Here is a 144,179-nt window from a genome sequence, read left to right on the forward strand (position 1 = left end):
GCAAAAAAACGACGTATACATTTTTTTTATCTTCATGTTCTGTCAAATCATTTGAGTATACGGATGAAACTCTGAAATCAGTTACTTATAAGAATATATTAAACTGACCATGCGCAGATTTATTTTGATATCTACATAAAACATTTTGAATTGTAGATCGATTTATCTAAGCGTTTAAACTTAAACAAAAATCAGGGTTGCGTTCAATATCGTAGCGGCTACATAGGGCTACGTAGATTTATGACTATTTAACATGTAGCTAGCCTATAGCTGCTACATAGATATTGATTGCAGCTAGCCTAGCTACTCGTTCATAAGATCAAAATCTATAATACGTAGCCGCTATGATTATCATTATTATTATCACCAAAATAAAAAGGAACAACATTCTTAACCGCGAAATTAGAATTCATGATATCAAAAGCAAAGGTCTGTCTTGTCTTTCAGATATACTTTGACTGAACTATGAAATGATATAACAAATGTATTCACTATTTTAAGAAGAATTTCTGTTCAACACATAAGCACTTTAAATAAGTTGAATAGAAGCATAATCCATTCGCGTGTACATTTGTTCAACGCATTGTTTTCCAACCACCGGATTTATATTACGTGTCTGTGAAACTGATTGAAAACTAAGTACTATCACGTGTAAATTAATATGCATTAATAGTAGTTTAAAACAAACAAACAACATAACAGCAAATAACGAGAACTGTGTTGTCCGTAATTTGTATAGGAATAACGCCCAAAACCGGCGGAACGGCTTTCGACGTTATATTAGAATTGGCGCAATGTATTCCCGCCATTTCAAATTGTTAACCCTTTTGTAGAAATATCTCTTTTTCCATGCCGGTGACCCCATCTTTTTATTTCATGATTTTATCTAGAAATATACAACGCATATTCTGTTGAATACTCATCGAGAAATTATTGGTCAATAATAATAAACATCATTCTTTCATAGTTATTTCACAATAAATAAAGGCGGGAAAATTATTATAGCAACTTATCGCTATTATTTTGCCCTCAGAAATTGGTAATATTATTAAAATAGTTTGTATTAACAACTTGGTTAACAGAACAAACAAGTTTTATGGGAAACCAACTTTTAAAAAAAATATTACACTGCTATTGACTAGAGGTACCGATTTCCAAATTCCATGAAAAAGACGGCGTTCTAAATCGAAAACGAGGTCGGTGACCCCATTTTTTTATTTGCTGATTTTGAAGCTTTTACCTAACCTAAAGTAAATATAAAATATAAAGAAGATACTATTGGTAGATCTGAATAGAAGGATTTGTCTTTAAATAAACTGATGACAATAGGATACAGGAAATGTTTGGAATATGCCAGTTAAACTATTTGCCACTGGCCAAAATACCACAACTATGCGACATATAAAATTAGCTGTAGTTTCACCATTCGGGGTCACAATCCTTAAAGTAAGACATCATTTTAATCGGTATTGTGTACAGATTCATTAAAGTTGAGAAGTTTTTATATATCGCATACAAGGTTTTGCTTAAGGGTGCTATAAACAGTTTCGTATAAAAAACTAGGGGTTATACCCCGACTAAAGATAGACTTGGAGGGAAGTCCCTTTTTATCAACATAATTGGTAAAAAAGTATCATGTTTTTTATATTTGATTGTAAAAATAAGTTAAATAGCTTCAATTAAAACAGGTTGAATGATTAAAATAATTTTTAAAAATTAGATTAAATACACATGTTTTAAGGGGAGACAAACTGTAAACATCCTGCTTTTTTGGCAGTGAAAAGTGCAACACTTATTTGCACCCACTGTAGCTCTTTTCGGAGCAGGCGAACGTAGCCTGAATCATAAATTTTTAGAAAGACCAGGTAAAAACCTATGAAATTCATACAGTTTTAAATATGAAAAATGTGCATGTATCATGTCTGCATGGGTGTGCACATGGCCTGATTTCATGTTTTTAATGCATAGATTATGCAATGTTTTCCCATTTTCTCTGGATAAAACTTTTTGGTACTATTAAAAGTACAATTTATTTTTATTTCATTATAAACTAGAGAAAATTCTGATTCTAATGATATCTAGTTTTATACAAGTATCTTCATTAACATTAACACCACTAAGGGTCAATTATAGATGGTCCCTCAAAATATGACGTCATAGAAAAAAACTGTTGATTGCACCCTTAAAGGGACAAACATATAATATAGTGAGGTTTTTGCATAGAAATGTGTTAGTGAATGGACTAAAACAATTCTGAAAAATATTGTATGGCATGTGTACATTAATTTTAAAGCATCAGTTTGGTATATTTAATGCAAACATTACAGATTTGTACATAGCAACCAGATATAAGAAAACCAGACTCTGTTCAAATTTTGAAGTTTTTCAGCTTATTGCGACGTCATGATACTTTTATTAATTCTCTCCTATATATGGAACCAAAAGTTGCACATGCAAAGTGTTGATTTTTTCTTCTTTGGCCTGTACTACTGATTAGTGTAACATGGATTTTTTTTCATTAATTTATATTTTTTGTACTTTTTATAGTTAAAAGGCTCCAAGTATCATATATAAGAAATACACTATTTCAATATTTTTCTCAACTCAGCTACAACTTAGTTCATATAATAATAGGGACAAAATATGTTTAAAGTAACTTTATTTATGCTTATTTTACAGTTTTTATTCTATTTATTCCAAAGAAACCCAATTTTATGTTTTTTCTTTTTAAATAAACTGATGACAATAGGATACAGGAAATGTTTGGAATATGCCAGTTAAACTATTTGCCACTGGCCAAAATACCACAACTATGCGACATATAAAATTAGCTGTAGTTTCACCATTCGGGGTCACAATCCTTAAAGTAAGACATCATTTTAATCGGTATTGTGTACAGATTCATTAAAGCTGAGAAGTTTTTATATATCGCATACAAGGTTTTGCTTAAGGGTGCTATAAACAGTTTCGTATAAAAAACTAGGGGTTATTCCCCGACTAAAAATAGACTTGGAGGGAAGTCCCTTTTTATCAACATAATTGGTAAAAAAGTATCATATTTTTTATATTTGATTGTAAAAATAAGTTAAATAGCTTCAATTAAAACAGGTTGAATGATTAAAATAATTTTTAAAAATTAGATTAAATACACATGTTTTAAGGGGAGACAAACTGTAAACATCCTGTTTTTTTGGCAGTGAAAAGTGCAACACTTATTTGCACCCACTGTAGCTCTTTTCGGAGCAGGCGAACGTAGCCTGAATCATAAATTTTTAGAAAGACCAGGTAAAAACCTATGAAATTCATACAGTTTTAAATATGAAAAATGTGCATGTATCATGTCTGCATGGGTGTGCACATGGCCTGATTTCATGTTTTTAATGCATAGATTATGCAATGTTTTTCCCATTTTCTCTGGATAAAACTTTTTGGTACTATTAAAAGTACAATTTATTTTTATTTCATTATAAACTAGAGAAAATTCTGATTCTAATGATATCTAGTTTTATACAAGTATCTTCATTAACATTAACACCACTAAGGGTCAATTATAGATGGTCCCTCAAAATATGACGTCATAGAAAAAAACTGTTGATTGCACCCTTAAAGGGACAAACATATAATATAGTGAGGTTTTTGCATAGAAATGTGTTAGTGAATGGACTAAAACAATTCTGAAAAATATTGTATGGCATGTGTACATTAATTTTAAAGCATCAGTTTGGTATATTTAATGCAAATATTACAGATTTGTACATAGCAACCAGATATAAGAAAACCAGACTCTGTTCAAATTTTGAAGTTTTTCAGCTTATTGCGACGTCATGATACTTTTATTAATTCTCTCCTATATATGGAACCAAAAGTTGCACATGCAAAGTGTTGATTTTTTCTTCTTTGGCCTGTACTACTGATTAGTGTAACATGGATTTTTTTTCATTAATTTATATTTTTTGTACTTTTTATAGTTAAAAGGCTCCAAGTATCATATATAAGAAATACACTATTTCAATATTTTTCTCAACTCAGCTACAACTTAGTTCATATAATAATAGGGACAAAATATGTTTAAAGTAACTTTATTTATGCTTATTTTACAGTTTTTATTCTATTTATTCAAAAGAAACCCAATTTTATGTTTTTTCTTTTTAAATAAACTGATGACAATAGGATACAGGAAATGTTTGGAATATGCCAGTTAAACTATTTGCCACTGGCCAAAATACCACAACTATGCGACATAGAAAATTAGCTGTAGTTTCACCATTCGGGGTCACAATCCTTAAAGTAAGACATCATTTTAATCGGTATTGTGTACAGATTCATTAAAGCTGAGAAGTTTTTATATATCGCATACAAGGTTTTGCTTAAGGGTGCTATAAACAGTTTCGTATAAAAAACTAGGGGTTATTCCCCGACTAAAAATAGACTTGGAGGGAAGTCCCTTTTTATCAACATAATTGGTAAAAAAGTATCATGTTTTTTATATTTGATTGTAAAAATAAGTTAAATAGCTTCAATCAAAACAGGTTGAATGATTAAAATAATTTTTAAAAATTAGATTAAATACACATGTTTTAAGGGGAGACAAACTGTAAACATCCTGTTTTTTTGGCAGTGAAAAGTGCAACACTTATTTGCACCCACTGTAGCTCTTTTCGGAGCAGGCGAACGTAGCCTGAATCATAAATTTTTAGAAAGACCAGTTAAAAACCTATGAAATTCATACAGTTTTAAATATGAAAAATGTGCATGTATCATGTCTGCATGGGTGTGCACATGGCCTGATTTCATGTTTTTAATGCATAGATTATGCAATGTTTTTCCCATTTTCTCTGGATAAAACTTTTTGGTACTATTAAAAGTACAATTTATTTTTATTTCATTATAAACTAGAGAAAATTCTGATTCTAATGATATCTAGTTTTATACAAGTATCTTCATTAACATTAACACCACTAAGGGTCAATTATAGATGGTCCCTCAAAATATGACGTCATAGAAAAAAACTGTTGATTGCACCCTTAAAGGGACAAACATATAATATAGTGAGGTTTTTGCATAGAAATGTGTTAGTGAATGGACTAAAACAATTCTGAAAAATATTGTATGGCATGTGTACATTAATTTTAAAGCATCAGTTTGGTATATTTAATGCAAATATTACAGATTTGTACATAGCAACCAGATATAAGAAAACCAGACTCTGTTCAAATTTTGAAGTTTTTCAGCTTATTGCGACGTCATGATACTTTTATTAATTCTCTCCTATATATGGAACCAAAAGTTGCACATGCAAAGTGTTGATTTTTTCTTCTTTGGCCTGTACTACTGATTAGTGTAACATGGATTTTTTTTCATTAATTTATATTTTTTGTACTTTTTATAGTTAAAAGGCTCCAAGTATCATATATAAGAAATACACTATTTCAATATTTTTCTCAACTCAGCTACAACTTAGTTCATATAATAATAGGGACAAAATATGTTTAAAGTAACTTTATTTATGCTTATTTTACAGTTTTTATTCTATTTATTCAAAAGAAACCCAATTTTTTTTATGTTTTTTCTTTTTAAATAAACTGATGACAATAGGATACAGGAAATGTTTGGAATATGCCAGTTAAACTATTTGCCACTGGCCAAAATACCACAACTATGCGACATATAAAATTAGCTGTAGTTTCACCATTCGGGGTCACAATCCTTAAAGTAAGACATCATTTTAATCGGTATTGTGTACAGATTCATTAAAGCTGAGAAGTTTTTATATATCGCATACAAGGTTTTGCTTAAGGGTGCTATAAACAGTTTCGTATAAAAAACTAGGGGTTATTCCCAGACTAAAAATAGACTTGGAGGGAAGTCCCTTTTTATCAACATAATTGGTAAAAAAGTATCATGTTTTTTATATTTGATTGTAAAAATAAGTTAAATAGCTTCAATTAAAACAGGTTGAATATGATTAAAATAATTTTTAAAAATTAGATTAAATACACATGTTTTAAGGGGAGACAAACTGTAAACATCCTGTTTTTTTGGCAGTGAAAAGTGCAACACTTATTTGCACCCACTGTAGCTCTTTTCGGAGCAGGCGAACGTAGCCTGAATCATAAATTTTTAGAAAGACCAGTTAAAAACCTATGAAATTCATACAGTTTTAAATATGAAAAATGTGCATGTATCATGTCTGCATGGGTGTGCACATGGCCTGATTTCATGTTTTTAATGCATAGATTATGCAATGTTTTTCCCATTTTCTCTGGATAAAACTTTTTGGTACTATTAAAAGTACAATTTATTTTTATTTCATTATAAACTAGAGAAAATTCTGATTCTAATGATATCTAGTTTTATACAAGTATCTTCATTAACATTAACACCACTAAGGGTCAATTATAGATGGTCCCTCAAAATATGACGTCATAGAAAAAAACTGTTGATTGCACCCTTAAAGGGACAAACATATAATATAGTGAGGTTTTTGCATAGAAATGTGTTAGTGAATGGACTAAAACAATTCTGAAAAATATTGTATGGCATGTGTACATTAATTTTAAAGCATCAGTTTGGTATATTTAATGCAAATATTACAGATTTGTACATAGCAACCAGATATAAGAAAACCAGACTCTGTTCAAATTTTGAAGTTTTTCAGCTTATTGCGACGTCATGATACTTTTATTAATTCTCTCCTATATATGGAACCAAAAGTTGCACATGCAAAGTGTTGATTTTTTCTTCTTTGGCCTGTACTACTGATTAGTGTAACATGGATTTTTTTTCATTAATTTATATTTTTTGTACTTTTTATAGTTAAAAGGCTCCAAGTATCATATATAAGAAATACACTATTTCAATATTTTTCTCAACTCAGCTACAACTTAGTTCATATAATAATAGGGACAAAATATGTTTAAAGTAACTTTATTTATGCTTATTTTACAGTTTTTATTCTATTTATTCAAAAGAAACCCAATTTTATGTTTTTTCTTTTTAAATAAACTGATGACAATAGGATACAGGAAATGTTTGGAATATGCCAGTTAAACTATTTGCCACTGGCCAAAATACCACAACTATGCGACATATAAAATTAGCTGTAGTTTCACCATTCGGGGTCACAATCCTTAAAGTAAGACATCATTTTAATCGGTATTGTGTACAGATTCATTAAAGCTGAGAAGTTTTTATATATCGCATACAAGGTTTTGCTTAAGGGTGCTATAAACAGTTTCGTATAAAAAACTAGGGGTTATTCCCCGACTAAAAATAGACTTGGAGGGAAGTCCCTTTTTATCAACATAATTGGTAAAAAAGTATCATGTTTTTTATATTTGATTGTAAAAATAAGTTAAATAGCTTCAATTAAAACAGGTTGAATGATTAAAATAATTTTTAAAAATTAGATTAAATACACATGTTTTAAGGGGAGACAAACTGTAAACATCCTGTTTTTTTGGCAGTGAAAAGTGCAACACTTATTTGCACCCACTGTAGCTCTTTTCGGAGCAGGCGAACGTAGCCTGAATCATAAATTTTTAGAAAGACCAGGTAAAAACCTATGAAATTCATACAGTTTTAAATATGAAAAATGTGCATGTATCATGTCTGCATGGGTGTGCACATGGCCTGATTTCATGTTTTTAATGCATAGATTATGCAATGTTTTTCCCATTTTCTCTGGATAAAACTTTTTGGTACTATTAAAAGTACAATTTATTTTTATTTCATTATAAACTAGAGAAAATTCTGATTCTAATGATATCTAGTTTTATACAAGTATCTTCATTAACATTAACACCACTAAGGGTCAATTATAGATGGTCCCTCAAAATATGACGTCATAGAAAAAAACTGTTGATTGCACCCTTAAAGGGACAAACATATAATATAGTGAGGTTTTTGCATAGAAATGTGTTAGTGAATGGACTAAAACAATTCTGAAAAATATTGTATGGCATGTGTACATTAATTTTAAAGCATCAGTTTGGTATATTTAATGCAAATATTACAGATTTGTACATAGCAACCAGATATAAGAAAACCAGACTCTGTTCAAATTTTGAAGTTTTTCAGCTTATTGCGACGTCATGATACTTTTATTAATTCTCTCCTATATATGGAACCAAAAGTTGCACATGCAAAGTGTTGATTTTTTCTTCTTTGGCCTGTACTACTGAGTAGTGTAACATGGATTTTTTTTCATTAATTTATATTTTTTGTACTTTTTATAGTTAAAAGGCTCCAAGTATCATATATAAGAAATACACTATTTCAATATTTTTCTCAACTCAGCTACAACTTAGTTCATATAATAATAGGGACAAAATATGTTTAAAGTAACTTTATTTATGCTTATTTTACAGTTTTTATTCTATTTATTCAAAAGAAACCCAATTTTATGTTTTTTCTTTTTAAATAAACTGATGACAATAGGATACAGGAAATGTTTGGAATATGCCAGTTAAACTATTTGCCACTGGCCAAAATACCACAACTATGCGACATATAAAATTAGCTGTAGTTTCACCATTCGGGGTCACAATCCTTAAAGTAAGACATCATTTTAATCGGTATTGTGTACAGATTCATTAAAGCTGAGAAGTTTTTATATATCGCATACAAGGTTTTGCTTAAGGGTGCTATAAACAGTTTCGTATAAAAAACTAGGGGTTATTCCCAGACTAAAAATAGACTTGGAGGGAAGTCCCTTTTTATCAACATAATTGGTAAAAAAGTATCATGTTTTTTATATTTGATTGTAAAAATAAGTTAAATAGCTTCAATTAAAACAGGTTGAATGATTAAAATAATTTTTAAAAATTAGATTAAATACACATGTTTTAAGGGAAGACAAACTGTAAACATCCTGTTTTTTTGGCAGTGAAAAGTGCAACACTTATTTGCACCCACTGTAGCTCTTTTCGGAGCAGGCGAACGTAGCCTGAATCATAAATTTTTAGAAAGACCAGGTAAAAACCTATGAAATTCATACAGTTTTAAATATGAAAAATGTGCATGCATCATGTCTGCATGGGTGTGCACATGGCCTGATTTCATGTTTTTAATGCATAGATTATGCAATGTTTTTCCCATTTTCTCTGGATAAAACTTTTTGGTACTATTAAAAGTACAATTTATTTTTATTTCATTATAAACTAGAGAAAATTCTGATTCTAATGATATCTAGTTTTATACAAGTATCTTCATTAACATTAACACCACTAAAGGTCAATTATAGATGGTCCCTCAAAATATGACGTCATAGAAAAAAACTGTTGATTGCACCCTAGACAAGAAGTGTGTGTGTTGGGGGGGGGGGGGGACTGTGCCCCCGGTCGGGTAATCTGCCACTTGTGCATATGGGTTAGACTAATAATTGTTTAATGATATGTTGTACAGTACAAAGCTATGATAATAGAAGCGATTCCGAGTTTAACAGAGTAATAAGGACGAAAATAATAATAAAAAAACCAGCTCCGACGGTAATAGTAAAGTAGGACATATCAACAGAATACGAATTAAAACAAAAATGCGTATGTGTTAATTTTTATTGATTGTCTCGTTGGCAATTATACAACATCGCCTTTTTTTAGGTTATGTTTAAGATTTTTACGTTTCTGATTTTCAAATACAAATATGTTCTCAAAGGGTTCACAACATTTTAAGGTTATATGTATGGCAAACATGTTTATGTGTACCTATATAATTACCATGCGTCCTTGCAATTTATAGTTAATATAAATAAATAAACTAATATTTATTAAAAAATAAGCAACATATATAGACGAATAATTTATTAGTTCCTCCACAAACTACAACAGTAATAAAGAATCAACAAAGAATTTAATCTTTAATTACTTTTTTTTTCTATTATTATTCATACTTCAAATACATATATAATTAATCTAAAATGCACTAATCAAGCAGAAGGGGCGTAACCCGTGGTATCATACCGGGATACTGAACGGATCTAAACATGGTCTGACACTTTTGAACGTTAATTTTGAGATTTGATCTGTTTTGGTCTGACACGGTCTTAACGGATCTGAACAGCTCGTTAGAAGATTCAGTCTGATTTATCTTGACATGCCTTAACGGACTGACTTACCTAATGAGACTATCGATCGGAACGGGTAACTTAACGATCTGACAAGTCGTGACGTTTTCCTCTAGCGGTAAATCCAGTCAATTAAGATGTGATCAGACCAATATGACCGTTTCAGACTGAAATCGTGCTACTAGTGGACGTATCGGACACACTTTTCTTCATCATTTGCATTGTTAGGATATCGTCTAGTTGACGTATCGGACACACTTTTGTCTATCATTTGCATTGTTAGGATATCGTCAAGTTGACGTATCGGACACACTTTTCTTTATCATTTGCATTGTTAGAATATCGTCTAGTTGACGTATCGGACACATTTTTCTTTATCATTTGCGTTGTTAGGATATCGTCTAGTTGACGTATCGGACATACTTTTCTTTATTATTTGCATTGTTAGGATAACGTCTAGTTGATGTATTGGCACAATTTTCTTTATCATTTGCATTGTTAGGATATCGTCTAGTTGATGTATCGAACACATTTTTCTTTATCATTTGCGTTTTTAGGATATCGTCTAGTTGACGTATCGGACACATTTTTCTTTATAATTTGCGTTGTTTGGATATCGTCTAGTGAACGTATCGGACACACTTTTCTTTATCATTTAAATTGTTAGGATATCGTCTAGTTGACGTATCGGACATACTTTTCCCTATCATTTGCATTGTCAGGATATCGTCTAGTTGACGTATCGGACACATTTTTCTTGATCATTTGCGTTGTTAGGATATCGTCTAGTTGACGTATGGACACACTTTGCTTTATTATTTGCATTGTTAGGATAACGACTAGTTGATGTATTGGACACAATTTTCTTTATCATTTGCATTGTTAGGATATCGTCTAGTTGATGTATCGGACACATTTTTCTTTATCATTTGCGTTGTTAGGATATCGTCTAGTTGACGTATCGGACACATTTTTCTTTATCATTTGCGTTGTTTGGATATCGTCTAGTTGACGTATCGGACACATTTTTCTCTATCATTTGCGTTGTTTGGATATCGTCTAGTTGACGTATTGAACACATTTTTCTTTATCATTTGCGTCGTTACGGTATCGTCTAGTTGACGTATCGGATACATTTTTCTTTTTCATTTGCGTTGTTAGGATATCGTCTTGTTGACGTATTGGACACACTTTACTCTATCATTTGCGTTGTTAGGTTATCGTCTAGTTGACGTATCGGACACACTTTTCTCTACCATTTGCGTTGTTAGGATATCGTCTAGTTGACGTATCGGACACACTTTTCTCAACCATTTGCGTTGTTAGGATATCGTCTAGTTGACGTATCGGACACACTTTTCTTTATCATTTGCAATGTTAGGATATCGTCTTGTTGACATATCGGACACATTTTTCTTTGTCATTTGCGTTGTTAGGATATCGTCTAGTTGACGTATCGGACACACTTTTCTTTATCATTTCCATTGTTAGGATGACGTCTAGTTGATGTATCGGACACATTTTTTTTAACATTTGCTTTGTTTGGATATCGTCTAGTTGACGTATCGAACACATTTTTCTTTATCGTTTGCGTCGTTAGGGTATCGTCTAGTTGACGTATCGGACACATGTTTCTCTATCATTTGCCTTGTTAGGATATCGTCTAGTTGACGTATCGGACAGTTTTTCTTTATCATTTGCAATGTATGGATATCGTCTAGTTGACGTATCGGACACATTTTTCTTTATCATTTGCGTCGTTAGGGTATCGTTTAGTTGACGTATCGGACACAATTTTCTCTATCATTTGCGTTGTTTGGATAACGTGTAGTTGACGTATCGGACACACTTTTGTTTATCAATTGCATTGATAGGGTATCGTCTAGTTGACGTATCGGACACACTTTTCTCTATCATTTGCGTTGTGAGAATATCGTCTAGTTGACGTATCGGACACACTTTTCTTTATCATTTACATTGTTAGGATATCGTCTAGTTGATGTATCGGACACATTTTTCTTTATCATTTGCGTCGTTAGGGTATCGTCTAGTTGACGTATCGGACACATTTTTCTTGATCATTTGCGTTGTTAGGATATCGTCTTGTTGACGTATTGGACACACTTTTCTCTATCATTTGCGTTATTAGGATATCGTCTAGTTGACGTATCGGGCACACTTTTCTTTATCATATGCATTGTTAGGATAACGTCGAGTTGATGTATCGGACACATTTTTCTTTATCATTTGCATTGTAAGGATATCGTCTAGTTGACGTATCGGACACACTTTTCTTTATCATTTGCATTGTTAAGATATCGTCTAGTTGACGTATCGGACACACTTTTCTTTATCATTTGCATTGTTAGGATATCGTCTAGTTGACGTATCGGACACACTTTTCTCTACCATTTGCGTTGTTAGGATATCGTCTAGTTGACGTATCGGACACACTTTTCTTTATCATTTGCATTGTTAGGATATCGTCTTGTTGACATATCGGACACATTTTTCTTTGTCATTTGCGTTGTTAGGATATCGTCTAGTTGACGTATCGGACACACTTTTCTTTATCATTTCCAATGTTAGGATGACGTCTAGTTGATGTATCGGACACATTTTTCTTTATCATTTGCGTTGTTAGGATATCGTCTAGTTGACGTATCGGACACATTTTTCATTATCATTTGCGTTGTTTGGATATCGTCTAGTTGACGTATCGGACAAATTTTTCTCTATCATTTGCGTTCTTTGGATATCGTCTAGTTGACGTATTGGACACATTTTTCTTTATCACTTGCGTCGTTACGGTATCGTCTAGTTGACGTATTGGACACATTTTTCTTTATCATTTGCGTTGTTAGGATATCGTCTTGTTGACGTATTGGACACACTTTTCTCTATCATTTGCGTTGTTAAGATATCGTCTAGTTGACGTATCGGACACACTTTTCTTTATCATTTGCATTGTAAAGATATCGTCTAGTTGATGTATCGGACACATTTTTCTCTATCATTTGCATTGTAAAGATATCGTCTAGTTGATGTATCGGACACATTTTTCTTTATCATTTGCATTGTTAGGATAACGTCTAGTTGATGTATCGGACACATTTGTCTTTATCATTTGCATTGTTTGGATATCGTCTAGTTGATGTATCGGACACACTTTTCTTTATCATTTTCGTTGTTAGGATAACGTCTAGCTGATGTATCGGACACACTTTTCTTTATCATTTGCATTGTTAGGATATTGTCTAGTTGACATATCGGACACATTTTTCATTATCATTTGCATTGTTAGGATAACGTCTAGTTGATGTATCGGACACATTTTTGGTTATCATTTGCATTGTTAGGATAACGTCTAGTTGACGTATCGGACAAATTTTTCTTTATCATTTGCGTCGTTAGGGTATCGTCTAGTTGACGTATTGAACACATTTTTCTTTATCATTTGCGTTGTTTGGATATCGTCTAGTTGACGTATCGGACACATTTTTCTCTATCATTTGCGTGGTTTGGATATTGTGTAGTTGACGTATCGGCCACGTTTTTCTTTATCATCTGCGTTGTTTGGATATCGTCTAGTTGACGTATCGGACACATTTTTCTTTATCATTTGCGTCGTTAGGGTATTTGTGTAGTTGACGTATCGGACACATTTTTCTTTATCATTTGCGTTGTTTGGATATCGTCTAGTTGACGTATCGGACATATTGTTCTTTATCATTTGCGTCGTTAGGGTATCGTCTAGTTGACGTATCGGACACATTTTTTTCTATCATTTGCGTTTTGAGAATAACGTCTAGTTGACGTATTTGACACATTTTTCTTTAACATTTGCTTTGTTTGGATATCGTCTAGTTGACGTATCGAACACATTTTTCTTTATCGTTTGCGTCGTTAGGGTATCGTCTAGTTGACGTATCGGACACATGTTTTTCTATCATTTGCCTTGTTAGGATATCGTCTAGTTGACGTATCGGACAGTTTTTTCTTTATCATTTGCAATGTTAGGATATCGTCTAGTTGACGTATCGGACACATTTTTCTTTATCATTTGCGTCGTTAGGGTATCGTTTAGTTGACGTATCGGACACAATTTTCTCTATCATTTGCGTTGTGAGGATATCGTCTAGTTGACGTATCGGACACACTTTTCATTATCATTTGCATTGTTAGGATATCGTCTAGTTGATGTATCGGACACATTTTTCTTTATCATTTGCGTTGTTAGGATATTGTCTAGTTGATGTATCGGACATATTTTTATTTTTCATTTGCATTGTTAGGATATCGTCTGGTTGATGTATCGGACGCACTTTTCTTTATCATTTGCATTGTTAAGATATCGTCTTGTTGACGTATCGGACACATTTTTCTTTATCATTTGCGTTGTTTGGATATCGTCTAGATGACGTATCGGACATATTTTTGTTTATCATTTGCGTCGTTATGATATCGTCTTGTTGACGTATCGGACACATTTTTGTTTATCAATTGCATTGTTAGGACATCGTCTTGTTGACGTATCGGACACATTTTTCTTTATCATTTGCGTCGTAAGGATATCGTCTAGTTGACGTATCGGACACATTTTTCTTTATCATTTGCATCGTTAGGATATCGTCTAGTTGACGTATCGGACACATTTTTATTTATTTTCTCGTCTCGTTAGTGTTCTGTCTCATTATAAAACATGCGACACATAAATATGTGTAGTTTGAGTACGGTCTGATTGACCTCCCTTCTACTCTGTTTAGCGTCGTTAAGGTAATGTCACATTGACGAGTAAGATTTTTGTTTGATTTGTGTTGAACATGTATGAGTACAGTGTCATTGGTGTATACGATACATCCTACTTAAGTATATGTTTCAATAACCTATTACATGTTTGTTTAATTTGTGTTGAACATGTTTGAATACTGTGTCATTGGTGTGTACAATAATCCTACTTAATTATATGTTTCAATAACCTATTACATATTTTTTTCAATTTGTGATGAACATGTATGAGTACTGTGTCCGTGCTGTATACGATACATCCTACTTAAGTATATGTTACAATAACCTATTACATGACTGTTTGTTTTATCATGTGTTTCGTTTGAGTGACATTGAAGTATACGAACACCATATTACTGGCAATGGGAGTTCAGTCTGATTGTCGTTAATGACCAATTGTTGAAATATTTTCGTCGTTAGTTTACTGTGTCATTGGTGCATACTATACATGTTTTAATAACCTATTATATATATGTTTGTTTTATCATGTGTGTCGTTTGTGTGGCATTAAAGTATACGCACACCATTTTATTGTCAGTGAGATTTCAGTCTGATTGTCGTCAATGTCCCATTCTTGAAATATTTTCGTCGTTAGTGTTCTTTGTTGTTGGTGAAAATGCAACAGCTTTTTTGTATTGGTATCTTTGGTTTACTATCTCATTTATGTAAAGTCACAATTTTCATAATTTGTTTGTGCCATTAATGCTTACTTCATATTGCTTACGTACAACGTTTTCTTATTTATTTTTTATCGTAGAGGTACCCTCTCCTTCTATACCCTCTCTTTTCATAGCGTATATGCCATATTTGCCTCTCGTCTCATTCACCATTTCGGTTGTGATGTTACCGTCTGGTTGATGTCAAGACATGTGTATGTCACTTTGTTTACACTGTTGTTAATATACAGATACTTTCTGATTGGCGAAAATGGCAATTTCTTTTAATTTTGAGTTGTTGGAGTATCGTGTCATATATCATACGGGTTCAGGAAACATCTTTTTGTAATTTGTTGCGCTGGATACAATCGTTTACGTCTATTCAACATATATATTTTTTCTATGATTGCATTTATTAATTCTGTTCTAATCAGCTGTTAGTTTTATTTGTCTCTATTCCATAACCTTTCTATTTTTTTGTTTGTTAAATTGTTTTCGTCTGATATTAAAATATTGTGCCACTGGTCGTTAAGCAACAAACAATCATTTGTTGACGTAAATGCCACATTGTTTTATTTTTTGTGTGTCAAAAAATTACATGAATCATCTGTTATTTTATTTCTTTTATTAAAGTACCATGAAGGATGCCTCTGGTTGCGGCTGTTTCTCGATGCATTGATGACCCATTGGTTGCCTTCGGCTATTGTCTGCTCTGTGGTCAGTTCGTTGTCTCTTTGACACATTCCCCATTTTATCACTGATTTATATTTAAATGCTATTCTAAGACATGTCTCGTTAACCCTTTTCCCATTTTTTTTTATCTTGATGGAGTTGTTTCATTGAATTAAATAACATTTAGGACTTGTGTCGTATATATATTTTATTTGTCTTTTTATTGTCTGCGTCGCAAGGGTATAGGCTCATTAACGTATATTCCGCAGCTTTTTATTATCTGCGTCGGAAGAATATTTAATCTCATTGACATATATTCCACATATTTTAGTATCTGGGCGTTTTTCAATAAAAACGTATTTTCTTGTCCACGCCACTTTAAAAAACATGTTTTTCATCTTTGCAAGTAATTGTTTGTGCAATAAGTACATTGAATTAGATTTAACATTGTTAAGCAAAGTTAAGTTTATTTTTAGAGGGATTGATAAGATATTGACTCCTGAATGGTCCAAAACAACCAAAATGGCATGTCCCTAGACCGCCTGTTCAACATTCATACTCTAAAATATCGTAAAAAATGAAGAAATAAATGTTATTTTTACTTTACATAAGTTCTTTAATAATTCAAAAGTATGTTCAGAGCCAACCTATTTTAATAAACAGCTTTCGATATAGGATTTTTAATTTCAGAAGGTGTGTCCCTCACAAAATGTCCACTACGAAACGAAGTCATTAAAATGTGCAAATAAACTGTTTTATAAAATCAATGTAATATTTGTTTGCAAGAGATATAAACATTAGGGTCTTACAAAAGAAGTGATGCTTTTATAATGGCATTTAAATCGTTGGTAAGAAAAATTGAGCACATCAAATGAACCAGAGTGATACCGTATTTGTGTTAATGTCCACTACGAAACGGGTCAAATCTCCTTCAGTATCTGGTTTTAAAATTATGAAAAATGATCAGTGTACAGCTTAATAAATGCTTTGATGAATACAATCAGTCTTGTTACTATTGACATATGGGGATTGTGATGAAAAAAATAAAACATGCGAATATGTCCCCTACGAAACGGTCCCCTACGAAACAAGTATGGGAGAAAAACGTTTCGTAGTGGACACTACCACTACCATGCAGTCTTTTTTTAATCTTTTTTCAATTATATTCGTGCAAAACAAATAACAATGGTTAGTATCATATAAGTTTTATTATGTTTTTATTAACATATAATAGGGTTGATGTCAACTACGAAACTTTTTGTCCACTACGAAACGGTTTTGTCCCCTACGAAACGCATCAAAATGTCCCCTACGTAACATGAGCTGTACCCTTATATGTGAAGTACCGTCTAATCTTTATCGATAAAAATGGTTTTCCAATTCAGATAAAAATGAGATTTTTCTAGTATTTAAAGTAAACAAACTGGAATGTCTATAGGAAACATTTGAAATTGCAAAAAATATGTGTGTTTAGAAGAAGTTTCGTAGGCGACAAAAGTCCACTACGAAACAATACACAAATTATGAAAATAATATCATTTTAGGATTTAGAATATTCAGGATTGCACTTTTTGTTTACAAACAGGTCTATAATAGAGGTATTCAAAATAACTCTTGAAATTAAATTTAAGACAAGTTGATTTTCCTTTTTTTTAGGTCTGAAAGTTACGCTTTTATTGAAAAACGCCCATCTGCGTCGTCAGGACATTTAGTCTCATTGACGTATATTTAACATTTGTTTATTATCTGCGTCATAAGGGTATAGTCCCATTGACGTATATTCCACATCTTTGTATTATCTGCGTCATAATTGTTTAATCTCAGCGACGTATATTCCACATCTGTACGATACATCCTACTAAAGTATATGTTTCAATAACCTTTTACATGTTTGTTTTATCATGTGTGTCGTTTGAGTGACATTGAAATATACGCACACCATTTTACTGGCAGTGAGAGTTCAGTCTGATTGTCGTCAATGTCCCATTCTTGAGATATTTTCGTCGTTAGTGTACTTTGCTGTTGGTGAAAATGCAACAGCTTTTTCTTATTGGTATCTTTGACATGTTTGATTTACTATCTCATTTAGGTATATGACACATTTTTCATAAATTATTTGTGCCATTAATGTACTGTGTTATTGCTTATATAAAACTTTTTCTTATTCATTTTTGTCGAAGAAGTACCCTACCTCTCTCTATAGCGTATATGCCCTATTTGCTTCTCGTCTCATTCACCATTTCTGTTGTGATGTTACCGTCTCGTTGATGTCAAGACATGTGTACATGTATGTCACTTTGTTTATACTGTTGTTAATATACAAATACTTTCTGATTGTCGAAAATTGCATTTTTTTTTAATTTTGAGTTTTTGGAGTATCATGCCATACGGCATACGGGTTCAGAACATCTTTTTTATAATTTATTGCACTCGATACTATCCGTTTACGTCTATTCAACGTGTATTTTTTTCTATAATTGCATTAATTAATTCTGTTCTAATCAGCTGTTACTTTTATTTGTCTCTATTTCAAAACCATTCTATTCTCTTGTTTGTTAAATGGTTTTCGTCTGAAAAAAATGTCTGATATTGGAATATTGTACCACTGGTCGTTAAGCAACAAACAATCATTTATTGACGTAAATGCCAATTTGTTTGATTTTTGTGTGTCTAAAAATTACATGAAACATCTGTTATATTATTTCTTTCATTAAAGAACCATGACGGATGCCTCTGTTTGCGGCTGTTTCTCGATGCATTGATGACCCATTGGTTTCCTTCGGCTATTGTCTGCTCTGTGGTCGGGTTGTTGGTTGACACATTCCCCATTTTATCACTGATTTATATTATACATCCTATTCTAGGATATGTCTCGTTAACCATTTTCCCATTATTTTTTTTAATTTGTTTAGTTTAAAAATATTTATTTATAGTGGATTGGGAAACAAGTTTTGCAACTTTTATTAATCCCTCTCCACTTTGCGCTTTTGTTGGAGTTGTTTCATTGAAATAAATAACATTTAGTACTTGTGTCGTCAATGTATTTTATTTGCCTTTTTATTATCTGCGTCTTAAATGTATAGTCTCCTTGACGTATATTCCATACCTATTTATTGTCTTCGTCGTAAGAATATAGTCTCATTGACGTATATTGCACATCTTCTTTTTTATCTGCATCATAAGGCTATTGTTTTATTGACATATATACCACATCTTATTATCATATGCGTCGAGAGGGTATAGTGTCATTGACGTATATTCCACATTTTTTCTATAAACTGCGTTCTAAGGATAAAGTCTTATTGACGTACAATTTCACCTATTTTATTAACTGCGTCGTAAGAGTATAGTCTCATTGACGTATATTCATAATCTTTTTATTATCTGCGTCGTAAGGATATTTAGTCTCATTGACGTATATTCTACATCTTTTTAATATCTACGGCGAAAGGGTATAGTCTCATTGACGTAAATTCAACATCTTCTTATTAACTGTGTCATAACGGTATAGTCTTATTGCCGTATAGCACACATCTTTTTATTATCTGTGTCGTAAGGGTATAGTCTTATTGACGTATCTTCCTAATCTTTTTATTATCTGTGACGAAAGCGTATAGTTGTATTGACGTATTATCCACATATTTTTTTTTACCTGCGTCGTAAGAGGTAATTCATTGCCGTCTATTCCACATCTTTTCATTATCAGCGTTATAAGAATATAGAATCATAAACGTATGTTCCACATATTGTTTTTTATCTGCGACGTAAGGGTACAGTCTCATTGACGTATATTCCAAATATTTCTATTATCTGTGTCATAAGGGTATAGTCGCATTGATGTATATTCCACATATTTTTGTTATCTCCATCGTAAGGGTATAGTCTCCACGAAGTGTATTCCACTTCTTTTTTATTATCTGCCTTGCTTGTAAGGGTACATAATGTTTAGTCTCATTGACGTATATTCTTCATATTTTTATCCTCTGCGTCGTAAGGGTATAGTCTTCTTGACGAATATATAACACATCTTTTTATTATCTGCGTCGTAAAGGTATTCTTATTGACGTATATCCCATATCTTTTTATTATCTGCGTCGTAAGGTTTCATTGCCGTATATTCCACATCTTTTGATTATGTGCGTCATAAGGGTAAGGTCTTATTGACATATATTCCACATTTTTTTTTATTATCGGCGTCGTAAGATTAGTCCTATTAACGTATATTCACATCTTTTTAGTTTGTGCTTCGTAAAGGTATAAACTCATTGACGTATATTTCACAACTTCTTTTTTTTAGCTGCGTCGTAATGGTATAGTCTTATTGATGATATTCCTCATTTTTTTATTATCTGCGTCGCAAGTGTAGTCTCATTGACGTATATTCCACAGATTTTTATTATCTGCGTCGTAAGGATATGGTCTAATTGACGTATATTTCATCTGCATTGAAAGGGTACATGCATAGTATCATTGACATATATTTCACATCTTTTTTATCTGCGTCGTAAAGGTATAGTCTCATTGACGTATATTCCACATCTGAGTATTGTATACGGGCAACAATCAAATTCGAATTTTAATTGAAACGTCCCAAGAATTCGTTCTAAAGCATGTACATGGAAAACCATTTATGACAATAGATACATGAAGATATGGTACGAGTGCAAATGAGACAACACGGAACATTTACTATCATTGAACAGCAAGGTTTAAGAGGCCCCATACATTACTAGTATAACACCATTCAAATGGGAAAACCAACCGTCTAATCTATATGAAAACGAGAAATGTGTATGAACTACGTCAACAATCATAAAATTTTGAACATCAGATTCCTGACTTAGGACAGGCACAAACACAATAACATATCAATTGAAATGGCTAATCAATCACAAGACATATTTACACAAGTGGACATACACTGAACGAATACATTTGATCTATGACAAACCTTATGTTTGTCGTTTCGCAAATGTTGCGACTTCTAACAAGATGCTCTGCAAGTGGAAGTTGATCAAGAACAATAACGTCCTTTGCTAAACGAATAGAAAAAAGGGGTGGGGTTAAACATATTTATGAGATCTCAACCCTCCCCCTATACCTCTAGTCTACTGGGATGAAAGAAGCACATGGATTGAAATACGAAGAGAAAAAAGGGGCGGGGTTAAACATGTTTATGAGATCTCAACCCTCCCCCTATACCTCTAGTCTACTTGGATGAAAGAACACATGGACTGGAATACGAATAGAAAAAAGGGACGGGGTTAAACATGTTTATGGGATCTCAATCCTCCACCTATACCTCTAGTCTACTGGGATGTAAGAAGCACATGGATTGGAATACGAATAGAAAAAAGGATGGGGTTAAATATGTTTATGAGATTTCAACCCTCCCCCTATACCTATAGTCTACTGGGATGTAAGGAACACATGGATTAGAATACGAATAAAAAAAAAGGGCGGGGTTAAACATGTTTTTCAGATCTCAACCCTTCCCCTATACCTGTAGTCTACTTGGATGAAAGAACACATGGATTGGAATACGAATAGAAACAAGAACGTGTCCAAAGTACACGGATGTCCCACTCGCATTATCATTTTCCATGTTCAATGGACCGTGAAATTGGATAAAAAATCTAATTTGGCCTTAAAAGTAAATAGATTAACCAAAAGGGAACATGTGTACTAAGTTTCAAGTTGATTGGGCTCTAACTTCATCGAAAACTACCTTGACCAAAAACTTGAACTTGAAATCACACTCTTAATTTCTATGTTCAGTGGACCATGAAAATGGGGTCAAAAGTCTAATTTGGTTTTAAAATAAGAAAGATCATATCATAAGGAACATGTGTACTAAGTTTCAAGTTGATTGGACTTCAGCTTCATCAAAAACTACCTTGCCCATAAACTTTAACCTGAAACTCGCACTTTTAATTTCTATATTCAGTGGACCATGAAAATGGGGTCAAAAGTTTAATTTCGTTTTAAAATAAGAAAGATCATATCATAAGGAACATGTGTACTAAGTTTCAAGTTGATTGGACTTCAGCTTCATCAAAAACTACCTTGACCAAAAACTTTAACCTGAAGTGTGACGAACGGACGGAAGGACGAACAGACGGAAGTACGCACAGACCGGAAAACATAATGCCCCTCTACTATCGTAGGTGGGGCATAAAAAAGGGCGGGGTTAAACATGTTTATAAGATTTCAACCCTCCCCCTATACCTCTAGTCTACTTGGTTGAAAGAACACATGGATTGGAATACGAATAGAAAAAGGGGCGGGGTTAAACATGTTTATGAGATATCAACCCTCCCCCTATAACCTCTAGTCTACTGGGATGTAAGGAACACATGGATTGGAATACGAATAGAAAAAAAGGGCGGGGTTAAACATGTTTATGAGATCTCAACCCTTCCCCTATACCTCTAGTCTACTTGGATGAAAGAACACATGGATTGGAATACGAATAGAAACAAGAACGTGTCCAAAGTACACGGATGCCCCACTCGCATTATCATTTTCCATGTTCAATGGACCGTGAAATTGGATATAAAATCTAATTTGGACTTAAGAGTAAATAGATTAACCAAAAGGGAACATGTGTACTAAGTTTCAAGTTGATTGGGCTCTAACTTCATCGAAAACTACCTTGACCAAAAACTTGAACTTGAAATCACACTCTTAATTTCTATGTTCAGTGGACCATGAAAATGGGGTCAAAAGTCTAATTTGGTTTTAAAATAAGAAAGATCATATCATAAGGAACATGTGTACTAAGTTTCAAGTTGATTGGACTTCAGCTTCATCAAAAACTACCTTGCCCATAAACTTTAACCTGAAACTCGCACTTTTAATTTCTATATTCAGTGGACCATGAAAATGGGGTCAAAAGTTTAATTTCGTTTTAAAATAAGAAAGATCATATCATAAGGAACATGTGTACTAAGTTTCATCACTCTAGTTTACTTGGATGAAAGAACACATGGATTGGAATACGAATATAAAAAGGGGCGGAGTTAAACATGTTTATGAGATCTCAACCCTCCTCCTATACCTTTAGTCTACTGGGATGTAAGGAAAGATGGATTGGAATACGAATAGAAAAAAGGGAGTATCAGTCAATGAGACAGCAATCCAACAACACAATCATGTGTTTAATGTGTTCCGATGGTATAAATTTCCTTCATATGCATATACAATGCCCTTTTTTTGGAAACAATAAATTACAAGGACATACATATGGCTTAAACTAAAATATCCCCCTAAAGCAATTTTTATGTAGTTTTAAAAGACATGAAGAAATATAACTTGATTTTTCTTTCTCCAGGTAACAAACATCAAATAGACGTTAACTGAACACATAAAAGGCACCAGTCAATGACACAGAAACCCAACGATACAATTCAAATTGTCATGTGTTCCAATTTTATTTACCATCTACACATATGCATCCATAATAAGGATTTTATTTATTTTCAGACAAAGAATGACTGAGGACATACATATGGCTACAAATAAATTGTCCTCTTAAACAATTTTTATGTAGTTTTGAAAAAAATATTATGAACTATAAATTGCCGCATTTAGATGTTTCAGTCAAAGAACAAGTGGAATTTAATAAAATAACATTACGTCTTTGTGACATTTTCTGAATTTCCATCTAAAGTTGATCACACAAAAAGTACATAACAAAACTTGTTACTATTGTCTTCAATCTAAATACGGAATACAACTGTGCAGATCATGACAAGCAATTAAGTTAAACTAATAGTAAAGAAAAATAAGAATTTAGATTGATAGTAAAGACAACAAAAATTGATATATTTTTTTGAAATGACAAAATACACAAATAGATCCGAGTACGAATACACTCAATGTCTGAAAGAATTATTCGGGGTTATCTATTTTATTTCTTGTTTACGTCAAAAAGAAATGTTTTTGCGTCAACGTCATTATTAACAATCAGAATATTTTCTTTTTTGTCAAAATAAATTCCACACGGCCTATCCAATCCATCTGATTCAGTAAGAAGTTCTCTATGATGTTTACCATCATCAGATACAACTATAACAGTGGATATCCATTCATTAGTCACATAAACATTCCCCTCCTTATCTGTTGTCACACGACGTAAATCTTGATATTCATCCTTTTCAAACTTCCACATTACTTCTCCATTTAACGAGCAGCAGTATATTGATGTAGTGTCTATACAAATCAACCTGTTTCTGTCTACTGTAATGTCGCCGATACCGTATGTAGGTACCGGTATAGTACGTATTACTTTACCTGTCAGGTCCATCACATGTATTTTTCTCATAGCAATCACAACGTACAGGTTATTATCATTATATGATATTCCGTCACAGCGGTCACCTCTGGTGTTGATTGTACTGGTGACAGAACGTGTAGACATATTTATTATCTGTATGGTTTTGAAATATGTACCGGATACTGCTACAGTGTTACTTTCTACTTCTGATATATAAAATGGTGCATAGGACAGAGGAATGTGATGGATATCAGTACCATCTGAATTACAAATAATAAGTCGGTTATTATGATAGTCGGTAAACACTAATGTATTACCTATTTTGATACAGCTAGAAATGTACTGACTTTCATTCGTTGACTTTTTAATATTTATCTGTTGACGCAAAGTGACAGAAACAGGCAGGTTGGTTTCGACAGATATTTGATCTCGGGCGAAATCTTTCTCTTTGTCTGATTCATTTTCTAAAATAATAACGTATTATTTTTGTTATTTCAACAATCGATAACCTTATTTATTATGCAGTTAACAAAACTTTACCACTGAAAGGGATTACATGATAACAAAAATGAATATGCATACTATATTGTGTTTAAATAACTATTTTTCCTAAAATTTTGAAGATTTATTTGAACAATTGTCACTTTGAACTCGTACACGGTGTCTAAACCACACCGGTAAAATTTGTTCGGACTCCATGGTATCTAACATCCGGCACAATGACGGAACATTAATAGACAGAAGATAGGTTTCTCCTTATTTTCTTTTTTTTTATGATATCGAAGAATATGTATACATTTACAACTATTTTCTATTGTGATATGCAATATTTTCTACAATCGTTCTATATTAACGGAGAAATAAGTAAAAATGCACGTCAAAATGACGAATTGAGTGACCTTGTCTCGAAATTGTTTAATTTCTCGTTAAATTGTTCAAATTGTTCGGAAAGAAAGGTACGGGAAGATAGATACTGATACGGAGATTGCAAAACTTGTCATTATGAACATCTCAATACTTGTATTTCTGAGTATGGAACGAAAGTAATAGGTCATGTCAAAATGGAACTGGCTGGTTTGGTCAATGTTCATCACCCGGTTTTGTCATATATTTCACAATTCATAACCCGGTTTGGTCAAATAAAAAAAAATCATAAAAACATTACATTATTATTGGTAATTTATCGTCAGTGTTAAAAAGGATGTTTGTGGGTCGTTGGAAAACAATTTCTTTCACAGGACAACGGCTTATTATTGATATGATCAGTCTCAGGTTCAAATAAGTAATAAGCAAACACTAGAATTCGTATTCGTATAGAACACAAGTAATTTTAATTCTACTTTGCATACACAAATTTTTAACAGCAGAATAAATAGAAATGAAAGTTATAACGCAAATTGAGCTTAAAGCTCTCAAATATGCGTTTTCTATATGAATTACAGAAAATATGTTTTAACTTGAAATAAGACGTCTCCTAGATTTATCATTTATCATTTATCTTCAGTGGCGGATCTAGAAATTTTCATAAGAGGGGGCCCACTGACTGCCTAAAAGGGGGGGGGGGGATTCCATCACGTTTCAGTGATTCCCTATATAACTAACAAAAATTTTTCAGAATAAGGGGAGGGGGCTGGCACCCTGCCCCCCCCCCTAGATCCGCCTCTGATCTTATAAAGTGTGTACCGAATTAAAATATTGTAAGAAATAAGAAAACAGGGACATCCGCGAAATCGGATTATGTGAGTTTGATTATGTTTATTATAAACATTCTCATTGACATTTTTAAACAAGCGAGACAAGTGATTCGAATTCATAGCGTTTTGGACTATTTGTATAAAGCTGCATATGTCAAAAGTTAGAAGATTTGACTGAAACATATACAGTATAGAACACAGATCTATCGATTTTTTTCCCCTATTTGCCATATGTCCATTGCCCTTGCCCTTGACTTCATTTCTATATTAATTTTCCTTTGGCCATGCACATGACGATTCATGTGACCGTGAACTTATTCCCTCCATTGATTGGTAAATGTTTTAAGGGTTTTGTGTTGTTGGTTTTAATAATTAAAATGTGTTCATGTCTGTCTGGCAGGATTCATTAGACCGCGACTTAATTAGTTCCATAAACAATCGGTTAAGTTTCTGTAACCATTTTTTTATTATCTTACAGATCTTGTAATAAATTGAATTGCGATCATTTAAGCATTTGTGACATGTCACTGCGTACACTTAAATATAAATAATATGTCTCATTTTTTTTATTGAAAAAAAAAACGCCAGTGAAGTTGTTTGCTATGTCCGATCAAGTTATCTCGTTCTTGAAATTTGAAATGTTCAGTTGTTACACTTTTTTTTAATTCAAGAACGGTGTAATTGTGTTTGGAATTCTTGGTTGTTTTTAGCTTACTTGACCCAACAGGAAACGTATTTTTTTTCATCACTTGGCAGCGGTCGACCGTCGTTTATTATCTTTCAATACAATTTTTTACATAAATTTTCACATCTAAAATTACTAGGCTGCTTTTTAACAAACCTTATCTAAAATCATATGTCTTTTTTTAATTATAATAAGGGTATCTAGTTTTAAAAAGTTTACTGTGACCCCGCTTGTCAACCAAGATGACCGGGGCATGCAATAATAAACAAAGGGGGGCATGCAAGTGCATGATGTCAATTATTTAAAAACAGCCCTAGACATAGCAAATTCAATGATTATCTTCAAAATGTTGAGCTCTACCATTTGTCCATTTACTATAAAATTATCACATTAGTTTTTCTATCTATTATTTTCAAACATATAAAAGTCATATAGCAAACATGAATAAGGTAGTCAAGATATACAAATAAATCGCCTTCGCCGATATCCTTATAAAACTGATTGACCTTTAATTAGCAGTTTTTTTTTCATTTCATTGCGTTTTTACACGCCCGTCACAATTTTGACAGGCTGTAATATTGTTCACATCCTTCCAACCGTCTGTCCTTCCTTCCATCCGTCCGTTCCTCCATCTATCAGTCATTATGTCCGTCCGTCCATCTATCCGTCTATCCTTCTGTCCAGCGTAAACATATCGCATCGTAACTTGGGCTTATCCAGTTTTCGTGAAACTTAACAAAGTGATTTCTTGTAATGGTCAAACGATCTGTAAACCTTTTAGTGAAAATAAAATTAAATCTTTTTTAGTTACAGGACTTTGTAAGTAAAACAGGAGTGTGTTTTTATTATTGTATCAAACTTTATACACTTCCTAGTAATATACATCTTAACTTCTGAATACTTGTTGGTGATGTTTTAAATTTTGTTTATTCAGCGTTATTTAGTTGGGGTTTTTTTTGGTTAAAAAGGTGGGCACATATTGCGATGTATCTCAAAACCTATAAAACAAAAATATCATAATGTTATAAAATAATTAGATATCAGTTTTTGTTATTCAGTATTTATATTCCATTTAAAATTAGTTTGAAGATCAGTGAAATAACGGATACACCTTTCATTAGGAAAATGTGTATTACTATAATTACCTATGTCCGAAAGTGCCCGTTTAAAATAGATTTAAACACGCCAAGTTTACTTTACAATAAATATATATTTAAATTCTGTCAAAAGAAAATGTTCAGATCCGTGTTAACGTTGCTTTTCAAAAATTGTTGGTTTTAAAAGAATATAAAAAACCGGGTGATATATATAGACGAAACCGGGTGATTGTGTAGTAAACAACAATGACAAAACCGGTGTATTTTAATTTGACATGACCCATTTCTTTTGTTCCATACATAGAAATACAAGTATTGAGATGCTCATAATGACTAGTTTTTCAATCTCCGTGTCAATATCTATCTTCCCGTACCTTTCTTTCCGTACAATGTGAACAATTTAACGAGAAATTAAACAGTTTCGAGGCAAGTGTGAACGTGGAAAAAGTCGGACTAATTTATGTATTTCTCATTTCGGACATTTAGACTTGTTTCTTGTATTATTTATAGTATTTGTTAAATCTTTCAGACAATTTTATTCTAATTCAACAGACAATGTTCTCTGATTTGCATTCCTGAAGATCTTTCATCTGCGTCACTTTTTAATCTAAAACTGTGTAAAAACCTATTCATGAAATTGCGTTAATTTATGTTACACAACTATTTCATTTCATAATTATTTTAATCCATTAATGTCGTACATAGACAATTCTTTTCAATATCTGTTTTATCAGTTCTTGTCCAGGTAATATATGATCACAATGACATTAATCCGTTTTTCAATTACGGTCCATTGTTACTTAAAGTGTTAAACTTATGTTTGTAAAATTTGTCAACTTTATTATTATGTAATCTTAATTCTTTGGCAACCTGTTAACATTGTCTATCTTTATAATGTTTCGACTGAAGTTACTTCTTCAGTCGGAGTCAGCCTTTTGAACTGACATCATCCGTTCAATAAAGTGAAAATAAAATCCATACTGAAAGTCTTCGTTTGTATTCGCTCTACCAGTCTGTGAGTTAGTTCCGCCAGTGGATTTATGTTCAATAGGCAGGGGATCAGTCTTCGGTCACTGTCATTCGTTTCGGCATCTTCGCCAGTTTCAGAAACAGAACCTGTTGCACGGTAACAAACATTCCAGTAACACCATCGTTGTCACACAAGGTTCAATTCGTCATTTTGACTTATTTCGCCGTTAATAAAGAACGGTTGTAGAAAATATTGCATATTAAAATAGAAAATAGTTGTATATGTATATATATTCTTCGATGTCATCTTTCTTCTGTCTATTGATAAAATTGAGAATGGAAATGGGGAATGTGTCAAAGAGACAACAACCCGACCAAATACAAAAACAACAGCACAAGGTCACCAACGGGTCTTCAATGTAGCGAGAAATTCCCGCACCCGGAGGCGTCCTTCAGCTGGCCCCTAAACAAATATATACTAGTTCAGTGATAATGAACGCCATACTAATTTCCAAATTGTACACAAGAAACTAAAATTAAAATAATACAAAATAAATAAAATAATATCTCACTTTACCCCCAGTTTTTGGTTGGGTTTGTGTATCTTTGTCTTTAGTTTAGTTTTCTATGTTTTGTCTTATTTGTCTGTTTGTCCTTTTATTTTTAGCCATGGCGTTGTCAATTTGTTTTCTGTCTATGTATTTGATTCTCCCTTAGGTGTCTTTCGTCCCTCTTTAACAGTAAATGCATTGTAAAAGTATTCTTAATTTGTTTCCGTCGTGCAAATAAAAGAAAGCTTTTCTGCTTAATGTAAAGCAAACAACAACTATTCAGTCGATCTACAGAAAATATGCCTGCGGATTTAGGTGGCCGATACTTGTTTCATTTCAAAATATTTTTATTGAATAAAACTATGTTTTTGAATAAGAGGGAATGTAAAGACGCATCTTAGCACATGGTGTGTTAGTTACAAACTTTTACAGTTTCAAAAGTTATGGAATGGAACCTCCTAGGGAAATCCTTACAGACCTCTACATTTAAGAACCAAGGGTTCCGCCTTCATGGCTTTGGCGTAGGAAGGTGCGATGTACAAATACACATCCACGTAGGGACGTTAAATATAATGTAGGGTAGAGACATGTTTTTTGCACCTTTGCATTGCAATGTGTTATGGTTTCCGATATAAAACAAAAGTTGTTGACCCTATTTATCGTTTTTTTTTTATTTAAGGGCTATGAAAATACAATATCCTTCATACCAGTCGAATATTAATTTGATTCACAATTATAATCTTTGATCTTTTTTTTTCAATAAACCAATCGTTGTCGTCGACTCTAATGTTATTTGAAACTTTTAACAAGACTTTCAGATAAACATTCTCTGATCGTTGAGATTCCTTCAATCTACTCTTTGTGTGGTCAGTATGTGGCCTGTTGCAGGGCCTAATTTCTGTCCATATCCATTAAATGCACACCGCACGTTTGATAATAGTCAATGCGTCCCACAACCAATCATTATTACTTAATCTAAAGTGTGCAAGATTAAATCTATTTAATTCAGAATTCGGAATGGTGTAATATCGTTTCGTGTAGCTTGTAAAAATATTATTTTAAGGAACAAAGGAAATCTACAGTTTTCTGCTATGCATATAGATATATTGATTTTATAGTAATTGATAATTACTACTTATTAAATTGTATAAGAATTATATTGTTATTATTTCAGGGTCATATTGTTAGAATATTAACCTCAATTCTGATGAAATAAAGAACCTAAGACCTATCAACGTGTTTGTGTTTATTTCTAAAAGTAACATTGAATCTGAACACATGCCTTCATGTCTATTTGAGGTTTCAAGTATTGACATGTTATTCGCTTTTTTTGGCAAATTTTTCTTCATTCAGGGATTCTGGTATAGGTTGCTGATCTTTTATGGTCTTTTTTCAATTGATGCAATTCAGAGATTCTAGTTAGTAAAATGTTGGACTTCTTGAAATGTAATATGACATAGAGTTGGAGAACAAGTATTCCCTATATTTAACAAATATTTGAAGTTTGCTGCCTCCATCTTAGTTATAACCCCAATGGGTTACTGGTGAATAGAAATATGGGCACTAAGGTATTCTACCTACTGGCTGTACAACTCAAGCAAAGTGGAGAGTTATGTTTGCTATGCGGAATGTACAAGTGCGCATCCACATCCACTCAGAACATTCAATTCGATGCCTCATGTCGAGTGACTTCCATGTTCTCTGAACGTTGAGAACGCTTTCAAAATTGCAAAATTTCAAGGGGTTCGAAGTTGGCCTGTTTTTATCTGCTTCAGATGCACTCATTACCAATTGGCAGGAGAAATTCATTTGACCCTCATGACAAAAGGCCTCTATCACAAGACCTGCCTCTTGTATGTATTATTATATTGTCCTGAACATGCACGAAGTTTTTGTCACTTGACATTAAGCAATCAGCAATCAATGAACTTTGTCCGCTTTGAAATTTAGGGAAAAAAGTGTCTTATAAATTCTCTCCGCACATAATTAGCCCATCTTCAGTGGCACACTAACACAGTACTTTCTGCAATACTGACATCAACCCAGTGCAAGTAAATAAAAGCATCTATTTATCCTCAATACAAATTACTTGACAGTGTGTCAAAAGTGCTTATCGTTATTTTTATTCTGCAATGTCTTAGTTATGTACTAATAACTAAGAAGTATATGTGGGATATATCCACGTCAGATCAGAATTGTAGATCCTCTGTAATATGTCTCAATTGTTTGTCAAAATCCACAATATTCGTTCTTAATACCAGGCGAACACTTAAATTTGGCAATTGTGTTCTACATGTTTTGTGTGGGTCTTTATTTAAATCAATCTATCGTTGTCGCCGACTGTAATGTTATTTGTTAACTCAGATGAAATGCAATATAACTAGACTTTTAGATGAAGGCGTCTTAAATTGTGGAATTTGGAGTATTAAAAGTGCATTCAAATTTTCAACAAAAAACACGTTTTCTATTCTCATTTAAGCAGATTTAGGTAATACCTCGAAATCGAATATTCTCAATGCACGTAAATTGTTACTAACGAAAATGAATAATTCACAGATTTCTTGGAAATGATACTTGACGATAAATGTTCCTTGTATTAAAACGTTCAAAAGAAACGAACTCGGTTTAAAATCCTGAAGTTTAATATATATGAAATATGAACTACTAAGAAAGGGAAATACAAAAAAAGACCCACAATTATTATCAGTTTAATTTGTGACCATTTCTGCCAACTCTCCGCTTTCCGGGAGACAATAATAGTAGGGAGGTTGGACTATGTTGGAAAGTCTATTTTTTTATTGAAGACATTGACGTGAGTTTACTTTTAATTATAAGAATAGAGATATGGCCATTAAGTTCTGCCTGATGGTAGTACAACCCTTTCGTGATATAAGGTGTTTAGGATGAACAAGTACGCAGCAACGTCCGGTCACAATGGGCACGTTAAAATCGATGCCTCATATGGAGAGACTGCCATGCTCTCTGAACATTGAGAAACCTTAATAAAACCATTTAAGGGATTATACGGTGGACTGTAGTAAGACATAATGTCTGTCTTTTAGCATCAGTTGCAGTAGAATTTTCACCAATCTTCATTCCAAACAATTTTTTTTTAAACAGTTATTGGCATGACACGGGTTATGTTCTTCTCATATATTTTATGATAGTATGATACTAAACCCATAAAGGGAGGGATTGTGCCTGATATTCATATGATGAAGACAATCTTTCAATCAGTTTAATTGAGGTCTGGAGCTGTCATGTCAGTTAACTGCTAGTAGTCTGTTGTTATTTATGTATTATTGTCATTTTATTTACTTTCTTTTGTTACATCTTTTGACATCGGACTCGGACTTCTCTTGAACTGAATTTTAATGTGCGTATTGTTATGCGTTTACTTTTCTACATTGGCTAGAGGTATAGGGGGAGGGTTGAGATCTCATAAACATGTTTAACCCCGCCGCAATTTTGCGCCTGTCCCAAATCAGGAGCTTCTGGCCTTTGTTAGTCTTGTATGATTTTTAATTTTAGTTTCTTGTGTATAATTCGGAGTTTAGTATGACGTCAATTATCACTGTACTAGTATACATATTTTTAGGGGCCAGCTGAAGGACACCTACGGGTGTAGGAATTCTCGCTACATTGAAAAGACCACTTGTATTCTATAACAAAACAGAGGATGAATCTTAAATTTAAAAATCTAATAACTAGAATTATATAGTTTTAACCATATGATATTAAACGGTTTAATATCAGTAATTTATTTTACTTCCTTTAATGGCATTTTTTCCCTAAACTTTTACGCAAAGTGCAAAACCACTAATTAAATGTAATGGCATGTGTTAGTCTTTTATTGAAAAAAAAACAGGTTCCTTTATAAAAGAGGGACGAAAGCTCCAAAGGGACAGTAAAAACTCATAAATCTAAAACAAACTGACAACGCCATGGCTAAAATGAAAAAGACAAACAAACAGCAGCACACATGACACAACATAAAACGCAGTCTTTAGAGCTGAGGACAGGAGACTCTTAGGTATTTTTGCTTGTATACATTTTTGATTTTTCAACCCTGTATACCACCATTCCCCATGTGAAATTGAAAAATCCAATGAAGGCAAATAATCCACGATGCCTTTCAACATTCAAATGGTAGCATACGGTATACATTTATTACTTTGGGATATCATAAGGCATATTTCGTTAATAGTGACAAACAAAAAGTTAAAAACATGCTTCACAGAAGAACAAGTGGTCAGTATGCTGAAATTTTTTTTGACAACATATTTGTTGAGTTCGGAAACTTTTCCAACAAATTGTAGGCATTCCTATGGGAACAAACTGTGCCCAGAAATAGAAGGTACATTGGATATGGACAGACAGTTTGTTATGTAACCAGTCACTTACAATGAACGGACCCCTCTCAAAGTCCTTGTAAGGGTGAATAACGCGCAAAAGGGGTAATACGCTCCCTGAACGAGGCATTATATTTAACGTGCCAAGTCCGACATGTCGTTGCTTCGTACTTTTACGTCCCGCACAACCAAACGTACGCCCTAATTTGGAAAGTTCAGTCATCTCTAGGAACTACAACAAAAGGATGAAATGATGCTACTATAAAGGATTGTTAAACGCTATTCTTGGTTACATGTAAGCTGATGCATATGCAAACAATGGATATGTTTTAATTACATGTGGAATTAAAAGTTACCTTTCAGTGTAAATGAAAATAATATGAGGGTGATTAGTTCATCTTTTGGCTATTGCAGGGGAACTAATGGTTCTTATCAAATCACCTTAACGCCTCAATAAACATATGTTAATTGACCCCTTACCTAAAAAATTGATCAACCATCAACCCGACAAGAAAAGTTAGACGAATAAAACAACATACATTGTAAAAGTTAAAAACCGATCTTATAAATTATGGCTTGTATTTCTATAAAAACGAAATGTTTCTTTCTCGGGTATTTTCTCGATATTTATACGAATATTCTTAAGACAACACTTAGAAGTTATACATTTAACAGCCATTGATATATGTAATCGGTTAAAAGATAAAGATACGACTGAGAAATAAATAAGGTTTGTTATTACTTGGAAGGAGGTCTTCCGGACTCGTGCGTATGTTTGCTCTGTCATCAGGACTCTTTTTAACCTGAAAAAAAAATAAACCTTTAATTTCGTAAAAGTAAACGTAACAAAAAATGCTGACCTCCGAGGAAACTTCAAAACTGTAAGTCCCTAATCAAATGATAAAACACACCAAACTAATGGAAAACAACTGTTATGTTCGCGACTTGGTACAGGTACATTCTTAAATGTAGAAAATGGTGGATTGAACCTGGTTTAACAGGGCTAAACCTCTCTTTTGTGTGACAGTAGCATCAAATTCCATTTCATCTATAAAAATGCGTGAACAAAACAGACATAATAGGTAAAATGTTAATGTACAAAACTACGTAGTATGTACCAATAAAATACAAAAAGTAGCGCGTACATAGCACACCAGCAAAAATGAAAGATATTACAAACAACGCATTGATATAAGATAATTGTGGAGTTCAAAGTATTTTAAAATCGCAAAAAGCACACTAAGAAAATTGCATTTTAATAGAACGAAATCCAAATGACAGGATGTTTAAAAATACACAGCCACGTCATATGTACAAAAGATACACAAAACGTCACACGTACAAAGTACACAAGCAAATAAAGAAAGATTATACAAACACAATGACGGGATGTAGAAGTACCGAGCCATATGAATTGGTATTATCGTAAACGGAACAATCAGTAAACGTATTTATTTTTTTACAATAGAACAAAGACAAATAAAAGAACAATATAACACATTATGAAGATGATAAACATGATAAACAGCATCAATACACATAGTTTATACATCAAGACCATCATGTATTATTTGTGAAGTTGGTACGGAATATTTATCAACAACGTCCGATGAACTTTTGTTTAGGAAAATGACGATACGTTCTTTGGCGTACCCCGGGTTGATCAACTTTCTGCTCAGACACTGGTGACGTTTTACAAGTCTGAATAGTAGCTGCAAGCTCTGGAATATCGTTGGGAAATGTATATCCTACATGCAGGATATATTTACAAACATGATCACTGACAATTAGAATGGCAATTTTCTATAAGATTTAAAATATTGTTAAAATCTTGGTTCCGACACAGTTCTTACAACACACCCATCAAAATATATTTGACTGATCCGAAAAATAAGATAACTATATATGTTTTGTTGGATTACATGATAAACCTACAACTTGACCGATTACTCTGCTAATGGATTTATTGTCTAAAAGTATATCGTGAGTCAATACAACAACACTGCATGAAATGATGCGTTTACATAATTTGAAATAATCGTAAATTTCAGGTTTAAAATTTTCAAAACATTTATGAACAGATTAAACTACAAATTAAGTGAAATTTAGAACATCAGCTAAATTTCTGAGTTAATCTTATCTACATTTAATTTATAGGATTTAATTTTTCTAATTTACGCCAACATATATTTGATTTAAATATCTTTTTTACACTAAATTTATTAGGTCTTTCCACTTTTCTGTGGAAAGACCTATTGTTTTTCTTCTGATTATTTTTTTTTTCTGCCGCCTATTTTTGTTCTTGCGATAAATATTTGTTTCCCAACATGTCGCTTAGATATTTGGTATATAATATCGAACAGTTTATGCGCTTTTGAAATTTACCCTGCGTAACTGAATACTTTTCTTTGTAGGAGTTATCTCCCCAAACACTGTTTTCTTTGTGAGCACAACTCCTTCGCAACTGTAAAAGATTACGACAAACTTATTTTACAAAATTGATCGTTATATCCTTCGCAACCTTTGTCCTATTTTGACCAAAGCGATATGAACGCTCCAGAGTTATTTCCCCTTATGCATCTGATATAAGTGATATGCATTTCTATCTTATAAACCATAAGTGATAGAGACCTAGGATCTTTTGATTTGAGGTCCTTGGTCCAAAAAAATGAAAATAAGGTGAAGGTCAAAGGTCAAAGGTCATACTCTTATATTTGAATTTGGCTTATGTTCACCTATATCCAAAGACCGTATAAGATATCAACAAATTATTTTTACTAAATTGTTAGTTGCGACATGTCGTAAGACGTAAATTTTGATTGCAAGCGTACGTTGAATGTAAAAGGGAGTTTTCTCCCCTCTTGTATTTAAAAATATGCGTTTGGTGATATAACTCATTAACCAAATGTAATTAAGACCTATGGTCTTTTGATTTGAGGTCCTTGGTTCATGACCTTGAAATTGATCTCAAGGTAATAGCTTAATTTGACGTTCTAGTTTTTGACCTTTGCTTTTATTCTATATTTATACATGATAAAGCAATGAAACTTTTGGAAAAAGGTATCAAACCATTTAACCCCGAAAAAAACAACCGGAAGTGACATTTTGTAAACCGGAAGTGACCTTTTGTAAACCGGAAGTAGCCATTTTTTGTACTTTATTAATATAAAAGTATATAGAACCAGATATTTTTGGAATCAGTGTCAAGTCAATATTCAAATATAATCGAAAGTAACATTTTTCAAACCGGAAGTAACAAATTATCTCCCTTATTTAAAAAAATGTAGATATTTTTGGCATCAGCGAACTAGAAGCTATCATTTGACGATTGAAATGACATTTTAAACTTAGTTTCAAAATTTTCATATCAAAATATATTGTTTTGATGAAAGACCTTCAATTGTTCTCTGAACAATTGGTTTTTGTCGAGCCTTCGACTTTAGTCGAAAAAGCGAGACTAAGCGATCCTACATTCCGTCGGCGTCGGCGTCGTCGGCGGCGTCAACAAATATTCACTCTGTGGTTAAAGTTTTTGAAATTTTAATAACTTTCTTAAACTATACTGGATTTCTACCAAACTTTGACAGAAGCTTGTTTATGATCATAAGATAGTATCCAGAAGTAAATTTTGGAAAAATAAAATTATATTTTTTCCGTATTTTACTATAAATGGACTTAGTTTTTTTTGCGGGGAAACAAAACATTCACTCTGTGGTTAAAGTTTTTAGAATTTTAATAACTTTCTCCAACTATCCTGGGTTTGTACCAAACTTGGACAGAAGCTTATTTATGATCATAAGATAGTATCCAGAAGTAAATTTTTTAAAAATAAAATTCCATTTTTTCCGTATTTTACTATAAATGGACTTAGTTTTTTTTCTGCGGGGAAACAAAACATTCACTCTGTGGTAAAAGTTTTTAGAATTTTAATAACCTACTCAAACTATCCTGGGTTTGTACCAAAATTGGACAGAAGCTTGTTTATGATCATAAGATAATATCCAGAAGTAAATTTTGTAAAAATAAAATTCCATTTTTCCGTATTTTACTTATAAATGGACTTAGTTTTTTCTGCGGGGAAACATTACATTCACTCTGTGGTTAAAGTTTTTAGAATTTTAATTACTTTCTTAAACTATCCTGGGTTTGTATCAAACTTGGACAGAAGCATGTTTATGATCATAAGATAGTATCCAGAAGTAAATTTTGTAAATAAATAAATCCATTTTTTCCATATTTTACTTTTAAATGGACTTAGTTTTTCCGCGGGGAACCATTACATTCACTCTGTGGTTAAAGTTTTTAAAATTTTAATAACTTTCTTAAACTATCGGGTTTGTACCAAACTTCGACAGAAGCTTATTTATGATCATAAGATTGTATCCAGAAGTAAAGTTTGTAAAAAGATTACTCCGTTTTTTCTGTAATTTACTTTTAAATGGACTTAGATTTTCTTACAATCATTGAATAGTAACAAGAGGAATATTTTTATTGATTATTTTCCTCATTGTTGTTGAGCCTGCGATTTACAGCAAAAATAGGCGAGACACTGGGTTCCGCGGAACCCTTACAAATTTTTAATTAAGGTCTTTCCTTTTTCAAAAGGGAAAGACCTTACTGTATTTCTTCTGTTTATTAGGTCTTTCCACCTTTCCGTGGAAAGACCTATTGAATTTGTTCTGATTATTATTAGGTCTTTCCACCTTTCCGTGGAAAGACCTATTGAATTTGTTCTGATTATTATTATTATTATTATTAGGTCTTTCCACCTTTCCGTGGAAAGACCTATTGAATTTGTTCTGATTATTAGGTCTTTCCACCCTTCCGTGGAAAGACCTATTGAATTTGTTCTGATTATTATTATTAGGTCTTTCCACCTTTCCGTGGAAAGACCTATTGAATTTGTTCTGATTATTAGGTCTTTCCACCTTTCCGTGGAAAGACCTATTGAATTTGTTCTGATTATTAGGTCTTTCCACCTTTCCGTGGAAAGACCTATTGAATTTGTTCTGATTATTATTAGGTCTTTCCACCTTTCCGTGGAAAGACCTATTGTATTTGTTCTGATTATTATTATTATTATTATTATTATTTTTTTTTTTTTTTTTCTTCCGCCTAAATTTTATTCTTGCGCAGTATTGATGTTTCAAAAGATGTCGCTTAGATATTTGGAATATGATGTCGTATAGTTTATACGCTTTAAAAATTAACAACTACATAACAAAATACTTTACGTTGTAAGAGTTATCTCCCCAAACACTGTTTTTCTTGTGGCCACTACTACTTCGCAACCGTAAAGGATTACGACAAATTTGTTTTACCAAATTGCTCATTACGTCTTAAAGATTAGGGTATTCATTTGGACTGAAGCTTTACGGAGACTCCATATGAGAGTTATTCCCCCTTTTTCATTTGATTCAAGTGATATGCATTTCTAACTATTAAACCATAAGTGATAAAGACCTAGGGTCCTCAGATTTGAGGTCCTTGGTCCAAAAAAATGAAAATAAGGTCAAGGTCAAAGGTCAAGGTCATATTCTAAATTTTGATTTTGGCTTATTTTCACTTATTTTCAAATAACTTCTGACATATCGACAAATAATTTTTCATAAATTGTTAGTTGCGACATGTCCTTACTTGTATATTTTGGTTGAAAGGGTTCACAGACAATAAATGGGAATTTTTGCCCATCTTACATTTATAATAATGCGTCAAGTGATATTACTCATTAACCAAACATATTAAAGACCTAGGGTCTTTTGATTTAAGGTCCTGGGTTTGTGACCTTGAAATTGAGGTCAAGGTCATAGGTTAATAGGATGTTCTAGATTTTGACCTTTGCTTTAAATTCATATTAGTTCATCATTAAGCCATAGGAACTAACATTTTAAACTGATTTTTCATATTTCAATATCAAAATAGAACTTTACTAGTGGAAAGACCTTCAATTGTTCTCTGAACAATTGGTTTTTAATTATTATTATTATTATTTTTTTTTTTTTTCTTCCGCCTAATTTTTTTTCTTGCGTAGTATTGATGTTTCAAAAGATGTCGCTTAGATATTTGGAATATGGTATCGTATAGTTTATATGCTTTAAAATTTACAACTGCGTAACAAAATACTTTACGTTGTAAGAGTTATCTTCCCAAACACTGTTTTTCTTGTGGCCACTACTCCTTCGCAACCGTAAAAGATTACAACAAATTTATTTTACCAAATTGCTCGTTACATCTTAAAGATAAGGATATTCATTTGGACCGAAGCTTTACGGAGACTCCATATGAGAGTTATTCCCCTTTTTCATCTGATTCAAGGGAAATGCATTTCTAACTAGTAAACCATAAGTGATAGAGACCTAGGGTCTTCAGATTTGAGGTCCTTGGTCCAAAAAAATGAAAATGAGGTCAAGGTCAAAGGTCAAGGTCATATTTTAAATTTGTGATTTTGGCTTATTTTCACTTATTTTCAAATACCTTATAACATATCGACAAATAATTTTTCATAAATTGTTAGTTGCGACATGTCCTTACTTATGTATTTTGGTTGAAAGGGTGCGCAGACAATGAATGGGAGTTTTTGCCCATCTTACATTTAGATTAACGCGTAAAGTGATATTACTCATTAACCAAACATATTAAAGACCTAGGGTCTTTTGGTTTAAGGTCCTTGGTTTGTGACCTTAAAATTGAGGTCAAGGTCATAGGTTAATAGGACGTTCTAGATTTTGACCTTTGCTTTAAATTCATATTTATATATCATAAAGCCATAGGAATTAACATTTTAAACTGATTTTTCATATTTCAATATCAAAATAGATCTTTACTAGTGGAAAGACCTGCAATTGTTCTCTGAACAATTGGTTTTTAATTATTATTATTTTTTTTTTCTTCCGCCTAAATTTTGTTATTGCGTAGTATTTATGTTTCAAAAGATGTCCCTTAGATATTTGGAATATGATGTCGTATAGTTTATACGCTTTAAAAATTCACAACTGCGTAACAAAATACTTTACGTTGTAAGAGTTATCTCCCCAAACACTGTTATTCTTGTGGCCACTACTTCTTCGCAACCGTAAAAGATTACGACAAATTTATTTTACCAAATTGCTCGTTACGTCTTCAGGATTAGAATATTCAATTGGACCGAATCTATCCGGAGACTCCATATGAGAGTTATTTCCCCTTATGCATTTGATATAAGTGATATGCGTTTCTTACTGGTAAACCATCAGTGATATAGGCCTAGGGTCTTTAGATTTGAGGTCCTTGGTCCCAAAAAATGAAAATAAGGTCAAGGTCAAAGGTCAAGGTCATATTCTAAATTTTGATTTTGGTTTATTTTCATCTGATTTTCAACAACCGTGAAAGATATTGACAAATTCTTTTTACTAAATTGTGAGTTGCGACGTGTTGTAACTTATAAATTTTGGTTAGAAGGGTGCGTAAACAATAAATGAGAGTTTTCGCCCATCTTACATTTAAAATTACGCGTAAAGTGGTATTACTCATTAACCATACATATTACAGACCTAGGGTCTTTTTGTTTGAGGTCCTTGGATGGTGACCTTGAAATTGAGATCAAGGTCATAGGTTAATACGACGTTTCAGATTTTGACCTTTGCTTTAAATTCATATAAATACATCATAAAGACATAGGAACTAACATTTTAAACTGATTTTTCATATTTCAATATCAAAATAGATCTTTACTAGTGGAAAGACCTGCAATTGTTCTCTGAACAATTGGTTTTTAATTATTATTAGGTCTTTCCACCTTTCCGTGGAAAGACCTATTGAATTTGTTCTGATTATTAGGTCCTTCCACCTTTCCGTGGAAAGACCTATTGAATTTGTTCTGATTATTATTATTAGGTCTTTCCACTTTTCCGTGGAAAGACCTATTGAATTTGTTCTGATTATTAGGTCTTTCCACCTTTCCGTGGAAAGACCTATTGAATTTGTTGTGATTATTATTTTTTTTTTTTTTTTTTTTCTTCCGCCTAAATTTTTTTCTTGCGTAGTATTGATGTTTCAAAAGATGTCGCTTAGATATTTGGAATATGATGTCGTATAGTTTATATGCTATAAAAATTTACAACTGCATAACAAAATACTTTACGTTGTAAGAGTTATCTCCCCAAACACTGTTATTCTTGTGGCCACTACTCCTTCGCAACCGTAAAAGATTACGACAAATTTATTTTACCAAATTGCTTGTTGCGTCTTCAGGATGAGAATATTCCTTTGAACCGAAGCTATCCGGAGACTCCATATGAGAGTTATTTCCCCTTATGTATTTGAAATAAGTGATATGCGTTTCTTACTGGTAAACCATCAGTGATATAGGCCTAGGGTCTTAAGATTTGAGGTCTTTGGTCCAAAAATATGAAAATAAGGTCAAGGTCAAAGGTCAAGGTCATATTCTAAATTTTGATTTTGGCTTATTTTCTCTTATTTTCAACAACCATGAAAGATATTGACAAATTCTTTTTACTAAATTGTGAGGTGCGACATGTTGTAACTTATAAATTTGGGTTGGAAGGGTGCGAAAACAATAAATGAGAGTTTTCGCCCATCTTATATTTAAAATCATGCCTATAGTGATATAACTCATTAACCATACATATTTAAGACCTAAGGTCTTTTTGTTTGAGGTCCTTGGTTGGTGACCTTGAAATTGACGTCAAGGTCAAAGGTTAATAGGACGTTCCAGATTTTGACCTTTGCTATAAATTCATATTTATACATTATAAAGTCATAGGAACTGACATTTTAGATTGATTTTTAATATTTTGATAATAAAATAGATCTTTACTTGTGGAAAGACCTTCAATTGTTCTTTGAACAATTGGTTTTTAATTAGGTCTTTCCACCTTTCCGTGGAAAGACCTATTGAATTTGTTCTGATTATTATTATTAGGTCTTTCCACTTTTCCGTGGAAAGACCTATTGAATTTGTTCTGATTATTAGGTCTTTCCACTTTTCCGTGGAAAGACCTATTGAATTTGTTCTGATTATTATTTTTTTTTTTTTTCTTCCGCCTAAATTTTATTCTTGCGTAGTATTGATGTTTCAAAAGGTGTCGCTCAGATATTTGGAATATGATGTCGTATAGTTTATACGCTTTAAAAATTTACAACTGCGTAACAAAATACTTTACGTTGTAAGAGTTATCTCCCCAAACACTGTTTTTCTTGTGGCCACTACTCCTTTGCAACCGTAAAAGATTACGACAAATTTATTTTACCAAATTGCTCGTTACATCTTCAGGATTAGGATATTACTTTGAACCGAAGCTATCCGGAGACTCCATATGAGAGTTATTTCCCCTTATGCATTTGATATAAGTGATATGCGTTTCTTACTGGTAAACCATCAGTGATATAGGCCTAGGGTCTTTATATTTGAGGTCGTTGGTCCAAAAAAATGAAAATAAGGTCAAGGTCAAAGGTCAAGGTCATATTCTAAATTTTGATTTTGGCTTATTTTCTCTTATTTTCAACAACCATGAAAGATATTGACAAATTCTTTTTACTAAATTGTGAGTTGCGACATGTTGTAAGTTATAAATTTTGGTTGGAAGGGTGCGTAAACAATAAATGAGAGTTTTTGCTCATCTTATGGTTTAAATCATGCCTATAGTGATATAACTCATTAACCATACATATTACAGACCTAGGGTCTTTTTGTTTGAGGTCCTTGGTTGGTGACCTTGAAATTGAGGTCAAGGTCAAAGGTTAATAGGACGTTCTAGATTTTGACCTTTGCTTTAAATTCATATTTATACATTATAAAGTCATAGGAACTGACATCTTAGATTGATTTTTAATATTTTGATAATTAAATAGATCTTTACTTGTGGAAAGACCTTCAATTGTTCTTTGAACAATTGGTTTTTAATTATTATTTTTTTTTTTTTTTTTCTTCCGCCTAAATTTTTTTCTTGCGTAGTATTGATATTTCAAAAGATGTCGCTTAGATATTTGGAATATGATGTCGTATAGTTTATACGCTTTCAAAATTTACAACTGCGTAACAAAATACTTTACGTTGTAAGAGTTATTTCCCCTAACACTGTTTTTCTTGTGGCCACTACTTCTTCGCAACCGTAAAAGATTACGACAAATTTATTTTACCAAATTGCTCGTTACATCTTCAGGATTAGGATATTCATTTGGACCGAAGCTTTACGGAGACTCCATATGAGAGTTATTCCCCCTTTTTCATTTGATTCAAGTGATATGCATTTCTAACTAGTAAACCATAAGTGATAGAGACCTTGGGTCTTCAGATTTGAGGTCCTTGGTCCAGAAAAATGAAAATGAGGTCAAGGTCAAAGGTCAAGGTCATATTCTAAATTTTGATTTTGGCTAATTTTCACAATTTTCAAATACCTTATGACATATCGACAAATAATTTTTCATAAATTGCTAGTTGCAACATGTCCTTACTTGTATATTTTGGTTAAACGGGTACGCAGACAATAAATGGGAGTTTTTGCCCATCATACATTAAGAATTACGCGTAAAGTGATATTACTCATTAACCAAACATATTAAAGACCTAGGGTCTTTTGATTTAAGGTCCTTGGTTTGTGACCTTGAAATTGAGGTCAAGGTCATAGGTTAATAGGACGTTCGAAAATTTGACCTTCGCTTTAAATTCGTATTAATTCATCATAAAGCCATTGGAACTAACATTTAAAACTGATTTTTCATATTTCAATATCAAAATAAATCTATACTAGTGGAAAGACCTTCAATTGTTCTCTGAACAATTGGTTTTTAATTATTATTTTTTTTTTTTTTTTTCTTCCGCCTAAATTTTTTACTTGCGTAGTATTGATGTTTCAAAAGATATCGCTTAGATATTTGGAATATGATGTCGTATAGTTTATACGCTTTAAAAATTTACAACTGCGTAACAAAATACTTTACGTTGTGAGAGTTATCTCCCCAAACACTGTTTTTCTTGTAGCCACTACTCCTTCGCAACCGTAAAAGATCACGACAAATTTATTTTACTTAATTGCTCGTTACTTCTTCAGGATTAGGATATTCATTTGGACCGAAGTTATCCGGAGACTCCATATGAGAGTTATTTCCCCTTATGCATTTGATATAAGTGATATGCCTTTCTAACTGGTAAACCATCAGTGATATAGGCCTAGGGTCTTTGGATTAAAGTTCCTTGGTTCAAAAAAATGAAAATGAGGTCAAGGTCAAAGGTCAAGGTCATATTCTAAATTTTGATTTTGGCATATTTTCTCTTATTTTCAACAACCGTGAAAGATATTGACAAATTATTTTTACTAAATTGTGAGTTGCGACATGTTGTAACTTATAAATTTTGGTTGGAAGGGTGCGTAAACAATAAATGAGAGTTTTCGCCCATCTTATATTTAAAATCATGCCTACAGTGATATAACTCATTAACCATACATATTACAGACCTAGGGTCTTTTTGTTTGAGGTCCTTGGTTGGTGACCTTGAAATTGAGGTCAAGGTCAAAGGTTAATAGGACGTTCTAGATTTTGACCTTTGCTTTAAATTCATATTTATACATTATAAAGCTATAGGAACTGACATTTTAGATTGATTTTTAATATTTTGATAATTAAATAGATCTTTACTTGTGGAAAGACCTTCAATTGGTTTTTAATAATTATTTTTTTTTTTTTTCTTCCGCCTAATTTTTTTACTTGCGTATTATTGATGTTTCAAAAGATGTCGCTTAGATATTTGGAATATGGTATCGTATAGTTTATACGCTTTAAAAATTTACAACTGCATAACACAATACTTTACGTTATAAGAGTTATCTCCCCAAACACTGTTTTTCTTGTGGCCACTACTCCTTCGCAACCTTTAAAGATAACAACAAATTTATTTTACCAAATTGCTCGTTACATCTTCAGGATTAGGATATTCATTGGACCGAAGCTTTACGGAGACTCCATATGAGAGTTATTCCCCCTTTTCCATTTAATTAAGTGATATGCATTTCTAAATGGTAAACCATAAGTGATAAAGACATAGGGTCTATAGATTCGAGGTCCTTGGTCCAAAAAAATAAAAATGAGGTCAAGGTCAAAGGTCAAGGTCATATTCTAAATTTTGATTTTGGCTTATTTTCATTTATTTTCAAATACCTTATGACATATCGACAAATAATTTTTCATAAATTGTTAGTTGCGACATGTCCTTACTTGTATATTTTGGTTGAAAGGGTGCGCATACAATAAAAGGGAGTTTTTGCCCATCTTACATTTAGAATTACGCGTTAAGTGATATTACTAATAAACCAAACATATTGAAGACCTAGGGTCTTTTGATTTAAGGTCCTTGGATTGTGAACTTGAAATTGAGGTCAAGGTCATAGGTTAAGATGACGTTCTAGATTTTGACCTTTGCTTTAAATTCATATAAATACATCATAAAGCCATAGGAACTAACATTTTAAACTGATTTTTCATATTTCAATATTAAAATAGAACTTACTAGTGGAAAGACCTACAATTGTTCTCTGAACAATTGGTTTTTAATTAGGTCTTTCCACTTTTCCGTGGAAAGACCTATTGAATTTGTTCTGATTATTATTATTTTATTTTTTTTTTTTCTTCCGCCTAAATTTTTTTCTTGCGTAGTATTGATGTTTCAAAAGATGTCGCTTAGATATTTGGAATATGATGTCGTATAGTTTATACGCTTTCAAAATTTACAACTGCGTAACAAAATACTTTACGTTGTAAGAGTTATCTCCCCAAACACTGTTATTCTTGTGGCCACTACTCCTTCGCAACCGTAAAAGATTACGACAAATTTATTTTACCAAATTGCTTGTTACGTCTTCAGGATTAGAATATTCATTTGGACCGAAGCTATGCGGAGACTCCATATGAGAGTTATTTCCCCTTATGCATTTGATATAAGTGATATGCGTTTCTTACTGGTAAACCATCAGTGATATAGGCCTAGGGTCTTTAGATTTGAGGTCCTTGGTCCAAAAAAATGAAAATAAGGTCAAGGTCAAAGGTCAAGGTCATATTCTAAATTTTGATTTTGGCTTATTTTCTCTTATTTTCATTAACTTTATTAGATTTCGACAATTTTTTTTACTAAATTGTTGGTTGCGACATGTCGTAACTTATGAATTTTGATTGGAAGGGTGCGTAGACAATAAATGGGAGTTTTTGCCCATCATATATTTAGAATTATGCGTTAAGTGATATTACTCATGAACCATACATAATACAGACCTAGGGTCTTTTGATTTGGGATCCTTGGTTTATGACCTTGAAATTGAGGTCAAGGTCATAGGTTAATTGGACGTTCTAGATTTTGACCTTTGCTCGAAATTCATATTTTTATATCATAAAGCCATAGCAACTGACATTTTCAACTGAATCTTAATATTTTCATATCAAAATAGATCCTTATTGGTTGAAAGACCTTCAATTGTTCTTTGAACAATTGGTTTTTAATTATTAGGTCTTTCCACCTTTCCGTGGAAAGACCTATTGAATTTGTTCTGATTATTATTATTATTATTTTTTTTTTTTTTTTTCTTCCGCCTAAATTTTTTACTTGCGTATTATTGATGTTTCAAAAGATGTCGCTTAGATATTTGGAATATGGTATCGTATAGTTTATACGCTTTAAAAATTTACAACTGCGTAACAATATACTTTACGTTATAAGAGTTATCTCCCCAAACACTGTTTTTCTTGTGGCCACTACTCCGTCGCAACCGTTAAAGATTACGACAAATTTATTTTACCAAATTGCTAGTTACATCTTCAGGATTAGGATATTCATTTGGACCGAAGCTTTATGGAGACTCCATATGAGAGTTATTCCCCCTTTTCCATTTAATTAAGTGATATGCATTTGTAAATGGTAAACCATAAGTGATAAAGACATAGGGTCTTTAGATTTGAGGTCCTTGGTCCAAAATAATAAAAATGAGGTCAATGTCAAAGGTCAAGGTCATATTCTAAATTTAGATTTTGGCTAATTTTCATTTATTTTCAAATACCTTATGACATATCAACAAATAATTTTTCATAAATTGTTATTTGCGACATGTCCTTTCTTGTATATTTTGGTTGAAAGGGTGCGCAGACAATAAATGGGAGTTTTTGCCAATTTTACATTTAGAATTACGCATAAAGTGATATTACTAATAAACCAAACATATTAAAGACCTAGGGTCTTTTGATTTAAGGTCCTTGGTTTGTGAACTTGAAATTGAGGTCAAGGTCAGAGGTTAATATGACGTTCTAGATTTTGACCTTTGCTTTTAATTCATATAAATACATCATAAAGCCATAGGAACTAACATTTTAAACTGATTTTTCATATTTAAATATCAAAATAGATCTTTACTAGTGGAAAGACCTGCAATTGTTCTCTGAACAATTGGTTTTTAATTTTTTTTTTTTTTCTTCCGCCTAATTTTTTTACTTGCGTATTATTGATGTTTCAAAAGATGTCGCTTAGATATTTGGAATATGGTATCGTATAGTTTATACGCTTTAAAAATTTACAACTGTTTAACAAAATACTTTACGTTGTAAGAGTTATCTCCCCAAACACTGTTTTTCTTGTGGCCACTACTCCTTTGCAACTGTTAAAGATTACGACAAATTTATTTTACCAAATTGATCGTTACATCTTCAGGATTAGGATATTTATTTGGACCGAAGCTTTAGGGAGACTCCATATGAGAGTTATTCCCCCTTTTCCATTTAACTAAGTGATATGCATTTCTGAATGGTAAACCATAAATGATAAAGACATAGGGTCTTTAGATTTGGGGTCCTTGGTCGAAAATAATAAAAATGAGGTCAAGGTCAAAGGTCAAGGTCATATTCTAAATTTTGATTTTGGCTTATTTTCATTTATTTTCAAATACCTTATGACATATCGACAAATAATTTTTCATAAATTGTTAGTTGCGACATGTCCTTACTTGTATATTTTGGTTGAAAGGGTGCGCGGACAATAAATGGGAGTTTTTGCCCATCTTACATTTAGAATTACGTGTAAAGTGATATTACTAATAAACCAAACATATTAAAGACCTAGGGTCTTTTGATTTAAGGTCTTTGGTTTGTGAACTTGAAATTGAGGTCAAGGTCATAGGTTAATATGCCGTTCTAGATTTTGACCTTTGCTTTAAATTCATAAAAATACATCATAAAGCCATAGGAACTAACATTTTAAACTGATTTTTCATATTTCAATATCAAAATAGATCTTTACTAGTGGAAAGACCTGCAATTGTTCTCTGAACAATTGGTTTTTAATTATTATTATTATTATTATTTTTTTTTTTTTTCTTCCGCCTAATTTTTTTTCTTGCGTAGTATTGATGTTTCAAAAGATGTCGCTTAGATATTTGGAATATGGTATCGTATAGTTTATACGCTTTAAAATTTACAACTGCGTAACAAAATACTTTACGTTGTAAGAGTTATCTCCCCAAACACTGTTTTTCTTGTGGCCACTACTCCTTTGCAACCGTTAAAGATAACGACAAATTTAGTTTACCAAATTGCCCATTACAACTTCAGGATTAGGATATTCATTTGGACCGAAGCTTTACGGAGACTCCATATGAGAGTTATTCCCCCTTTTCCATTTAATTAAGTGATATGCATTTCTAAATGGTAAACCATAAGTGATAAAGACAAAGGGTCTTTAGATTCGAGGTCCTTGGTCCAAAAAAATAAAAATGAGGTCAAGGTCAAAGGTCAAGGTCATATTCTAAATTTTGATTTTTTTTGATTTTTGCTTATTTTCATTTATTTTCAAATACCTTATGACATATCGACAAATAATTTTTCGTAAATTGTTAGTTGCGACATGTCCTTACTTATATATTTTGGTTGAAAGGGTGCACAGACAATAAATGGGAGTTTTTGACCATCTTACATTTAGAATTACGCATAAAGTGGTATTACTCATAAACCACACATATTAAAGAACTAGGGTCTTTTGATTTTAGGTCCTTTGTTTGTGAACTTGAAATTTAGGTCAAGGTCATAGGTTAATATGACGTTCTAAATATAGACCTTTGCTTTAAATTCATATAAATACATCATAAAGCCATAGGAACTAACATTTTAAACTGATTTTTCATATTTCAATATCAAAATAGTTCTTTACTAGTGGAAAGACCTACAATTGTTCTCTGAACAATTGGTTTTTAATTATTATTATTATTATTATTTTTTTTTTTTTTCTTCCGCCTAATTTTTTTTCTTGCGTTTTCTTGATGTTTCAAAAGATGTCGCTTAGATATTTGGAATATGGTATTGTATAGTTTATACGCTTTAAAAATTAACAACTGCGTAACAAAATACTTAACGTTGTAAAAGTTATCTCCCCAAACACTGTTTTTCTTGTGGCCACTACTCCTTCGCACCAGTAAAAGATTATGACAAATTTATTTTACCAAATTGCTCGTTACATCTTCAGGATTAGGATATTCATTTGGACCGAAGCTTTACGGAGACTCCATATGAGAGTTATTTCCCCTTAAGCATTTGATATAAGTGATATGCGTTTCTTACTGGTAAACCATCAGTGATATAGGCCTAGGGTCTTTAGATTTGAGGTCCTTGGTCCAAAAAAATGAAAATAAAGTCAAGGTCAAAGGTCAAGGTCATATTCTAAATTTTAATTTTGGCCTATTTTCTCTTTTTTCAACAACCGTGAAAGATATCGACAAATTCTTTTTACTAAATTGTGAGTTGCGACATGTTGTAACTTATAAATTTTGGTTGGAAGGGTGCGTAAACAATAAATGAGAGTTTTCGCCCATCTTATATTTAAAATCATGCCTATAGTGATATAACTCATTAACCATACATATTACAGACCTAGGGTCTTTTTGTTTGAGGTCCGTGGTTGGTGACCTTGAAATTGAGGTCAAGGTCAAAGGTTAATAGGACGTTCTAGATTTTGACCTTTGCTTTAAATTCATATTTATACATTATAAAGTTATAGGAACTGACATTTTAGATTGATTTTTAATATTTTGATAATAAAATAGATCTTTACTTGTGGAAAGACCTTCAATTGTTCTTTGAACAATTGGTTTTTAATTATTTTTTTTTTTCTTCCGCCTAAATTTATTTCTTGCGTAGTATTGATGTTTCAAAAGATGTCGCTTAGATATTTGGAATATGATATCGTATAGTTTATACGCTTTTAAAAATCACAACTGCGTAACAAAATACTTTACGTTGTAAGAGTTATCTCCCCAAACACTGTTATTCTTGTGGCCAATACTCCTTCGCAACCGTAAAAGATTACGACAAATTTATTTTGCCAAATTGCTCGTTACGTCTTCAGAATTAGAATAATCATTTGGACCGAAGCTATCCGGAGACTCCATATGAGAGTTATTTCCCCTTATGCATTTGATATAAGTGAAATGCGTTTCTTACTGGTAAACCATCAGTATTATAAGCCTAGGGTCTTTAGATTTGAGGTCCTTGGTCCAAAAAAATGAAAATAAGGTCAAGGTCAAAGGTCAAGGTCATATTATAAATTTTGATTTTGGCTTATTTTCTCTTATTTTCAACAACCTTGAAAGATATTGACAAATCCTTTTTACTAAATTGTGAGTTGCGACATGTTGTAACTTATAAATTTGGGTTGGAAGGGTGCGTAAACAATAAAAGAGAGTTTTCGCCCATCTTATATTTAAAATCATGCCTATAGTGATATAACTCATTAACCATACATATTTAAGACCAAGGGTCTTTTTGTTTGAGGTCCTTGGTTGGTGACCTTGAAATTGACGTCAAGGTCAAAGGTTAATAGGACGTTCTAGATTTTGACCTTTGCTTTAAATTCATATTTATACATTATAAAGTCATAGGAACTGACATTTTAGATTGATTTTGAATATTTTGATAATAGAATAGATCTTTACTTGTGGAAAGACCTTCAATTGTTCTTTGAACAATTGGTTTTTAATTATTATTATTTTTTTTTTTTTTTTTCTTCCGCCTAAATTTTTTTCTTGCGTAGTATTGATATTTCAAAAGATGTCGCTTAGATATTTGGAATATGATGTTGTATAGTTTATACGCTTTAAAAATTTACAACTGCGTAACAAAATACTTTACGTTGTAAGAGTTATCTCCCCAAACACTGTTATACTTGTGGCCACTACTCCTTCACAACCGTACAAGATTACGACAAATTTATTTTACCAAATTGCTCGTTACGTATTGAGGATTAGAATATTCATTTGGACCGAAGCTATCCAGTGACTCCATATGAGAGTTATTTCCCTTTATGCATTTGATATAAGTGATATGCGTTTCTTACTGGTAAACCATCAGTGATATAGGCCAAGGGTCTTTAGATTTGAGGTCCTTGGTCCAAAAAATGAAAATAAGGTCAAGGTCAAAGGTCAAGGTCATATTCTAAATTTTGATTTTGGCTTATTTTCTCTTATTTTCAACAACCGTGAAAGATATCGACAAATTCTTTTTACTAAATTGTTAGTTGCGACATGTTGTAACTTATAAATTTTGGTTGGAAGGGTGCGTAAACAATAAATGAGAGTTTTCGCCCATCTTATATTTAAAATCATGCCTATAGTGATATAACTCATTAAGGTAGTTCGGGGGTTTAAATTTTCGCGCCGTCTGCGCATAAAGTTGCGCATTGATATCGTAAGTGATGTACATAGTCGTAATTTTCCGTAACAGTAAAATATGATCATTTAAATAATCTTTTTTATTCAAATGCATTGAGAAAGAGTTGAATAATTTTTAAATGCAATTTTAAAACTTAATAAAATTTATTGTTACAATTGTCATTGTTGAAATAGGACTTCCGTTCTGAAAATAAATGCCATGTTTTTGACGAAGGAGAAGAATGAAAAGAGAATAACTGACATTTATCGAACACGTGAACTGCTTTTCATGAATACTGTAATGCAGATCGAAATTATAGATAACGATCTTCATTTTGGTAGCTTATGAAGCAGTTTCACTCTTGTCTTACACTAGAAAAGGTCCGACAAACATGCGAAAGATGATGTAAACAAATCATGAAAAAGGGGAAATTTAAACTGACAAGTAAGTACTATTGAATTGAATATAAATTTTCAAGAGCGATTCACGACGACTGAAAAATGACATGCAAGCGTAAATAATTTTAGAACAATATCCGTGTCGAACAACAAAACAATGACCCCCCCCCCTTTTTCAAGCTGAAAATTAATTATTAATGCAACCAAAGGCATAGCTCATGGTACTTTTATCATGTAATAGATTTGAAATTTGTGGACCTGAGAAATATTTCATCTGCATAGGGTTCAGACCATTTAGGTTTCTGGGAGTAAAGGTTATGATTCATGGAAGTAAAGGTTTATATACATGTAAGACATGTAATACACCTTATCGCTATTTGTCCACCATTACTGGATATCAAACAGGTCCCCGTACATTTTGACATCATAAAACAAAATATCTGATGTCACAATGGAAAAGTGATTGTTGAATGGTCAAAAGGTCAAGCGACCAGGTCGGCCGGCCAAGTAGGCTAATAGCGATGAGGTGTATTAAGTATCAGGTCCGTTCGCGCCCAATATACTTTCGCACCTAACACGTTCGCACCTCGCACGTTCGCACCCAAGGTCCGTTCGCACTCTACACGTTCGTGCCCAATTTTAATTCAAATTCCAGCTGAATATTTGGAAAATCAGGATTGTTGTTTTTAATTGCTTTGACGTAAATACTGAATGTATTTGTAGCTTGGTATGAGTAAAAGATTGAATATTGTATATGATAAATTAAACCCAAAAGATAATTGTTTTTAATAACAGCTTGGTCCCTTTGATCTGAAACAATGAAATAATGAAATATAGCAATACACTATTATATAAACCAAAACATGATTAAATTTATTCAACTCACAAAAAAAACGTAGTCAGAATCTCACTTCATTTTGAAACAAGTCAATGCAACAAAGTTATAGGCAATACAATAAACAAAACATGATTAAGTGTTATTCAACGCAAAATAAAACGTTGACAGAATCCCACTTCAATGAAACATAGGGTCATGTGGCATGAAAGGAATATTATTATTTTTAACAATACGCTCTAAAAAAACATCATTAAGATTTATTCAACACTTAAAAAATGCTGTCTCGCTTTATTTTGAGACAATGAAATCAATTATACTTTTAATAATTCTACTTGCCAAAACTTGATTGCAAAGTTATCAAACACAAAACCAGAGACATATACTATATGTCTCTGACAAAACCAATTAAAATTGGGCGCGAACATGTAGGGTGCGAACAGACTTTGGGTGCGAATATGTGGGGCGCGAAAGTGAAAGGGGGCGAACATGAGTGGGTGCGAACGTGAATGGGCGCGAACGGACCCGGATTCGGTGTATTACATGCATATGCAAAAATAATTTTCTATTTGTAAACCTGGAGTATTCAAATGTGAATGGAGTTGATTTTGTCGGGATTCCAGTTATAACATTTTTGGTTAAGCATGCACACTTAAAATTTAGACATGTTAGAACAAAACCCATATATATAAAAAAAGATTTGGTATGATTGCTTGGATGAGACAACTTCAATGTATTCAAAAAGAGACCAAAATTGCACCTACATAAACAGCTATAGGTCACCGTACGGCCTTAAACAATAAGCAAAGCCCATACCACATACATGTATATATATATACTAGTCAGCAATGAAAGGCCCAAATTTGACAATGTAAATTGTACATGAGGTACATGTACAACAATTCAAACAAGAAAACAACGGCCTTATTTGTATATAAAAAATGAATGAAAAACAAATATGTAACACATAAACAAATGACAACCACTGAATTACAGGCTCCTGACTTGGGACAGACACATACATGAATAATGTGGCGAGTTTAAACAAGTTAGCAGGATCTAGACCGTATAAATTATTTTTTTAAATGAATCATTTCACAAAACTACCTTTCTTACCAATGTTCTGGATTGAGGGTCCTTCATTTCATTCCTAACTAATTCTTTAAACCATTTATCTCTATTTATTTTTTCCCATTTTTCTGTACTTCTTATAATTTAACAACCCAATTTTTCTTCATTGTTACATGAATGTCTATTTTCTTTTATTTACAAATGTATTGTGACTCATAAAGTGGCGAAAAGTATATTGTTTTGGCGAAAGAGGTGGCGAAAAAAATAATTGACCCAGGGGAAACCCTGATTGTGAACATTACATGCATTATTCTCTATTCTTTCAAACTTTTCCTTACCCCCCCCTATAATATATTTGATCCCACAGAATCTTCATGAGAGAAAAACAAAACTTTTACTACCTAAACAGGAAAAGTGGTCTTGTCATAAAGTGATATTTTTCTAAATTCAAACGCTTGTTAGGGGTCTACACAGTTATTTCAAAGTGTATTTCTTTAATATGTTAAAGACATTAAATGCAAAATTTAAAAAATTACACCTGCACTAAGTGGGTGTCATTTTCTTTTCAATGATGGCTTCAGACATTTTTTATGTTTTTTAGGTGGTCCATTCATGACCAAAAGTTACAGTATAATTTTAACTCTTTTAAAATACTTCCTCTTTAATGCATATTTATTAAAGGTGTATGAAAATATATTTCAAGATATGTAATCAAATTTACAAAAATGATTATATAATTGATTTTCATGTGGAACGCATGGTAATGTCATGCACACAAGAGTCTTTATTTTGTAAATAAAGATAAAATCAAAGGATGTTTCTAAAGTGTAATAGGATAGAAGGAACTAACTGATCATCTTAAACAACTTTGTATGACCAGAGATTACTAAATTAAAAGCCTACGGACCAAGTTTCATGGCAATTATAAGATATATATTATAGACAAAATGTTTTTACAGACTAAATTGATGTACATATCAAAATTATACAAATGTATAAGTACAAATGTATGTGACTTTTAGCATGTTTAGTAGGTTTTTGAATGAAAAAAGGGGGGGGGGGGGCTTGTATGAAGAGGTGATATTTTCCTGCAATTTAAAACCTCATGAATGTTTTTGTTGTACATGTATAAAAAATCCCAGTGGCGGATCCAGAATTTTTCATAAGAGGGGCTCACTGACTGCCCTAAAGGGGACCCACTCAGGTCATGCTCCAGTGATTCCCAATATAATTAACCAAATTTTTCCTAGGGCTGCCTCTGAATCCTCCCATATGTTTAAAATGTACTTTAAATAAAAAGGAAATTACCAATTGCATAGTATATTACAATATACATGTAATAATTTAATAGTACTTTAAGTATTAAAAATCCTTAGGCCAAAACACTTGAAATAATTCAGGGTCAATTTAGGCCCCTAGCACATACATTACATTTAAAATTGCATATTACAGCTGAAGTTATTAAAATTTGCTTTTTTTTTTGGGGGGGGGGGGCTGATTTCTATTGCATGTAATTTAAGTCTCAAGAGGCATACATGTATATTTGAACCACTTACTATCCTACAGTAGAAAAGAAAAATAACATGTGTAAAATGTGAATAAACCTTTTAGACAGAAAGTCAGATTGAGACTTATGGATAAAAACTAAGCAGACTGCCAGCTCACAGTTTTCATATGTTGTCACAAATATGGTTTAAGCACAATAATTACCAGATGCTCCGCAGAACACAGCTTTATACAACCGCAGAGGTCAACCCCTCTTTGAACAATGAACAACTTCTGTCATTTATTTTGCTAAAAAAAATCTCGGATGGCAATTTATAAAATAGAGACATCAAGCTATACAGTATGAAAAAATGAGCCACTTCTGTCATTTATTTTGCTCTAAAAATTCCATCAAAGAAATTTTATGTCCGTTTTTCCCATATTTAGCCTATTTGCACTCATTTTCAGAGGTAAAAAAATCTCTTGGATGGCCGGTGACCCCCAAATTTTATTTTAATTTTATAAAATAGAGATATCAAGCTATACAGTATGAAAAAATGAGCCACTTCTGTCGTTTATTTTGCTCTGAAAATTCAATCAAAGAGATTTTATGTCTGTTTTTCCTATATTTAGCCTATTTGCACTCATTTTCAGAGGTCAAAAAATCTCTTGGATGGCCGGTGACCCCCAAATTTTATTTCAATTTTATAAAATAGAGACATCAATCTATACAGTATGAAAAAATGAGCCACTTCTGTCGTTTATTTTGCTCTGAAAATTCAATCAAAGAGATTTTATGTCTGTTTTTCCTATATTTAGCCTATTTGCACTCATTTTCAGAGGTCAAAAAACTCTTGGATGGCCGGTGACCCCCAAATTTTATTTCAATTTTATAAAAAAGAGACATTAAGCTATACAGTATGAAAAAATGAGCCACTTCTGTCATTTATTTTGCTCTGAAAATTCAATCAAAGAGATTTTATGTCTGTTTTTCCTATATTTAGCCTATTTGCACTCATTTTCAGAGGTCAAAAAATCTCTTGGATGGCCAGTGACCCCCAAATTTTATTTCAATTTCATAAAATACAGACATCAAGCTATACAGTATGAAAAAATGAGCCACTTCTGTCGTTTATTTTGCTCTGAAAATTCAATCAAAGAGATTTTATGTCTGTTTTTCCTATAATTAGCCTTTTTGCACTCATTTTCAGAGGTCAAAAAATCTCTTGGATGGCCGGTGACCCCCAAATTTTATTTCAATTTTATAAAATAGAGACATCAAGCTATACAGTATGAAAAAATTAGCCACTTCTGTCATTTATTTTGCTCTGAAATTTCAATCAAAGTGTATTTGTGTCCATTTTCCCTATAATTTCCTATAACCTATTTGCACTCATTTTCAGAGGTCAAAATATCTCTTAGATGGCCGGTGACCCCCATTTTTTTTGCATTTTTTTATTTATAATACTTCAAAGTTAAATTTCACAAAGTATAAGAAAATTCTGTCGTTTTTTTTCTATACCCCTGAACTACCTTAACCATACATATTACAGACCTAGGGTCTTTTTGTTTGAGGTCCTTGGTTGGTGACCTTGAAATTAAGGTCAAGGTCAAAGGTTAATAGGACGTTCTAGATTTTGACCTTTGCTTTAAATTCATATTTATACATTATAAAGTTATAGGAACTGACATTTTAGATTGATTTTTAATATTTTGATACTAAAATAGATCTTTACTTGTGGAAAGACCTTCAATTGTTCTTTGAACAATTGGTTTTTAATTATTATTATTATTTTTTCCGTGGAAAGACCTATTGAATTTGTTCTGATTATTATTAGGTCTTTCCACCTTTCCGTGGAAAGACCTATTGAATTTGTTCTGATTATTAGGTCTTTCCACCTTTCCGTGGAAAGACCTATTGAATTTGTTCTGATTATTAGGTCTTTCCACCTTTCCGTGGAAAGACCTATTGAATTTGTTCTGATTATTAGGTCTTTCCACTTTTCCGTGGAAAGACCTATTGAATTTGTTCTGATTATTATTTTTTTTTTTTTTTTCTTCCGCCTAAATTTTGTTCTTGCATAGTATTGATGTTTCAAAAGATGTCGCTTAGATATTTGGAATATGATGTCGTATAGTTTATACGCTTTAAAAATTAACAACTGCGTGACAAAATACTTTACGTTGTAAGAGTTATCTCCCCAAACACTGTTTTTCTTGTGGCCACTACTCCTTCGCAACCGTAAAAGATTACCACAAACGTATTTTACCAAATTGCTCGTTACATCTTCAGGATTAGGATATTCCTTTGGACCGAAGCTTTACGGAGACTCCATATGAGAGTTATTCCCCCTTTTCCATTTAATTAAGTGATATTCATTTCTAAATGGTAAACCATAAGTGATCAAGACATAGGGTCTTTAGATTTGAGGTCCTTGGTCCAAAAAAATAAAAATGAGGTCAAGGTCAAAGGTCAAGGTCATATTCTAAATTTTGATTTCGGCTTATTTTCATTTATTTTCAAATACCTTATGACATATCGACAAATAATTTTTCATAAATTGTTAGTCGCGACATGTCCTTACTTGTATATTTTGGTTGAAAGGGTGCGCAGACAATAAATGGGAGTTTTTGCCCATCTTACATTTAGAATTACGTGTAAAGTGATATTACTAATAAATCAAACATATTAAAGACCTAGTGTCTTTTGATTTAAGGTCCTTGGTTTGTGAACTTGAAATTGAGGTCAAGGTCATAGGTTAATATGACGTTCTAGATTTTGACCTTTGCTTTAAATTCATATAAATACATCATAAAACCATAGGAACTAACATTTTAAACTAATTTTTCATATTTCAATATCAAAATAGATCTTTGCTAGTGGAAAGACCTACAATTGTTCTCTGAACAATTGGTTTTTAATTATTTTTTTTTTTTTTTTTTTTCTTCCGCCTAAATTTTTTTCTTGCGTAGTATTGATGTTTCAAAAGATGTCGCTTAGATATTTGGAATATGATGTTGTATAGTTTATACGCTTTAAAAATTTACAACTGCGTAACAAAATACTTTACGTTGTAAGAGTTATCTCCCCAAACACTGTTATTCTTGTGGCCACTACTCCTTCGCAACCGTAAAAGATTACGACAAATTTATTTTACAAAATTGATCGTTACGTCTTCAGGATTAGAATATTCATTTGGACCGAAGCTATCCGGAGACTCCATATGAGAGTTATTTCCCCTTATGTATTTGATATAAGTGATATGCGTTTCTTACTGGTAAATCATCAGTGATATAGGCCTAGGGTCTTTAGATTTGAGGTCCTTGGTAAAAAAAAATGAAAATTAGGTCAAGGTCAAAGGTCAAGGTCATATTCTGAATTTTGATTTTGGCTTATTTTCACTTATTTTCAAATACCGTATGACATATCGACAAATAATTTTTCATAAATTGTTAGTTGCGACATGAACTTACTTGTATATTTTGGTTGAAAGGGTGCGCAGACAATAAATGGGAGATTTTCCCCATCTTACATTTAGAATTACGCCTAAAGTTATATAACTCATTAACCAAACTTATTAAAGACATAGGATCCTTTGATTTAAGGTCCTTGGTTTGTGACCTTGAAATTGAGGTCACGGTCATAGGTTAATAGGTCGTTCTAGATTTTAACCTTTGCTTTAAATTCATATAAATACATCATAAAGCCATAGGAACTAACATTTTAAACTGATTTTTCATATTTCAATATCAAAATAGATCTTTACTAGTGGAAAGACCTTCAATTGTTCTCTGAACAATTGGTTTTTAATTATTATTAGGTCTTTCCACCTTTCCGTGGAAAAACCTATTGAATTTGTTCTGATTATTATTAGGTCTTTCCACCTTTCCGTGGAAAGACCTATTGAATTTGTTCTGATTATTATTATTTTTTTTTTTTTTTTTTTTCTTCCGCCTAATTTTTTTCTTGCATAGTATTGATGTTTCAAAAGATGTCGCTTCGATATTTGGAATATGATATCGTAAAGTGTATGCGCTTTTAAAACTGACAACTGCGTAACCAAATACTTTGCGTTGTAAGAGTTATCTCACCAAACACTGTTTTTCTTGTGGCCACTACTCCTTCGCAACCGTAAAAGATTACGACAAATTTATTTTACCAAATTGCTCGTTACATCTTCAGGATTAGGCAATTCATTTGGACCGAAGCTTTCCATAGACTCAATATGAGAGTTATTTCCCCTTATGTAAATGATATAAGTTATATGCATTTCTAACTGGTAAACCATTAGTGAAAGAGACCTAGGGTCTTCAGATTTGAGGTCCTTGGTCCAAAAAAATGAAAATGAGGTCAAGGTCAAAGGTCAAGGATATGTTCTAAATTTTGTTTGATTTTGGCTTATTTTCACTGATTTTCAAATACCGTATGACATATCGACAAATAATTTTTCATAAATTGTTAGTTGCGACATGTCCTAACTTGTATATTTTGGTTGAAAGGCTGCGCAGATAATAAATGGGAGTTTTTGCCCATCTTATATTTAGGTTTACCTGTAAAGTGATATTACTCTTTAACCAAACATATTAAAGACCTAGGGTCTTTTGATTTAAGATCCTTGGTTTGTGACCTTGAAATTGAGGTCAAGGTCATAGGTTAATAGGACGTTCTAGATTTTGACCTTTGCTTTAAATTGATATTAATACATCATAAAGCCATAGGAACTAACATTTTAAACTGATTTTTCATATTTCCATATCAAAATAGATCTTTACTAGTGGAAAGACCTTCAATTGTTCTCTGAACAATTGGTTTTTAATTTTTTTTTTTTTTCTTCCGCCTAAATTTTTTTCTTGCGTAGTATTGATGTTTTAAAAGATGTCGCTTAGATATTTGAAATATGATGTCGTATAGTTTATACGCTTTAAAAATTTACAACTGCGTAACAAAATACTTTACGTTGTAAGAGTTATCTCCCCAAACACTGTTTTTCTTGTGGCCACTACTCCTTCCCAACCGTAAAAGATTATGACAAATTTATTTTACCAAATTGCTCGTTACTTCTTCAAGATTAGGATATTCATTTGGACCGAAGCTATCCGGAGACTCCATATGAGAGTTATTTCCCCTTATGCATTTGATATAAGTGATATGCGTTTCTAACTGGTAAACCATAAGTGATATAGGTCTAGGGTCTTTGGATTTAAGTTCCTTGGTCCAAAAAAATGAAATAAGGTCAAGGTCAAAGGTCAAGGTCATATTATAAATTTTGATTTTGGCTTATTTTCTCTTATTTTCAACAACCGTGAAAGATATTGACAAATTCTTTTTACTAAATTGTGAGTTGCGACATGTTGTAACATATAAATTTTGGTTGGAAGGGTGCGTAAACAATAAATGAGAGTTTCGGCCCATCTTATTTTTAAAATCATGCCTATAGTGATATAACTCATTAACCATACATATTACAGACCTAGGGTCTTTTTGTTTGAGGTCCTTAGTTGGTGACCTTGAAATTGAGGTCAAGGTCAAAGGTTAATAGGACGTTCTAGATTTTGACCTTTGCTTTAAATTCATATTTATACATTATAAAGTCATAGGAACTGACATTTTTGATCGATTTTTGATATTTTGATAATAAAATAGATCTTTACTTGTGGAAAGACCTTCAATTGTTCTTTGAACAATTGGTTTTTAATTATTTTTTTTTTTCTTCCGCCTAAATTTTTTTCTTGCGTAGTATTGATGTTTCAAAAGATGTCGCTTAGATATATGAAATATGATGTCGTATAGTTTATACGCTTTAAAAATTTACAACTGCGTAACAAAATACTTTACGTTGTAAGAGTTATCTCCCCAAACACTGTTATACTTGTGGCCACTACTCCTTCGCAACCGTAAAAGATTACTACAAATTTATTTTACCAAATTGCTCGTTACGTCTTGAGGATTAGAATATTCATTTGGACCGAAGCTATCCAGTGACTCCATATGAGAGTTATTTCCCTTTATGCATTTGATATAAGTGATATGCGTTTCTTACTGGTAAACCATCAGTGATATAGGCCAAGGGTCTTTAGATTTGAGGTCCTTGGTCCAAAAAATGAAAATAAGGTCAAGGTCAAAGGTCAAGGTCATATTCTAAATTTTGATTTTGGCTTATTTTCTCTTATTTTCAACAACCGTGAAAGATATTGACAAATTCTTTTTACTAAATTGTGAGTTGCGACATGTTGTAACTTATAAATTTTGGTTGGAAGGGTGCGTAAACAATAAATGAGAGTTTTCGCCCATCTTATATTTAAAATCATGCCTATAGTGATATAACTCATTAACCATACATATTACAGACCTAGGGTCTTTTTGTTTGAGGTCCTTGGTTGGTGACCTTGAAATTGAGGTCAAGGTCAAAGATTAATAGGACGTTCTAGATTTTGACCTTTGCTTTAAATTCATATTTATACATTATAAAGTCATAAGAACTGACATTTTAGATTGATTTTTAATATTTTGATAATAAAATAGATCTTTACTTGTGGAAAGACCTTCAATTGTTCTTTGAACAATTGGTTTTTAATTATTATTATTATTTTTATTTTTTTTTCTTCCGCCTAATTTTTTTACCTGCGTATTATTGATGTTTCAAAAGATGTCGCTTAGATATTTGGAATATGGTATTGTATAGTTTATACGCTTTCAAAATTTACAACTGCGTAACAAAATACTTTACGTTATAAGAGTTATCTCCCCAAACACTGTTTTTCTTGTGGCCACTACTCCTTCGCAACCGTTAAAGATTTATTTTACCAAATTGCTAGTTACATCTTTAGGATTAGGATATTCATTTGGACTGAAGCTTTATGGAGACTCCATATGAGAGTTATTCCCCCTTTTCCATTTAATTAAGTGATATGCATTTCTAAATGGTAAACCATAAGTGATAAAGACATAGGGTCTTTAGATTTGAGGTCCTTGGTCCAAAATAATAAAAATGAGGTCAAGGTCAAAGATCAAGGTCATATTTTAATTCAGATTTTGGCTAATTTTCATTTATTTCCAAATACCTTATGACATATCGACAAATAATTTTTCATAAATTGTTAGTTGCGACATGTTCTTACTTGTATATTTTGGTTGAAAGGGTGCGCAGACAATAAATGGGAGTTTTTGCCAATCTTACATTTAGAATTACGCGTAAAGTGATATTACTAATAAACCAAACATATTAAAGACCTAGGGTCTTTTGATTTAAGGTCCTTGGTTTGTGAACTTGAAATTGAGGTCAAGGTCATAGGTTAATATGACGTTCTAGATTTTGACCTTTGCTTTAAATTCATATAAATACATCATAAAGCCATAGGAACTAACATTTTAAACTGATTTTTCATATTTCAATATCAAAATAGATCTTTACTAGTGGAAAGACCTACAATTGTTCTCTGAACAATTGGTTTTTAATTATTATTATTATTAGGTCTTTCCACCTTTCCGTGGAAAGACCTATTGTATTTGTTCTGATTATTATTATTTTTTTTTTCTTCCGCCTAATTTTTTTTCTTGCGTAGTATTGAGGTTTCAAAAGATGTCGCTTAGATATTTGAAATATGATATCATATAGTTTATACGCTTTAAAAATTAACAACGACAAAATAAAATACTTAACATTGTAAGAGTTATCTCCCCTATCACTGTTTTTCTTGTGGCCACTACTCTTTCGGAACCGTAAAAGATTACGACAAATTTATTTAGAATAACGTGTAAAGTGATATTATTCATAAACCAAACATATTATAGACCTAGGGTCCTTTGATTTAAGGTCCTTGGTTTGTGACATTGAAATTGAGGTCAAGGTCATAGGTTAATAGGACGCTCTAGATTTTGACCTTTGCTTTAAATTCATAGAAATACATCATAAAGCCATAGAAACTAACATTTTTAACTGATTTTTCATATTTCAATATCAAAATAGATCTTTAATAGTGGAAAGACCTTCAATTGTTCTCTGAACAATTGGTTTTTAATTAGGTCTTTCCACCTTTCCGTGGAAAGACCTATTGTATTTGTTCTGATTATTATTATTAGGTCTTTCCACCTTTCCGTGGAAAGACCTATTGTATTTGTTCTGATTATTATTTTTTTTTTTTTTCTTCCGCCTAATTTTTTTTCTTGTGTAGTATTGAGGTTTCAAAAGATGTCGCTTAGATATTTGAAATATGATATCATATAGTTTATACGCTTTAAAAATTTACAACGACAGAATAAAATACTTTACGTTGTAAGAGTTATCTACCCTAACACTGTTTTTCTTGTGGCCACTACTCCTTCGCAACCGTAAAAGATTACGACAAATTTATTTTACCAAATTGCTCGTTACATCTTCAGGATTAGGATATTCATTTGGATCGAAGCTTTACGGAGACTCCATATGAGAGTTATTCCCCTTTTTTCATTTGATTCAAGTGATATGCATTTCTAACTAGTAAACCATACGTGATAGAGACCTAGGGTCTTCAGATTTTAGGTCCTTGGTCCAAAAAATGAAAATGAGGTCAAGGTCAAAGGTCAAGGTCATATTCTTAATTTTTTTGATTTTGGCTTATTTTCACTTATTTTCAAATACCGTTTGACATATAGACAAATATTTTTTCATAAATTGTTAGTTGTGACATGTCCTTACTTGTATATTTTGATTAAAAGGGTGCGCAGACTATAAATGGGAGTTTTTGCCCATCTTACATTTAGAATTACACATAAAGTGATATTACTCCTTAACCAAATATATTAAAGACCTAGGAGTTTTGATTGAAGGACCTTGGTTTGTGACCTTGAAATTGAGGTCAAGGTCATAGGTTTATAGGACGTTCTAGATTTTGACCTTTGCTTTAAATTCATATTAATACATCATAAAGCCATAGGAACTAACATTTTAAACTGATTTTTCATATTTCAATATCAAAATAAATCTTTACTTGTGGAAAGACCTTCAATTGTTCTTTGAACAATTGGTTTTTAATTATTATTATTATTTTTTTTTTTTTTTTTTTCTTCCGCCCAATTTTTTTCTTGCGTAGTATTGTTGTTTCATAAGATGTCGCTTAAATATTTAGATTATGATATCATGTAGTTTATACGCTTTAAAAACTGACAACGGCGTAACAAAAAACTTTACGTTGTAAGAGTTATCTCCCCAAACACTGTTTTTCTTGTGGCCACTACTCCTGCGCAACAGTATAAGAAACCGACAAATTTATTTTTCCAAATTGCTCATTATATCCTTAGGATGTTCTGTTTCATTTAAACCGAAGCTATCCAGAGACTCCATATGAGAGTTATCCCCCCTTTTATATATGATATCAGTGATATGCATTTCTAACTGGTAAACTATAAGTGATAGAGACCTAGGGTCTTTTGATTTAAGATCCTTGGTCCAAAAAAATGAAAATTAGGTCAAGGTCAAAGGTCAAGGTAAAATTCTAAATTTTGATTTTGGCTTATTTTCACCTTTTTTCATTAACCTTATAAGATATCGACAATTTTTTTTTACTAAATTGTTAGTTGCGACATGTTGTAACTTATAGATTTGGTTCCGCACCGTAAACAATAAAAGGGAGTTTTCGCCCCTCTTATATTAAGAATTATGCGTAAAGTGATTTTACTCATGAACCATACATATTAAGGAACTAGTGTCTTTTTATTTGAGATGTTTAGTCTATGACCTTGAAATTGAGGTCAAGGTCATAGGTCAATTAGACGTTCTAGATTTTGACCTTTGCTTAAAATTCATATTTATACATCATTAAACCATAGGAACTGACATTTTCATCTGAATTTTAATATTTTCATATCTAAATAGATCCTTATTGGTTGAAAGAGCTTCAATTGTTCTTTGAACAATTGGTTTTTAATTATTAGGTCTTTCCACCTTTCCGTGGAAAGACCTATTGAATTTGTTCTGATTATTAGGTCTTTCCACCTTTCCGTGGAAAGACCTATTGAATTTGTTCTGATTATTATTATTAGGTCTTTCCACTTTTCCGTGGAAAGACCTATTGAATTTGTTCTGATTATTAGGTCTTTCCACTTTTCCGTGGAAAGACCTATTGTATTTGTTCTGATTATTATTATTATTTTTTTTTTTTTTTTTCTTCCGCCTAAATTTTTTCTTGCGTAGTATTGATGTTTCAAAAGATTTCGCTTAGATATTTGGAATATGATATCGTAATGCGTATGCGCTTTTAAAACTGACAACTGCGTAACCAAATACTTTACATTGTAAGAGTTATCTCCCCAAACACTGTTTTTCTTGTGGCCACTACTCCTTCGCAACCGTAAAAGATTACGACAAATTTATTTTACCAAATTGCTCGTTACATCTTAGGGATTAGGATATTCATTTGGACCGAAGCTTTACGGAGACTCCATATGAGAGTTATTCCCCCTTTTTCATTTGATTCAAGTGAGATGCATTTCTAACTGGTAAACCATAAGTGATAGAGATCTAGGGTCTTCAGATTTAAGGTCCTTGGTCCCAAAAAATGAAAATGAGGTCAAGGTCAAAGGTCAAGGTCATATTCTAAATTTTGATTTTGGCTTATTTTCACTTCTTTTCAAATACCGTATGACATATTGACAAATAATTTTTCATAAATTGTTAGTTGCGACATGTCCTTACTTGTATATTTTGGTTGAAAGGGTGCGCATACAAGAAATGGGAGTTTTTGTCCATCTTACATCTAGAACTACACGTAAAGTGGTATTACTCTTTAACCAAACATATTAAAGACCTAGCGACTTTTGATTTAAGGTCCTTGGTTTATGACCTTGAAGTTGAGGTCAAGGTTATAGGTTATAACGAAGTTCTAGATTTTGACCTTTGCTTTAAATTCATATAAATACATCATAAAGTCATAGGAACCAACATTTTAAACTGATTTTTCATATTTCAATATCAAAATAGATCTTTACTAGTGGAAAGACCTACAATTGTTCTCTGAACAATTGGTTTTTAATTATTATTTTTTTTTTTTTTTTTCTTCCGCCTAAATTTTTTACTTGCGTAGTATTGATGTTTCAAAAGATATCGCTTAGATATTTGGAATATGATGTCGTATAGTTTATACGCTTTAAAAATTTACAACTGCGTAACAAAATACTTTACGTTGTGAGAGTTATCTCCCCAAACACTGTTTTTCTTGTGGCCACTACTCCTTCGCAACCGTAAAAGATCACGACAAATTTATTTTACTTAATTGCTCGTTACTTCTTCAGGATTAGGATATTCATTTGGACCGAAGTTATCCGGAGACTCCATATGAGAGTTATTTCCCCTTATGCATTTGATATAAGTGATATGCCTTTCTAACTGGTAAACCATCAGTGATATAGGCCTAGGGTCTTTGGATTAAAGTTCCTTGGTTCAAAAAAATGAAAATGAGGTCAAGGTCAAAGGTCAAGGTCATATTCTAAATTTTGATTTTGGCATATTTTCTCTTATTTTCAACAACCGTGAAAGATATTGACAAATTATTTTTACTAAATTGTGAGTTGCGACATGTTGTAACTTATAAATTTTGGTTGGAAGGGTGCGTAAACAATAAATGAGAGTTTTCGCCCATCTTATATTTAAAATCATGCCTATAGTGATATAACTCATTAACCATACATATTACAGACCTAGGGTCTTTTTGTTTGAGGTCCTTGGTTGGTGACCTTGAAATTGAGGTCAAGGTCAAAGGTTAATAGGACGTTCTAGATTTTGACCTTTGCTTTAAATTCATATTTATACATTATAAAGCTATAGGAACTGACATTTTAGATTGATTTTTAATATTTTGATAATTAAATAGATCTTTACTTGTGGAAAGACCTTCAATTGTTCTTTGAACAATTGGTTTTTAATTATTATTATTATTTTTTTTTTTTTTCTTCAGCCTAATTTTTTTTCTTGCGTAGTATTGATGTTTCAAAAGATGTCGCTTAATTATTTGAAATATGGTATCGTATAGTTTATACGCCTTAAAATTTACAACTGCGTAACAAAATACTTTACGTTGTAAGAGTTATCTCCCCAAACACTGTTTTTCTTGTGGCCACTACTCCTTCGCAACCTTTAAAGATAACGACAAATTTATTTTACCAAATTGCTCGTTACATCTTCAGGATTAGGATATTCATTTGGACCGAAGCTTTACGGAGACTCCATATGAGAGTTATTCCCCCTTTTCCATTTAATTAAGTGATAAGCATTTCTAAATGGTAAACCATAAGTGATAAAGACATAGGGTCTATAGATTCGAGGTCCTTGGTCCAAAAAAATAAAAATGAGGTCAAGGTCAAAGGTCAAGGTCATATTCTAAATTTTGATTTTGGCTTATTTTCATTTATTTTCAAATACCTTATGACATATCGACAAATAATTTTTCATAAATTGTTAGTTGTGACATGTCCTAACTTGTATATTTTGGTTGAAAGGGTGTGCAGACAATAAAAGGGAGTTTTTGCCCATCTTACATTTAGAATTATGCGTTAAGTGATATTACTAATAAACCAAACATATTGAAGACCTAGGGTCTTTTGATTTAAGGTCCTTGGTTTGTGAACTTGAAATTGAGGTCAAGGTCATAGGTTAAGATGACGTTCTAGATTTTGAACTTTGCTTTAAATTCATATAAATACATCATAAAGCCATAGGAACTAACATTTTAAACTGATTTTTCATATTTCAATATTAAAATAGATCTTACTAGTGGAAAGACCTACAATTGTTCTCTGAACAATTGGTTTTTAATTATTATTATTATTTTTTTTTTTTTTCTTCCGCCTAAATTTTTTTCTTGCGTAATATTGATGTTTCAAAAGATGTCGCTTAGATATTTGGAATATGATGTCGTATAATTTATACGCTTTAAAAATTTACAACTGCGTAACAAAATACTTTACGTTGTAAGAGTTATCTTCCCAAACACTGTTATTCTTGTGGCCACTACTCCTTCGCAACCATAAAAGATTAAGACAAATTTATTTTACCAAATTGCTCGTTACGTCTTCAGGATTAGAATATTCATTTGGACCGAAGCTATCCGGAGACTCCATATGAGAGTTATTTCCCCTTATGCATTTGATATAAGTGATATGCGTTTCTTACTGGAAAACCATCAGTGATATAGGCCTAGGGACTTTAGATTTGAGGTCCTTGGTCCAAAAAAATGAAAATAAGGTCAAGGTCAAAGGTCAAGGTCATATTCTAAATTTTGATTTTGGCTTATTTTCTATCATTTTTAACAACCATGAAAGATATTGACAAATTCTTTTTACTAAATTGTGAGTTGCGACATGTTGTAACTTATAAATTTTGGTTGGAAGGGTGCGTAAACAATAAATGAGAGTTTTCGCCCATCTTATATTTAAAATCATGCCTATAGTGATATAACTTATTAACCATACATATTACAGACCTAGGGTCTTTCTGTTTGATGTCCTTGTTTGGTGACCTTGAAATTGAGGTCAAGGTCAAAGGTTAATAGGACGTTCTAGATTTTGACCTTTGCTTTAAATTCATATTTATACATTATAAAGTCATAGGAACTTAAATTTTAGATTGATTTTTCATATTTCACTATCAAAATAGACCTTTACTAGTGGAAAAACCTACAATTGTTCTCTGAAAAATTGGTTTTTAATTATAATTTTTTTTTTTTTTTTCTTCCGCCTAAATTTTTTTCTTGCGTAGTATTGATGTTTCAAAAGATGTCGCTTAGATATTTGGAATATGATGTCGTATAGTTTATACGCTTTAAAAATTTACAACTGCGTAACAAAATACTTTACGTTGTAAGAGTTATCTCCCCAAACACTGTTATTCTTGTGGCCACTACTCCTTCGCAACCGTAAAAGATTACGACAAATTTATTTTACCAAATTGCTCGTTACGTCTTCAGGATTAGAATATTCATTTGGACCGAAGCTATGTGGAGACTCCATATGAGAGTTATTTCCCCTTATGCATTTGATATAAGTGATATGCGTTTCTTACTGGAAAACCATCAGTGATATAGGCCTAGGGACTTTAGATTTGAGGTCCTTGGTCCAAAAAAATGAAAATAAGGTCAAGGTCAAAGGTCAAGGTCATATTCTAAATTTTTGATTTTGGCTTATTTTCTATTATTTTTAACAACCATGAAAGATATTGACAAATTCTTTTTACTAAATTGTGAGTTGCGACATGTTGTAACTTATAAATTTTGGTTGGAAGGGTGCGTAAACAATAAATGAGAGTTTTCGCCCATCTTATATTTAAAATCATGCCTATAGTGATATAACTTATTAACCATACATATTACAGACCTAGGGTCTTTCTGTTTGATGTCCTTGTTTGGTGACCTTGAAATTGAGGTCAAGGTCAAAGGTTAATAGGACGTTCTAGATTTTGACCTTTGCTTTAAATTCATATTTATACATTATAAAGTCATAGGAACTTAAATTTTAGATTGATTTTTCATATTTCACTATCAAAATAGACCTTTACTAGTGGAAAGACCTACAATTGTTCTCTGAACAATTGGTTTTTAATTATAATTTATTTTTTTTTTTTCTTCCGCCTAAATTTTTTTCTTGCGTAGTATTGATGTTTCAAAAGATGTCACTTAGATATTTGGAATATGATGTCGTATAGTTTATACGCTTTAAAAATTTACAACTGCGTAACAAAATACTTTACGTTGTAAGAGTTATCTCCCCAAACACTGTTATTCTTGTGGCCACTACTCCTTCGCAACCGTAAAAGATTACAACAAATTTATTTTACCAAATTGCTCGTTACGTCTTCAGGATTAGAATATTCATTTGGACCGAAGCTATGTGGAGACTCCATATGAGAGTTATTTCCCCTTATGCATTTGATATAAGTGATATGTGTTTCTTACTGGTAAACCATCAGTGATATATGCCTAGGGTCTTTAGATTTGAGGTCCTTGGTCCAAAAAAATGAAAATAATGTCAAGGTCAAAGGTCAAGGTCATATTCTAAATTTTGATTTTGGCTTATTTTCTCTTATTTTCAACAACCGTGAAAGATATCGACAAATTCGTTTTACTAAATTGTGAGTTGCGACATGTTGTAACTTATAAATTTTGGTTGGAAGGGTGCGTAAACAATAAATGAGAGTTTTCGCCCATCTTATATTTAAAATCATGCCTATAGTGATATAACTCATTAACCATACATATTACAGACCTAGGGTCTTTTTGTTTGAGGTCCTTGGTTGGTGACCTTGAAATTGAGGTCAAGGTCAAAGGTTAATAGGACGTTCTAGATTTTGACCTTTGCTTTAAATTCATATTTATACATTATAAAGTTATAGGAACTGACATTTTAGATTAATTTTTAATATTTTGATAATAAAATAGATCTTTACTTGTGGAAAGACCTTCAATTGTTCTTTGAACAATTGGTTTTTAATTATTATTATTTTTATTTTTTTCTTCCGCCTAAATTTTTTTCTTGCGTATTATTGATGTTTCAAAAGATGTCGCTTAGATATTTGGAATATGATGTCGTATAGTTTATACGCTTTAAAAATTTACAACTGCGTAACAAAATACTTTACGTTATAAGAGTTATCTCCCCAAACACTGTTATTCTTGTGGCCACTATTCCTTCGCAACCTTAAAAGTTTACGACAAATTTATTTTACTAAATTGCTTGTTAGGTCTTCAGGATAAGAATATTCATTTGGACTGAAGCTATCCGGAGACTCCATATGAGAGTTATTTCCCCTTATGCATTTGATATAAGTGATATGCGTTTCTTACTGGTAAACCATCAGTGATATAGGCCTAGGGTCTTTAGATTTGAGGTCCTTGGTCCAAAAAAATGAAAATAATGTCAAGGTCAAAGGTCAAGGTCATATTCTAAATTTAGATTTTGGCTTATTTTCTCTTATTTTCAACAACCGTGAAAGATATCGACAAATTCGTTTTACTAAATTGTGAGTTGCGACATGTTGTAACTTATAAATTTTGGTTGGAAGGGTGCGTAAACAATAAATGAGAGTTTTCGCCCATCTTATATTTAAAATCATGCCTATAGTGATATAACTCATTAACCATACATATTACAGACCTAGGGTCTTTTTGTTTGAGGTCCTTGGTTGGTGACCTTGAAATTGAGGTCAAGGTCAAAGGTTAATAGGACGTTCTAGATTTTGACCTTTGCTTTAAATTCATATTTATACATTATAAAGTTATAGGAACTGACATTTTAGATTAATTTTTAATATTTTGATAATAAAATAGATCTTTACTTGTGGAAAGACCTTCAATTGTTCTTTGAACAATTGGTTTTTAATTATTATTATTTTTATTTTTTTCTTCCGCCTAAATTTTTTTCTTGCGTATTATTGATGTTTCAAAAGATGTCGCTTAGATATTTGGAATATGATGTCGTATAGTTTATACGCTTTAAAAATTTACAACTGCGTAACAAAATACTTTACGTTATAAGAGTTATCTCCCCAAACACTGTTATTCTTGTGGCCACTATTCCTTCGCAACCTTAAAAGTTTACGACAAATTTATTTTACTAAATTGCTTGTTAGGTCTTCAGGATAAGAATATTCATTTGGACTGAAGCTATCCGGAGACTCCATATGAGAGTTATTTCCCCTTATGCATTTGATATAAGTGATATGCGTTTCTTACTGGTAAACCATCAGTGATATAGGCCTAGGGTCTTTAGATTTGAGGTCCTTGGTCCAAAAAAATGAAAATAAGGTCAAGGTCAAAGGTCAAGGTCATATTCTAAATTTTGATTTTGGCTTATTTTCTCTTATTTTCAACAACCATGAAAGATATCGACAAATTCTTTTTACTAAATTGTGAGTTGCGACATGTTGTAACTTATAAATTTTGGTTGGAATGGTGCGTAAACAATAAATGAGAGTTTTCGCCCATCTTATATTTAAAATCATGCCTATAGTGATATAACTCATTAACCATACATATTACAGACCTAGGGTCTTTTTGTTTGAGGTCCTTGGTTGGTGACCTTGAAATTAAGGTCAAGGTCAAAGGTTAATAGGACGTTCTAGATTTTGACCTTTGCTTTAAATTCATATTTATACATTATAAAGTTATAGGAACTGACATTTTAGATTGATTTTTAATATTTTGATACTAAAATAGATCTTTACTTGTGGAAAGACCTTCAATTGTTCTTTGAACAATTGGTTTTTAATTATTATTTTTTTTTTTTTTTCTTCCGCCTAAATTTTTTTCTTGCGTATTATTGATGTTTCAAAAGATGTCGCTTAGATATTTGGAATATGATGTTGTATAGTTTATACGCTTTAAAATTTACAACTACGTAACAAAATACTTTACGTTGTAAGAGTTATCTCCCCAAACACTGTTATTCTTGTGGCCACTACTCCTTCGCAACCGTAAAAGAATACGACAAATTTATTTTACTATATTGCTCGTTATGTCTAAAGGATTAGAATATTCATTTGGACCGAAGCTATCTGGAGACTCCATATGAGAGTTATTTCCCCTTATGTATTTGATATAAGTGTTTTGCGTTTCTTACTGGTAAACCATCAGTGATATAGGCCTAGGGTCTTTAGATTTGAGGTCCTTGGTCCAAAAAAATGAAAATAAGGTCAAGGTCAAATGTCAAGGTCATATTCTAAATTTTGATTTTGGCTTATTTTCTCTTTTTTTCAACAACCGTGAAAGATATTGACATATTCTTTTTACTAAATTGTGAGTTGTGACATGTTGTAACTTACAAACTTTGGTTGGAAGGGTGCGTAAACAATAAATGAGAGTTTTCGGCCATCTTATATTTAAAATCATGCCTATAGTGATATAACTCATTAACCATACATACTACAGACCTAGGGTCTTTTTGTTTGAGGTCCTTGGTTGGTGACCTTGAAATTGAGGTCAAGGTCAAAGGTAAAAGGGACGTTCTAGATTTTGACCTTTGCTTTAAATTCATATTTATACATTATAAAGGCATACGAACTGACATTTTAGATTGATTTTAATATTTTGATAATAAAATAGATCTTCACTTGTGGAAAGACCTTCAATTGTTCTTTGAACAATTGGTTTTTAATTATTTTTAATTTTTTTTTTTTTCTTTAAATTCATAATTGACGCCCGACAAGCAAAAACGACCCTTATGGCAAAAATTATGAATTATCAGATTTTTAATTAATTTAATAGAAAATACTTATGCCAACACAATATACAAAATTTGAAAACGATCGGTGAAAAATTAGTTTAGAAATTTCAATTTTGGTAACACATGAAATGTGTTTTAACGTAAAATTCAACGTAACGTTGAAATCATACACTTTGACGTCGATTTAAGTTTGCTGCAATTTACTACTTTACTCTTCTCCTGGTGCTTGACAAAATGTAACCTGATATCCTTTCCTAGCATATGGACGATTTTTTTAATGCATGTATAGATGTTCCTACCTAACACGTGCAGTTCTGGCTGCATGGATATCTGCAGGACGAGCCAACTTATCGAACTATTATCAAGGACGATGCAGAGTATCTATTTCTTTTTATTTTGTGCATTTTATTTATCATGAGCAACGATGAAATAATGGTATTTTCTGATACCATAGAATAGGTTAAATCTAAACAGATAAAATTGGTTTCTAATCTATCCATTTTCTAAGTAGTTTCATCGTTCTCTTGCTTACAATGTTGACCGACTTAACTTATTGATGATGATTTTTGGAAGAATTCTGTCACATGCGATACAGTATCACAGTTTGATCGTCAATATGTTTTAGCTTGACAAAATCTACCAAACTGTTAGTATGACCAAAGGCTTGTTTTTCTAATATTGTCCAGTTACATGTAGAACACACAAAGCAAGATAATCAGTCATATACCGATTGTTTCTCCTACAATAACAGAACAATAAAGACTTTCATTTGTTGGATTTCAAATATAAAAGAATTCTTTTTATTTTGGTAGAAATGTCAGTGTTATCTAAAATGTAATAAATAAAACAACACTGAAGTGTGAACTCCTGATTCTTACTGGGCACTATCTATTTTTCATGGGGTTCGTGTTGCTCAAACTTTAAATTTCTGTTTTATTTTTTTTATCACTTGTCACGTTGATTTTAAGACAAGGTCATCTGAGTTTTCTGTTTATGATTTATGATTTCACGTGTGGTGTCTGTTTGTATTTATTTGATATTAAGGATCAACTTGACTATAATTTTTACTCTTATTCGACCTTTCTCAGGTTCAGATTGAATCAATTCATATTGCCAGTTAAAACAGTTTGGCCATTCAAAATCAAATTGACAATAAAATAAGAAATGAAATATAGATTAAAGGAGCTCAATGTGGGAATTGTCGTAGAAGGTCAGTGTTTTTTAATACATGTATTAATTTACAGCCGATTTTATTGAGTGTGAAGGCAAAGGTAATATCTTCGGTTAGCTTGATTTGCGACTAGCTTAACCGTGAAGTCATTTTTAGTTCAGGTAAGCTACACTCCTTTAAATGTAAACTCATCTGACAGATAACCAATCTATCTGTATATTATAAGACCAGGCTACTCCGAAAGGATCTGTCTATTACAAGACCAGGCTACTCCGAAAGGATCTGTCTATTATAAGACCAGGCTATTCCAAAAGGATGGTCGTATACCTTAGCTAACCAAAGTTATTAATTTACCCTTGCCTACACACTCAATGGAATCGGCTGTAATTAATATAATTGTTTCATATTTTTCATATCGGGGTCTTTTATAGCCGACGATACGGTATGTTTTATCTCAAGGTTGAAGGCATATACGTACGACATGGGACTTGTATACTAGTATAAGAGTCCCATTTACGACATAGGAATATATTGATGCAAATATTATGTGCGGACAGCAAGGCGACCAGACATTTGTGCATTCTGTTCAGTGGACATATCTAGTCTATAAATGCTCCGTGTTGAAGACCGTACTTTGACCTATAAGGGTTTCCCTTTTTAAATTATGACATGTATGGTGAGGTGTTTCATTGACACTCATACTTCTTATATCTACTTCCAGTTCCATTTGTCTAAAATGCTGGTACATATGTGTCAACACCCGCCATATGATTTACAAGAAGATAACACAATCTGAGGTTCAGAGTCATGTCTGTTATGAGGAACTGTTTGTTGTAAACCATGAAGACTAGCCTAATTTTTCAAATATTGTACCATATTTGAAAATTCCCTCAAACGTCTATTAAAATTTTGATATTTTCTTTGCATTTCTATTACTGTTGATGTGTTTAATCAAAGATTTTAAACGGAACTCTCGAATACTATAGGTAACAGAAATACATCTCGACAAACTTACCTGTCGTCAAAAGTTTATGTAAAATTCTGTTTGCTTTCGCTCTCCGTATCTAAGATGGGATTTATCTACGCCTTTTTATTTTAATTTTCCCAATAAATTTGTATCTTTGCCTTCTATGGATAATTCATTTCTACATGTATTATCATCAATGTTATAATCCTGGTACCTTTGATAACTATTTATCGTTAAATGAGAACTGCAGCTGCGTGTGTAATTTCGTCCGTTTCAGATAAATTTCTTGCAATAAATATATACGCATGTAAATGTTTACAAAACAAACTAAAACGCACGTTAAACTAAAAGTTATTTAAACAAAAAATAACAATTAAAAACTTTATTAAATAACATTAAAAATATATCTCGAGTGCGAAATTTCAATCTGTCCGTCTTCGTAATAAATATTAACTATTTTTATGTATTACTATAATTATAATAAGTTTCGCTGGATATCCCTTATTCGAGAAATTCGATTCAAAGTGAACTTGAAAATTTCAATATTATGCAAAAGTAAAATAGATTAGCCGTTGCTTCATATTTACAGATCATTGTGATATATCCAGCAACAGTGCAAAACTGCATTTGTTTCTGTTTCTGATTTTTACATGGCGTTTAAAAATTCCATTGAAAGTTTATTATCGGATTGCTAACCTTATCTAATCGTGAATTTAGAGATTTACACGACGGGTGATACAGTCAGTGACTTCTGATCATTAAGTAAAAAACATCAATTAGAAAATTATCTTCTCGTCGTTGTATAACCGTTTGTACTGTAGTACAATTATTATATCCCGCATCTCGTTTTATTCACAATCAAAGAAAATAAAGACAAATGAAATTGAACTGCGACCATTAAATAGTATACATATATTTGACAACATTGTAACAATGATTAACCAGCTTAAGCAATCTCGTGTATGCATCCAAAATTGTTATAATCATTTTTTGAATAAGCTCAAGCCTCAAGCCTCTAGCTTCTTTTATTTTCTAATGATTACTGTTGTTTTTTCTTCCTGTCTTTGTTGTTTAGTTTCTTCATGGCCTTTTTTTTTCGAATGGAAGCAGAACACCTATATTTTGTTCACTTTTAGAAAATGTAAAACAATTATTACGATAAAACTAGTCCTGAATAAAATTGAGAAAGGAAATTAATGCAGAATCTGTCAAAAAGACAACATCCTGGCCAAAGAACCGAATTGTAGGTTTATTATAGTGTGTGCCGTATAAGCCTTTCCACTTAAAAGATGAGTGGCCCGGACCTCTAAAGCCGATTTTGGCGATTCTAGTAGGATATCTAAGTAAACTTTAAAGCATTTAAAACAAGTGAAACTTTTCAGTTACTGCTTACTGATGATACCCCTGCCGAAATATTTCGGTAAACAGGAAGTTGTTGGGCGATGAATCTGAAAACCCATCGCACGATATAACTGAATCAAATAAACCCTGAAACCAAATTTCAGAAATTCTTGTAATGAGACGAAAATATTCATGGGACAAACGGACGGACTGCAGGATGAATTGACTAAAGGACAGACAGAGGTAAAACAGTATACCCCCACTTTTTTTTTAAAGAGAGTGATATAATTATGAACTGATATTTGTTTCATACTTACAGTTTTAAACGCATTGCAAATTTTTATGCCCCACCTACGATAGTAGAGGGTCATTATTTTTTTTGGTCTGTGAGTCCGCCGTTCGTTCGTTCGTTCGTACGTTCGTTCGTCCCAGTTCAGGTTAAAGTTTTTGGTCAAGGTAGTTTTTGATGAAGTTGAAGTCCGATCAACTTGAAACTTAGTACACAGTTATTTTCCCTATGATATAATCTTTCTAATTTCAATGCCAATTAGTTTTTATTCCATTTTCATGGTCCACTGAACATGGAAAATTATAGTGCGAGTGGGGCATCCGTGTACTTGGGGCACATTCTTGTTTATTATTCTCTGATAAAATCCTCATAGAATGTTTTCATTTGAACAAATTGGTTTATTGTTTTATGTACAGTAGTTAATATTGCGGATTAAAGCGTGGCAAAATAAAAGACGAAAAATTCCAGACAGTCTTTCTTCTCTGTCGTACTTAATTTCTTGTTAGCAAACTCACTCGTGTGATTAACCATGCAAGATTTTCCACATTTGGCATGCATAATGATGTTGTGCCAAATATTAAATTATTTTCTTGGGTTCTTCATACAATAACTTGCCGTATTTAAAGTATAAAAGAAATCTAGCTAAGGAAAAAAAACTTTTAGTGTTTTTTAAAAATAATATTTAAGTGTTTTGCTTCACACAACAGTGGTATTATTTATATATTGTAGAAGGTTAATACGTAAATCATCACATATCGTGGTACCATGTCATAATGAGACTTGCTGGTGTGAGGGATTTTATTATATTGTTTATAAATCATTCCTCTCAAGACAGTAAGATTATACAGCATGCCAAAACAAGCATTTGAAAAGTTTTAATAGAAATTTATCACAAAATTAAATTTAAAATCGTAAATACGGCATTATTTTACAGAGGTATTTAAATGTATTAATATAAGAATATACGATTCAGTTCACATGGATAACGCTATGTTTAGAAAAAATATCTCAATTTCAACGTGCAATTTATCGGTTTGTTCTACGTTACATTCTAGCGTTGACTACCGATAACGACGTCAAATGCGATAAGGGTGGTTTTTGCTTGACGGGCGTCATATTAATACACCATAAAGCCATAGGAACTAACATTTTAAACTGATTTTTCATATTTCAATATCAAAATAGATCTTTACTAGTGGAAAGACCTTCAATTGTTCTCTTAACAATTGGTTTTTAATATGTTTTTATTTTTCTTGTTTATGTAAATTTATTCTCCAATTAAATTTATAATTTACAAACATTTAAAACCGATTAAATAACAGTACATTTTTGGTTAACATACACACTCGAATAAAAGCTGAAGATTACATCCTTTTATAATCTAGATTTAGATTTTAATTTTCTTATAACAAATATTTAAAATAATGCAGTTACAAGCGTCCGTGTACATTTACGCCACACATTTATCATTTTAAAATGACAAATAAATTTTCAAATTGCTCTGCAAATTTTAAATATAGTTGGTTTGAAAATGTAACAAAAATCTATTGAAATCACTTTCGAAAAAACATTTTCTCTATGAGATTTGACATTTGTGATTTTCATGGAATTGTATTTTTGATTTTACGAACATATTGAAACAAATAGCAATAAGTTTGTGTTAAAAATTATTTCATTTCGTCAAAAGTTTAAATATTTTTAAACTTTTGGATTTCCTTGCTTTAGAAAACAAAACATATTTCAATCTCATTCTTAAAAGCAAATATTGAAAATACTGACCTTTAGCATTTTTCAATTTAGTTTACAATATTGAAAAATGAAAAATGCTCTAACGTGGAGCATTTTTCAATTTGACTTCAAATATTGAAAAATGAAACATGCTCCAACGTGGAGCATTTTTCAATTTGACGTTTAATATTGAAAAATGAAAAATGCTCCAATTTTTCATTTTTCATTTTACTGTGCAATATTCAAATTTGAAAAATGTTCATTTTTAAATGTGTAATAATGAGAACGAAAATGTAATTTTTTTTAAATTAGGCGTTTTAAATATTTGAATTGTTGATACTTTTTATTAAATGTTTTACTATTTCCGTTTTCTTTTTCCCAGTTTTAATCGCAATATATCTTGAAGATCTTTGTAAGGTGTGTGTGTATGTGTGTGAACTATGTGTGATATCAACAAATACCGAACAAGGATGGTACAATGACAAGTACCATAGTGACCACATAAAAAGTCATTCTTTCTTTTTATCTATATAATCTACCTGTCTTTGTAGCTATATGTTTATATCTATCTTTCGATCTATCAATCTGTCATTCATTGTATATATTATTTTGGCTTTTCAATTTATTTAAATGTTCTTTGAATCGTCCTATTTTCTTCAAAAGCAAAACAAAAAAACATTTTCTCCTATGTTCTATTTTAGCCATAGGAGCTATGTTTCTTGACATACAAGGAAATAAAATATAAAATTTATACTATTTATACTCTGAAACTCATTTAGCCTAAGTTTGGCTGAAATTGATACAGCAGTTTCAAAAAAGAAGATTTTTTAAAGTAAGTCAACATGATGAACAAATTGTGAAAAAAAGTCTTTAAAGGGCAATAACTCCTTAAGGGGTCAATTGACAATTTTGGTCAATTGACTTATTTGTAGATCTTACTTTGCTTAACAGTTTTGCTATTAACAGTTTATCTGTATCTATAATAATATTCAAGATAATAACGAAAAACTGCAAAATTTCTTTAAAATCATCAATTCAGGGGCATTATACCTGAAAAACCAGTTACCCAATTCGGCTGAAAATTTCAGGACAGGTAGACCTTGACCTAATAAATACTTTAACTTCTGTCTTATTTGCTCTTAATGCTGGATTTTTTTAGATATAAGCCAAAAACTGTATTTTACCCTGTGTTCTATTTTTAGCCATGACGGCCATGTTTTTTGACGAAATAGAAACAAAAAACAAACTTTATTTTATACACCCTACTGATCAATCAGTTGAAGTTTAGTTGAAAAAGATGTTTTAAAGTTAGCAAATATGATGAACAAATTGTGAAAAATTGTCATTAAAGGACAATAACCCCTTAAGGGGTCAATTGACAATTTTGATCATATTAACTTATTTGTAGATCTTACTTTGCTGATAATTTTTGCTCTTTACAGTTTATCTTTATCTATAATAATATTCAAGATAATGACCAAAAACTGCAAAATTTCCTTAAAACTACCAATTAAGTGGCAGCAACCCAACAATGGGTTGTTTAATTCTTCTGAAAATTTCAGGGCTGATAGATCTTGACCTAATGAACATTTTTACCCCATGTATTTACCCTGCATTTGACCCCTATGTTCTATTTTTAGCAATGACGACCATGTTTGTTGACAGATCAAAACTTCGGATACAATTTATAAACAAGATACCCTGAGGAACATTCAGTTAAAGTTTGGAAGTATTTAGCCCAGTAGTTTCAGAGGAGAAGAATCTTGAAATAGTTTACGACGACAGACGACGGACGATGATGGACGCCAAGTGATGGCATAAGCTCACATGGCCCTTTGGGCCAGGTAAGCTAAAAACGCTTCCACCAACTTTTATGAAACTTTGTTGAATGGTTTATAACTATTGAGGTAAGCTCCCTTTCGATTTTTATAAATTTCAATTTTTTAGATTCCATGTTATGAAATTTTATCCGTAAAAAGGGGTGATTTTCCAGTTTTTGGACAATAATTCAAAATGGCTTTCATCAACTTTAATCAAACTTGTTTCAAAATTGTTTATATCAATTAACGTATGCTCCCTTTCGATTTTTATAAATTTCAGATGTTACGTTTCCGTGTCATGAATTTTTATGCTTAATAAAGTTTTTTTTCTGCAGTTTTCGGACAATCACTCATAAACACTTTTACAAAATTTTATGAATCTTTAGTGAATTGTTTATATCTATTGATTTTCATGTCAGAGGGCGCACTACGTTTGCGCGCATTTGGGGATTAAAATGTTTTACATTTGCGCGCATTCATTATACAGGTAAACTCAGGTGAAATGTAAATAGATATCAAATCAAATTACAAATGGCTATATTTTTTTTTATTTTCATGATACATATGACTAGCAATTATTATTTTTTTAAAAAGATCGTGCAGATTGACTTTGAATTCGCATTGCAGACCACCGCATACATCAAAATAAGAGGGCTTGGTACAGCAGCAGTAGTGCACAGAAGTGAAAAAGAGAAAACAAATTATTTGATGGAGCAATTCAGAAAACACCAGGATTAAGAAGTTAACAGACTGTCGTTTCTAAAGTCTTCGGCACGTACCGATATGTAAAGTCATGTATTATCAGTACTTTTACGATTTAGATAATCTCTATTTTAACGTTTTAACATTTATCTGTATATATTTCTAAGATTTAGTGTTTGTGCATAATAAAACGGACTTACACTTCTCGAAATCCCACTTCCTCCTCGTTATTGCGCAGGTAGCTTAGACTAACGGAAAGTTTACTTATACTTGTAAATATTTGAAAAAAATAATTAATTATTAAATATTATTACCTGTATTTTACTTGAGTTTACCTGTAAAAAAAAAGGCGCGTAAATGTAATAAAAAGCTGCGCACACATATAATATTGGTAATACGCAAACGTAATGCACCGATGTAAGCTACCTTTTATGTTTTTCAGTTATTAAACTAAGTACCCTTTTGCTTTTGATATAATTTCTGAATTGATATTGTACAGTTGTGGAATTTTTCTTCTGAAAAAATGTCGGAAACGGCCAAGGGGGATATTTATTTGTTGAGAAAATTCATTTCAAACATAAAGACTATGATAGTATCATGCGCTTACAGTGCAAAGTCTTTTCAACTGATTTTATAAGACGTTTTATAATAATTATGCTGTTTATCACTGTTCAATGTTAAAGGGATGGTTGCGCACCTAAAACGAGTTTCATGATCCTTAATCACTTAGAGGTCTATATATAAGCCGTAAAATCATTTTTCTCGAATAAATTGAATTGTTTTAATTTTTTAATTTTTAGAATCTTTTGTAGCTTGCTGTGAGGTATTGTTTTTTTTAAATGTTGAAGACTGTACTATGAATTATACTTGCTTACTTCATCATAATTTAATGTCTGGTGGGGAAAAATTTTCTCTGATAATCATACCACATCTTTTTTTTCATGTGCCATATATATGAATTTTTATAAATGTACATGTATCAATTGATGATGCTATAGGGGAAACTAAGAAAAAGTAAGATAGCAACGTTTCTTCTGTATTGCATATGTTAATTGATTGCGGTACGATCAATAACAATTAATGAAATTACTGAACTATAAGTGATATATATTTCACGATTATTAAAAATGTATTCTGACACGATGAAAGCAGGTAACGTACGGTAGCAAAAATACAAGACGAGAACCAAACAAGGAGCATGTTGTATACCAAAATCACGTTAGACCACTATTCCACCACGCTCACCGCGATTTAAAAGGTGAGGTCACGGTACGAGCAGAATGAAAGTTTGGATTTTCATTGTTTTCACACTCTTAAAACGATCAGTCCACTTTCATACCGTGATCTAACTACGCTCTTGTCAATATCGGCAACATCATGTTCCATATAAATACTTTTCAATTTAATTCTTTCTAATTGTCATTTAAAATACGTAGATTTCTCGAAAACAACACAGGCATATTAATAAATTTTACCAGAAATAGGTGGCGAGATGGTAGGGATAGATGCAGAATCAGAGGCGCCTCTGATTCGAATTTTGATTCAGTAAACATGCCGGATCAACTAATCCAACTTGAGTCACAACGCGTTGCTGGTCCATCGAGATCAAATGACGATATTTTATTGAAAAATAGCGGAATGATATAGATGTGTTAAGCATGATAGTGGTTTTCAGACCTTGATCAAATTTAATGATTCAGTGGTCAAAGTTCAGTTTTTTTTTATATTTGGTCCTTTTTCTAACACTATATGCAATATGTCATCTTTATTTGGTGTATGTAAATATTTAATGATGTGCATGTCAGTCTGGCAGGTTTTATTTGGCCTTGACCTCATTTTCACTGTTCATTGCTCATTTTTTTGAGTTTTGGTCTAATTTTCTTACACTATTGTCATGTTGTAAAAATGCGTGAAATTGTGAATTTTAGAATTTTCATCTTTTTGTGTCGTGTTTGGTATCAACAGTCATTATTTCTTGTGCGTAATTTAGTTTCAATATTTTTAATACGCTAGAAGTGCATTTTATTAGGAAAACAAGATATTTTGAACTATTTTTCAAATAATTTTATAAAAGACATGTATTAGTCGTTTCATCGTTACTAGGAAATATTTATGGATTAAGATTAAGAATCTGCCGTGAGAATACTTTTTGATAACAATGGTCATCAACCCTTTTCTGTTTTCATTGTTCAAAACGTTTCTATGATCATATTTTATAAAGGTTACTTTTGAAACGAAAAGGGGATAGAAATAGAGAGAACCATGTGACGCACCGGTTCGCCCCGAGCAGCGGCGGGTTAATGTATGTTGCCATGATTAATGTATTGTTAATATGATTTATGAACTGTGATTGTATATAGTAAGTATAGTAAGTATATCATTTATTATAGTGACATGTGTAGTATATATAATATTACATAATAAGAATGCAGTAGTTAAATAAATTTACACCCGGCCCGTTGGACCTATAAGTCACTTTAAACCTAATGTTCAAATTTTTAATACGCAATGTGATTGTTACTTATAAAGAAGTTCTTTACAGAAAAATAAATTTAAATATTTAGCAGTTTGTCTTTGATGAAGTGTCATTAAATTAGCAAATGTTCTATTATCAATAAAATGCCTATCTATGTTCACTGATTCAAATAATAATTGTCTTAAATTATGGTAAGCTTTACAGTACAACAAGAAATGTTTTTCATCTTCAACAGATCCGTCATCACAGAAAGTGCAAAGTCGTTCATCCGTATATATGTTAGATGGAAAAATAAAGTATGTGAACGTTCATTTATCCAGTCTCGTGTATTGATTTACAACTTTCCGGAATGGACCCTTTGTCATCTGAAACGGGTCTAAATCGTTTGGATTGTAAAATACTTTTATTCATCTCCGACGGGCTATAGAGTTAACAAAAACGAAACGCACCAAAAAAAAAACCAATCACATTGTATATATAATTGACAACTCTAATTACGACAAACTAGGATTTTTTATTCACGTCAAATATTTAGGAAATTCTAAACGTGTCACTATAAGCAATTATAGGTTAAATACATTTGCTGTATGGAAGAATTATAAGCTGTGCACTTCTGCCTGTCATGGTTCGGATCCTTGACCTTAATTTCATGGTTCGTGTGTTTAGTTTCTCGGTAAAGTCTGTTTCTTAGAAACTATAAGAAAAAGGTTAATTATACTTAATAATTTATTGAAAGGTGTACATGTATTTATTGTTGTGTTTTCAGCATGTGCACTCTTGTAATTTGAGAAATTATAACTAATTTGATTAAAACATTTATCGATATTGCCGCTTTTTTATACTATTATATTTTTTGTAGCTCATCCGCTTCCATTTTATATTCGTTATGTAAACAGAAAGTGGCAACTTTTTTTTACAGGGATCACGAAACTGGTTCCATGTCAGGCTGATAATTTAGGGCATACAATCCATCTTGATAAAAATGAATCTTGCAAGTAGACCTCGAAGTGGGATATAGAGAGGGGCTGATGTTGAGGTTACAAAAAGGGGATGTTGGATATAGGATTTTAAAAATTTGGGAATGAAATAAGGGTACAACTAAGGTGGGATCTGGAGAACAAAAAAAAAAAGGAATTTATATATAATTAGGAAAAGGCGCATACCGAGTCACTCCAACATCATTCACGTGAATGAAATAAAATTCCATATGTAATGTTGGAATACGATTTTAGTGTTGTTTACTTTTTTTTAAGGGAAGGAGGGGCGGGCATCATGGGAAGATCTACCCTCTCTGACTCAAAATATGGATAGTTTTTATATTTTCCCTGATAGCTTCAGATAAATTAATTGTGTACCTTCTTTTTTTTTTTTTTTTTTTTTTTTAGTTTGTTAAGTATGACGTCCATTATCACTGAACTAGTTGATGTATATTTGTTTAGAGCCAGTCTGCCAGAAAACCATGCAAAATCGAAAATATTGTCCAAATGGCAGGTCAGAACTTTTTTTTTTTTTTTAATATTTTTGAAATCTTATATATAAAGGAAAAGGGACAATCTATCCTAGACTTAGTTGCATCATGTCTATTTTTAGAACCAGCTGCATTTGCATAATGCCTAAAACATCACTTAAAAATTAGTGAAAATGTGTATAGTTTCAACTCAGTAAATTGTGGTTTTTGACAGTTTTATTGACCATTTAAACTTATATTTGCTAAAAATGACCTTAATAAACAAAAATAAACCATGTCTTGAAAGATTTGTCTCATGTCTTGAAAGTTAATTCAGTAGGGGGGTAGTGTAGAAGTCCGTGTTGGCAATAATGAGATTTGAGGGAAGTTTGAGTCCATCAATCTTCTAAAGTGGGATTTATTTTTTCACGAAATTAATTTCAATGAATAGACAAATTCATATTGTCAAAAATATCAAAAATCCAATTTTGGCAAATAATTGCAAGATATTGAATTTTACATCTAACTTCCCTTTATTTTGATAAAATTCTTATTTTTTTTAAATTCTAATTAAAACCCGGTAACCCTCAACTTTTAGTTTACCTAAGACCTGAATCATATAAAATTATTGCATGATAAACTTTACATACATTTTGTCATTAGTTTTATGTATAATAGCCAATAAATCCTTTAAATACGGGAGAAACCATCACAGGTGTTGATTGAGTTAACTCCCCTTATTTTCACTCTCCGTATTGAAAACAGAAAGTTATCACAACTTGTCTGTCATGGAGAATGAGGATGTGAAATGTGACTTCTCACATTTTACTGGTATTTCCTGTGGAAAATCTCCAAAATATCACGACAACACACTAACAATACCTATTACACGATGTAATATGAACACAGAAATACATTTGAGTGGATTGCAGAGTCTGGAAAGAAGTCAAAGTGAACCAAACTCTATCTTCAAAAAGGGCAAAGATCTTGACTTTTACAATTATCCAGAGGGTTTAATAATTTTATATTGTACCGGATATTTTAATATTGATGCAAGATTGCTCAATTTAAACATATGCCAGCATCACAGAATCTACTTTGGAATTTATTGGAGAAGGATAAAGCTGAAATGTTGCTACCCAGAACATCCAGCATCCAGCAAGGCAGATGTGCCTCACCAAGAGTTTTCAAGGAATATTGGTTGAAGACAAGAGAGGTCATCAACATAGGAACAGGTAAAAACACAACCCTTCGTCATACATACACACATAGATAAGATTTATGGGACAGACTGAAATGTATTCTATAAAACCAAAAACAGAAGTACAAATGTACATGATGTATGTGTGTTTACTCACACATGCTGAAAAAATAGGGTAGTTGTTAGGTAGTTTTTTTACATTGAGTCTATGGGGGCAGCATTGTGACTTAGTCTTTAACAGTGCTTAATCAAAAATGAAAAAAATACTTTAGGGGATAAAAATTAGGGAAGGTACATGCAGTAATATTGTTGGCTTTTTTCTAAACTACCTCTACCCTTTTTTTAAATATGCGCAATATTCATCAAATTGAGAATTTTATAAGCAACCATGAATTTGACTGAAACTTCAATTTAAAGACTCCATTTCAAGATGTGGTATGATTATCATAGAGACAAATCTCCACCAGAAACCAAATGAACTAGAAGTTCGCAACTATATATAGGTCGTTATATAGCCTTCAACAATGAGCAAAACTCATACCATAATGCAACCTATAAAGGACCCTGAAATGACAAATATAAAACAATTCAAATGAGAAAACTAACAGCCTGATTTATGTACATGTACAAAAAAAAAATTAAAAAAAATTATGACATACAGCAACAAACGGCAACCACTCAATTACAGGGTCCTAACTTGTGACAGGCACATGCAAACAGTTTTGGGCTCTCATATTGGGTTTTCTAAATTAAATATAACATGTATCTGTGTTGAATTAGAATTACAAAAACACATTTTTAAACTCATGTCTAAGACGGGACGTATACCATTGTCCATCTGTCTGTCCGTCCATCGCCCACACTTTGGACAATTACTGAAAAACACTTACACTAACTGTTTATATCAATGTACGTAAGCTCCCTTTCAATTTTTATAAATTTCAGATGTTTCTTTTCCATGTTATGAAGTGTTATCATAATGGCCTAAAAAAAAAAGGGGATTTTCCATTTTTCGTACAATAACTCAAAAATGCTACCATCAACTATATTTAAACTTTGGTGAATTGTTTATATGCATTGACGTATGCTCCCTTTCAATTTTTATCAATTTTAGATTTTATGTTTAAGTGTTATGATTTTTTATGCTCTGAAAAGAGGGGATTTTCCAGTAACAACTTTAGGTCACTGTATGGCCCATACCACACAGTCAGCTATAAATGACCTTGAAATTACAAATGTAATACAATGCAAATGGGTACACTAATAGCCTAATTAAGGTACCATAAAAATCATTTAAAAATATAAAGACAAGCTAAAAGGACAACAGGCGTAGCATGGGCTTATATCGCAGCTCTTCATTTCTTTAGAGCAGAACATTAACACAAAATGTTGTTTCACTACTTAAATATCATGTATACATGTATATAGAATACCAGTTTTGGTTTTGGTAAAAATATAATTTTCTTTCCCGCATTACTTCATAAATACACGCATAATTTAGTAATACCTATAAAATATAACTATTTTATTTGGCTGTAGTATTGTAAATCACATGTATATTTATTATTTTACAAATGTTTTAGGAATATGCAAACTGTGTGCAACCAGGCAGAGAGAATTTCATATCAAGCCCTCTTAAAGTTAGCTCTGAGCAGTGCTAAGGTTAAGGAATTTTACATGAGATATAAATTTATGGGATGCAGTGCTACAGGAAAAAGAACAAATTTTGATCAAATCTGTGGCAACTTCAGCTATTAAGAAACGAAACGATGATGGAACAAAGAATTTTAACACTGATGAGTGGTTAACCACATCTCAAGTGAGGAGTTTAGTTGCATACTTTGTAAGACTTGGATCTAAAGAGCAAACAAAGTCATCTCTAGTTAAAATTGAGAATTTGAATGAAGTTGATGATGAGGATTTGCAAAACACCTTGCCAGAAATGGACTGCTAATGTTCATGCTATTTCTGAGGTCTTAGCAAAGGATATTATGGCAGACATTTCATCTTAACTTTCATTCTTGTTGCAGAAATTGTGCAGAATAACTTGTACTTTGTAATTATGAAGGCCTTTTGACAATTGGGGGGGGGGGGGGGGGGGGCTTCAGTTCCTATATGAAGGTATACACAGGTGCTGCTTCAAAAATTGCCTCTTTTGCCATTACTTTGCGTCCATCCGTCTGTCTGTTTATTGGCCCTTAACTTTCTTTAAAAATCTTTTCTTCAGAAAGTTCAATGACCCAAGGTTTGTCTGCTTCATCTAGGATGTCAAAAATACTGTTTGTGATTTTTGTCTAGATTTATCAACCAACATGCACAAACATAGAATATATGAGTTAGAATGTTCCTAATGAGATGCTGACCAAGTGATGTTACTTCGTAACCAATCCGTCATCCAAGATGGCCTCCAGTGGGTGACTTAGTTTAGCATAGGACCCTATTAGAAATTTATAAAAATGCCTTCTCTTATAATTAGAGAACCACAGAATGAAATGCAATATTAATTCAAATTTGGCCCCAATCATTATTTTAGTATCTGTAATGAATTTTATCTTTTTATGGCCTGAGTTGTGGGTGCCATATAGTTTTACCCTTGTCCTTAATTCCGTTAATCTGTAATTCCATCATTTCGTAATTCTGTCATTTCGCAACAAACCATTAAACGTTGCTTTTTTCTAAATGCTTTAAGATATTGGACTAAATTTTGGTATGTAAGCTAACCATGATGAGTTACAGATCAAGTTTAAGTTGCGTTCAGCTCCGCTTATTTTTGCCAAAATTAAGGGTTTACAACTTTGATAATTGCTGAAAATCACAGTTATACGGACATTTTCTCTACGTCTCCAGATTTTCAGCTGTGAGACTACCATCATGTTTGTGTTCACATGTGTTATTTAAATTGCAGATGTTTCAACTATTTAAGACGGGACCATTCGCGTCGCTTTGACACATCTAGTTTTATATGATTTCAAAAACCCAAGTAGAGTCAGGTGAGCGACACAGGCTCTTATGGGCCTCTAGTTTAGAAAGACTATTTACTTGCCATTATTTCAAAAACATAGAAGCTAAGTATACATTTAAAAGAAATTATCAACACAACATGGTGCATCCATCATGCAAATCAGAGAAAAAATATAACTACTTTTTTTGGAGTTGTTGCTCCTAAAATATTGTTTTATTTTCAAAATTTTAGCAGTTGCTGAATTGGCTGTTATGGTTAGAAGTATTGATAGCAAAAAAAGGTCAGCATAACAAGATGTATCTACCCTGAAAATTGAAGAAAAATCTGTCAACCTGTTTTGGAGTTAGTGCCAATCTTTTTTTTTAATCTTTATGCGGAAACTTGTATGAAAAAAATGACACTGCCATTGTATTGTTGTTTTACTTTCCAGTATTATGCCTTGATATTTTGATATATTATAAAATGAAAAATGATTGAAACATGTTGTTTTATTTTCCAAAGTATCTGAGAATTGAAATCTGAATGAAATAAACCATTTCTAGGGGTCATTTCGAACTAGCAGTGAGATGTGAGGTTTCAGTCCATGTTGTAGGCCTCAGTGTGATTTTTAGATGAAGAACAACAATAAAAGCTCTTTCATTTGCTGGAATTTTACCAAGTGCAAGGGATTTTTGTCATGAATCTATACAACATGTAACTTCCTTTCAATTAAGATATAGCTATTGGCGAGTTGATAGGTTTTCTAGATACTAATTAGGGAAGATTGATAAGAGCAATACTTTGGGTTAGATACAATCGTGATGTTTGTTGTCTGTCAGTTTGTTTGTTCGTTATTTATCTATAATCCACAACTCTTCTTAAAGTACTGAATAGATTTTAAGAAAACTTTATGTCTTGTGAGGGTTAAGTGAAGTTGTGCACCATGATTTTTTTTTTATCCATTTAGGGTAAATCGGGGGAACTTTGGACCAAAAAGGAGACAATCAGTAGCAGTGTAATGTAATTCCCAGCAACTTGCAACTCATGCTAAACAACTAAAGGGTTTGATGTGAAGTTATATGAGATACTGACTAAATATTGTAGTTGTGTGTCATGCATTTATTTCCCACAATGACCCATAAGGGGGGCGGGGGAGTGGTATGACAGATTTGAATAGATGTACCATAATATAGGGTAATTCCTGAAAAAAACACAATTCCTGAAAAACTAATTATAGTCACATCAGTACTATGATCATTTGCCAAAATTGGATTTTTTATATTTTGAAGATATATGATCAGGGTTTAAGAAAAATCAAATGGCATTCAAATATTTTCCCACTTTAGAAAATACATACTTTTAAAAATTTGAAAATTTCACCTTTTTGGCTATTTCATAAAACTTCGGATATATAGACCAGAATTTGCAAATATAAGATTTTTGTTTTACCTCGGGAACATATTTTGACAGTTTAAATACAGTATTACAACATCATCTACCAATTAAACAGTTACATGATGATCAACACTGATATTTGTCAGCTAAAACCGCTGAAATTGCCTAATTTTCTGCTTTATTTTGACCAAAAACGGCTATTTATAGATGGCGCTTCATACAGAGACAACCATTAAATTTTTTTTTGTTTTTAAATATTTTGCACAAAGAGTAATTGTCATGAAGGTATCTTGTATGCAAAATTTCAGGTCAATATGATAACATTGCATTTGGAGCCTATTGCATGGTTTTCTGGCAGACTGGCTCTTAAGGTGCAAGCTGAAGGACGCCTCCGGGTGCGAGATTTTGGATTTTCGCGCTGCATTGAAGACCTATTAGTGGCCGTCTGTTGTTGTCTGTTCTAAAATAATACAAGACTTACAAAGACCAGAGGCTCCTGGCTTGGGACAGGTGTTTTTATGAGATGTTTTATGAGATCTCTCCCCCGATACATCTGGCCAGCGTAAAAAAGTAAACACATAACCATACGCACAGTAAAATTCAGATTCTAAGTCTGATGTCAGAAAACAAAAGAGAATAAACAAAATGACAATAATAATAAATAACAACAGACAACTATCATTTACTGTCATACCAGCTCAAGACTTCAATAAAACTGATTGAACGATTACATTTTCATCGTAGGAATTTCAGGCAACTCCCGTTATGGGTTTAGTATTATACAATCATAAAGTATTTAAGAGAAGAACACAACCCGTGTTTTGACAACTATTTTTTAAAATAAATATGTGTAATTCCTATGTCCCTTCTTAATAAGTCTGTTTAAATGTTTGTTATCTTCTAATGTTACTTGTTGTGATTCATAAGAATTTCTCGTTCTGTATATAGATTATACCGTCGTTTTTCCCGTTTGAATAGTTTTGCACTAGTCATTTTAAGAACACTTTTAATTATAGCTTACTGTTTGGTGTGAACCAAGACTCGGTGTAGGGATCGTACTTTGACCTATAATGGTTTTTATTTTACAAATTGTGACTTAGAAGACGAGCTGTCTCATTGGCGCTCATGCCACATCTTCTTATATCTAGAGCATTGTAAACTAGCTTCACATCTGAAGTTCATTTCTAACTGTAATGCCACCTTACATTCATTCTGAATAATAAAAATATGTCTCAAAATGAACAAAGTAATCAGCAATATCAGTCTTGACAACATCAAACCTATTTCACTATACATTTACCAAATAAACCATAATATAAAAACAAAAAACAACAGGATCAATTATACACCTAAGTTTTCAAAATTGTCTCATAACGACAGTCGTATCTTTAGTCGATTTCATTCCTGATTAGTTTTCCCAAAATAAATATTTCAGTTAAAAACAGAAAAAAAAGAATTCAACACCCTGCTCGCGGGATCAAAAAGAAACTTGAGTAATTATGAACAATTCAGACGATAGATGCCAAATGTTGCAGCACTATTTGTATCTGAATAGGTAAGTAAATAAATTAAATAAAAAAATGGTGAAAAAATTAATGTTATCTAGTTAAAATAAGCCGTATTTAGAAGAAATATGGCACATTCAACAACTTTATACATGGAGATTTGGAAAAGAACAGCTTTCCTAGATGTTGTTTTTATCTTAACATCTTTTCCAGGTTGTCACCAGGGATATTACCAAACGCGTAGCCAGTACATGAAAGTTTTATTTTATTAAAAGTCCATCTTACATTTTGTTTTACTCTACATTTGTGAATAACTCTCTCTACTGTCGCTGGGGGCTTAGATCACTTTGTTATTGTTACCAGCTTTGCATACTCCTTTATAAAAAATATACTTAGTTTGTAGTAAATCAGGCATAGTTATGCCTTGATCATAACACTCATAGATGGCTCAGATCTTATATTAAATGTTTATTAACTTTTAAACAATACTAAGACTTGAGAGTAAAATTAAATATCTTTATCAATGAATTCAACATACCAATATCTATTTGATTTAACAGATACATAGAGAATATTTAGATAACCTGAATGTTAATAACGACATAGGAAGGGAAATAAAGATTGCATGATAGTCCTGTGCCACATCAACAAAAATTGCTGGTGCGTTGCTGTTCTCCTGTTTTTCGGAGTTTGGTTAGAAATGTGTATTTACGGGTTCACACACACAAACACACATGTGTATTATATTTAAAGCATAAAAACAAAATTTCTAAAGTATTAACAATGAATGAAAATATAATTTGATAATCTATTTTCCAATATCTTGTATATCAATTTCTTAACGATTACAAAAAATGAATATTGCTACACACAAAAACATTTTCATATTTGAGAAAATTTTCTAAAAATGAAAATTCAACCAATTTCCATTTTTCAATATTTCAAGGCAAATTGAAAAATGCTGCACGTTGGAGCGTTTTTCATTTTTCAATTTTGAAAGACAAATTGAAAATGCTCCACGTTGGGGCATTTTTCATTTCTCAATTTTTTAAGGCAAATTGAAAAATGATTAAGGTAAGCAATATCAATATTTTGTTCTTAAGAAGGAGATTGAAATTTGTTTTTGTTCTAAAACAATCAAATTCAAATGCTTTATTGTATTCAAAATGTTGATAAGATAAAGTGTTTTTAACACAAATTTATCATTTCTTTTTATATAATCTTACAAGCACTTCATAGATTACACCTTTCTTAAGAACAAAATCTATTTACAGGATACATCTGAAATTTGCTATAGTGTTAGATCAGTTACTATAAAAGAGGGACAAAAGATAAATGTTTTCATCTAATATTTACTGCCACAACAATATATTTCATTTCGTTTGAAATTTGGGTTTTCTTGTTGGCTAAATGTAGGACTTATATATAGATATATAGTATAACTAGTTTGCAACAACACAAAACAGGTTTTCAATTTCTACTGGTATAGTTTTTATACGGTGCTACATGTATATAAAGTTTGACATTTAAATGTATAAGTATCGAATGTGTTCGCAGTAAGGTCGAATCGAAGTAAGTCACATAAGTATATGCTATATATAATGTGACTTTCTTCGATTCGATCTAATTGCGAACACAACAATTTATAGAACTTTGAATGGTAAAAAGCAGTACAATTATTTATAATTCAATTTAGATTTTTTGTCATTCTGCGGCATCTTATGACCGTACATTATCAATAAATTTAAGAGTTGCTCCCCTTTTAAAGTATCATCAGTGAAAAAAGACCACACTATTCCTATACTTTATCATCTTCAAAATAAAGGTATCAGTCTTGTACAAAATTACAACTGCAGTGTCCTTGGTGCATGCAGAATATGTTTTTTCACCTTCGGCTATGAGATCGGTACAAGCAACCTTCCAGCTGTGGTTGGTTCCGCTTTTATAATGCTTTGCTAGGATAACTTTAGTAATTTTTGAAACTTTAGTAGTTAAGTCTACTATTGCAAAGTGGGCATAGTAAGTTTATGATTGCTTTTGTTCATTATGCATCACTTGAGTTCAAGTATTAATCATAATTTAAATAGTATTCTTCTATTAAAAATTCACGGCTAAAGTAATAAAAAGAGTCAAAATTGCCCCCGAAATAAATAGTAATTTTTACCCACATTTGCAAACATTCCCTTCTTTTAACTTTAAACAGTTTTAACATTCCTTCTTTAAACTTTGGTAAATAGTTGTCTGATTTGCACATCTCCTTATTTTCATATTGATCAAAATTTAAAGCACAATGAATTACAAAGCTGTTATATAGAGTACTGGTGTGAACCCTTAACCACTGATGTACGTAAATAATGTCAAAGATTCAAGACTTAACGCAAACTAGTTGCCTGAAAACTTAGCCCATCGGTACGAGTGGTGCGGACTAGTAAAAACAGAACACAGAAGAATAAAAAAATAGTTTTCACCTCAAGATTTCATAACTTTTTATTGTTCGTGGCATGTGGCACTCTTTTCCTACTTAAATCACAATTTTAAATTACTACATGATATGTACATGACTGAAAAAAAACAAGATCAAATGTTATGCATGTAATAAAATTAAGAATGGAAATGGGTAATGTTGTCAAAGGGACAACAACCCGACTATAGAACAGACAACAGCAAAAGGTAACCAATAGGTCTGCATGCAGTGAGAAACGCCCGAACCCAGATTTATGCTTTATTTTATGCTTTAAATTTCTAATTTGATCAAAAATATTTGTCATTTAAATTTTAAATTTAAAGACATTTCCTGTAATTTAAAAAATAAATACATATGAGATTTTAACAAATTTAAAGACTTCTTTAAATTGGGTTTAAATTCAGGAATTGATTGGTTAAATTAAATCAAAGGTAAATGTAGTGTAAATTATATATTTACAAATTGTTTAAACTAATATAAAATTTTGAAATTTGAAATTATATTAGCTTTTATACGGATTTAATATCCAATTAAATTCACCAATGTATGCAGTGCAATTGGCGACAGTATATCAACACACCTTTAAATACTGTATGCCTCGCTGGGTGTTAACAAGACCAAAGTACAATCATAATTGTTATTATTTACAGTTTGACGCTTCGCAAAACATATTTAACGTAAGCAACGTAAGCATAGCCCCTGTACCTAAAGTATGCCTTCAAAGTCACACAACCCTTAGGGTGAAGAAGTATGGCGACGATTGGTCTTCCTCCGACCGGCAGTTAAACCCTAGCCTCAGAGTGGCGTCCGTTTTGGCTATGAGGGATGTTCAAATATGCAGCCACGTTCGGTGCCTCGTATAAAGAGTTTTTTTTCACGCTCCTTGCACGTAAAGAACCCTTGAGCAACTCTTTGAGGGGTCCGTAGGTGACCTGTTGTTAGGCAAAATGTATGTCCTTATCAAATTAACCCTCATTTACCGCGGCAGTCTAAATTATTCAGATTAAAACCCAGGACGTCTTTATTGAAGAATCTTCTTAAGCAGCCAACAATCAGTCAACCAAAGTCACAGTATCACAAATAATCGGGTTATTATCGACATGTACCTCACTCCTTACACTTGTCGTCCGTGACCAATGTTTATTATAAATCAAAATAGTAATGTTGTTTTGAAATTATTTTAAAGATACGTACAGGAGTTTGAAATATATACTTAAGGTATTGCGGTATTCATACAGTAAGACATTAAAGAAGCTAATACATTATACTTATTCCTTATTCTAATCAAACGTAGTATATTCCTTTAATTGGATATATGTTTTTTTGTGTAACAATTTAAATATGTTAATAAATAAACAATATATGTACATTGTCGGAAAATATAAAATGCATTTGTAAGAGCTTTAGAAACAGTACGAAAAGCGAGTACAAATACATTTTATATTTTCCGACAATGTACATATATTGCTTTCATCCTGAAATTTACTCCAAACAGTTGAAGCTATAGTTGTGAAAATCTTGGTCTCTAATTTTTCCATAAAAATCGACAAAATGTAAACACGAACCGCAAGGAGGGCAAAAATGATGCAAACACTTCTTTGTGTATTTGTACAATAAAAAGCTGATTGCAGGGTACACTATTTCAAGTTTGTTTTATATCAACAAAACATGTACATTTATAGCAATGAAAGTCTTAAATGAACAATGAACAACAACAATCTTTTCTTGAAATCTATCAATACTAAATAGTTATCAAAGGTACCAGGATTATAATTTAATACACCAAACGCGCGTTTCGTATAAAATAAGACTCATCAGAGACGCTCAGATCGAAATAGTTATAAATCCAAACAAGTACACAGTTGAAGAGCATTGAGGACCCATAATTCCGAAAGAAGTTGTGCCGAATACGGCTAAGGTAATCTATTCCTGGGAAACGAAAATCCTTAGTTTTTCAAAAAATGCATTACATATTTGTAGCTAACCCAAAAATTTGTATTTTTTTTTTATATCAACGGGACACAGATTATTAAACTATGTTTAATCAAACTGTCTCATATGAGTCGTGTTCAAAAGGCGTGTGGTATGCTTATTTCAATTTCTATCTTTCTATTATAATTTTGAAGATATCAGACAACATTACAAAATGGTTAAAATCGACAAAAAGGTCAATAACCGTATTAATAAGGAGTAAACTGACGTTTTGTATTGCGGATCACTTTTTCATTTTAAAGTTTTTCTATACTGTAAATTTCGAAATTATTGGGTGCATTTATTGTTTCGGTTTTGCCATTTTAGACTAAAATGCAATTTTATTATTTGCGATATTAAGACATATCCTAAATAATTCTTAAAAAAAAATCCAAATGCGTGTTTGAATTATTGCGAGTATAACACTGTCGTTTATTCACAATAATTTCTGAATTTACAGTATCGATTATAGTTTCCAAGATAAAAGCTAAAATGAAAAAAAAACAATCGTTAAATTTGTGAATTGGGTGCAAAAACTCATACAAAAAGACTTTTGACAGTTGTGACCTTAGGCTTCGGTAATAGTTACTTTACAGTGTGGTTGACACCAAAGCTGTCAAGAAAAGCCATTCACTAAATTAGTCACTACATTTGACAATTTGAACAATTAGAGAAAATTAAAAATAACAACAAAAATTCAAGTGGAAAGTCTCATCAAATGGCAAATCAAAAACTGAAACACACCTACAGAATTGATAACACTGTCATATTCCTGACTTGGGACAGACATTTTCTTAAGGAGAAAACGGTGGATTAAACCAGGTTTTTAGAACTGAGACAAAAAAGATAAACATGTCATAGGTACCAGGATTAAAGTATGTATTTACGCCAGATGCGCGTTTCGTCTACAAAAAACTCATCAGTGAAGCTCGAATCTAAACAAGTTAACATTGTGTTATAATTTTGATCCCAAAGAAACACTAAAAGGTATAGAGACAAAGCACAACAGAAATGAAAGACACGAATACAAAAAATTATCGATCGTAGCTATAGGTGTCATACCACCATTTAACAGTCCTTATCTGTTCAACCAAATTTTGCAATTTTCACAGCTTTCTAAATATTTAACTTCATAGAAACCAGGTAAATATACGTTCTAAATTAGAGGGAGTAATTGTTTGTGTGAAACCTAAAGAGACAAAAAAGGTGATTAGAAATCTTTTGTTTTGCTTTATTCTTAATCATTAGTCAATTTGTAGTGAAAAACAGTCTATCTGCATGAGTATTATGCGACTTATATTAAATATTTCACAGCTCAATTTAAAGTGACTGTAATGTATGACTTTGATAGGAACTACATGACAATTTTAGTTTGGGCTACAGGAACATAAACTTTTAATATCAAGATCAGTTTTTGCTGAGTTTTCCTTGTTTGTTCTACTACTTTAATGACGTTCCACAATCTTTAGGTTGAATTTTGTAAAAAATCCAAGGTATTGAAATGTCAAAGAATATTGACCCCCCTTTTTTTCATCTGGTGTCGGTAAAGTACTACAAATTGATTAAAAGTGCAGTCATGGTCAATTAACTGTTATTATTTACATCAGTTAACAAAATTTAAGATATACAAAATTCATTTGGAATTATAAATGGTACTTTTGTGAGTTTCTGCAGTGTTTACATTAGGCAATGCTTTCTGCCAAGTACATAGTATGACCCAATGACATAAGGGGTAAAAAGCAAATAATTTAAATAAATCTGCCTGACAAAATTTGTTTGGGGGTTGTGAACAACATATGTTTCAATGTTTAACACCACAGAAACAGTTTTCTGTGCATTTATAACAATTTAGGACATTTTTTTATTTAAAAGCATATTGTCAGGGTGGGAAAAGCTAAAAATAGTACAAAAGTTTTAGGCTCTAAATTTGCAATATGTGACATCCCCCCCCCCCCCCCCCCCCACAAAGATTGAAGTGTGGCTACTGTTATTTCAAATAATCAGTTAAGACAACAACAAACAAATGTTTTCTGATTTTGATGTTTTACTGCATTTCGCTTAAAGGTGTCATACCACTAACTAAAGGTCCCTATCTGTTCAGCCAAATTTTGCAATTTTCACAGCTTTCTAAATATTTTACCTTAAGTTTAACTTCATAGAAACCAGGTACATCCCGAATCATACATGTATCAGCTTTCCGCATGCCAATTGTCAACAGATGTTTAAAATCATATTAAAAAGAAAAGGTCTTCCGGATAGAGGTACCACTAAAAACAACCCCTGGTTTTCTGTAAATCTTAAATTTGTATACACTGGAGTGCATAAATCCTCAATTTTAAATGCAAACTCATAAACAAGTAAATTCTAGCTCAAAAAGGTCTTAATATATATCTCTTTCACCAAAAGTTTCATTTCTGCCAATTTGTTGGTTAGTTTAAGTAAACAATGACATCAAATGCACTATTTTTTGCCCGAGTAGCCCTACTTTCACATACGTTCTAAATTTGGGGAGTAATTGGTGGTGTAACACCTAAAGCATAGTAACACAATGAAGTTTAAGTACCGAGCTACGTCAAATGTATATACAAAAGTAGACTAAACGATTAAATGTATTATTCAAATGGACTGCTAAAAGAATACTCGTTTTACATAATAACAAGATATAAGAATGACGAACCACATCAGTGTCCATAATCTATAATGATAGACCGTTGTGTATTATTTGTGACAGAGGGGCAACAGTTCTAAAGAGACAGTCAAACTAAAACACATAGATAGAAAATAAGCCATAGCTGAAAAGAAATAGACAACAGACAAATAATAGAACACTCAACGTAAAAGACTAAAGACTAAGCAACACAAAACCAATTTAAGAACTTTGGGTTACCTCAGGTGCTCCAGAAGGTTAAACAGACCCTACTCCACATGTGGCCACATTGTGAAGTTGATACGGAATATTTATCAGCAAGGTACATGTAACTTCCGAAAAACTTTTCTTAATAATGGACAACACTTTTTGCTCAGACACTGGTCAAGTATTACACAATCTGAGAAGTTGCAACACTCTTGAACACCGATAAATTTCGGAGATGTATATATCATTTGATGCTACTAAGGTTTGAGAAATTGAGAATTCAAAATTAAAAGTTTATATTGTTTGTCATAGATTTTGGTACTGAGATGACCGTGTATGTCAAAGTCGAAGCATGAGGCGGACGAAGCCATGTCTGTTCCTCTTTTAATTTCTAGTTCTTGAGGATGTCTTAATAAAACACAATCAAAAGAGTTTGGATTATTAAAGGAAATAAATTCATCTATAAAGTTTGGTATCTAAAAATGACATGGCTGCTTTGATCTCTTCTTAGTAGAGCTCAACACTCTGGACATTTTTGCTCTTTTATGAAGTTACATGTACAAATATCGACTCAAAACATATTTTAACAAAGTATCACCCAAAATAAACTGCAAAAAGGAACACAAGATACAAGAGGGAAAAGTCAAACTCATAGATTGTAAATAAACTTACAACGCCATAGCTAAAAATAAAAAGACAAACAGACAAATAATGATACAGAAGACCCAACATAGAAAAACGAAATACTAAGCAACACGAACCCCAACAAAAAATTGGGATGATCTCAGGTACTCCGGAAGGTTAAGCAGATCCGGCTCAACATATAACACCCGTCGTGTCGTTAATGTTATTACAAATATGGTAAATCGTCTAATTCGGTAGGTCACTTTCGTGAAAAAGGGACGGGTATTTATTGGAATGACGGCATATGGAACATATCCGATATCATCTGTGAAACGGTAATTCCATAACGGTCAACCAACTCCTGATGGCGTCCGTAAAATTTACGAAGGTGTGATTTAAACTTCACCATTTAGAAATCTTGGTTTACTAGCTACATTGTGAGCAGCAATCCTCTGACAAGGAAATCATGATAGTAAATACAAGCCCAGGAATATCGTATCAATTGGGAAATATGTACTCCGTATGCATGTAAAATGTATACATTATCATGTGTAATTGGTCAACAATTTGTACGGCCGATTCAACGAGGTTATTCAATGAATAGAATAAATGACATATCGTCAAAGAATTCGTTTTATGCCGTAGCATATTATCTTTGTCCTCTTCAAGTTAATTATTGGTCAAATTATATACGGATACATCTATGCAGTTTATAATAACACTCCAAGCAATTTTACTGTCTTGCAATTAATTGCTGGAAACGTGTTTACTATTAGGTCAGTGTATCCAAGATACGGCGACAAACTGCGTTAACGCTCGTTTACTTGTGTTCACCTTTCCACAAAAAAAAAACCAAGACGCGCCGTTTTTCAGGTTAACGTGGAAGTAGACGCGAGTTTTTGAAATTGAGATTTTTTTTTAAACAGAGTAAAAAAACCCACTAACATTATGGATATTCTGCCAACTTTTTGTGCACAGTCGAAACATATGGGTTCTTTTGGTGAAAATTGTCATATCGGGTTTGGAGAGAGACAAGATTGACTGTCCCTCTGGTATCTTTCGTCCCTCTTTTTCTAAACACATTTCTTTTTTCTAAGATTGCAAAAATAATTAATATATGAGTTCCAAATGTGTTTATTACACGAAAGGACTTTTTTCAAGAAGTTCTCTGGTTTCAATTTGAGCATGTTTAGTTATCTATATTAAATAATGTAAACACCTTTTGACGATTACTCTTAATTCTCGTCACTTCAGTAGGATTTTCGTCAGTTAATGTATACACATGTTAATTTAATCATTTGCTTAAGAAACTATTTTAAAATATACCTCATTCTTTATCCAAGGCGAGTATAACTTTCCAGATTGATGTGCTGTCTGATGCTGTGAACAGAAACACTCCTTATTTTTTGTCAGCCAATTATATTCAAAAGTATCTGTATAATAAACGCCATCACTGCATTTGAAATGGAGTTCAAAAGATATTTTCACGTTATATCTTTCTTTTATATCTTCAATTAATTGTGTGGCTTCATTGTATATATCGCTACACGTATTTCCGAATCTCTCCTGTTTTTTGGAAAACGACACAACCTGAAGAGCAATGGTATCAGTCGACATCGTAACAAGAATCTTTTTACAACCAGATGTATCAATGTCAAAGACACAAATACCACGGTATAATGCAATACTACTATTTATTTTGCTAGGGCAGTATTTTCGGATAAACCATGCAGATAGATGGTTAAAGAAAGAAGGCGGAAGAAATTCAAATTTAAAACAAAGCCAGGGAGTCCTTTTACATTTTTCTGTAAAAATGCCAATTTGTGTACATACAACTTCAAACTTGGCAGACGGCATTTTACTTGGTATAATATAATAACGGGAGTTCTCAATTTTTACCAATATATCAAGTTTTTCCATTAGTTTATGCAAATTATTTTTTTTGTCCTGAAAACTGACTTCCAGCTTTTGATTCGAAAAGTTTCGTTATCAACGATTCACTTAGTTTGCCTTGTCGTGTAAACAGTGTCCAGTCATCAAGGTGGTGCAACCTGTTGTTATCAATTCTATCTGATACTAAACACCGGAAAGCATCTGCTAACCATTGAGGATTTAAAATTATCAAGTCCCGTATATTTTCAAAGAAAATAATGTTTCCTACGTTATGCTGAAATCTTAGAAATAACAACAATTCGTCCTCTTATATTATATTAATATCATGATGTTTAGCCAGTTTAAACATGTCAGTAAAATTGATGAAATGTTTTCCATCGTTCTTATTGATTTCAATCAGATGTTCTAAAAGAATCCATTTTAACGGAAAAGCTTCACCCCAATTCTTCATTTTCCCTGCAGTCTCGAATATTGCGAATCGTATTTTTTCAAATTCCTCGTCAGTATCTCTCGTATTTGACAGATAAAACTTGTCGTGCAAGTGATGGTATTTGCTTTGATGTCCTAAAACTTTGTCTATTTGATCATGAAGTATCTTCTCTCTCTCCTTTAAATCTGCCTACAGAAAAATACAAAGGAATCAACAATATTGTTTGAAACTTTAACGATTATGAATTACAGGACTTCAAAATACTATGACCTTCAAATAAACATTACAATTTCGAATGGAAATGGAGAGAGTGTAAAAGAGAAAACAACCTACGTCCATTTGTATCACTTGTATTTTTGTCTATTTGATGAGTCAAGCCTTATTCAACTGATTTTTATAGTTCGTTCTTATGTTGTACTGTTATACCACTGTCCCAGGTTAGGGGAGGGTTGGGATCCCGCTAACATGTTTAACCCCGCCACATTATTTATGTATGTGCCTGTCCCAAGTCAGGAGTCTGTAATTCAGTGGTTGTCGTTTGTTTATGTGTTACATATTTGTTTTTCGTTCATTTTTTTACATAAATAAGGCCGTTAGTTTTCTCGTTTGAATTGTGTTACATTGTCTTATCGGGGCCTATTATAGCTGACTATGCGGTATGGGCTTTTCTCATTGTTGAAGGCCGTACGATGACCTATAGTTGTTAATGTCTGTGTAATTTTGGTCTTTTGTGGATAGTTGCCCCTTTGGCAATCATACCACATCTTCTTTTTTATACCCTCCGAAGAGCAGATAGCAGCCAAAGGCCAACAATAGGTCTTAAACATAGCGATATAGTTCCGCAGTGAAAATGGACGTCATGTATTCCAATGTTTCACTACCCGTCAAGATAATTTTGAAGAACATTGTTTGGGCTCTGTACAGTTGACCATACGGAGTAGGCTATTGTCTGAAATTTAGACTGCACCATGACCTATTTTTGTGTTTTTTTTTTAGTAGGTCCTTATTGAGAGTGGGTTTTGATTGGGTAAAGATGGGTAAAATAATATATGTTCGATGCGCGTCTACACTTGATACATCAGTGTTGCTTGATGCCTGTCTTGTATACAAAAGACACATCAGTGACGCTCGAATAAAAATTATATATATAGCAAGTAACATGCACACTTGACATATACATCAATTCAACGCATTTTTAAGTGTGTGCCTCATTTGTGTTGTTACGAAGTTGTTCAACATGCATGTTCAACTTTGAGTGCATGGTTAACATCGCATTGTTTTAATGTGCATGTCCACAGTAAATAGATGGTAGTTCAATTGTTTTCGGTTGCGAATGTCTATGATTCTTGCGTATTATTAATCAAGCCTCTGGTTTTCGCGTTTTAGTGATTTTATGCGGTTTTATCAAGAACGGGTGCTCATTAGTCGTCTTCAAAAAGGTCAGATAAAAGTGAGAAAGAACGTTCTTCAATTGTATTACCTTGTCATATTTATCCTTTCCAGTGAAAACTAATAAAATAGGAGGGTCGTAGTTACCAGAACTATCTTGTTCGTTGGTTGTTCGATGGCAGTGGATAGAATCAAACCAAAAATCAACATACTCTGAAACATTTCAACATATATACTAAGTAGTTAGATAGAGAATTTTAAGAGACTTACTGAAATAATTTCGATATATGTGTTCTAACAAGAAAAAATGTTAACACCATTATAATCTCTTATATACCTGAACAACCAAATATAACACTACAATTTTTTTTTATGGTTTGTCCTAGTTTACCCATACTCTTTGAACTTATTGAATATTCTAATATTCTAATATGGTCGTTTTTGATCATTAGAAACTTTCATTTATTGACAAATCGATTTAAACTTTCACGGCTAGTGATCTAAACAAAATCGTTTCTGCAATTAAAAACGTGAGATGGTTTTCCGGTTATGCTTGAGTTGAGTCATTGTCGCCGCTTTTGAAGGAATGTACAACCTAAAAATTGCAATTAGCTAATTCAACTGATGAAATATTGCAAATCGTGAATAGTTATGCTGTGGTGAATGCTTCCACGAAGAGACTCTTGCAACATCAATAGTTCCACAAGAAGTTGTGGAAATTTGACATTAAACTTTTGAGATGTTTGTTTTTACAGACTTGCAAATTCAAATTTCTTTTTTTTCTGTCCCTGACACTGACTGTTGTTTATGGCGGCTTAACCACTTCCACAAGTTGATTGACGACTTAATAAATCAAAAAAAATTGTCAATCTTCATTATTTTCTGCATAAGGTGATCGGTTCTGTTTGAGGACATAATATAAACAAGAGGCTCTCAAGAGATTGAATCGCTCACCTTAATTATTTTGGTTAAATCTCTCATCAATGATTATTTTGGCTTTTCAATTTATTTAAATGTTTTTTGGATCGTCCTATTTTCTTCAAAAGCCAAAAAAAATAATCATTTTCTCCTATGTTCTATTTTAGCCATAGTAGCTATGTTTCTTGACATACAAGGAAATAAAATATAAAATTTATACTAAATACTCTGAATCTCATTTAGCCTAAGTTTGGCTGAAATTGATACAGCAGTTTCAAAGGAGAAGGTTTTTTAAAGTAAGTCAACATGATGAACAAATTGCGAAAAAAGTCCTTAAAGGGCAATAACTCCTTAAGGGGTCAATTGACAATTTTGGTCAAATTGACTTAATTGAAGATCTTACTTTGCTGAACATCATTGCTGTTTACAGTTTATTTCTATCTATAATTATATTCAAGATAATAACCAAAAACAGCAAAATTTCCTTAAAATTATCAATTCAGGGGCAGCAACCCAACAACAGGTTGTCTGCTTCATCTGAAAATTTCAGGGCAGATAGATCTTGATCTGATAAACAATATAGCCCCTGGTCAGATTTGCTCTAAATGCTTTGGTTTTTGAGTTATAAGCCAAAAACTGCATTTGACCCCTATGTTCTATTTTTAGCAATGGCGACCATGTTTGTTGATAGATCATAACGTCGGATACAATTTACAAACAAGATACCCTAAGGAACATTCAGTTAAAGTTTGAAAGTATTTTGCCCAGTAGTTTCAGAGGAGAAGATTTTTGTAAAAGATTACTAAGATTTACGAAAAATGGTTAAAAATTGACTATAAAGGGCAATAACTCCTTAAGGGGTCAACTGACCATTTCCGTCATTTGACTTATTTGTAAATCTTACTTTGCTGAACATTATTGCTGTTAACAGTTTATCTCTATCTATAATAATATTCAAGATAATAACCAAAAACAGCAAAATTTCCTTAAAATTATCAATTCAGGGGCAGCAACCCAACAACAGGTTGTTTGATTCATCTGAAAATTTCAGGGCAGATAGATCTTGACCTGATAAACAATATAGCCCCAGGTCAGATTTGCTCTAAATGCTTTGGTTTTTGAGTTATAAGCCAAAAACTGCATTTGACCCCTATGTTCTATTTTTAGCAATGGCGACCATGTTTGTTGATAGATCATAACTAAGGATACAATTTACAAACTAGATACCATAAGGAACATTCAGTTAAAGTTTGAAAGTATTTTGCCCAGTAGTTTCAGAGGAGAAGATTTTTGTAAAAGATTACTAAGATTTACGAAAAATGGTTAAAAATTTACTATAAAGGGCAATAACTCCTAAAGGGGTCAACTGACCATTTCCGTCATGTTGACTTATTTGTAAATCTTACTTTGCTGAACATTATTCCTGTTTCCAGTTTATCACTATCTATAATAATATTCAAGATCATAACCAAAAACAGGAAAATTTCCTTAACATTACCAATTCAGGGGCAGCAACCCAACAACGGGTTGTCTGATTCATCTGAAAATTTCAGGGCAGATAGATCTTGACCTGATAAACAATATTACCCCATGTCAGATTTGCACTAAATGCTTTGGTTTTTGAGTTATAAGCCAAAAACTGCATTTGACCCCTATGTTCTATTTTTAGCAATGGCGACCATGTTTGTTGATAGATCAAAACTTTGGATACAATTTATAAATTAGATACCCTAAGGAACATTCAGTTGAAGTTTGAAAGTATTTGGCCCAGTACTTTCAGAGGAGAAGATTCTTGAAATAGTTTACGACGACAGACGACGACAGACGACGGACGACAGACGACAGACGACAGACGACAGACGACGGACGACGACGGACGCCAAGTGATGGCATAAGCTCACTTGTCCCTTCGGGACAGGTGAGCTAAAAAGAAGATGTCGTATGATTGCCAATAAGACAACTCTTAAAAAAAGACCAAACGACACAGAAAATAACAACTAATGGTAACCGTACAGCCTTCAACACTGAGCAAAGCCCATATCGCATTGTCGGCTTTAAAATCCCCGAAATGACAAATGTAAAATAATTCAAACTAAAAAATTGACGGCCTAATAAATGTACAAAAAATAAATGAAAAACAAATATGTTACACAGCAACAAACGACAACCACTGAATTACAGGCTCCTGATTGTGGACAAGCACAAACATTCAGAATGCGGCAAGGTTAAACATGGTAGCGCTTTCCAAAGCATTCCCCTAACCTGGGACAGTGGTGTAACAGTGTTACAGAAGAATACACTATTAAAAGAAGTTTGAAAACGCTTTACTTGTCGGATGGAAATACATCTAACAAAAACACACAGTGGACGTGGCAAAAATACACTAAATACATATCGGAGAGTACTTGCAGTTACACAGTAGTTCAAAGCCGATTACAACTAAGGAAAGAAATCATGCTTTTAAGACTAAATTTGTAATCAGTACATATCCAACATACACTTGACTTAGTGTAAAGACGTCATAAAGAAAAACACGACCTTGTGCAATGCCATGATACAGGTATCGACTTATGATAAATCTGTGAAAGATCATATGTATTTAACAATAATATATAGTTCGCTTTGAATTTACTGATTTTCAAATCTATACTAATACCAATAAAAACAATATTCTAAGATCTTACTACAGTTTTGAATACGTTTGTTTAAATGATCGGTTAGTGAACCAGAATATCATATACTGTTCAAACCATGTTGTATCAGTCAGACAAAGTCCATGTATATACAACTTCATGGGTTCGTATTGTTTGCATTCAACGTTTTTAATTGGACATTTATGAACGATTGATGCTGATTCGCGAAGTCTTATCGATTTTTACTTAACATGAAATTGGTATATACATTTGTGTTATTTTGGTCTATATTTGGACAGGAGTCACCTAAAACATAAAAACATAAATCTAGAATAACTTTATATTATACATCCTTTTTATGTATCTAAAATTCAGTTATTATTATTTTGCTATAGCATTTGATTTCCTGGTAAGAAAACATACCTCCAATGTGCCGAAAATCTGCAGAACACTTCGGTTCTGCTTCTTCACTTAATATGTCGTCCTTCATATCTGCAACTACTAGGTATACTGCACTATTTGTCAAAAATGCTTGATGTGTAGCATAAAATTCTTTTTGCCCTGCAAAGTCCCATAATTCACATCATGCATATAGGTTTTGTGGAGTTTTTGCAGTTGACTTAGTAAATACATTAGCCATCAAATCCTTAGGCATAACCAATAAGGAAGACTGATTTTTATCCATATTTACCTTCATGCCATTTTTTCTGTCTATTTTATTAGAATCCGTATTATCAGAATGATTTATAGTACTATAGTTTATCTGATCTACCTGCATAGTTGCATCGTCTCTGTTATCAGCTAGGTCATCAGCTGTTATATCCATCGGATAGCCATTGTTAACGTCAACTGACTTATTAACTAGTACATTATTTTCTGATTGTGTTAATTTAGTTGATACTTTTGTTCTTTTAGTACTTTCTATATCATCCATTTTTGTTTTCCCATTTGGACTAAGTGCTCTATCCATCCGTTCTTTCTTGTCATCAATTTCTGATAGAAAAAGTAAACTTGTAAACTTGTATTTCTTAACCATAATACCATTTTATTACAAGTTTCTAGGCAATCAAATGTCATTATAGAACATTTTCCATACCAGTATTACGGGTTGGAATCTTTATTTTTGTTTATCTATTATAAAATCTTTGATTATTACGTTTATTAAGCTAATATCAGCTTTACTTGAAATGAAATGTTTGTATGTCTATGCATGTTCAAAGTACAACTCAACTACAGCAAATGGAATATCCAACTAGGGAACAGACATATTGTCAACTTGGCAAACAAATCTTGCCCTATATTAACGTCCGATTTGCTTTGTATGATTTATAAATTGGAAGTCAACGTTAAATCTGAAGTCTTGTTTAGATAAAGTGCAACGTTAAAGAACCCTTGCTTCACATCTTTAAGGCAGTAAATTGCTGCCACTGATCACCTTAGGACTTTTTCCATTGACAGTACCAATGTCCCGCCTTTAATCCCGGCCATACCACTATCACGGGTGTCATTCGGTTTAACGAGATAAATGATCGTGAAAGAATATCTAACGGCGGTCAAGTATTGAGAGACGATCGTGAAAGCTCTGCTAACGGATCGTGAAAAACATTTAATATAAATTCTGGTAGGAATCTTTGACAAAATCGCTTATATTTCAAAACGCGGAACAAATCCGAACAAAAAGTATGTCTGTCAAAACTTCCTCAACATAACTGTGAAAGAAGATAAAGAAATATGCAGTACTTTATGAAAAAAATACAACAGGCGCAATGCATGTCTATGAAGTTAATTACAAATAACATGCTTTTTGTACCCATAATGGTCATATTCAGTTTATCATGATATATTTGAAATTTAATCTTTGATGATTCTGATAGTACAGTAAAATTAAAGTATGTTCTTCCCATAAAAGTATTGATTTGTATATGAAAACCTTGAATTTGATCAGGCAACGCATTATTTTGATCGTGAAAGATAATACATGACCAGACTTAAAACTAGTCATCAGAAATCAGTATTTCTTTTAACATTTGATAAATCTGCAACTGGTTGAAGCCTGTAACTATTTTGATAAGGATGAACATTAAAGCTGTTATTTTTTTCTATTTAATACTTTACCTCGAAAGTTAAAAAAAAACAAAATAAAAACGTGTCTAAATAAGTGTGAAATATTCAGCTCTGAGATTCGGTCAAGTGCAATTTAGGCAGACCGACACTATTAAGCAATACTATGGATATGCAACGTTTAAACCAAAATGATATCCATCAAACCAACAATTACAGCAAAACAGCATTTACATGAGTAACTTGAGATTGAACGATAACCAACATTTTGTACAAAAGTACTATCTGAAGTTCTTTATATACAACGCAGATGTGGATTGATTTAACTATATACTACAGACTATATAATACCAGAGCGCAAATGCTGTAATGTCTCGTCTGCTTTACTTATGATATTATATTTGTTGAACGTCTATAATATCAAATGTTTTACTAGAAGTGTCAAATGCGTTTACGATTGTCAATGGTTCATAAAAAGAGTTCAAGGTCAGATGAACCATGTCATACATATCTCTATAAATATCCCGTACACCAAATAAATGTCTTCAGATCCTTATAGTGCCTTATAAACTGACTAATGTAAAAGTTATGATTGGCCAATTAATTCGTAACATAAGGTCAAAAGTATATAAACCCTGACCGGCAGCCAGACAAAGACATCTTACTATTATTCAATATATCACATACAAATTACGTCATCATGGTTATATATGATACATGCAGACAGACATGTACACCATACACGAAATACCTTGGCGCTATAGCAAACAGAAATATATCCAAAAGGCTAAACAACAGAAAACGAACATTGCCGAATGATGCATGATAATAAGTTCGATGTTATTTGAACCTTGCAGAAGTCGAAAATGTACACCTAACAATCATAACAACAGACTGTTTTCCTTAAGCTTAACGCATCCGCGAATCGGACTTGACCACAAAAATGAATCTTCATCCATGAAATGAGGCAAATTCGGGGTCAGGTGAATCCTGTCTGACGGACATGTAGCTTATATGATCTAATATACAAAATGTGGGTATCCTATAACTCGTAATAAGTGAGTTCTTCACATGACAATAAAAAGCTTCATCCTACAATCATCCAACTATTTTACATTTCATTTTCTGAACAAAATAATACTTTGAAATGCTTAAACCTATTGAGGATGTTGACCTATCTAGCTTTTCTCAATACCAATAACACATATTACTTATGATATAATTGAAGAATAATTTGAACGTCTTTGTAGCATCATATCTTTCACGATCCTTTTCACGATCTTCAAAAATGCGGTACGTGATCTTTCACGATCCGAAAAATCAATTTGTGTGTAAAAAGTTCTTTTTTTAACAAGTTTCAGATTATGTTTATAAAAAATAACTATGAGACCATTTGATTAATTCAAATAGAACGCCCTTATTCGGTTAAAAGTAGTTTTTCTAGTCGAATTTGCGAAATATCATGTTTGTTAACTTTTTTATTATGTGATTGAAATGTCGAGAAGCAATATGCCTTTTGTTGTTTTGTAAAAACTATATACTTTTAAAACTGGATATTCTCACATATTGATCATCATGTTGAAACATTTGACAGACAGTTTTATTTTGTCGTTAATTTGTCAGTGTAATTAATTAAATTAGAATATTTATTGACCTTACATATGTCTTCCCGATTAAATGTCTTTCACGATCCGTTACCAGAGCTTTCACGATCGTCTCTCAATACTTGACCGCCGTTAGATATTCTTTCACGATCATTTCTCTCGTTAACCGAATGACACCCGTTACTATGGAGAAAAAAAAACCTTTTGTATGTCTTATATCATTCTACCTGAACTTTTGATTTTGTTCTGATCAATTATTTTTGGTTTTGTCTTATTTTTCTTTCTAACTCAGTATTCTTTCAAAAGATGTCGCTTTTTTATTTGACTTATCGTTTCTGCTCAGAAACCGTTTCAATACCAACACATGTATTTGTTATCAGTTATTTAGTACATGTCGTAAAATTAAAAAAAAAAAGGAATATATTTTGGTTAAAAGAGAGAATTGACATTAACTTGGGGTTCCTAAAATTAGCTGTATGTGAATACCTCACTAACTATTACAGTCATTTAAGTTGAAATCCTTACTTTTTTACCTTAATATTAATAGCAAGATCAAATGTCAATTTGACGTTCAAAATTTTGATGATAAAAAATGCAAACAACACGTTCAATAATGTCACTATTTGAAAGTGTGAAAGTATAAGAATTGTAACAGTTTTATGACAAAACAAAACCCAAAAATAGCTAAATCCAGCTAAGGTCAACTTGGCCTGAAGGAGTTCAAACCTTAGTTTCTTTATGATTTTAAAATTTAAAATGGACAATTTTAAAAAGATGTGTTATAAATCATGTCAGTATCGAAGTACTGACTACTGAGCTGATGAAACCCTCGGCAACTGATAGTCAAGCGGCAGAGGTATCGATCCGGTCCATTGGTGTAAAAAGTAAAAACAAAACGTAAATAATGTCATGCGTTTGATGCGCTTTTCTTGACTTACCTTCCTCAGGAACGTTAATAGCCGAATATTTCAAAGCCGAAACTGTAAAAGAACCGGAATAGTAAAAGGCCTTAATGGCGAAAAAAATACCTAAAAAATAGCCAAATCAATTTAAGGTCAACTTTGTCTAGTGAATTGAAACCTTAGGTTGGTTGACATATGACTCTGACAGGTTCAGTTTGAAGTGATATTAAATTGATAAAAAATAGCAATATCCTGCATTTATAATATTCAAAGTCTCTAGAAAAATATAGTTGTTGACTCAGTGTGAAATGCATGATCATTATTTATCACAACTGAGTATTTGTATACCTTGGCCGATTGTCCATTTTCCATCTTCTATGTTGATTTTGCATCTACGAAAAACAATATCAACACCATCTGTACTAGTAACATCCGATATGCTTTCATTCAACAATCTTCTCATGAGGCACGTTTTTCCAGCTGATTCCTTTCCAACTATCATAATTCTTACAAAATATCTTTTTTCAGTTTCTGACTTTTGCATAAGTTTTTTGAATGCGAGTATATTTTCTACAAAATGAATAAAAACAAATCAAACATTGGATTTTCTTTGTATGTTTCGAATTCTTTTACGGTTGCGAATTTTATAGAGATAATCACAAAAACAGGGTTTTCATTTAGAATTAACTCTTTTAGGGAAACGTTTTCGGTGAAAGCGCATAGAATGTTTACATCATATACTAAAGGCAACAGTATTATACCGCTGTTCAAAACTTATAAATCCATGGACAAAAAATAAAATCGGGGTAACAAACTAAAACTGAGGGAACGCATTAAATATACGAGGAGAATAACGACACAACATTAAAATGTAACACACACAGAAACGTACTAAGCATTAGACAAAATCCTATGAGTATAACAAATATAACATCAAAACCAAATAAATAAATGTGGGATAGATAAGTACCGTCACACGTACTAAATATCTGAATGACTTCATGCAAAACAATACCTCCTCGCCAAAAACTAAAGTTGCAAAAATGAAATAATAATAGAGTTTAAATGTCTTTCCACAGAAAAGGGCAAAGACCTTCTCATACATACGTTCAGTACAAAGAATCTACACCGGACAATCTTGTTTTTTTGCGACGAAGACACTTAATAAGTATCTATTGTACTTTCCGAAAAAAAGGCTGATTTAATTGTTTGCTAATGCATTGTTAACAGTCAAGGTAACGTATGTAAGGAAGATTTTGATATCATATGCAACCGCGGGTGAAGTTAGTTTATTGCTGTAAAGGTGACGAAAGTTTATAATTTAACAATTGTCTTAGATTTTGGTACTGAGATGACCAATGTTGTCAAAATTGTGTTATATGTTTTTAAGAATAAACCCACTAATCAAATCAAATGTGTTTGCACATGCGTATATTACTACTTCAGATTAATGAATTTTATCAAATTGGCTTGCATTTAATAGATTTCATTAACTTAAAACACTTCCAAACTCCAAAATGATGCACATATTGTTTTTAATTCATTTATAATGACTGGTATGTGACGCAATTCGAAATTGACATATTTGACCTAGATACGACAACCGTTATGCTGGATGCTCAAAACTCCTCCCTCTGAAAAATCACATTGTTTTTCATTACAAATGATATAATTGGCATTAAACTCAAGAAAAGTCAGATGTAAGACACATTTCTTTGTCTTGGTTAATTGAAATTTTGTTCTTTATTTGTTCTTAAGGAACACAGTTTAATGTTAATCTCAGCCCAGTTGTCAGTATTTTAGTTAAGGTATGAATGACATATTTTTATTGGTATTTTTATTGGTATTTTTTTGTTATTTTTTCAAATTATTTTATTTGAATGAATGGTACCCTGGGGCAACGTTCATAGTGTGTTTTTTTAAGCAACAAATTTAGCCTTACAGACACCTTAAATGGTTGTAAACGTGCAAACAGCGTTGCTTTTTTTGTACACAATGTATAAATCGAACGTCTCATTATATCAAAACGTGGCTGCGTACAACCAAACGTACGCTAAAAATTTGGCAAAGATGTTCACTGCTGATAGGAAGAAGACCAAATACTACAACATTTATATTTCAAAGTCACCCGTGTTGCCTACATATTATAATAACTTACTGCTACGTATTTTTATCCATCGTCGCTCAATTCCTAATATTACAATCAAAACAACGACTGAAAAAAATAATACAATTTCATAATAAGAATAGAAGTGTTTCAATGTAATTGTATTTCAGATAGCATTACACCAATACATATTTCTGTATATGTATGCAAGAAAGATAAAATACAATTGTACATACAAATGTTGTACATAATGGGAGGTTTAAGATCACGTACAATTGGTAAAATTGCACTTAATATAAGGACTTTAAAGTTCTTCACGTATTCAAGTACAAAATGGAGTTAAACATATGTAGCTCTTAGATGGGGTTGGAGCGCTTCTGGTAAGGTTTTTAAAGAAAAAGTTGCGGACATCTGCAACTAGTTTGTAACTTGCTAATAAGATGAGTTGTGTGACGCTGCTGTAATGCCTAATATAGTAACTATAACTTACAGTATTAACGTTACTTTCCTTGTGATCTTATGATTTGCATTTGTTTCACTTTCAATGTTGATCGTCTTTTCTTTTTATAGCCTAACAGGCACAAATCATGCATAATCCATCTCTAGCTAAGTGTTAAGGGCATATCAAACAGTTCATTTTTGACGTTGAGAATTTTTTCCCTTAAAGATATTTCATTCTTCTATTGACAGAGAATCAAATTTTGCCAAAAAAAAATATATATCGTCAATTTCGTTTTTGCAAAAAATACTGCTGAAAATTGCGCATTTTTGCAATTTTGAAGAAACGAACGTTTTTTATTTTAAAAAAATAAATAGGATTTTTTAATCAACATATACTTATATAATGGGTCTCAAATTGAAGCAAAATAGTTCAAGATGGTAAGAAAAATCGAGCTTTACCATTTAAAGAATTAGGTCTTACTCATATACAGCCAAAAACGTTATGGTTACCCCCAAAAACGGAAAGAAATGAACACTTGAAATGCACATTTTTGATTTTTTTTTAAATATTTCTAACGATGTCGATTTGACCAACGTAAGATATGTTATTCTTTGAAAAAAAATGGAACGTCATAACGTTTTGAAAAATATTTGTCACCATACTCGTTTTTGAGAAAATTCGAGTTATATAATATGGTTTACTACAAATGTATTTTTACACTGTGACTTTTTTGGATAGTTGTCTCGATAGCACTCATATCGCATCTTCTCATTTATAATGGACCAGTATCTGTACGAGATAACAATTCAGTTACATGTAGCTTTACTATTGTTTTCGTCAAAATTGTGAAACCCTGCTGGGAAACATGCAAACCATGAATTACAAACTATTAAAATAATCCCGGCCCTGGTATATTTCATCCCTCTTTTAAGACAAACGTATTACATGTTAGAAATCCGTTTCTGTGTGTCGGTCTATAGTACACAGCAGGGTTATGTTTCATATTATATTTACATTTGGTGTTTTTGTTCTGATTATTCATTTAATATGCCACTTGACGTCCGTCATCCATAATCATTATTTATTTTACCGTTACTTTACAAAGAAGTGTTTTTCTTACACTGATTAATATTACACTGTCTATAATTTCAAATATCGAAAAAATTAAAGAGCACTTGAAATTTTGCAACCAAACACTTGTCTACAATCTCACCGACTCCGTATTATATATTCATGTTGCAGTTTTTATGTTTTTTGTTACAGACTTCTAGCTATAACAAAAATCTGTATGTTGACTCTTAGTGTTTAGAATTATATGTGTCGTTGGGTTGCTGTCGTATTAATGTATACCTTTAAAAAAAAAATCATAAAAAAAGGATTGATTGGGTATAGAAATGTTCACATCTCTGGACTGCTCCCGTCCGACAGTTACGTGTATATCTTTGCTAAAAATTGGGTGCGGCCGTTTAGCTGCTCGGATGTATCATTTTTTTTTGTTTAGTTATATTTGTTTCCTCATACATATAAAATTAGTAAACACCAACATCGTCAGATATTTTCTACGTGTATGTCAGTGTATATATTACAATGTTTTCCTATTTCAATATGTTTTTATTACTTTGTCATCTTTTGTATTACATTGTTTACCGGTTAAAGGTCGTATTCATTTAAGAGCTACTGTATATATTAACACTCCAACGCAAAGCTAGATGCATGATACATCTTCGTTTACGCCGTATTTTATTTTTCCCAAGAAACCATTTCTTTCATCTTTCTCAAGTAAAACCAAACTTTGAGTTTTCTATCCTGAAAGACAAAATCTCGGAAAAGTTTGGTAAAGAACTTATTACAATTTGTGTTGCATTCTACTGCAATGATAAATCATTACGCATTTGCTCTCGTTGTTTTTTACTGTATTGATGATAATTTTAATAAAACGGAAACTTAAGTGAGAATGGTCTAATAATGGTCAAGATAATTGCAGTTTTTTTATAATATATACCAAGAGGACGATGATATCTTACGTTTTGAGTTCTAGTTCTGTTAATATTCTTTATGAGTTTTTTGCCGATTCCCGCCGTGCCCTTTCCTTTGAGGAAAGAAACCGCCCTTTCCAGACGACCATGATGACGACGTTGAAACACCGTGAAATTACGGGAAACGACGGTTACGTTTGTTATTACCTCCCTAAACTGTTGGATATGCCCTTAAAATGAAGTTCCCATGCATACGGATTCAATGAGTTCGAATTATTTACTTGCAAGTTAAGAATTCATCAATGATGTTTCTGAGCTTAATATTTTGACAAAATTGAACAATACTGGCTGCTTATAACGAATTATTATTTCACTATCCAATTTTCATTAATGATTGAACACAAAACAAATCATAATTTAAATTTTAGAGGTATTTCGTAGCTTGTGTCCCTTTAAGTGCTCATGAAATTGTTTAACCCCGCTACACTCTGTATGTACCTGTCCTAAGTCTGGAGTCTGTAGTTCAGTGGTTGCCGTTGGTTCATGTCTGTCATATTTGTATTTCGTAAATTTTTTTTTTTTTTTGGTAAATTAGGCCAAGAGTTTTCTCAATTGAATGTTTCATATTTGTCATGGGGCATTTTTAGCCGACCATAAGGTATAGGATTTTGTTATTGTTGAAGGCCGTACGGTTGCCTATAATTGAATATTTCTTTCATTTTAACTTTGGTGCATAGGGGTTTCATTTGCAATTATACCACGTCTTTCTTTTTTATATATTTGTGGCAAATGGACTTTGGAATCTACAAAATTGATGTAGTTGTCTATGAAACGGCTGAAAAAAGAAACTTTACATACTGTATATGTTAACTGTTAAGTGTAGATGTGTTATCTGACTTAGGAGTTGTCAAAATTGTTGCCCTGTAGTAGAAATTGGCGGGGTTACACCCTCGTTGTAATTGTTATAATTCCATTGACCATATAAAATGAGTAATATGTGCGTGATATATTAAATATCTAGGTAAAGCATGTACCCTTAAAATTTATTTTTTTCAGATTGTGTAACCCTCTATATGGTATATAATTAATAGAGCATAACCACGACTCATAAGGACTCCAGTATTTTTATAAATAGAGATATCGATAGTGTTAAAATAGAGGTTTGCAGTATTTTTGAGTCGGACTAGTAATAATGACAACGATTTATTTTGATTATATTAAAATGTATCTAAGTCCAGTTTTGATTTAATGTATGTGCATACAGTGTCAGGGTAATATAATTGATATGATGTTTTTCTTATTTTATAATTGCCTTGATATCTGTAACAGGGACTTTTTTTTAAATTTCGCATACGCAGCTTCTTTTTTTTTCTATGTAAAAACATTTCTACAAACTAAGTTCAATCAGCGTACATAAAGTTTATGTCCATCCTGTTACCGCTACTTAAATCATCCGTTAAATTGGTCTCCTTATGAATATTGAACTAGTTCGTGTTGCAGAAAGCAACCAAACATTTTAACACAGCAAGTTTCACGCATAACAGTACAGAGAAAAGAAATTTCGAGACAATTAGAGAAAACATATTAAAAAGATATTATACGTAAAAAGTGAAATAAAGTGTTGGATCATAAGCCTGGTACCTTTGATAACTATATATGTCACTGGGTGGATGCCACTGGGTCAAAGCTACTGATTGTGGACGTTTTGATGGTGAAGTATTCGAAATACTGAGATGTTCTTATCCCAGGCATATATAACCTTTGCCGTTTTTGACACAACTTTTTGGAATTTAGGGTCATCAGTACTCTTAAAGTTTGTTTGGCCTTTTGTTTTTATACTAAATTTGAAAAAAAGAGATGTGTTTATTCTCATATGTCTATATTGTAACTATAGTAACAATAACAGGAAGGACAATGTTTGAAAGGAACGTCTTTAAAAAGTTTATAATTACATATACAGTTATATATGCATGTATTACACGTAATAACATGTTTTGATGTTTGAAGTCATCTTAATGTTGGGATGTCTTAATCTTCGTAATTTAGCATTTGCAGATGCAATACTGCCATCCGAAATAGGACAGACGAAAAGGATAACAGGATGGAGCTTGATATATCATTAACGTACTTTCCTTTTACCAATACAATTAAGACAAAAAACACCCAACGTGCAAGGGAACCACTTAATGTTGGGTTTATAAGAAAAAGAAAAAACATGCTGAACATTATGAATTGATATCTTAGACTTGCATAACTGGTAATTGTTTTAATAACCTTTGAAAACCAGTTTTAAGACGCATTTTACAAAACAACATAGACAATTGACAAATAACCTACCATTTCACACGAAAACCATAGTAATTTTCTAAATAACATGAAATTTCTTTTAAACATGGTTGCAGAAGAAACAAAATATTGCACCTCTTATCAAACAATGTTTCAATATATTCTTGTTTGACATTGTCAATATTGCATCTTTTGATATGTTGTTCTATAAATACTGTTTGTTTCGATTTGCTTTTGAAGAGATTTGTTTGAATTGGTAACTCTAAATCAATTTTGCAATTTCCAATTCGACATTTTATGAAAATGACCCATGTTAGAAGGAGAGTTGACAGAGTATTGTTCTTTGTGTAAAATTTTGAGTAAAGACTCATCTCAAACTCGTTTTAAAAAGGATTGCAGAAATAGAAAGAATACAAAAATCACTTAAATGAAATTAATCATATATTTATATGTACTTACAATATACGAATAACAATAGCATAATCCATGTAGCTGCTTTGGTGCGATATTCATCTACAATTTCAAAATTAAGTCTTTGTTATGCAAGTATTTTGTATTGCACGGCATTTCCATCTTCGATTGTTAATAAATTTAGTCTTTCAAAACCATTCTGACGAGTAATATCAACATTATTATTATTATTATTTCAATTATTCAACGATTTGTTGGATGTATCTTGTTATGCATTTTATTTAAATATATTTATTGAAATTTGTTCTTTGATCTGTTGTACTCCTCTGTTTAATAATTGCATTTTTTTTTCTCCAAAAGACTGTTGTATTGATAATACATAAATAACGGACCTTAAAAAGATGAAAATATGACAAGTCCAATATATGATCATTTGAAAAACAGGTTGGTAAAGATTCTTTCTAGAATTTTGTTACAGTTAACATTGACACCTTTTTTTTTCTATACAACTATCAAATTAACAAGAATTTTATAAAATACAAAAATTATAAAGTTTAAAAAAAATCCTTTTAAACTTTTTTAGTACTACAGGAAAAAAAACAAATATTTTGATAGAAGGTTATCCAAAGTTTTGAATAATTTACCAGTCAAAATGGCATCCCAATTTTTGAAAAGAAGAAGACATGTTTTTAGTTTTACAGCAAAATGTCCGACTGACTTTTACTGGGAACTAGAAAGAATGCGTTTAATTTTGCAACTGGAGCTGAATTTGGGAGACTTCCTAGTATATGAATCTAATTTTGCAACTGGAGCTGAATTGGGGAGACTTCCTATATGAATTAATATTCAAACAAAAACTTATTTATATTGAAAGAGATTTGAATGCTGTAAGTTTATTCCTCTATTGAAAAAAGCTTACATGCTTAGCAAACTTTAGACACATAAGGAGAATACTCCCGGTTTACCTATGTAACAAATATTTTCAGTGAACTTAATTTAGATATACAATAAATAATTCATTTAAATGTTATACGAAAACAAGCTCTAAACATTACTTTGAAATTTGATCCATAATCAGCTGCTAATCATTGATAAAAAAACAAACATTTTTTTTATATTTCTATCAGAACCTTAAAGTCATATAAAACCTTGAATTAAAAAAAAATAATGCTTATGTTTTTTGTAACGAAATGGATAATTTTCATTATAAAAATGTTGTACATATAGTTTTTGTCTGAAGAAAATTCTTTAATTTGTCCACAATTGGAGCAGGATCTGCTTACCCTTCCGGAGCACCTGAAATCACCCCTAGTTTTTGGTGGGGTTCGTGTTGTTTATTCTTTAGTTATCTATGTTGTGTCGTGTGTACTATTGTTTTTCTGTTTTTCTTTTTCAAATACTCCCGGTTTACCTTTGTAACAAATATTTTCAGTGAACTTAATTTAGATATACAATAAATAATTCATTTAAATGTTATACGAAAACAAGCTCTAAACATTACTTTGAAAATTTGATCCATAATCAGCTGCTAAACATTGATAAAAAAAAAACCTTTTTTTATATTTCTATTTGAACCTTAAAGTCATATAAAACCTTGAATTAAAAAAAATAATGCTTATGTTTTTTGTAACGAAATGGATAATTTTCATTATAAAAATGTTGTACACATAGTTTTTGTCTGGAGAAAATTCTTTAATTTGTCCACATTTGGAGCAGGATCTGCTTACCCTTCCAGAACACCTGAGCTCACCCCTAGTTTTTGGTGGGGTTCGTGTTGTGTATTCTTTAGTTTTCTATGTTGTGTCGTGTGTACTATTGTTTTTCTGTTTTTCTTTTTCCTTTTTAGCCTTGGTGTTGTCAGTTTGTTTTAGATTTATGAGTTTGACTTTCCCTTTGGTATCTTTCGTCCCTCTTTTAGAAGAAGTTTACTTTGTTTTGATTGCTTGCTGTTAGGAAGCAATTCGACGACATATTTTCCGTATGCAAAGTTACATTAGCGTGACCCTAATTGTTAAAATCCAGTGATCGTAATACGCATCGATCTGACTTTATAAAAAAAGAATTACCTGATTGCACATGTTAAAAATGTGCTCATTTCCAAGCTTTTTTAAATTTTTTATAATAATAACATTAATGGTACTAATTTCCCTGCACCAGATAAGGTGACAATCGGTAAACTACGGCTTCAAACACGACAATGAAGTAGCGGCCATTCTGTCCACACAGTAACAGACAGAGAAACAAAATGACGGGTTTACAATATATTTGCATATAACATGATAAAATCGTGCAAAAAAGACTAATACAAAAAAAGAAGATATGGTATGATTGCCAATGAGACAACTATCCACAAAAGACCAAAATGACACAAACATTAACAACTATCCACAAAAGACCAAAATGACACAAACATTAACAACTATAGGTAACTGTACAGCCTTCAACAATGAGCAAAGCCTATACCGCATAGTCAGCTATAAAATGCCCCGATAAGACAATGTAAAACAATTCAAACGAGAAAACTAACGGCCTCATTTATGTAAAAAATGAACGAAAAACAAATATGTAACACATAAACAAACGACAACCACTGAATTGCAGGCTCCTGACTTGGGACAGGGACATACATAAATAATGTGGCGAGGTTAAACATGTTAGCGGGATCCCAACCCTCCCCCTAACCTGGGACAGTGGTATAACAGTACAACATAAGAACGAACTATAACAATCAGTTGAAAAAGTCTTAACTCATCAGATAGGCCAAAAATAGAGGTGGAAGTGGCAGGGAAAGTTTATGGTATATACATACATTGGTTCAAGAATTGGATAAACATTATTTTTCACCAGTCACTCGTTTTATATGACTTTAAACACAATATATTTTTGAAGACTATTTAAGAACATCAAACTTTACTCAAATTAAAATCAATAACAAAACTTAGAATTACTGACCAAAGGAGTAGGTCCGGTAAGGACCGATTTTGGCCTCAAATTTCAGGTTCATCTGACGAAAAATGTTGACCACTTTTTAAACATTTAAGTTTCTATTTTATTTGGTTCAATTAATTTATGTGAAAGATTTTAACTAATTTAGTCATTAAAAACGTTCTGATTTAAGCTCAAATATGAAAAATCTACCAAATATGCTGAAAATATCACTTTTAGGATGTTTTGCGTCAAAAATGAAAGTGTTCATCCTCAATTTTTACATATGATATGTATTATCATCAAATACAACTTACATTTAAGTATTTTGGATGAGCACGAATGCGGCCACATTCGTTTTACACGGAAACCGTTTAAAATTTAACAAAAATGCTAGAATTGTGAAAATTTCAGTAATTTAGCATGACTTAGTGGTGCTAGTACTCGATAAATGTACATCGTATTGTATAAAACAGCCCATATTAATGTAACAGAGACATTCAACTGTCCAATAAATAATTAAAGGTACACATTTTAACAATTTTGTAAAACTGCTATATTTTGGGGCCAAAGAGGGGTCTTACTGGACCTAATCCTTTGAAATATAGAAAAAGGAAAACATTATAATATTTCTAGAGAACAGAAATTATGATTTTCGGAATTCATGACTTTGAATATTCGGAATTAAAGAACCTTAGTGAGCGCGTTCATATTCCCAACGCCCCCACATTGTCATTTGACAAATAAAATAACTCTTTATAAAAAAAATGAAACATAATTTCCTGTCTATATGCACAGTTTGTCCTTATTATGGGTTATTCACATGGATTATAATATTCCTAAATTTAAAGCAATGCTATCTTATCAGGATTTTAAAAAGGAAATACCATTGAGCAAAGGTAATAATTATGATGATAAGCAATAGGGGTATAAACTATCAGCTGAATTATATATGTATCATTTAGTTAGTAAGCAACTGGCCTTTTTTGTTTGGTTACACAGTTTTCATTAAGTGTTAAATTTCAATACTTTTACAAGAACTTGTGAGAATAAAATGGGTCATCAGAAGTTTTGAAGGTACACAATAAATTCATTTACCTAACAATGTAGATACAATAGGACTTTATATGATTATCGTCTTTGCTGTTCAAAATCTTAATGGATATAATCTTAGAAGTTGAGGATGTCAACCGTGATTGACGGCTAACGTTTAATATTTCACATCTACAATATTTTCATGTAATGAAAATGTATAAAATACATACAGACTTATTCGTACTGTTTACATGTATATGTATCTTTCTTTTGATTGAGTAACAACGAAGACTTACAAACCTATCACAATGCAAATCAAAAAGAACCAAATTATACTATATTAATGAACTACTTTGTTATTTTTATTTGATTTCGCTGTACCAACTTACTTGTTGGAGCATAGTTAATATTGTATCTGTAGTTGTCAAACTCAAAGATCTGTATTGCCCGTGATATATTAAACCTGTGAAGAGAACACAAACACATGGCTATAACCGAGTTCTGTTCAAATCAAATTATAGAAATATTCATAAAAACATTTAATAATTTCAATTGTAAGGAAATGTGCAACTCTTAATTTTTTTGGGGGGACGTTTCTTTTATAAATTAAAAAAGTTAAACGTATGTAGCTTTTGAAATTTCAGGCACTTTTTGATGTGATACACTACATGCACTAATACACTTCATCCGTTTGGTATTGCTATATATTGCTAATTTTGGAATCAAAAGTCATTTGCGCAACACTACAACTCATATGTATGTTTTTTCTTAATGAATCTAAAGAAATATGATACGTATATATATATTATTCTTCATTGCAAAACAAACAAAAACAATTCTGGTCATAGCAATACAGACACAAAACAAACATAACACAAAGTCAGCAAAGATAAGATACATGTTATATTCCATTTGATTATTGATCTTACATTTAAGAAATTTGTATAGATATATTTTATTATTTTAAGTGAGGTTGTTTGTTTTATCATTAATAAGAGTTTGGTGAAAGATAATAGAGCAGGTTTTTTTTATTTGGGGTTGACCTTTTAAGTCTGTTTCAAAGCTTTATTCTCTTCAATAAATTTGATGTCAATATTTATTATTTAATCAAGATAGGTACATCATTGTTTTTGGGGTTTTATTAAAGTTTCTAATGGCAGAAGTTCTATTTCATTTCTAACAGCTATATTCTTTTGTGCCTCTTTTTGTTCCCTGTGCTCGTTTAACAAAATGCAGCTGGTTTAAAAAAAAAAAAAGGGTTTTATCAATATAATGAATGACGTCTGGTTTTAAGTTATTTTTGTTAGTTTTAGCTCCATAAAATTGAATATAAGTGTCTATAAAACATATTTCACTTTCATATGTTAGTATAGGTAGCACTTCGGTGTTGACATGGATATCAATTATATAGATATAGCAAAATGTGGTATGAGTGCCAATGAGACAACTCTCCATCCAAATAACAATTTAAAAAAGTTAACCATTATAGGTCAATGTACTGCCTTCAACACGGAGCCTTGGCTCACACCGAACAACAAGCTTTAAAAGGCCTCAACATTACTAGTGTAAAATCATTCAAACGAGAAAACCATCTGTCTAATCTATATAAAAAACGAGAAACGAGAAACGAGAAACACGTATAAATTACATAAACAAACGACATATGGTCATTTTAATAAATTAACTGTTTACAAATCTTTGAATTTTTCGAAAAACTAACTATTTTCTTATCCCAGGAATAGATTACCTTAGCCGTATTTGGCACAACTTTTTGCAATTTTGGGTCCTCAATGCTCTTCAACTTAATACTTGTTTGGCTTTCTTACTATTTTGATCTGAGCATCACTGATTATGCTGATGAGTCTTATGTAGACGAAACGCGCGTCTGGCGTATCAAATCTGGTTTTAAGCGTCTGTCTTTTAGAAGGTTCTGAATAAATTCTGCTTCATACGAGTACAAAAACAAATCAGCCAGCAGGGGTGCACAATTAGTACCCATTGGAATACCGACTGTCTGTTGAAATATAAATCCTCCAAACTCAACAAATATATTGTCGATCAAAAAGCATTTTAATAATATCAAAAGAACGATACATAGCTGGGTCTTCAAAATGTTCGACTTAACATCTTTCTAAAGTACTGACTACTATTCTTTCTACAGTTAAAGATGGGCTTCAAAAATATTGTGAGGAGATATATTCTACCAGTGGTGTTAACCAGATGTGGATTCTCAAAAATTCGAAAGATCTACTGCTTAACCTTCGATCACAATCTTTGCAACTTTGCAGCAACATAAAAACTTTTGATTTTTCTACGCTATATACTACTATTCGCCATGCTCAGTTAAAAGATCGACTTCATCATCTCATAAAACAGAGCTTTTTCTATAAAAATGGGTATCGTAGATACAAATTTCTTGTTTTGGGATACAATAATTCATATTTTGTGAAGAATCACAATGAATCTTCCAGAAAATATACTGGAGATGATATTATTAAAATGCTGGACTTTTTGCTCGACAATATGTTATTTGAGTTTTGAGGATTATATTTCAACAGACAGTCGGTATTCCAATGGGTACTAATTGTGCATCCTTGCTGGCTCCTTACGCAGAAACTGCTCCAACAATGTTATGAGGAGAACAGATTAAAATTGACACTCCGTAAATTTTATGGACACCATCACGAATTGGTAGATCCATACGAAGTTTCTTTAACCAAACTAGCTAAGGACATTTTTACCACATGGTAGATTGTGGTTTGTCATTACGTCGTCTAATCTTTTAATTACCAAACGTGACTTATTCCCGATTGTGACTGTTTTGCTGAATGTGAATTCGCATTACTATAAGACGTGTTTCTATACTTGTTTATCCCAAATTCATGTATTTAGTTTAAATGTTTAATGTTATATTTGTAATTCTCATCGGATTTTGTCAAATGTGTTGACGTCTTTTTATTATATTTAGGTGTTAAATTATTCACCGCCTTTATTAATTATATTTAATTTTGTACGATTATTTACGTTTGAAGTTGGATTCATATCAAACTGGACATAAATATATATATTACAGTTAATTGCTAATAATAAGTATTGCAATATGCATTTTGTTTAAATGTAATATCAGTATTAAGTTCTAATATTATCTTAAATCAATCCTAATTCTATCTTACTTTTAATTAAAGTTTTTCATATGTGACGTCATGCTGTTTCTAAATTTCATAAATTCAAATGTGACATAACGTTTGTGCCTTTTCGCCATCGTATGTGACGTCAATTTTTAATTGCGTAGACGCCTGTACTGATTCGGGTGTGTCTATTCTGTGTTGGACCTAGCTTTATTTATTCGGGTTTAGTTTTCTGTAATTAGTTAACACTTCAGTTTCATTATGTATATCTGTTTCATATTCATTTGATAAAATTTACTGTTTGCAATAGCATGTATTGTTCTATATAATATGAAATTTCTGATCCCAGGCATAAAATCAATGCCGTATTTGGCACAACCTTTTCAACTTTTGATCTTCAGTGCTGTTCAACTTTGTACTTTTTTCACTTTCGATCTTTTATGTCTGGGCGTCACTGGTGAGTCTTGTGTGGACGAGGCGCGATTTTGGCGTATTGAATTTTAAACCTGATGCTTTTTGTTATCTATTAATCATATTTTTCTTTGTCTAATATGTTCTCCTATTTATTTGTATTGTAGTGCTGTAATATAATGTTGTCATTTCAATGTTATATTTAACTTTGCCATTAAAGTGCGAGGTTTGGCATGCCACATAACCAGGTTCTACCCACCATTTTTATTCCCCTTTAAAAATGTCCTGTACCAAGTCAGGAAGATGGCCATTGTTATATTATTGTTCGTTTCTGTGTGTGTTGCATTTTGATGTTGTGTCGTTTGTTTTTTCTTATTTTTGAGATATTTAGATAAGACGTGGCACGGTACTTGTATATCCCAAATTCATGTATTTGGTTTTGATGTTATAATTGTTATTCTCGTGGTATTTTGTCTGATGCTTGGTCCGTTTCTGTGTGTGTTGCGTTTCGGTGTTGTGTCGTTGTTCTCTTCTTATATTTGGTGCGTTTCCCTTTAGTTTGTAAACCCGATTTTGTTTTTTGTCCATGGATTTATGAGTTTTGAACAGCGGTATACTACTGTTGCCTTTATTTAAGTTATTTTTGTTAGTTTTTACTCCATAAAATTAAATATAAGTGTCCATATATCATATTTCACTTTTATATGTTAGTATAGGTAGCACTTCGGTGTTGACATGAATATCAATGTTATAGATATAGGAAGATGTGGTGTGAGTGCCAATGGGAAAACTCTCCATTCGCATAACAATTTTAAAAAAGTTAACCATTATAGGTCAATGTACGGCCTTCAACACGAAGCCTTGGATCACACCAAACAACAAGCTATAAGGGGACCCAAAATTGATAGTGTAAAACCATTCAAACGGGAAAACCAACGGTATAATCCATATAAAATAAAACGAGAATTGTTTTTTTTCTCACTTTTTTTGGTTCACTTTTCTTAAAAGTTTGGTTTTTGAGCTACACGTGAATTTTCAGATAAATTACATAGGACAGCTGTTAGTTTATTTGTTTCATCATCAATTCCTCTTTGATCATTACTTAAATTTTGCATTACACAGTCTCAAATATAGTTTAAAACAGTTTCTTCTTATAAGTGGTCAAGCAATTTTAGTTTTCATATTTTTTAGTCCCACTTTCATGATACAGAGCTAGACCATTTTAAATTTTCAATGCTACTAGCTATATATAGATTCATGTATAGTTAATGAATGGACATAACAAAGAAATAATTTAGGGACAAACAAACACTTACCTATCTCCTAAGTAACGGATTGTTGTCATTTGCATGCCATCGTGGCATTTGATATCTGAAAAAATATAATTGAGAAGTTTATTTCACTTCTGTACATGGTATATACATAAATATCCAAAACTTTTCCCGTAAGTAGTGATGTTCGGTAACGTTCGGTAACAAATTAGCTTACACAATCTCGATAACCATCATGTATCCAACTTTACTCAATGTTTTTCTATTGCACTATGAAAGTGTGTTGGTTATAAACATACACGCGGCATTGTTTTCTTTATATTAAGGTGCTATACATTACTTCAAAGTTGTGTGCAAGATGTATATTTCTTAACTATTATTGTAAATAAAGGATTGATTGAATAAATTTAACAGTAATAATCAATTACACAAGGTATCTATCTAGTTCTCAATAAAATACCTCATCAAATGTAACAATCAATGTCCAACCGTTTCCATCTAGCTAAGTTCTCAAAAAAAATAACTGATCAACAATAGCAATTAATGTTCCACAGTTTCCAACTAGTTCTCAATAAAATAACTTAAAATATACGACATTTACTGACAAGAATAATGACTTATGAAGTATACCTGAACGATAAAGTGTCTTAAAATGGATTCGATTCTTCATTGGTACAGTTAAAACTTCACATCAAATTTAAACTAAAAAAGCATTGTTGAATGCCACAATTCCACACAGGTATGCCAAATACGAATACGGGTGTTTCTGTCAGGAGAGAGAATATCTTTATTGTTTCAAAATAACTTTTAATAAACAGTCAATTTACGTAAAACAAAACTTTGTAATAATGCTTGATAGCAACACGAAAGTATTTACAACTCGGCTAGACATATCTTAGATGATACTAGATGTGTAACCTGCACTGAAATTGACCTCATTGTACAGATGGGTGCGGTCCTAACCTTGACAAAAGTTAACTTAGAGTTAACTTGTTGACTGCTTTCTAAGTTAACTTGATAATTTTTAAGCAGTCAAGCAAGTTAACTTCGTCGTTGGTGGACCAGACCTACGGTCTGCTTTTTTAGGACTGCTGCAGACCTATCGACAAGTCTGCTCCAGAGCAGACCTGTGGACAAGTCTGCTTTTGACCAGTCCTGAGGACAGGTCTGCCCCAGACCAGACCTGTGGACAAGTCTGCTTTTGACCAGTCCTGAGGATAGGTCTGCCTCAGACCAGACCTGTGGACAGGTCTGCTCCTGACCAGACCTGAGGACAGGTCTGCTTTTGACCAGCCCTGAGGACAAGTCTGCTATTGACCAGACCTGAGGATAGGTCTGCTTATGAAAGATTATCGTTATAAGAGTTTTCATATCAGACTTGAGCTTCCATTAAAATATGTAAACAACATTCGCATTGTTTTTCCACAGATATCATTTATTATTTACTCGCTAGATTCTACTAGATATTATACAAATGCTCTCTTTTATTTGATATACATGTATTCTTATATAAATAAAAAATGGCTATACGATCACACAAAGTTGTTTTTTTATTAGAAGGCGGATAGAAAGGTTATCCAACGCATCGGAACAATATTCTTATATCACGGGATATCAACAACATTGTCTACGTTACTTCGTTCCCCGTTGTTTACCTGTCCCTTCCTAAATTTTACTTTATGCATAAATTTATACTTGCATGGATATTTCATTGATATGCAACTTGTTTGCATTGGATTTACTATTCTATTTCCCGCAGAATATTCTAACAGAAATTGTACAGTGTCCGTAAGCATACGGTGTAGTAAAACTATCAACAATCTCGTCAAATTCATCAGATTTATCGAGAGATTTGTCATTGCCGATATTTATATGGGACGTCCTAAAATTATACTCAATGCGCAGTTTATGAAATAGTTGCCACTTGACGTTTAACTATAAACACAATCAATCAACCGACATAATAGATTTCCAAGAAGAGAACCTTGTATACTTTTTTTTATTAAATCATTGTAAATAGTACAAAGGAATTCAGACATCTCAGTGTTGGTACTTTGATGATGTGGCATAATAGTTTTGTTTTACATGTACACCATCATGAACTCCTATATATGATGTGACTGTTATTATGAATAAAGAGATGAAATTCTGACATTCTCAATTTATTCAGAATATTTTTTGCATTAATAGTTTTCCAATATTATTGATTACGTGTACATTTCAACAGTCCTACTAAAATGTGAACAGGAGCGCCAGGAGAAGACATTAAGGCTCTCGGTACAATGATATGCGGGTATATAGATTTGCAAATAAAAGTGCACATATGATCAGTTTTGTTCAAATAGTTTTGTTTTCCAAGTCAGCATGAGGTATTAAAACTACTGAAATTTTGTTGCGTATCAATATTTTGAATAAAAGGAGGACACGCTGGTATCCTAAATTTATGCGAACAAAAATTTGTTGTTATTAAATTGCAATATTGCTGTCCATTGTCATGATTATATTATGCATTGATTCCTGACATAAAAAATATGGCTGATTAATACTATGCGGGTACGTCATGATGTATATAGATTTACAAATGAAAGTGCACATATGGTCAGTTTTGGTATTGCGGTCAAATAATTTTGTTGTACAAGTCAGCTGGAGGTATCAAAACTACTGAAATTTTGTTACGTATCAATATTTTGAATAAAATTAGGACATGCTGGTATCCTAAATTTATGCGAACAAAAATTTGTTGTTATTATATATTGCAATATTGCTGTCCATTGTCATGATTGTATTATACATTAAATCCTGACATAAAAAAAAATGACTGATTTACTATCCGGGTATATAGATTAATTTTCAAATTAAAGTGCACATATGGTCAGTTTTGGTGGATGCAGTCAAATAATTTTGTTGTACAAGTCAGCTGGAAGTATAAACTACTGAAATTTTGTTACATATCAATATTTTGAAAAAAATGAGGACAGGCTGGTATCCTAAATTTATGCGAACCAAAATTTTTTGTTATTATATTGCAATATTGCTGTCCATTGTCATGATTGTATTATACATTAAATCCTGACATAAAAAATATGGCTGATTTACTATACGGGTATATAGATTTTTAAATTAAAGTGAACATATGGTTAGTTTTGGTGGATGAGGTAAAATAATTTTGTTGTACAAGTCAGCAGGAGGTATCAAAACTACTGAAATTTTGTTATGTATCAATATTTTGAATAAAATGAGGACATGCTGGAATTCTAAATTTATGTGAACAAAATAATTGTTGTTATTATATTGCAATATTGCTGTCCATTGTCATGATTGTATTATACATTGAATCCTGACATTAAAAATAAGGCTGATTTACTATGCGGTCATATAGATATACAATTTAAAGTTCACATATGGTCAGTTTTGGTGGATGCGGTCAAATAATTTTGTTGTACAAGTCAGCTGGAGGTATCAAAACTACTGAAATTTTGTTACGTATCAATATTTTGAATAAAATGAGGAGATGCTGGTATCCTTAATTTATGCGAACCAAAATTTGTTGTTATTATATTGCAATTTTGCTGTCCATTGTCATGATTGTATTATACATTGAATCCTGACATAAAAAATATGGCTGATTTACTATGCGGGTATATAGATTTACAAATTTAAGTTCACATATGGTCAGTTTTGGTGGATGCTGTCAAACAATTTTGTTGTACAAGTCAGCTGGAGGTATCAAAACTACTAAAATTTTGTTACGTATCAATATTTTGCATAAAATGAGGACACGCTGGTAACCTAAATTTATGCAAACCAAAATTTGCTGTTATTATATTGCAATATTGCTGTCAATTGTCATGATTGTATTATACATTGATTTTGGCAAAAAAAATATGGCTGATTAACTATGCGGGTATATAGATTTACAATTTAAAGTTCACATATGGTCAGTTTTGGTAATGCCGTCAAATAATTTTGTTGTACAAGTCAGCTGGAGGTATCAAAACTACTGAAATTTTGTTACGTATCAATATTTTGAATTCAATGAGGAGATGCTACCCGTACGAAATTATAAGGCGTATTACGCCTGGAAATAAGGCGTAAACCAGGCGTAAGTGGTAGTTACGTGTCTAGATCCAAGCGTAAGGGAGCAGGAAACGTAAATTTGTAGTCCTTACGGGCGTAGAAAAAAGCAGTACACCTGGCGTAAATTGAAATAAGCAAGGCGTAAGTTTTCTTACAGGCGTAAATTGAAATAAGCAAGGCGTAAGTTTTCTTACAGGCGTAAATTGAAATAAGCAAGGCGTAAATAAAAATACCCATAATGCTTTGTTTAGAGGATCATGGGATTTTTTTTCAAAATTTGGCTCTTTGGTTTAAGTTTGCAAGAGTTGGACACATGGCAGCTTCATATATTCAGGGATAATTTGCTTGTTATGTGCTTTTTGGAAGAATCTGAAATTGGAAATACTGAATCAAATAAATAAATGAAAATTGTGAAATAAAAGGAAAGAAGTAATACAGGGTTTAATAATAATAATGTGAGTATAACTTAGTTATTCTATCAGAATTTTTGAAATCCCAAAACCTTTATCCTTGGATTATAACATTAAAATCTTTTACTTTAAGGTAAATTGCAGTATTATCATTTATATTTTAGATCAAATGACAATAATTTTTAAAAACAACTTAGTTAAAATGCTAATTTTATTTCAAGCAAAAAATATTGTCATAATTCTTAAAACTTGAGCTTATTTGAGCCATTGTCTGCATAAAATATATCTATTACTATATTAGCTTCTTCAATGGTTAATATTTCAAGTTTTTTGTCAAACAATAAGAAATAAAAGCAACAGCATAGAAGTTTGTATCAAATACACAAAAGTACACAGAAAGGTTAATACACTGAACTAAAATAAGTGTAGTATTATGTAAAGATATGACGCCTGGTTTATTTATTGACGAGGCGTACTCATTTGCATATTACGCCTATATTTTTGTGAGCCAGGCGTACTCATTTAAATATTACGCCTAATTTTACGCCTGATTTACGCCTTAGTTACGCCTAGTTTACGCCTGGTTGACGCCTGGTTGACGCCTGGACATGCATTTTGTAGACACTGCAATGCCGCCAGGATAAAGTATGATTTTTACGCCTGGTTTCCGTGTCATATACGGGCGTCAAAGTTCGTACAGGTGGTATCCTTAATTTATGCGAACCAAAATTTGTTGTTATTATATTGCAATTTTGCTGTCCATTGTCATGATTGTATTATACATTGAATCCTGACATAAAAAATATGGCTGATTTACTATGCGGGTATATAGATTTACAAATTAAAGTTCACATATGGTCAGTTTTGGTGGATGCGGTCAAACAATTTTGTTGTACAAGTCAGCTGGAGGTATCAAAACTACTGAAATTTTGTTATGTATCAATATTTTGAATAAAATGAGGACATGCTGGAATTCTAAATTTATGTGAACAAAATAATTGTTGTTATTATATTGCAATATTGCTGTCCATTGTCATGATTGTATTATACATTGAATCCTGACATTAAAAATAAGGCTGATTTACTATGCGGTCATATAGATATACAATTTAAAGTTCACATATGGTCAGTTTTGGTGGATGCGGTCAAATAATTTTGTTGTACAAGTCAGCTGGAGGTATCAAAACTACTGAAATTTTGTTACGTATCAATATTTTGAATAAAATGAGGAGATGCTGTTATCCTTAATTTATGCGAACCAAAATTTGTTGTTATTATATTGCAATTTTGCTGTCCATTGTCATGATTGTATTATACATTGAATCCTGACATAAAAAATATGGCTGATTTACTATGCGGGTATATAGATTTACAAATTTAAGTTCACATATGGTCAGTTTTGGTGGATGCTGTCAAACAATTTTGTTGTACAAGTCAGCTGGAGGTATCAAAACTACTAAAATTTTGTTACGTATCAATATTTTGCATAAAATGAGGACACGCTGGTAACCTAAATTTATGCAAACCAAAATTTGCTGTTATTATATTGCAATATTGCTGTCAATTGTCATGATTGTATTATACATTGATTTTGGCAAAAAAAATATGGCTGATTAACTATGCGGGTATATAGATTTACAATTTAAAGTTCACATATGGTCAGTTTTGGTAATGCCGTCAAATAATTTTGTTGTACAAGTCAGCTGGAGGTATCAAAACTACTGAAATTTTGTTACGTATCAATATTTTGAATTCAATGAGGAGATGCTACCCGTACGAAATTATAAGGCGTATTACGCCTGGAAATAAGGCGTAAACCAGGCGTAAGTGGTAGTTACGTGTCTAGATCCAAGCGTAAGGGAGCAGGAAACGTAAATTTGTAGTCCTTACGGGCGTAGAAAAAAGCAGTACACCTGGCGTAAATTGAAATAAGCAAGGCGTAAGTTTTCTTACAGGCGTAAATTGAAATAAGCAAGGCGTAAGTTTTCTTACAGGCGTAAATTGAAATAAGCAAGGCGTAAATAAAAATACCCATAATGCTTTGTTTAGAGGATCATGGGATTTTTTTTCAAAATTTGGCTCTTTGGTTTAAGTTTGCAAGAGTTGGACACATGGCAGCTTCATATATTCAGGGATAATTTGCTTGTTATGTGCTTTTTGGAAGAATCTGAAATTGGAAATACTGAATCAAATAAATAAATGAAAATTGTGAAATAAAAGGAAAGAAGTAATACAGGGTTTAATAATAATAATGTGAGTATAACTTAGTTATTCTATCAGAATTTTTGAAATCCCAAAACCTTTATCCTTGGATTATAACATTAAAATCTTTTACTTTAAGGTAAATTGCAGTATTATCATTTATATTTTAGATCAAATGACAATAATTTTTAAAAACAACTTAGTTAAAATGCTAATTTTATTTCAAGCAAAAAATATTGTCATAATTCTTAAAACTTGAGCTTATTTGAGCCATTGTCTGCATAAAATATATCTATTACTATATTAGCTTCTTCAATGGTTAATATTTCAAGTTTTTTGTCAAACAATAAGAAATAAAAGCAACAGCATAGAAGTTTGTATCAAATACACAAAAGTACACAGAAAGGTTAATACACTGAACTAAAATAAGTGTAGTATTATGTAAAGATATGACGCCTGGTTTATTTATTGACGAGGCGTACTCATTTGCATATTACGCCTATATTTTTGTGAGCCAGGCGTACTCATTTAAATATTACGCCTAATTTTACGCCTGATTTACGCCTTAGTTACGCCTAGTTTACGCCTGGTTGACGCCTGGTTGACGCCTGGACATGCATTTTGTAGACACTGCAATGCCGCCAGGATAAAGTATGATTTTTACGCCTGGTTTCCGTGTCATATACGGGCGTCAAAGTTCGTACAGGTGGTATCCTTAATTTATGCGAACCAAAATTTGTTGTTATTATATTGCAATTTTGCTGTCCATTGTCATGATTGTATTATACATTGAATCCTGACATAAAAAATATGGCTGATTTACTATGCGGGTATATAGATTTACAAATTAAAGTTCACATATGGTCAGTTTTGGTGGATGCGGTCAAACAATTTTGTTGTACAAGTCAGCTGGAGGTATCAAAACTACTGAAATTTTGTTATGTATCAATATTTTGAATAAAATGAGGACATGCTGGAATTCTAAATTTATGTGAACAAAATAATTGTTGTTATTATATTGCAATATTGCTGTCCATTGTCATGATTGTATTATACATTGAATCCTGACATTAAAAATAAGGCTGATTTACTATGCGGTCATATAGATATACAATTTAAAGTTCACATATGGTCAGTTTTGGTGGATGCGGTCAAATAATTTTGTTGTACAAGTCAGCTGGAGGTATCAAAACTACTGAAATTTTGTTACGTATCAATATTTTGAATAAAATGAGGAGATGCTGGTATCCTTAATTTATGCGAACCAAAATTTGTTGTTATTATATTGCAATTTTGCTGTCCATTGTCATGATTGTATTATACATTGAATCCTGACATAAAAAATATGGCTGATTTACTATGCGGGTATATAGATTTACAAATTTAAGTTCACATATGGTCAGTTTTGGTGGATGCTGTCAAACAATTTTGTTGTACAAGTCAGCTGGAGGTATCAAAACTACTAAAATTTTGTTACGTATCAATATTTTGCATAAAATGAGGACACGCTGGTAACCTAAATTTATGCAAACCAAAATTTGCTGTTATTATATTGCAATATTGCTGTCAATTGTCATGATTGTATTATACATTGATTTTGGCAAAAAAAATATGGCTGATTAACTATGCGGGTATATAGATTTACAATTTAAAGTTCACATATGGTCAGTTTTGGTAATGCCGTCAAATAATTTTGTTGTACAAGTCAGCTGGAGGTATCAAAACTACTGAAATTTTGTTACGTATCAATATTTTGAATTCAATGAGGAGATGCTACCCGTACGAAATTATAAGGCGTATTACGCCTGGAAATAAGGCGTAAACCAGGCGTAAGTGGTAGTTACGTGTCTAGATCCAAGCGTAAGGGAGCAGGAAACGTAAATTTGTAGTTCTTACGGGCGTAGAAAAAAGCAGTACACCTGGCGTAAATTGAAATAAGCAAGGCGTAAGTTTTCTTACAGGCGTAAATTGAAATAAGCAAGGCGTAAGTTTTCTTACAGGCGTAAATTGAAATAAGCAAGGCGTAAATAAAAATACCCATAATGCTTTGTTTAGAGGATCATGGGATTTTTTTTCAAAATTTGGCTCTTTGGTTTAAGTTTGCAAGAGTTGGACACATGGCAGCTTCATATATTCAGGGATAATTTGCTTGTTATGTGCTTTTTGGAAGAATCTGAAATTGGAAATACTGAATCAAATAAATAAATGAAAATTGTGAAATAAAAGGAAAGAAGTAATACAGGGTTTAATAATAATAATGTGAGTATAACTTAGTTATTCTATCAGAATTTTTGAAATCCCAAAACCTTTATCCTTGGATTATAACATTAAAATCTTTTACTTTAAGGTAAATTGCAGTATTATCATTTATATTTTAGATCAAATGACAATAATTTTTAAAAACAACTTAGTTAAAATGCTAATTTTATTTCAAGCAAAAAATATTGTCATAATTCTTAAAACTTGAGCTTATTTGAGCCATTGTCTGCATAAAATATATCTATTACTATATTAGCTTCTTCAATGGTTAATATTTCAAGTTTTTTGTCAAACAATAAGAAATAAAAGCAACAGCATAGAAGTTTGTATCAAATACACAAAAGTACACAGAAAGGTTAATACACTGAACTAAAATAAGTGTAGTATTATGTAAAGATATGACGCCTGGTTTATTTATTGACGAGGCGTACTCATTTGCATATTACGCCTATATTTTTGTGAGCCAGGCGTACTCATTTAAATATTACGCCTAATTTTACGCCTGATTTACGCCTTAGTTACGCCTAGTTTACGCCTGGTTGACGCCTGGTTGACGCCTGGACATGCATTTTGTAGACACTGCAATGCCGCCAGGATAAAGTATGATTTTTACGCCTGGTTTCCGTGTCATATACGGGCGTCAAAGTTCGTACAGGTGGTATCCTTAATTTATGCGAACCAAAATTTGTTGTTATTATATTGCAATTTTGCTGTCCATTGTCATGATTGTATTATACATTGAATCCTGACATAAAAAATATGGCTGATTTACTATGCGGGTATATAGATTTACAAATTAAAGTTCACATATGGTCAGTTTTGGTGGATGCGGTCAAACAATTTTGTTGTACAAGTCAGCTGGAGGTATCAAAACTACTAAAATTTTGTTACGTATCAATATTTTGCATAAAATGAGGACACGCTGGTAACCTAAATTTATGCAAACCAAAATTTGTTGTTATTATATTGCAATTTTGCTGTCAATTGTCATGATTGTATTATACATTGATTTTGGCATAAAAAATATGGCTGATTAACTATGCAGGTATATAGATTTACAAATTAAAGTGCATATATGGTCAGTTTTGGTGGATGCGGTCAAATAATTTTGTTGTACAAGTCAACTGGAGGAATCAAAACTACTGAAATTTTGTTACGTATCAGTATTTTAAGTAAAAAGAGGACATGCTGGCACCCTTAATTTGACAAACAAAAATTTGTTGTTATTATATTGCAATATTGCTGTCCATTGTCATGATTGTATTATACATTGAATCCTGACATTAAAAAATAAGGCTGATTTACTATGCTGGTTTATAGATTTACAATTCAAAGCTCACATATGGTCAGTTTTGGTTATGTGGTCAAATAATTTTGTTGTACAAGTCAGCTGGAGGTATCAAAACTACTGAAATTTTGTTACGTATCAATATTTTGAATAAAATGAGGACATGCTGGAATCCTAAATTGATGCGAACCAAAATTTTTTGTTATTATATTGCAATTTTGCTGTCCATTGTCATGATTGTATTATACATTGAATCCTGACATAAAAAATATGGCTGATTTACTATGCGGGGAATATAGATTTACAAATTAAAGTGCCCATATGGTCAGTTTTGGTAATGCGGTCAAATAATTTTGTTGTACAAGTCAGCTGGAGGTATCAAAACTACTGAAATTTTGTTACGTATCAATATTTTGAATAAAATTAGGACATGCTGGTATCCTTAATTTATGCAAACAAAAATTTGTTGTTATTATATTGCAATTTTGCTGTCCATTGTCATGATTGTATTATACATTGATTCTGGCATAAAAAATATGGCTGATTAACTTTGCGGGTATATAGATTTACAAATTAAAGTGCATATATGGTCAGTTTTGGTGGATGCGGTCAATAATTTTGTTGTACAAGTCAACCGGAGGCATCAAAAACTACTAAAATTTTGTTACGTATCAGTATTTTAAGTAAAAAGAGTACTTGCTGGCACCCTTAATTTAGGTGAACAAAAATTTGTTGTTATTATATTGCAATATTGCTGTCCATTGTCATGATTGTATTATACATTGAAACCTGACATTAAAAATAAGGCTGATTTACTATGCTGGTATAGAGATTTACAATTTAAAGTTCACATTTGGTCAGTTTTGGTAATGCGGTCAAATAATTTTGTTGTACAAGTCAGCTGGAGGTATCAAAACTACTGAAATTTTGTTGCGTATCAATATTTTGAATAAAATGAGGACATGCTGGTATCCTAAATTTATGCGAACCAAAATTTTTTGTTATTATATTGCAATTTTGCTGTCCATTGTCATGATTGTATTATACATTGAATCCTGACATAAAAAATATGGCTGATTAACTATGCGGGTATATAGATTTACAAATTAAAGTGCATATATGGTCAGTTTTGGTGGATGCGGTCAATAATTTTGTTGTACAAGTCAGCTGGAGGCATCAAAACTACTAAAATTTTGTTACGTATCAGTATTTTAAGTAAAAAGAGTACTTGCTGGCACCCTTAATTTAGGCAAACAAAAATTTGTAGTCATTTTTTAAATGAATTAAACTATTGCTGATTGTGGCTGCATAGTTCAAGGATGTATAACTAACAAGTACGTATACACCTAACATCAAATATACTTCTTTTCAAAAATATACATAATATGATTGAATTTGATCTCGGAATATATGTATATTCAGTGCCTGTTATCATTGTAACCGAGATCGTTTTTATAATAGATAGATTGTCAGATCACAGATAAGTTTGTGTTACGTTCTGTGCGTACTTATTTTCAAATATTTGTATTTAATCCTGTTCATAAAACGGAAGTATTAATTTTCAAATTACTTTATTTTCGATGTTTATACTACGAAACAAAGATATATTTTTTTTTAAATCAACGAAGAGCAGTCCTGGTTACAAGTTAACTTAGTGTTGAGCAGACCAGTCAAAAGTTAACTTGGGAACAGGTCTGGTTTTGATCGGATTTGTCCAAGCAGAAGTTAACTTTATGGCAGGACCGGTTTCCAAGTTAACTTAGGTTAACTTTACGACAGGACTGGTTCCGAAGTTAACTTAGGTTAACTTATTACAGGACTGGTTCGAAGTTAACTTATATTAATAGCGGACCTGTTTCCAAGTTAACTTTTTGGCAGACATAAAAATAGTCCTAGGACCAAGTCCGCTTTTCAAGTTAACTAGATTTTGGTCCTAGGACTGGTCAGAGCAGTCCTATATTCGGTCACAGGTTAACTTTGACCAGTCCAAATGACTGGTTATCAAGTTAACTTGCTGTACAGGTTAGGAGTGCACCCATCTGTAGAATGTTTGATAATGATCAGGCTGAACATTTACCGACACAAATGTAATCATCTATAATACTAATTTACGATATCAAATATTAATTAATAAACAATGTAAAGATGAAAACGTTATTGTCTGTTGTTGATAGAAAATTACGATATTTGATTATTGGTCAATGAAATGCCAAACATTACCTTAAATATAAATCCAATACAATATTTTTGGCATCATAACTGAAGAGACAGCTCCATTTGTTTATTATATATTAATATTATTGTTATGATATTGTAATTATTATGTTTATTTATGTTGGCCTAATTTGTGTTGTATGGCCTGATAGTTCTTTACCAAATAATCTTATAACTGTGCAGTTTAGGAATCACTGGAACACTCACAGAATGATTGGAACTTTCTAGAATGATCCGTATAAAAGATGCGTAATTTAAACTTTTACGTTATTCCAGAAACTTCCGTTGTAACTTTCCAGGATTTTCCACAATGTTCATTATAGAGTGTTCTAGAATTTTCCATGACACCACTATATATACAGACACTAAAGTTAAACTCTCATAACTAAACTTGGACATAGACATTGAAAGACATTAGTATTCACAGCATTTGGATTGACACTTTTATTCTACAAACAACATCATACTGGATTGTGACATTAGTAGTGAACGTAATATTCAATTTGGATTCCGAAAGATATCTGGATACAGATAAAGATCACAGATTAGACTCATATTTTGACAGTTAAGTTAACAGTAATATTTGTGTAATACCTTTTGTAAACTTTTGTATAATAAATATTGTTAAATTTTACTATTGATTTGTGTCTTTTGTTTGCTACAATTTAAAGGCGATTTCTGGCCGTAACAGAAATTGGGGGCTCGTCCGGGATCTTAAAAATATTTTATTCAAAATTTGTTTAGTATTTTTATTATAACTAGCCAACAAAATTCTACAAAATGGCATTTGATGCTGGTAAATTTTTGAAAACGCCAGACCTGGAGAGTTTTGATAATTTAAAGAAAGAGGAATTAGTGTTGCTTGCTAAACAACTGAATTAGTTTTCAAAGTATCTATGAGAAAACAAATTATAAAAAATTTGGTTATAGACAAATTAGTTGACGCAGAAATTTTAGGTGAAGAGGCTCTTGATCTTAAGGTCGAAAATGTTGACGCCTTTAAATTAAAACAGCTTGAATTAGAACATGAACTCAAACTAAAAGAACTGGAAATGAATTCGAAGGAGATGGAGAAAAGAAAAGAGGATGAATTTAAATTAAAACAGATAGAACTGGAAATGAAGGAAAGGTTAGAAATGGAGAAAAAAGAAAAAGAAGATGAATTTAAATTAAAAAAACTTGAAATGAGAGAAAGGTTAGAGATGGAAAAATTGAAAATTGAAATGGTCAAAGAAGAAAGCAACACTAACGTCTAGTCAAAATCAGATTATTTTAATGCAGCAAAAAACATACGTTTGGTTCCAACATTTTGTGAAAAAACAGTTGATAAATATTTTCCACAGTTTGAGAAAATTGCTAACAATTTGAAATGGCCAAAGCCGTATTGGACTTCAATGCTGCAAAGTGTTTTTGAGGGAAAAGCCGCTGAAATATACTCCGCACCTCCATCAGAAAACAGTTCTGATTATGACACGGTAAAACAGGAAGTTTTGAAAGCTTATGAGCTAGTACCAGAAGCATATAGACAGAAATTTAGATCTTATAAAAAGTTTGATTCACAAACCTTTGTGGATTTTGCTCGGGAAAAAGAAGATCTATTTTATAAATGGCTTACGTCAAAGAAAACAGATAACAATTTTAATAATCAAAGACAATTGATTTTATTAGAAGAATTCAAACAATGTGTTCATTTAGAATTAGAAACACATTTAGACGACAAAACTGTTGAGTCAATACATGATGCAGCTGTCATTTCAGATAATTATACTCTTTCACATAAAAGAAGTTTCAAGGGTCAAAATGTTAATACTTCCAGTGGAAATTACAAAAATCAAAGCACTGAGCGTACTGGTAGTAAGCCTGTTGCACAGAATAAGAGTCAGTCCAGTTATAATATGTCTAGTCCAAAATTTGATACTTTTGAGAAGAAGTCACTGACTTGTGCTTATTGTAAGAAGATTGGTCACCTGATGGCTGATTGTTTTAGACTCCAGAAGAAGAATGAACGAGATAATAAGCCGAAGACTAGTGCTTGTACGACACCTTATATTACCAGTACATTGGAATGCCCTGCGCGTCAGGCATTTAAGTCCAGTTTTTGTGATTACATGGAGGAATACAAACCCTTTATATCTGATGGGTTTGTTTCTATTGTTGATGATACCACTCTTCAGCCTATTAAGATTTTACGGGACACTGGAGCTTCTCAGACTTTATTGTTAGAAGGTGTGTTGCCTTTGTCCGAGAATACTTCTGTTGGTGCCTCCGTTTTGTTACAAGGTGTAGAGTTAGGTTGTATAGATGTTCCTCTCCATCGTATTTATCTGAAGTCAGATTTAATAACTGGACCAGTTTTTGTAGGTGCTCGTCCTAATCTCCCTGTTGAGGTTGTTACCTTATTGCTAGGAAATGATCTAGCTAGGAACAAAGTGGTTGCTGAACCAATTGTTACCAGTGAACCGGTGGTGGATGTTAAATCACCTGAAGATGATGCTGAATTGTATTCAGCTTGTGTTGTTACTAGGGCGATGGCTAGAAAACAACAAAATGAAAATTTGCAAGAAGAC

General features: G+C 32.0%; 2 protein-coding genes across 2 annotated transcripts; both read right to left on the reverse strand.

Annotated features, from left to right (window-relative positions):
- Positions 1–24,091: 24,091 nt before the first annotated feature.
- LOC134692619 (uncharacterized) lies at positions 24,092–103,203 on the reverse strand. The gene is made up of 3 exons (XM_063553078.1): positions 102,667–103,203; positions 34,548–34,608; positions 24,092–24,921 (listed from the first exon to the last, which is right to left on the reverse strand). The coding sequence occupies exons 1-3, from the start codon at positions 103,195–103,197 to the stop codon at positions 24,092–24,094; spliced, it is 1,422 nt and encodes a 473-aa protein (XP_063409148.1). The 5' UTR covers positions 103,198–103,203.
- Positions 103,204–105,151: 1,948 nt separating this feature from the next.
- LOC134692088 (uncharacterized) lies at positions 105,152–113,734 on the reverse strand. The gene is made up of 3 exons (XM_063552462.1): positions 113,519–113,734; positions 109,027–109,596; positions 105,152–105,265 (listed from the first exon to the last, which is right to left on the reverse strand). Exons 1-2 carry the CDS (start codon positions 113,712–113,714, stop codon positions 109,187–109,189), a joined length of 606 nt encoding a protein of 201 aa, XP_063408532.1. The 5' UTR covers positions 113,715–113,734; the 3' UTR covers positions 105,152–105,265; positions 109,027–109,186.
- Between the last annotated feature and the right edge of the window lie 30,445 nt (positions 113,735–144,179).

Source organism: Mytilus trossulus, chromosome 12, assembly GCF_036588685.1.
Source record: "Mytilus trossulus isolate FHL-02 chromosome 12, PNRI_Mtr1.1.1.hap1, whole genome shotgun sequence".
Lineage (NCBI taxonomy): Eukaryota > Metazoa > Mollusca > Bivalvia > Mytilida > Mytilidae > Mytilus > Mytilus trossulus.

What these genes read in the sequence shown, in the direction of transcription:
- LOC134692619 (XM_063553078.1), bottom strand. Translation starts at nt 103,197, where the DNA reads ATGCCGTCTGCCAAGTTTGAAGTTGTATGTACACAAATTGGCATTTTT. An exon ending in CGCCTTGGATAAAGAATGAG is followed by an intron (nt 34,609 to 102,666) that starts GTATATTTTAAA and finishes TTTTTTTTTCAG; the next exon opens with GTTAAAAAGAGTCCTGATGA. An exon ending in TCCGGAAGACCTCCTTCCAA is followed by an intron (nt 24,922 to 34,547) that starts GTAATAACAAAC and finishes TTATTATTTTAG; the next exon opens with AAAATGAATCAGACAAAGAG.
- LOC134692088 (XM_063552462.1), bottom strand. Translation starts at nt 113,714, where the DNA reads ATGCAAAAGTCAGAAACTGAAAAAAGATATTTTGTAAGAATTATGATA. An exon ending in AAAATGGACAATCGGCCAAG is followed by an intron (nt 109,597 to 113,518) that starts GTATACAAATAC and finishes TTTTTCTATCAG; the next exon opens with AAATTGATGACAAGAAAGAA.